The sequence below is a fragment of the Phaseolus vulgaris genome, chromosome 8, assembly GCF_000499845.2.
Source record: "Phaseolus vulgaris cultivar G19833 chromosome 8, P. vulgaris v2.0, whole genome shotgun sequence".
Classification (NCBI taxonomy): Eukaryota; Viridiplantae; Streptophyta; class Magnoliopsida; order Fabales; family Fabaceae; genus Phaseolus; species Phaseolus vulgaris.
The window spans coordinates 7,682,315-7,813,621 of record NC_023752.2 but is presented as its reverse complement, the minus strand read 5'-3'; the positions used below and the strand labels follow the sequence as shown (position 1 = coordinate 7,813,621).

Below are 131,307 nucleotides of genomic sequence, written 5' to 3'. Positions count from 1 at the left end.
CCATTTTCCAAAGAATTGACCATTATCACAGTTACAGTTACACAATGTAATTTACCCCAGTTTATCGAACTTGTTATTGATCTCCAAGGCCAACTTAAGGTTAATAAGTTTAAGATTTTTCTACATGGAAATGACATAAATTTAATATCTGTACCATGGTCCCAAGTCTTAATGATACAACTGATCTTGAAGGTATATGAAATAAACTTTAAGTCTGACTCAATCTTGTAAAACTAGTATGTTAATGTTTGCATCAACTTATATATTATGAAATATATTTTTTTAGTCGATGTTAGATTTTCAACAAAGATTCTCTTAATGTGACTTCTTGAAATGGTTGATGAGATATTCAAAAAGTTTGCTGTGATTTTTGAGAGGTTATTTTGCCATCACAATCCTTGATCTTTTATCTTTTTAAGAATTTTTTTAACATTCAACAACTAAATTAAAAATTAATTAAAATACTAATGAAATAGTCTAAAATTGTCTAAATTTTCCAATTTATTGTTTAATTTAACTCATAAACGGACATTATCAATTATTCATATTAAATACCTAAAACGCGTCAATGATTCACTTCATCTTGATCGTGAAGTATATGGGGCAAACAGTAAAGAAAAGAGCTCTAGATACACATTAAAAGGTACACAACAATTAAGGAGTACTATTCACACCATTTTTTCTATTCAAACTAGGTAAAACTGTTGAAGTGGTTTGTTTAATTTGAATAGTGATGCTACATTGCTACTTACATGCATGTGAATTGTATTAGGGATGTAAATATGGTGTTTTGAAAAGGATTAAAAAAGGGTTAAACATACAACAGATGATAAATTTCTGTGGAAGAAATTTGATTGAGTGCCCTTTGTAGGATTTTCTCATTTAATACTTTTTTTTCATTCCCAATACTCAAATTCGAGAACTTGTTTAAGAAAACTGAATCTTTTATCATTTAGAGTAACAATTTGCTGATATCTAAGGACTTAGTTTATGCTTTTTGTTCTGACTTTGAATAGAGTTGTCTTTCTCTTTGGATTCCAAATTTGCATTAAATGAAGGGTTGGAAGGGCTTGTGCATGGCATTGTGTTTGTGACAAAGGGCACTCATCCAGAAGCAGAATCATTGGTGTTGAAATGGTGTGTAACATTGCATTCTTGAAGTGAAAATGATGTGTGGAATGTGGATGACCCAAAGGACCACAACTAAAGTATGGTAAGCCTGCAGCAAACCATGTGTTTCAAATTTTTGTGGGTCCAATCTCCGTTTGTGTCCGTTAGAAAAAAAAGGTTTTTTTACCCTTACGTTATTGTAAGTTTGAATTCATCTAAAGGTGAACTCAAAATGAAGCATAGAAATTGGTGTTCAACATTGAGAGAAATTTTTATTGAGTATACAAATAAATAGATAATATTTACTACACTGAAATTTAGTCTTTGAAGCAACGTTAAATCTTCATCGGTTTGAGTATACTGATATGCTGTTATTTGAGGACAGGGAGGAGTTTGTAACTGATTCAATGAAGTAGAAAAAAATGTGTGGCAGAATTTTGTTGTTGTCTAACTTTATAAGTAGAATCAAACTGGTTAAACTCATTAAGCAAATCTGATGATTGTGATTTATATTGTATAAGAAAGATGCATAGGTTGATAAACTAAGAATTTCCTTTGACAGAAGGTTTGAAATGAAGAATTATCACTATCATTTTCTATTTGGACATCAAATGGAGAATACTTCATTCTCAATTCCCTTATCTGAAATTTCTGGAAGGTGTTCTCTTTCATTACACAAAGGTAAATCTGGAATTTGAAAGCTATGCAGATAAGATTGCTGTAGTGTAGAAAGAAATTATCACAATAGACAAATTGTTTTTCTGATATCCACCTTTTGGCCCCTTGAGCCTGCTAAGAAACTCAAGGTCCATGCTATTCTCATCCTCATTTTTTCCTCTTTTACTCTCCATTTTTTCTTTACAAAAATACATCTAACTTAGACAAGTTTCCGTTGTACTATTTTTCTTATGCAAAACAGAAAATTAGTGGATGTTATCTTTGAAAAGGCAAAATGAGAGTAGGAAAAGAGAAGAGACAGATAAAGGAGTGTTTAAGAGGAGTGTGAAAAAAGTGGTAGAATAGGGATTTTTTTAAAAGAAACTAGAGAGCAAAAGAGAAAAAGAGAGGCTGAGAATGGCTGCACACTCAAGCAAAGAAAGAGTTCAACCTGTTTGGCTAACTCGTTAAGTGTTGACATTTTTCTTTCATCCATGTTGCTTGCAATGATGACTATTTAGATTATATTTATAGTCCAAAAACCATTTAGATACTAAATGAATTTCCGAAAAATATATATGAAAAAAACTTTTCATTTTTTAAGGAATTTATCTAAATTTTATCATTGTACTTTTGTGTTAAGAAAAAAAGGCACTAAAAATGTAGAAGTGCAACCCAACTATTGTGTTCATTGCCAAGGGGAAAACAATACTCAGCCATAGTGTTTGCATAAAAACATCACATTCCATCTCTATGTACTTACAGTACTACATTTGCCTTTTGACTAACGCATGCATGATATGCAGACAGCATTCCTCATTTCTGAAAACTCTAAAATGTTCCCAAAGAAAATTAAACATATTTCATGTAATTCTTTTTTCCTGCATTATTTGTATAAGTTTGAGATCAAAGTTAAATCCACTGATTCCTCTGCAGATTGCAGAAAACATATGAATGCATCTTCACTTGTTCTCCACCTTTGAGCTATATAACATCCCATCCTTTCAAAAAAATTGAGATAATAATTAAAACATAAAATAGCATGTTACAAATGCATTAGGAAGAACAACCTCTTTAGATATGATGTTATAAGAGGCCAAAAGGTTCTGGCAGGTGCTCAAATCCGTTATCAAATATGGGGCCTTGATCACACTTATCATCAACACCATGCAGCCAGTTTGTGTTCTTCAAATCTTCTTTGAACAACAGTGCATCATAACGAGAACTCTCATAGATGTCTACTTCACTCACTTTTGCAGAATATTGTCTTTCATCTACCTCTCTAGCTCTGATCATACTTCTATTACTGATACCATTTCCCATATCAAAATTGGATCCATTGTTACTGCTGCTTAGCAGGCTTCCATTCATGTCAACAGATGCTGGAGCACAAACTCTATGAGAATGGCTCTTGGGAGTGGAAGTTCTAATACTCTGAGGGAAGAGTGTGGTGCTTGATAGTGAACGAATATTTCCTGAGCCGTTCCTTATATCCTGTTAAATGGAAAATCACATTGAAAAATCAGGTTTCAGTTGATAGAACAAACTTGACTGAAGTATGCATCTACTCAAGGAAACTGCAGCAACCAAATAAACGCTCATAACTATGGTCTCGTGTGGATAAATTTCTATGTTATATTTGATGCAAATGAAAGAAATAAAGGGTCTGGAAAAGAAGACGAGAAATAGATAAGAAATGAATGAAAAGAAATGCATGGAAATTGGCCATGTAGAGCAACATAATTGATCATGTATTATGGATAATGATGAATCATGGCATCAAATGCAAGGATTGCAGTATCATTTGGACACCGATTTTCGAACAAAGTGAAAGTAGTTAGTGGTATAAAACTTCAATCTTTATGTCTATTATGATCATGAATAAAACGTGAAACTGTTGAATGTGATGGGTTTGATCTAATCGGTAAATTTTGATTATTAATCTTGCAGAACAGAAAGAGTAAAGTTTACAAACCATGTGCTTAATAGCCATGTCCAGGGATTTCTTTGAGATAGTCCTCCCAAATCCATTATTGTCAGTGGCAGTAGTTGAGGCCTTAACAGATTTCCTTGCAGCAAGCTCAGGAGTATGTGCAACTTTCCTAGGCTCAGGAGCATCAGCATGATGGCCATTGGCATAGCCACGGCTTTTCGCCAAAGGTTCTGTCATTCTCCCCCTGCTAACAACAGGAGATGAGTGTCTCCTTGGCACAGTAACGGAGGAGGCTTGAGTTTCAGAACCATTTGCCTTCAAAGTGGTTCCACCAGGACGCGACCTGCCGGCAGAAACAGGCCTATCGGGCAATGTTGTTCTAAGGTTTGGTGGTGTATCAAGGGGGAAATCAGGAGGAACAATTGGCTGTGGTGGAGGCCTAATTCGTGGGCTTGGTGAGCTTGGCCTTGATGCAGGTGCTGAACTGCGTCCATTCAGCGAAGCACGGCTAGATGAAGACAAAGAACCTGGTGTAGGGGAAGGTGAAGGAGATAAAGATGGCATTGAGCTCCTACGTGTGGGAGTAGAAGGCCGAGACAGTGACCGAGTTGATGGAGCAGATGGAGAATGCAAGTTTGCAGGAATATGAGGCCTAGAACTAGGTGTGGATGGTCTTGAGCCTTGTGATGATGGTCTATGCCTTTCAGAAGTGGAGTTGGTGGAAACTGGACGTGGTTTGGAGGGTGTTGAGGACCGTGATACTGTGGGGCGAGAAGAGGGAGTGGAGGGCCTTGATCCAGATGAAGAACGAGTTATGGGGGAAGATGGTCTTATGTAAGATGAAACTGAGGCCGAACTTGTGTTGAGGATTGAAGAGGAGTTTCTGTTTGAAGAATAGGAGCTGTATTGTGGTTGTGAGTGTGAAGTAGAGATGGAAGAGCGAGTCACAGAACTGCTTCTGGCTGGTCTAGAGGGATTGCTGTTCTCTGATTGTGAGACTGCAAGCTGAAAAAACATGATCAACAAATTAAAACTTAATCGCATCTAGCTCACCATTTTCTACAGGTCAATCTTATAAACTAGTTCTCCATGTTTTTGTAAGTTGAATCAATCTCAAAGCCTCATCCCATTAGGTGGAGTCAGCACCATGAATCAAATAATGTCATATTATTCTATTGTGAATCATCATGCCGACAGACAAACTCACAGAAACTGTCACAAATTTTTTCATAAATCCTTATACACAAAAATCAGAAAGCTATATGATTCGAGTTTCTCCTGTGAACTAAAATCAACTTATGCACTTCAATTTTTTGAGAAGTTAGGTGACCGTTTCTGTAAAAGTTTAGGCACTAAGTTTGTTTTAGCTTATGGAAATAAACTCAAATAATTTTTCCTTCTTACTTTCTTCTTATAAGTGCTAATGAGTTCAGCTCACATAGAGTTTGAGTTGGAACAAAGATTTTAATTAAGCACTTGAAACTGCTGCTTAAGTAATCAAAGGTACTGGTGAATTGTGATAAGCATATTGGTCAGAGAAACTAACTTGTGAAACTTCTAATACCAAAAGAAAACACACATTTCTATCACTTTATCCCCCTACCACCAAAAAAATAAAAAAGTAGAGATCCTGGCTCCTTGCTGGTGGGGAGAAGGATAATCCTCCTTCACTTGAAGTTTACAGATAATATCTCATCAATCCATTTTCTAACAAACCTGTTAGCATGGATATTGGTCACATAGATGAAATGAATTAGCAGAAATCACATACCCTTGAGGCCTTAGAGGTGGATGTTGATCTAGTCAAACTTCTCCTTGGAGGAACTAGGGTTGATTGGGATTCTCCTTCTGATGGAAAAACAGGGGTTCCCGGGGGAGTGAGAAGCCTAATAACACAAAACAGTCATAATAATTACAAATTGAGCAACCAATAGAAATCTTAATTTACTGTGTTCGGTTTATGTGTATGTAATATAATTCAAAAGAATTGTACAAACACTAACCCAGCAGCTAAAAAATTCTAATCTGAATTGGTTATGAATTCAGTCAAAGTATATCAGGATGTGTTGAGAAGAAGAAAAAATTTGAGCAATTAATCCCGGATCTAGGACTGATCTCAAAGAACACCAAACTGCTAATATAGCACAAATTTTATTGCCACTTTCGTTATTTGTTCTGTCCGTTTTCTTAAAAACGTGATTTCTTGGTTTTATTCCCCAAATTGAATCTACTAACTCGAGATCATGCCAAATTTGAATAACATACCAGTCATAATCATGTTTCCCTCCTTCTGTAGATGATAACAGATCATCAATCCCACTTCTAACTGGTTTTGCTGTTCCAACTGAGAGCCTCCCCAGTTTCACCGAAACTAAATCAACAACATAGAAATCTCATTAAAAACACACAAAAAAACCATGGCATAGAGCATAGCATTCATTGGAAAAACAAATTAATAACAATTTTCATAATCATGTAATTCCTTCACACATAGCAATCATCTATAATCATTGAACAGCATTATCATCATCATCATCATCATATTTGTGTTAACCATTACAAGACATCCTTGTCATTCCCATTAACCAATCATTATTATTATTAGAAAGAAAGAAGCATAAAACAAAAGTGTTGGAGGAGATATTAAGAAAAGGGTGGAGCAAGCAAAGCAATCACCATCAGAAGATTCATCAGAAGAAGCAAGAGAGAGGGAGCGGCGGTTGTTGGAGAAAAGATCGAGGTTGTCATCGTGGTTGTTGTTGGCCACCCCATTAAAGCTGTGCCCTCTACGGTGATGGTTGAGAGATCCCAGAAGAGACTCTCTCACATTCCTCCCATTCATCATGTTCAACTCAACAAGATCTAAAACTGCATCACTCAACACTCACGCATGTTCCATGTTCCATCTTCAGATCTACCTTTGCTCATGTTCCATGTCTCAACAAACACAACAACACTTGTGTGTGTGTTCTCATTGCGTGTTGAGTTAAGATGACGAGATGGGGAGTGTCAGAGAGAACTAAAAAAAAATATGAAAGGCACCCACATGGCTTCTTCCTTCTTTCTCCATAACAATATTTCATTTCATTTCACTGGTGAAAATCCAACACCAAAGATCTCATCTTTAAGCTTGTTTCTGTTGAGAGACACACTTGCTATTTACAAAGTGAAATAATGCCCCATCCGCACATGGCATGGGATCGAGGTTCCCTTGTCCCTTCTGGTTGCTTTTGTGGACTTCTCGTGCTTCCTTACCTTAACCTTTCAAAAAAAAAAACCCTTTATTTTTTTTACACTTTACTGTTCATTTCTACTTCTACATTGGCTTGTATTGGTGATTGGTTTGATGCAGGAGAATCTTGTTATGCAACATTGACATCTCATGTTACCACTACACAACACTGTCTTGCACGTGAGTTCCACTGTTGCAGTTGCAATTGCATCTCAGCCTTGGAAATATTCACCTTTTTCTCGACACTTCCCATTTAAGGTTTTATGTAAAAACCGCTGCTAAATGTCAGGGTCTACAATATATAGCCACATACCCTATCATACACATTCTCCTTCTACACTGATAATAGGATCATATGCTTCATACCCTCGTCTAAATCATGGATTCTTATCTAGGATACAATTATTTACTTTTATAATAACTGTTTTAATTAATTAATAGGATGAAAAAAATACTATCTGTATATAAAAAGATTAAACTTTATATGCTGATGATTAATAATAAACTTACAATAGTAACAATAATTTGATGTTTTGGCAAATGATACCTTTTAATAATTGAAAATTTTATGAGTAAAAAAAATCATGAAATAGAAACCAATTTTTAGAAATTGATTTCTAAATTAGTTTTTATTATTGTTAAATAGTTTTTAAATTAGTATCTAATTAGCTATCAAAGTTTTAACTACCAATTATTTAGATTCTAAATTTGGTAGCAAAAATCTTGGTTGCTAATAAGATACCAATTTAGAAATCATTTAACAATAATATAAACTAATTTAAAAATCAATTTTTTTTTTTTTTAAAATAGTTTCTAATTTATTCACTATAACAATTAATTATTTTTTATTTCTAAAAATTGATTTCTATTTGATTATTTTCTTTGTAGTGTATTAAACAAATAATGCATGTAAAAGCCAACAATGTAACTACACATGAAGATCTATCTATGAATGGAGAATGATTTTTTTGATGCATTCTAATTAGATTTTGAAAATATGTTTATGTTTTATTAAGTAATCATTTAGCTCTTAATTAACATGAATAAAGATAAAGATTAAGTAATTGTGATCGGTCTCTTTTTATATTTTTTAAAATGGTTAACAAAAATTATCCATTTTATTTATTTTTCATTAAAAATAGGTGCTTACTTGAGTTGTTGAGGAGTTAAGTATTGATTTATTAAAAAGTTAATGTGTTATGAGTGACTTAACAACATGATATGATATGCAATTAGTTGATAATTAATTCATCATTAATTAATGCAGAAAAGGTGCAAAATTCATGCACATAACTATTAACAGAAGTCTTACCTGTTTCTCAGGAAACTTAAGTTTTCAACCATATGAAAAGGTTGTGTGGCTGAGAAAAAAAAAACACAAGACTTTTTAAGACTGTGTTGTTATTTTAATATTTTTAACCGTTTTGGTGTCAACGAATGGACCCACTTTCAATTGTAATGGTATTTTGTTGTTATTATTTTGTGGGTGAAACTTAAGAAAAACATTTCCATCCATCTAAATGTGTAAATTCTTTTGATAAATTGTTTTCTTCTTTAAAAAATTTATTCCCAATTTCAATTCTTCTATTTTTTTTTCTTAATAGTATTTCTCATATTTCAGAATATCGATAAGCTTAATTCAATCCATTTTTATTATTTCTATTACTTTTATTTTATTAAATTAGACTTTGAACCTTGTAATTCCGTCTTATTTTTAACATCTTAAAGGTTTTTACCATTAATAAATTTTAAACCAAAACTACAACATTGTGTGTAATTACATTATAAAAAAATTATTAAATAAAAATTAATTTTAGAGATTAAAAATAATTAATTATTATAATAACTAAATTAGATACTAAAAAAAATATTGATTTCTAAATTAGTTTCTGTTATTGATAAATAGTTTTTAAATTTGTATCTAATTTGCTACTAAAGTTTTAACTATCAACTATTTATATTCTAAATTTGATAGAAAAAACTTGATAGTTATTTAGATATCAATTTAGAAATTATTTGTCAATAATAGAAATTAATTTAGAAACCAATAATTTTTTTAATTTCTAAAATGATCTCTAATTTAATCATTATAATAACTAATTATTTTTTATCTCTAAAATTAGTTTTTATTTAATAATTTTCTTGTAATGTTATAGAGGACTTTTTTAACCGTCACAATTAAATCAATAAACTAGTAATTTCTCAATGACAATTTAAGATTTTACTAATCATAATTACAACAGTGTTAATTTTATTTATATGAAAAAATATTAAATAACATCCATTTAAAAAAATAAGGGACAATTGTATCATTAAACGGTGAAATTGAACTATTTATTAGTAAAGAGATGGAATTGTATTACACAAATAAATAAGAACTAAATATTATCCATCCTCATACTTTCACGCTAAATTGATTTTTGTTTCTAATCAATATAATTGTAAGAAGGAAACTATTAAAATAAATTTTAATCCATTTTTTGATGTGGTAAATAGATTTCTAACGTGAATTAGGATGTTAAAATATTTTATGTTCACTCAGACTTGAATATTATAATATAATTAATGTTAAAAATTCATTTATTATAACTAATAACAACTTATTTCAATAATTTTCTTACTATATACTTAAAGGTTTAAAGTTTTGACCATAAACAAAAACTAATTTTATATTATAATAGAAATACAAAAAATATATTTAATCCAATAAAAAATAACAAAATAGTTAAATCATAAATTATTTCTGTAAAAATTTAAACGAGCATGTTACATTAAAAAAATTATGTAAAAGTGATATTAAAAAATTACGAAATTATAATTAGTAAATTAAATTGCATTTACATTCAGTAAAAAATGACGACTTATAAAAATTTGTTAACTTTTATAAAAAAAATATTTATGATTTGTGATTAAATATAAAGTAGTTTTATATTATATATTAAATGTATAGTTAATTGCTTAAGAAGGTTGCTAATATATTATATAGTGATGTAAATGGCATAATCTAGAAAAAGGTGAAGTGTTTCTTAACCCTCTCAACCACTTCTTCAATATTGTATACATTAAATTCAATTATTGTATGATAGTAATATTTTTGGTTGTTTTGCTTGCATGATGATAATTCAAAGACAACAGAGTAAGTGAGAAGAAAAATGTGATGATAAAAACTTTGATTTTTTCTTGAATTCTTTGAATGGAATATCATATTTTAAGGTGCATTTTTTAGAGACGTTGCAACTACCGTTAGCTCTAACTCACCAACCTAATCTTCTTTTATGTCATTTTATGACAAAACTCAACTAGTACTTTCAACTTCTTAAATAATATATATAAATAAATAAATGTGTAAAGTTAATGTGATGAATACTTCTTTTTTTCCTTTCAACGTGTGAGATATTCTTAATTTAATTTTCAAGAGAATGAAAATTTTGATTTAGTTCTACAATATTGTAATTTATGTATGGAAAAGTATTCTGTTTATTTTGAAGTTAGTTTTTAAAAATATATTTAATAATGAAATAGTCTCACACAATTTAAGAATAAACCTAATTATATTTTTTTTATATATTCAGAAATTAAGATAAATATTTTTGTTTTTTTTAATGAATGAATTGACATTGTCTTATATATATATTTAGGGACCAAACTAATAATTTATCCTTAATTAAGGATGAGTGAAGTGGAAGTGATAAAAAAAATAATGAAAAATCCATTTGAGAAATTTATCTTTTCTGAAAGAGAAATCTACGTGAGAAGCGAAATTAATGTATTATTTTTTTTATATATTATTTTCTTGATTTTAAAATCCCTGATTGGTAATAGTTTTATATAAAATTTATTTATTTATTATTATTTTTCACTCAATTGAATAAATAATACTTTTATTTAAATTGTACATTTTACCATGTTTTTCATATTTTTTTTCTCCTTTTCCACATTTTCTTTTTTAACTAAACCGTTTTTATGAAGTTAAGTTAAATTTAAAGTTCATGTTTTAATATGATATCAAAGTTATTTCGAGTTTATTCTAATAAGTATTTGTTGAACTTACCAGATAACTTGCTATCGGACCGTTATTAAATTATTCATAATATATTGTTCTATGCACGAGTTGTCACTCTCGGTGTAAGAAAGGTATGTTGAAGATCTCACATCAACTAAAGATGAAAACATTTAACAGGATATAAATGAGTACAAACTTTATCTCATAAAATCGATCCTATAAAGTTAAATTAAACTTAAAATTAACTTTTTAATAAGATTTTTCAAGTAAACTTTAACTAGTATGATAAATATTTTTATACAGCTGAAAAAGTGATGATAAATGAACATTTTAATTACATAGTTATCTAAATCAAATATTATCAATCACTCTCTTACACTTTTTGCTTTTTTTTATATATAATATACTGCTTTTAAAATTTATTTTTCCTTTAGTTTTAGTAAGAGTAATGATTAGATCCACACGGAAACTTAAATCAAAATTTGTATTGAAGAGTTACCTCTTTTTCCAAATGCTCATTTTTCAAAATCATGATTTTTTTTCATCCTTTTTTTCAGCATCATGTCAACTTTGTAGCCAAACACTAGTAACGTCCTTTTGGGACTAACTGCTCCTTTGTTTTTTTATTTATTTTATTTACAAACTTAATTTTCATTAATTATAATTTTAGTATCACAATAATTTTAGGATTATACTTGGTTTAACTATCCTTAAAAATTAAACAATAATAATTATAATTGTTGTTGTTTTGGTTAAAACCATTATAAAATGGACTGTTGTTGTTTTATAACATAATTAAATAAATTAATCTTTTTATGAAGACATAATAACAACAAAATGACAAGTAACAATTGTGACACAATTTTTTTGTTTTGACGAAGTTAAAATGAAGACAATGAATAATTTTAACATGAGACTGCAAATAAATATTCTATTAAGTAACTAATGTGATGAGAATTATGAAAATAATTATTATCGAAATGATCAAACAATTATAATTGACGTATAAAAATGAACTATTCCAAAATTAAATTAATTATAAAATTGTCATCATTGCTTTTTCAACATTGGTTATAAGAAAAAGTTGTCATATTTTTTCACTTTTGGATGAGGATTAACCTAAAAACGCTGTTGAAAGTGATTTTAAAATTATTATTTTACTTTTTAAAAACCAGTTAATAAGAAGTTATAATTGAAAAGATACCATAAATTATTTGCCATAGGTAAATGAATGTATATATTTTTTGGAAAATAAAAAAATAATTGTTAAAAATTCTTAGTGGAATAAATTTTGGCTCTACAATTTGGGTAAAAAAATTGGTCCTTATAACCAAATTTTGTTCAGCAAAATTTAATTTTCCCGAGCTAATTGCTAAAAAGTCAAATTTTATTATTTGTTTACATTATTTAAATAATTTTGATATTTATAATTTTAAGTTGATTAAATAGATATATTGAATATTTTTTAATGCTTATAATTGAATATTTAGCGATAATTGAGTTTTAAATTAAAATGTATTGGATTAATGTGACAAACAATTCTGTGTAGTTGGAGTTTAATGTATACTAAGCACGGAAGTCATTAATGAAAAATATACTTAGGTTTTAATAATTTTATATCAGTTCTGATAAGTGAATACAGGTTCTTGCATGAATATCAATTGATTATATGAAAAAAAATAAACTATCTTGATTATTAGTAAATAAGTTTAAATATTTGAGATAAGTATTAATTTTTAGTGAATAACAACTTTAAAACCTTTTCCTGAATTGAGAATGAGTAGAAGCGCCTTTGACAGGGGTTTATGGGATGGATGCGGGAAAGAACTCCCCTTTTGCAAAGCAAGAGACAACTTCAATTTTATAAAATTGATTTATAAGGTAGATTTATATTTACAATAAAAAAAATCATGAAATATAAATTAATTTTAGAGATAAAAAAAAATAACTAGTTATTATAATAACTAAATTAGATACCATTTTATAGACTAAAAAATATTTTGGTTTCTAAACTAATTTCTAAATTGGTATCTAATTAGCTACCAATGTTTTAACTACCAATTATTTATATTCTAAATTTGGTAGTAAAAACTTTGGTATATAATTAGATACCAATGCAGAAACCATTTAACAATAATAAAAACTAATTTAGAAACCAATTTTTTTTTTTAGTTTCTAAAATGATCTTTAATTTAGTCATTATAGAAACTAATTATTTTTGTCTCTAAAATTAATTTCTATTTCATGATTTTCTTGTAGTGTTACTTGTATGATATAAAATATTCAAGTTTGATTTTCAACACACTTGCTTAAGTCGAGATCCTTCAACTTATGGATGGTTTAATATTAATCTAATAACATACTGAACTAATAAACTCAACAAATTTAATAAATATATTAGGAAGTGAAGTTTAACTCAATTTTATAAGATAATGAGCTTATAAGATTAAGTTTAGTATCAAACAAATAAGATTAATTTTATTTTTATTTTAATGAGTAAGCATATTTTTGTGTAGTATAATAAAGCATTTCTTAATTTTTTATTGAATGTTTTAAAACGTTTTTCGTATATATATATATATATATATATATATATATATATATATATATATATATATATATATATATACAGTAAGGTGATTTTTTTAAGAATATTTTGGTTTTCACTTGTTATTAAATGGAAAAAATGTATTTAGAGTTTAGGGTATTTCTCAAAATATCTATAACGAGTAAGGTAAATATTTATTTATGCTATAACTATATTGAAATGGCATCAGTTACCTGCAAAATTTAGTAGATAAATTTACTTTATATTTAATATATATATATAATCTTTTATTTTTAAATAATATAATATTTTACTTATATAAATTATTATTTTATGATTTAATTTGAAATAAATATATTTAAATATTTTAAATTATGATTTGTTCTTAATACTGTGTTTGAGAGATTTAATAATACAATTTAACATAATATTCGAGTTTATAAATAAAAGTAATTGAAAAATATTAAGAAAGCATATGAAATTGAAATTGAAATGAAATGGAATGGAGAAAGATAGAAAATGACATGTGTAGCATAGGAATAAAGAGTGCATATTAATAGCTAGCAGAGTCATTGATCCGCAAAAAATGGACTGATAGTGATATCAGAACAAACCAAGATATCAATGCTATCATCATTCATAAATATAATACATAAATATATATATGGATCATAATTCTGTCTTTTTTATTTTGTTTTCTTTTCGTTTTTAATCTTTGTCTTTAACTATAAGACAAATTATTTCAGAATAATGTCATTACATGATGGTTGATATTATTATTAACGTCATCAAAATTCATATGTTCACATATTAGGTTACCAGAAGCTAAAATCCAAAGTAATATCTATTTATAGTGATTAAAAAAGAGATTTTATTTGTAAAAACTACAAAAAAAAAGAGAGTATGTTGTTCAGACTAAAATTAAAATATTTATAAATACTATGAACAAAAAATAATGATTTACAAAAAGAGTAAAATGAGAGTGACATCTATAAAATATATTTGAGCGTACACTAAATTTGGTTGACAATTTGATAAATTAAAATAGTTAATTTTTAAAATTCTTTTAACTCATGCATTTTCAATATTGACTTTAAGCTTAACTTAACTTCATAAAATCGCCTCCTAATAAGTATGAGGTTTGCACCACAACTCGTGGGTGAGATAACATATTATAGGTGGTCTGATAACGGTCCGATAGCGGGTGATCTTATAAGTCCAACAAACACCTGCTAGCGGGTGATCTTATAAGTCCAACAAACACCTGCTAGGATATGCTCGAAATTACTCTGATACTATATTACGAAGTGGACTTTAAGCCTAACTTAACCCATAAAACCGGCTCCTGAGAATGAGGTTTGCACTCACTTATATACAATAAAATGTCTTAATCTGTAGTCGATGTGGGATTTTCAACAATATTAGCATAAAAGTAACTTTGTATTGAAATTAGAATGTTAGTTTTGTTTGTAAAATGAATATAAATTCTACAATATGCGCAAATAATATTTTTTTATTATCAAAATTTTAAAATTTTCATATTTTAAAATTAGAAAGTCTCCAACATGTTATCTTTCTTTTGTTCTTTAAAGAAAAAAAAGTAAATTATCTATCTTTTTTTAAATAAAAGCTTTCACGTTAGGCATCACTATGCAACTTGACATCTCAGCTATGCTGACACCTTAAGTAACAACAATCATTTGTCATCACATGAAAAAAAAAATATTATTAAAAAAAAAAAAAAAGAGAATACAAAAATATGGGGGATTAGACCAAAACCCATATGTTAACAAAAACGATACATAAGTAGATTATATCTATTCATAAAGGATTCTAAGAACATACTAGATGGTAGCCTATTATACCAATGAAAAAATTCTCTATGATTTATAATTAGTCAATCTATTAGCACACACATTTTCTTCACGAAAAATATGACTAACCTTAAACCTGATTTCCCACAATAATTAAGACAAATATTTCATCGATTACGAAACATCTAATGAACATTAATCATAGCAGTAAACACCACACAACCCAAAATAGAATCATATTTCAGTCAGACATTAGTAAGCCCCATCTTTTAAACTTTCTCCATAACATAACATGTATAACCCCATAAAACTCAACAATCATACCAGTCTAAACTTCTATCTCTAAAACTAGATATTAATAATCTTTCTAAACTATATATTAATAGTTTTTGCAAACAACCTCGTTCTTCTTTTTGAACGCAAATGAAAAAGTTAAAACAACTTATATTTGAGTCTCTTAAATATATTCTTTCCTATTTTAAATTTTATTACAATATATACAGATATGATATTTTGATGACATTACAATGGTTAAGTGAGTAATTTTGCTGGTGTCTTGTGCAATAATATTGTGGTAACATTGGAATTAACATGACTAAAAATAAAAATGAAAGATGAAATTAAAATAAGAAGTAAAAGCAAGTGGGATGAGTAAAATTGAATAATTAAGTGTGATATTATATTTGTGCATTTAATGAGCACACATGAATGAATGAATGACATAACATAACATAAAGAGGAGGCTAAACCCTAGACTATTGAGAGTTACATGCTGTGATTGCGATGGAGAGAAGTGTGTGCCGACTTTGTTGAATCTTGACCCTTCTTCTGTCTTCCATGCATGTGCTCAAACCCACCACACTTTCTCCATACCAATAAATGCCCTTAAAATCCATTTTTACACCTCCCAAATTAGTGCACGCATGTGCCTCTAAAATCATTTTTATTACAAATCAAATCCAAAAATATTTAAATATAATGAGTTTCGATGTTATTAATAAGATTTTTTAAGTTTAATTTAATAATATAAAACTAATATTGCATATATATTATAAATTAATGTTATTTTTAATTAATATAGGATTTTCAACATAACTTTTTTTATCGATACTAATTTGTGTGTGAAACTATATATGTACAAGTGGTCTGATAACAATTTAATAATAATGACACAATAGACCTAATAAATTTTAGTTAGAATATTTTTTAAATAACTTTAATATCACTTATACCTATATATAAAGGATATTTTTCATTATAATCATTTTTTGGTGTACACACAATTTTTTTTCAAATCTCATCTTATTAATACAATGGAGTATTTTGTCATTTTATAGGAATTACTTAAAAAATAAAATTATTTTTTAAATTAATATTATTGTACAGTTTTTATATGACTCCCTCACTCTTCTCTTAATTCCTTATTTTAAGGCAACAAAGAGAGCATATTTTCACACGTTTCCACATCAAATCTCACATATAAAATAAAATAACCTACACTTTTAATCACTCTTTGCACTTTATTTTTTGTTTTTTAATTTTAACCCATCCAAAATTATTTCTCTATGTATTTTACATCTCTATTATCGTAAAAATTGAGTAAAAGAGAAAAAAATGAATACACACGCCTGTGTATTCACTACTCTCAAGAATAAATTTTAAACTTAATTTTATATTCACTTATATACTGTAAACGGATAAGATGTTATGAATCTTTCCAAAAAAAATCATAGGTTAAAGATGTTATTATGATAAGAATAAGAATACAATTTTTATTGAAAAATAAATCTACTTTAGTGGTAGAATGTGTGTGGAAGATTATTGTAATTGAAAGGGGATATACATAAGATAAGGAAAAGGTATATTGTGAAAATGGGACCAAGACAATGAATGAAGAGAAGAAGGGCAATTATAAGGGTGCCTACCATCCACATGCAGGACCAACACATCATTCTTTACTACTTCACATCCATTAATTAAACCCTATTATACTTTTCCTCTCTCTTCTTTGCTCAGTTAGAAGAATACAAGAAAAGTAAATTTACAAAAATGACAAAAGCACCAAGACCCTTTGCTCATGATTGATTAGATAGATGATGAACATGTCGTAAATATTATTTTTAAAAGAAAAAAAAGTTTTTGTATAAATTAATTTATAAAATTTCGTATTAATATTTCAAAATTTTATTTTTGATATGTAGATATTAATTTTAATTTATGGGAGCATGACTCGGGATTTTTTTTGGATAATGCCGAGTGACAAGTTTCTAGTTCCGTGAATGTTTCTTGTCGTACCCAAATCGTCATACTTATAACGTGTTGTTCATTTGAATTTGAAGTAGAAGAGGGCAATTTCTTTTAGCTTTTCTCTATTTACTTCCTGCACATGCATATTTACTTTCCCATCTTTACAAAAAAAAAAGGCAATTGCTTTCTTCACTCAATCAATTTTAACTGTCATTTAACGAAAATTTTAAAACTCCATTATATCCATTTGCTTACGGATGTCAAATTCTGGATTTCGAAATCTGAAAGGTTATTTTCATATTTCATTTAAGCTTCTGGATGGTCATATCCAGAAGTGAATTATGAGTCCCGAATTTTCATATCTGGAATTATGTGCTATAAATGATGTTGATGATTGAGATCTGGAACTCATTTATGTTTGCTTACGGATCTTGACATCTAGAAGGTCATTTATGCTGTCCAGATAAGCTTTCAGATGGTGAAATCTGGAAGTGACATATTAGTTCCGGATTTGTATATCCAAAACTTTGTAATTTGACTTATGGATATGAATATTCGAAAGAATTTTTTTTAAATCTTTAAGAATAAAATGGATTCCGTATCAGTGTGTTGGGTGCAAATCTGAATTGATATAGTGCAGGGAGAATCAGCCAAAAAACCTGGGACAAACTACGGTGTAAATAGTAGTCCCATCTCTGTAGCAGTAGGCCCAAAAGCCCAAGAAGTTGTCGGAGCCCAAAATACGTAGTTTGAAAGTACAAATAAACAATTCTCTGCTAAAAAAATTTATTGTTGCCATGATTTTTGTATATATTTTTCTAAATTGAGAAATTCTACATGCGAATTGCAAATAAATTGAAAATCAAGGGTTTCGAACTCAATAATTTATAATTAATTAATAATAGTTTATGACAAATAGTTACTATTATTCCATATGACATAACTTAACCTTTTTAAGATCACATCTTGCTCTGAACTACACCACTGTGAGTAGCCACTGCAAAGAAAGTGTTCTTGGTGAAGCTTTATGGAGTAACCACTTTTCAATTTCAGAGTCCACAATTTGAAAAAAAAAATACTTGCATTTGATAACATGGCATCGTCTTTGATCTTCCGTGCTTCGCGTAGGTTTCTCAAACCTTCTTCTTCTTCTTCAGTATCTCTTCACCTCGCCACCTTCAACCCTTTAAGCTCCGCTCAACAATTTGCAACCCAAAACCGAAACCCCACTCTAAATGCCCCATTCAACCCACCTCAGCTTCAAAATTACAATTTTGAGTTTCGGAAAACTGTTGGGTCTCTCTCAAATTTTCATCTTGTTGCACACGTGTCCACGAGGCCCTCGAAGGAGGACAGGAACCAAAGTGGTAGTGTGAGTAATGGTGGTGGAGGAGACGCCACTTGGGTGGATTTGTACTTGCACAAGCAGGTTCAGCCCTATGCTCGCCTCGCTCGTCTTGATAAACCAATTGGGACGTGGTTGCTCCTATGGCCTTGTATCTGGTAAGTGTTCTTAATTATTCATCTTTGGATAATGCTTTCACTCTCATAAAAGAAGAGATCATGATTGTCTATAGACATTAAACTTAATAGTGCGTCGATAAACTTGTTCATTAACACTTATAATTGAAGAAACCACGAAGGGAAAATGAAATGAGTTTTTGGAGGAACTAATAGGAGAGAGTTTCTGCAAATTAATTTATGCATATGCTTATGGAAAAATTTCTCCATGCAGATTCTAAATCTCTAAATACCAATGTGCTAACAAGATTTTCACAATGTCGCCTAATCACAAACAAATTGTCTTGTATAGTAAGTTCGTTGACTTTTACAATACTTACTAGTCAAACAATGATGATCTTTTATTGACAGGGTATAGAAATTAAACTTAGTTGTGTAAATTGTATATTTTCTTTGACCCTGTGAAAGATTTCTACACTTTCATTCAATCACAAACCACCATCATACAATCACAAATTGCCAATTATAGTAAATCTGTTGACTTTACAATAACCGCCTTAAAGTTATGTCAATGGTGATTTCTTTTCGGTTGATAGCACATAGATATTAAACTTTTGGAAATACTTAGATATTGTATTGTTGTAAACTTGGATCGTGTGTAACATTGGGTAATGAATTGAGGAATTTTTAATGCCTAAAAGAGCTCTTTCTTTTCTGTAATTTAGATGTGCAACTGTATTTATTACAACCTTGTTATTGCATGCCTATATCATTCATATTAATCTCCTGGTCATTTCTAAATTCCTATGAGATTACTCGGTCAATGTATAGCTGATTTGGCATTGAACGTGGAAGCTACAACTTGTGTTATCAAGTTAACGCATGTATAGCGTCCCTATGATGTGAAACAAAACATAGGCCTAAAAAGTTCACCACTTGTTGAAACTCTATTCTCTCTTTCTTATTGTCTCTAATTTTCATGCCTTTAGGTCAATTACCTTGGCTGCAACCCCCGGTCATCTTCCTGATTTTAAAATGATGACTCTGTTTGCATGTGGGGCTTTGCTTTTGAGAGGTGCTGGGTGTACTATTAATGATCTCCTTGACCGGGATATTGATACAATGGTAAATGTTACATTTTTTAGTTGCTTTGATTGTTATAGGGGATAATGAGATAGTAGTCGAGTTGCAAATTATTATAGCAGGGTTGTTTGTATTTGGATGTGTTTGACTAAGATTATAGATGCTAAAGAATGAAGTGAAAGCTAAGTCATGGCAAGTCTAATGCTTTAACATTTCGCATGGCCTGTAAGTCATCTTTATTTTCTATAATTTGTATAAAATAATTTCATTTTCTAAGTACCTATCATGTTTCCAATGTGGTTAAATTATATCAAATTACGTGCCCCACCCTGTCCTTTTTGGCTTGATATAGGGGGATTTCTTGTCCTCCTTTCTTCTTAAATAACCTTGTTATTGAACTTCTTTTATTGATAAGAGGATTGGACTAAGATTTAGGTTGAATCAAAGAACCTAGCAGATATAATTCCATGCCCAAAAAATTGCAAGAACCTTTGCTTAATGGGCATGGCTGTGTATGATTAAGGCCCAAATTAATTTAACTTGTTTTGCAACCATTAGATTAACACTGGAGAGTTGGATGCTATTGATACAAACTAAATGCATCAATAACTAAAATGAAAGAAATATAGCAAAATGGAGAATCAAGATGCTGTGTCTATTATTCAGATAAAGGGAAATTCAGTAGAATAGGGTCTCTGCAGTCAGAGTTCTAACCCTTTTTTATTATAGAGAGCATCTGCTCTCTGTCCATAACTAACAGAATAGTACACATGGATATGTTCTCCTCACTCTGCTTCTCTCCTATATTCCAAAATCACATTCCACTATTCAGTTACTTACTGCTTCCTTCCCTTTCTCTCTTACATCCAGTTCATCACTTCTCTCTGTCATCGTATATTCCTTCCAGTGTAAACCTTCCAAGCTTTAGGCCCATGAGACAGTTATTGAGCTCCCATTCCCTTCTGACCCTGTAGCCAATTGTGGCTCTAACACCTATTGTTAGGAACCAAAAATTAGGAATGGGAAATAAAAGATAGCTTTTATTGAATAGGATGAAAAAGAACAAGAAATAGGAGAGCACCCTCTCCTCCAAGTTTTTACAACAAAGCTACTGCTCTATTCCCACATAGGTTTACAGATTTCAATGCCCCCTCTTAACCTAGTATACTCCTATTTATAGATATGATGGGTCTGGCCTTTGACATCCCTGTAATTAGTAACTAACAACTTTAATTCCATCTATTCTATATCCAAACTCCTATCTTATTTAATTTGATTTTATTGATATGACATTACTTTGGTGATTTTTGTTTCAGTTAAAACACTTCAGATTTAGTAAGCATGTGACGTTGTACTTCTCCCCTCTATCCTTTTCTGAAATGTTTTCACTTTGTTTTCCATGTTATAACTGATCTTATATTTTATGTTCTGAATGACATTGTATACCATTGTATATTGCAGGTAGAACGTACAAAGTTGAGACCTGTGGCAAGTGGTCTTTTGACACCATTTCAAGGACTTTGTTTTCTTGGTTTTCAATTACTTTTAGGTCTTGGGATTCTTCTACAACTTAATAATTATAGGTTAGTTCTTATAAAATTCCAAAATAGATCAGGGTCTATGTTTGTTATGTTGGAACTTTAGATACTTAGATTTGTAATCACTTAATTAGTTAAGGATAGAACTTTCTTGTATGGAACTATTGATCTGTGTTGCATGTCCTCAATTGTGGTTATGAAACCCTAATTGGCAAACTGGTCACCAAATACATTTTGCTTTTTGTTTTCAAATATTTGTATAGGAATCAGAAAAAATAATAAAACTTGGTTTCATTGTTTCCTATACAGATATTTTATAACAGAAAACAAAATGAAAGCTATGAGACATTTTTGAAATTAAAAGTGAAAGTAAGACATGAAAGCAGAAAAGATTTTCTCAAAGTAAGCAAGTTCCTACTTTAGCTTCTTCACATGGCTTGCAAGTGCCATGCATCCTTCTGCTTGAGTTCCATTGGAATTTTGCCAATTTTTATTTATTCTTTGGGCTTGTGTACATTTTGCAGTCGTGTTTTGGGTGCCTCATCCTTGTTTCTTGTCTTCTCCTATCCCCTCATGAAGAGGTTTACATTTTGGGTAAGAATTTCCTCATTTATAGTTTTTATTCTTAATTCTTTATTATTATTCTGATGCATGATCTTATTATGCGGTCTTATGATGCTCTCCTGTAACTAAATTGGTTAGCCTCAAGCCTATCTTGGGTTGACCTTTAATTGGGGGGCTTTGTTAGGATGGGCAGCAGTTAAAGGAAGTCTGGACCCATCTATTGTGCTGCCACTTTATGCCTCTGGAGTATTTTGGACTCTTGTGTATGATACTATCTATGCACATCAGGTAAAATAGTATTGCTTCCTGTAAGATGTAATCCATGTGGTTTTGCTCTGCTGTCTTTAACTGCTTCAGGATCTGCATTTATATGTTGTGTACCTTGATGAGTTTTGTTGCACTCCTGAAGTTCTGCCTGCTAATGGCCTAATTATGCTCTCCTTCAAAAATGAAAGGTGTAAAAGTCATAGTAAAACTTTTTAACCCTGTTCAGATGATTTGTCATGTCTAACAGTTTAAGTTTTTATGAAACAAAAAGTACAATGACAAGACTGCTTGTTACTTGAATCTTTTGTTTAAGGCAATGCTGTCAAAATTCTTAGTGTTTGAGAATATTTCTAACCTTGGCATTCAGGATAAAGAAGATGACCTGAAAGTGGGAGTTAAATCAACAGCTTTGCGCTTTGGTGATTCAACAAAGGAGTGGATTACTGGGTTTGGGATTGCATGCCTTGGTGGTCTTGCTCTTAGTGGATTTAATGCTGAAATAGGTATTAGTTTATTTCACCTTTCCATTCTATCTGTTTTCGTGACTGTTTGAATTCCATCAATTGTTTCTACGTCGATTCATTTGTGTGGAGCAGGCTGGCCGTATTATGCATCTCTGGGAGTTGCATCTGGACACTTAGGCTGGCAAATATGGACGGTTGACCTTTCATCAAGAGCTGATTGCAACAGGAAGTACGTTAGGGAAGTTCATTGCATAAACTCATGATTTTATTATCGAAAAAGGAAATTCTGAAAGGATCTCAATTCTTGATTTGATTGGCTAGACCATCTTGTTGGAGCTTCAAAAAGTTCTTATGAAAAGCAATTTTGAGATTATCCTAAACTTTTTCAATTTTATTTTCAGTTTTCAAAAGATTAAATCATATACCTTTGCTAGAAACACTTAATGGCATATTTATACCCTCAGACCTCAAAAGAACGAACCCCTTCAAAATTCAGTGATTGTTCAATTTCATTACTTTTCAAGTGTTTTGATTGATGATTGCAGTATGTTAGAAAACTTCTGAAGTAACAAATTAAACACTATGAGCTGACTTTGGTATATTTTTGTTTGCTATTTTATTTTTCCTTCAGATTTGTCTCAAATAAGTGGTTTGGAGCTATCATATTTGGTGGAATTCTAGCTGGCAGACTTTCATCATAGGGGTACATTTTGTCTTATAGAGAATACACCTGCACATTGCAAATTGTGCGCATACTTAAACTGTTTGTCCTAGGATTTTGTAGCTGATTACATTTATTTTGTGCAACATGTTTTTAGAGCCAATTAATTTATGGCTGAGAGTCATGTTCTTTTAGTTATTTTTTTTGGACTAACTGTACATGGTAAGTTACTGACATGATATTTGTGTACAAGAAATAAAATAGTTTTCTCCATTTACTAGTATTCATTGAAATAATTTTGGTAATGATTGAATTGGAAGACTAGTAATATTGAACTGGAAGGGATTGGTCAGTGGTTATGTTTTTTTATCCCTTTTGTACTGTCATCTGAAGGTTGTCCAGGTAATCCTTGGAAACTGCAGTGTCATGCAAATAAGATATGAAAAAAGAATGGGGCGATTTTGTGTACCACACACAACTTGAACATTGGAGCATTTGAGCTTGTGACCAAGAAATCAGATACACTTTTGCAGGATTGAAAATTAACATGTTTGGGAAAGCAGTCTGCAATGATGCAATCAGATATTCAGGCATTCCAAAGCATGAAATAAAGAAGAGACATTTGTTAGTGTATTTGAACAAAAAAACACTAGAAATTGTGTTGAATGCCACAGTTTGACTTACATTTTTTCTTTTCTTTTATGTTTGCATACATTGGAAAGTGTAACCACAGTTTCACTTATTTATATTTTTAGTTTCTGAAAATTAAGATGAGTTTATTTTTGCCTTCCAAATTGAAACAAATATTTTAATCTTGTAAATTTTAAAAATTATATTTTTCTAGTCTTTAAAATTAGATGACGTCAATAGAAATTATGAGGCGATGTTTGAAAATGAACACGTTCAAATGTTGACAATGGCATGTACTATTTCTTTTTTTCACTTTTCATAATATCGTTTGGTGGTTACAAGAATTTTTTTTTTTAAAAAACGAGAAAAATCACTTTATTTCAATAGTCAATCATATGTATAATTGGCTAATGTAATAATAAATTATAATGCTTAGAATTAATATTTGTCTGATAAGTTTGCTGAAAAATAATTTTAAGATTATTTAATTTCACTTGGATACAACAAAAAGTAACTTTTACGTAATAAAAACAATGTGCCACGATGCAAAGGAAAAACATATGAAAAAATTATAAGCTAAAATTTTCAAGAAAAAACATATTTTATCTTAATTTTTTTATTCAATTTAAGCTGATTTCAAACATTCAACTTGCTTTAGAGATAATAATTTATATATTATAAAATAGCTAAAAATGAAGAGAAAAGCTTTTTTTTTTATGGGAAGTGATTGTGATCTGTTTCCTTGCCTAGAAAATAGAGAAAAAAACACATGTCAAGATTTTTGTCACCAAGAAGGGAGTGCATTATATTACAGAAATCAACATGTCTTAACTCTACCAACAAAATGTTTGGGATTTGTCAAACATACTGCATGGCAGTAACGTACCAATAAAGAGATTTTGGCAAGAATGGATGAAGACAATTGCTGGTGTCACTTCACTAATAGGCATCCATAAGCCAAGTTAGTTTTATGTTGCCATTAGAAGTTACAGAAACTTTAATCTAAGGTGAATCATTTCAGTATTTGGATGCATATGTTACATTTTCCTTTTCAAGCAATTGAATAAGGAACAAGTTTGACAATAAATAAGTACATTTTTTTATCAGTGGGAAAGGAAGTGCTTCAACTGTGTCTCTAGGACAAGGTAATGAAGCTTTCTCTTGGTGTAACTGTAGTGAACAACGACCTTATCTCAGCAGCTGAAATCATGTACAACAAGGAAGAAGGGAGAATGTGGGATTTCAAGTTCAACTGCCAAAACTTAAGACCAAGATGAAGAGAAGCTGTTGATCAAGTCATTTACACGTTGTGTTCACCTGATAAGGTATAATAGAGAGTGTTTTTAGCCAAGTAGAGAAGAACAATATCTATGAGACAGAGTGTCTCCTACTTCTACCAGTTTTCCCCTCTGAACCACGAGACTTCCTACCTGATTTCTGGCGCTTTCCTCCTCCTTGACCACTAAATATTGCAATCCTCCCAATTCCCTTTGAAAGTGATGTTAAGAATGTTCTTCCATTTCCTCCCTTCTCAATCATGCCTTGTTTCATGAATATCTGTTCCTTCTCCAACTCACTCAGCCTCACCCTCATTCTTGAAATCTCCAGCTTCAGTTCCCGGTTCTCTCTCCTCAGAGATGCATAGTTGTCCCTTGGGGACATGGCTGCACTTGGAACACCACTGCTTATTCTCTGTGATAGCAGCCCATCTCCTGAACTCCCTGACAACGCGTTCTTCAAACGAAGCTGCTCGAAGTACAGGACCTGCACCACCATCTGCAGTGGAAGCCTGTCATTCTGGGCTGCATGGTTGCATGCTTCTTGAGATAGCTTCTGGCAGTCTATCAACTTGCATAGCTTCTTGCATTCTTGCTCTGTTAGTGCTGAATGTGCCTGAACAAGGAGCAGAAAGAATTGCTATTGTCAACATTAAGAAGGACAAGGTATATATATAGATTGAATAATATATGCCCTGAAACTGTAAAGTTTGTTGATTTTATAATAAATATCTTACAAATCCCACTAAGGAAAATTTCTGACTAGTTGGAAGAATTTGTTGATTTTTATAATAAATATCTTAAAAATCATACTAGGGAAGATTTTTTATAAGTTGTCAATGTCAAAACTAAAAGTTTATTGGTTGTTCACACAATTATGTTGTCAAGAACTGTTATATTACAAGCTGATTTTTATAATAAATATCTTAAAAACCACCCTAAAAGATGATTTCTGTAACTGCTGCATGACTAGGGAGCACCTAACTATTTGAATCAGAGATAGATGTTCTCTATAGTTGAAGTAAATTTACCTTCAAATAAATGTCCACAGCTCTATAGAGGCCATCATCAATAACACGAGCATAATCAGGAAGTATCTCTATCAAAGCAACGAATTTCTGTAGACTTAAGTACGGATCAGGTGCAATTTCTGCTAAATAAGCATCAATAAGCTGCCCCACTTTTAGCAGAGAACCATGGCCAGCAGAACAAAGCCCATCAGATTCATATCCATAATCTTCAGTTTCTTCCTCTTCGACCCTTTGCAAGAAATTCACCAGTAGCCTGTGAACTGTATCAACATCAAACAAAGAGTCTCCACTCTGTAGTGATGGTATAAGTAGATCATCTAATGAGACCATTTCCAACCGTAATGCAATCCTTCTTTCAAGCTCAAGCCTACAGGGAGTGGTTGCACCCAACATGATAGCCATCTTTAGCATGCCAAACAAAAATGTCAAGGGAATGGAAGAGCTTTTGTCTGTTGGCATAAGACTTACAAGAGTTTCCACAATTATCCTCTGGTCCTTTTCTACACTGGTTGGACTTGAGTTTGTCCTTGATGGATTCCAGAATTGACACTTTCCAATACCCTTTAGAGACGATTGAGCATAATGCATCAGTGATGCAATAATGCTGTCTGATCTCACCCCCATTCTTCCCATGGCACAAATAACTCCTTGGAAGTAATCTATACGCAGTACTGAGAGATCTTCAACCCACCAGGCAACACAATCCTCCTTTAGCTCTCTAGATTCTCCATCACAGTCTAATTTAGATAAGCCAGAAACTAGTTGCTCCTTGCAAGCATTCATTGCAATGGCTTCCACACATCCACTTGATATTTCAATTTCATCCACTGTATTTGGAGGTAACATCTCACATGTGGATAGCACTTCCACTGACTTCTGAAGACTCTGAAAGACAATCTCATTCAGATAAATCTCTGCTCTTGAAATGAGGTTTTGCTCCCGGTATTCTTCTGTCATTTCCAGATACTCTGCTGCACAACGAAGCCGGGCAACATTGAATGCTGTAATCTCAAAATTCATCCCATAACAGAACTTCATGGCAAGTTCAAATGTCTGGTGCCCCCCTGGAAAATTGAGGAGCTCCAAGTTTGAAACATTGGAACCCTTGGCTTCAGCCACCATCTTCCGGATTTTCCCACTTAGAGTCACCAAGGGAAACTTCATGAATCAGCACAAAGTAACGAAATTAGTGTAAATAGATTTTGAATTTAAATTATTATTTCTGTAGAATCAAAGACATTGTCTGAATAGTATTGAGTTGACTGGTGCAGCTATGTTGCACTCAAAACAAGCCAAATAGAAGTCATCAACTTTTCTCTTTGATATCATAAAGTAGGCATGAAATTTGGCAAATAGTGGTTGATTTTTAGTTGCTTGTTAGCATATTATGAATTTTGGACATGCTGTTCACTATATCCCAATTCATGGTAACTGGTAGAGACACCCAAATCAAACTCATGACAACTACAGTTTAGAATATAAAACTTACAACTCAACGACAAATAGAACAAGTCATGAAAATATCTAGTGGTTTTCAACAACATCTCAAAAGAATTACCTTGTGTAGCAGAAAAGATTCCCCATCAACGACAATTGTAATGTCACCGGCAACATCAGCAAAAATCCTGCAATAAAAAAATATCAATATGGCATGACAACTGTTATAAAATCCTGTCAAGGATGCATGGATTCTTAAATCCACAGCATCCTTTGAGTCCTTCCACCATTCACCAAAAAAATTTGCACACCAAAGAAATGAGAGTTGAGAATAACAGCACACGTCAAGAAATAAGAATGTTGACTTTAAGCATCTGTTCACCTTTGAATTTTCTGAAGAACTTAGATAATCTCTATCTAGCTAAAAAAACTCCAAAATATCCCACCATAAAAACTGTTGCTGGATATGCATAACCTTTTACCACAAAATCCACACGAAGGAGAAACCAAGGTATCAAATGTTCAACAAATTATCAAATGCTTTAATTTCAACCCCGGTAAGATAGAACTAGAATGAAATGAAGACTAAAACAAGCACGCGAAGTTACATTTTCAATCCACCTTCAAAAGAAACATAGACAGACAAGTTTATTACACTCCCACAAGACTTACATACACAGGCAAAGAGAGAAACAAGAAACAAAAGGTTGCTGAATTACCTAGTAGTGAATGAGTTGCAAAACTTAGGAGTAGCTGGAGAGCGTTTAGAAGAAGAGAGGGAGGTTTCAGAAACCATCTTTCTCTCTCTATCTCTCTATCTATGTATCTATCTATGTATCTGTTAGAAGAAAGAGTGAGGAGAGTTGAGAAAAGGCAACTCCTGCTGCTGCTGCTGCCTGATCTGTGTTTGTTTCAGGAACAGCAGCACAAACTGAGGCTTGTGGTGTAGCTGTTGATGATTAAACTATCAAATGATGCGTACGGGAAGATTGCTGGTTCAGGAATATTTTGGAGTAAACGCCCCAAAAGGCCCTCACCATACCCTTCATTTATTCACAAATGCCATCACATACATACAACTTAGCTTTTTCTTTTCGTTTTCATAACATGTGCTGCTGTGTGTAGTAGTAGCCAGCCTATGGTCTTCTTACCAGTGCTGAACCATCTTTTGCTTTTTGGCTGCTTTTGTTTCTGCCTTTTGCGTTACAATACTATTACAATACACTATACAAATACAGTGTTCAGACTTCATATTCATATGTAATTATCTAATCAAGTGCCATTGTTGGCCTTCGACGTTGACACTTTACGTTACAAACTAAAACACTGAGTCCAGAGTAAATTTTTTGCATACACAAACAACAGGGCTGTGCCTGTGCCACTTGCTTTATCGGGTTTCGATTCTGAAAAATTGAAATGACCAAAACCAAACGTTACAATTATACTTTTAATAGTGCCCATTAATCAAACAGTTACACTACACAAAATTCAAATTGTTTTACTAATAAAAACTGTTAATTAAAGTGTGTTGTATGGAAGTTACAAATGAACTTCAAAATTCAAACACAAAATTCTCTTATTATATATTTTTTTTCAATTCAGATGCTCCATCACTGTCATGAAGTTTCAATTTAGATTAAACTTGTTTAACTGGAAAATAAGTAAAATCTAATCAAGAGCCTTTCTCTTATATCTATGTGTATATACATGAATATGATATCATATGAATTGATAGTTAAAGTCATAAGTAAAAAAACAGTATAAAAATCTTAGTTGTAGCTAGCTCTGCATATGATATTTGGTTGGATTTACTTTTATGAATGAATGATGATTGAAAATTGGTGACACACTTTTATGCATGGCAATGGCATTGTGAGTATCACCTCAATCTTACTTTTACCCTCATGATATCTTAGAGAAACCATGGAAGTATCCCTGCAGAAGATAGGATAGGAAGGAAAGGGTAGCAATGCAACTAAGGTTGAAAAGCAAAAGATGTGACACGTAGGGCAAGGGCACGATGGACATGCAGCAATCACGATGACAGTGGGGTTGATTTGGTGAAGGTTTTGGGGTCAATGTTGGAGTGTAGAAGGCAGAAGAAAGAGAGAAAGAGGGTGTTGGTTTGGTTGTTTGTTTCAAAAGAAAAAAAAAGTGGTCTTAAACATCTGACATGGAGTGTTGGTGGCATGGATCAATGTCACTGAGGTGACACGGAACTCAATAAAGATGCAATTATTAGAGACAGCACCACTACACATCTCTGCATTCTTATTCCTTTTCCCAATTCATTATAAATTATTCATCACTCATCATACTATTTTTCAATTGTTTTAACAATAAATTATGCTCATAGGTTGCTGTATCATTCATGTCACAAGTACATTCCTTCCTTGTCTGAGGTATAGTTAGATATTTATACCCTTTTTCTTTTTTAGACCAAAGTTCTCCTTCATTTCTGCATAACCTTTTATATTTAACCATTCATACTTTATCCAACTTCATGACAAATATAATCATTTTCCAACCCACCAAATTGTTTTCCATAAACACTATCAGATGAAAGCCTAACCTTTCAGAAATGTTGGGGCGCGTCTTACACCTTAACGGCTCAATTATCACAAACTATGTCTACCTTAAAGTAATGTCAATAAGATTAAGATTATGATTGTGTTTGTTTTAGTGTTAAAAATAAACACGTTTATGAATGCTTTTCTTGTCAAATTGGCTAAAATGACACCAAACTACTTGCATCTGTTACATGTGATGTGTGTCTCTTTTTGCACATCACAACATCAGATATTTATTTATGTTTCATAATCAACCATGCATGACATAAGCCCAATGACCAAAAGCACATCATGCACATGGGACATGTACATCACCAAGTCCCTTAAAAATCAAGCAACCACCACCAGCCAGTATTATGGGATCAAAATGATTAAGGCTATGGTAATATATATCTTCTGAAATCAAATCTTTTAGGCATTGTTAGGGTTAATAATTTCAAACTCTACAATTAGAATTCAAATTTCATAGAATTTTCAAATTGTAAAATTCAAGAGATATTTTCTAAATTCAAAAATAGCTTTTAAATTCTACAATTTTAAAAAATAAATTAGACTTTTCACAAAATATATGATGATATGGAAAGAAAGTAGGAGATGCAGGAAGAAAATACCATGGTATTTCTTCTTGCATCTCTAAATCTTTCTTTCTATACCCGTACATTTTTTGAAATACTAGAATTATTCTTGATAGTTTTGGGTAATTCTAGAATAGAGGTTTCGTAAGCAAAAGATGTTTCTGAAATAAAATTTTTTTAAGCAAAGTGTGTTTCCAGAATAGGAAATGAAGACAAAAAACCATTTAAGAATATCATTTTTTGAACACATTTGTTAAATTTCCTGAAATGGTAAATTTGGAATTCATAAAATGTGTTTTGGAAAGTATGTTATGAAAATATTCTAGAAAGAATAATCTGGAAGTCATTTTTAAAAGGGGTAAAATGATATTTTCAAAAAAAGACGGGGTGCAAGAAGCCATTTGTTGGGGTATAGGGAGAAGCACACTAGGCTTCTTCTTCCTGCACCCCTACATTTTTCTTCCTTCACCCCTACAATTTTGTAAATCCCAAAACTGACCTTCACCTTGTTCTGAAAGCAACTTGTTGATTTCCAGATTACTGAATCTAGAAGTCTAATTTTTGTTACGGATTGATGGATCCGGAAAATTATTGGATTCATCAATCCAGAATATTTATGGACTTTCCAATCCGGAATGCAAAAAAATAAATGCGGATTTCCCATTCCTTAAAATTACCGAATTGCATTGTTCGGAAGAAGAAAGAGTAGTGTGGATTTTATGTGTATTTTGGGGTTTTTTGAAAATAATAGGGATATTATTGTCTTTGCATTACATTGTGGGGGTGCAGAAAGAAAAATGTAGGGGTGCAGGAAGAAACTGCCAGCACCCTATCAGTAACTCAACCCAAGCCCACTCTGATCATCACCAAGCCCAAAATGATCCCAATATTACATTTTGTTTTATGATTTTTACACTAAGAATTTACTTTTCAGTGTATACCAAGTTCTTTATAAGGGTTATCTTTGAATAAACAAGACAGAGAGAGAAGGAGGTTTTTTTTATATCTTTATTTTACTGTTTTCTATTCCATTTCTGTTTTCTATTCCATGAAATCCTAACAACATATGAAATCTACATTTATGCCAATTTTTTTTATAAAATACATTATTTGATCATCTAAACATATTTTTCTCTTCCAAATGGTGTAATCTACTTATGTATTGAATTACCAATACTAAGTCCATGAAATAAATGATAAAGAAAGCATATTAAAAGTCCAAGAAAAATATGAACCAGTAGATAGTAATAATGTTAAATGTCAGGGTGTTTTTTCTGCACTCCATCAAATAGGTAAAAAATCAAGATGTCTCATCTATTTCAAAATATATTTTAAAAAAAATATTTTTAAAAAACACATTTCAAAACATATTATACAGATTTTGGAAATCTTTTTCTGAAAATACTTTCTGAAATTTCTAGAAAATATTTTTCAGAATATACTTATAAATTCCAGAAAAAGGGAAAGTCATTTAAAAAAGGGTAAATTTGTATTTTTAGATATTGATAAGGTGCAGAAAGAACTTTCTCAGAGTGCAGGAGAAAACACCCTAAATGTCACCTACCAATTTGTAAGCGCAATCAGCACTGATAACTCCTTTAAATATTACACCCGATTCCAACCCTAAACCCTAAAAAATGAGGTGCATATAAAAATACTTCAGAACTCATTTTTCCAGAATATGTGTTCTGAATTTTTTTTTGGAACGAATTTTTTGTATTACGTATTTTCTTATCCAGGACTTTTATTTTTGTTTAGAACATAATAATCTCTCTTCTGATCTCCTATTTCGGAATGTTTTATTTTTAAATCCATATTTTTTTTTTAGAATTTTGATTTTTGTTTCTGAATTTTTATTTTCAAAACACCTCTTCCAGATTTATTTTTCCGAAATATATTAATTTCAATTCCAGATTTTTATTTCTGAAATAAAGGGTATTTTTAAAAATTAAAAAAAAATTGGGTTGCACGTTAAAAATATTGGGTGTAGAAAGCATTTACCTATATTATTTCAGTAAAAGGTGATAAATTGAAGCATAATAAAACTTTAACCCTGTTGTAAATTAAATAAAAACACATTAAGAACTCAAAAGTATTTTATAATTTTAAACAGATTAAAATATAAAATCAAATAAAACACAAAAATCAATTATGAAACCCTTTTTTCCATTCAACACCCCAAGCCATAACTCAAAGCTCAAACCAATTTCATAAGTGAAAGTATGTTCTCGTAAGTATCTGTTTGGTTTGGTTTGGTTTTATTTAAGCACTGTATATAAATAAATTTATAAATTGTTTATAAATAAAAAATATATTTCTACACGAATAAAATATTTTATTTCTCTTAAAATAACGTGATTCATATAGGGTAGTTAAGTGGATTGATTACTCAGACTTTTGTATACATGTTGTTATTACTATCAAATTTACATTTTAATCGATAGTTTTATAAGTATCTTTTAAGTATATATGTTTTTAACAATAAATAGAGTCGAAATGATTAAATATAAAAAAAAAACGCATATACATGTTGATATAGTATTCACATTACAAAAATAAACACACACAATTTTATTTATAGATATCATATAGGTATTATTAGATATGTAATATTATTATAAAAAGAATAATTATAATAAAATTTAAAATCATTAAATATTATTTAGGACAACATTCATAAATTTAATATAATATAGGTGATATAGCCTAAATATTTAAAAATAAATACAATTCATTACGAAAATATAATTAAATAAAAATTAATTTTAGAGATAAAAATAATTAACTATTATTTGACTAAATTAAAGACCATCTTATAAACTTAAAAAATTATTGATATGAAAAGTAGTTTATAAATTTGTATTTAACCATTAATTATCAAATTTTTAACTACTTACTACCTTTTATTCTGAATTAATTTTTATATTTAGAATTTAAAACATTAGTAGCTAAAAACTTAATTAACTAATTTAGATATCAATTTAGAAACTATTTTATAATTTTTTTATTAATAATAAAAATCATTTTAAATATAAATAATTTTTTAGTGTCTAAATTAATATCTAATTTTCAATATAGTGCCTAATTATTTTTTTCCTAAATTTAGTTACCATTTTATAATTTTTTTAGTGCAAACTTAAAGACAATAAATATTAAAGATCGATAATATGGATAAATTTGTGCAACAAGAGTCTAAAATAAATTAATATTAAAATCTAGAGAAACTTTTCCATAAACAAGTTTAGAAGAAAAAAATAAATTAAATTAATTTTTCTGTAAACTAACTAAAACTTATGTACTCGGAATTAATTTGTCGAAGTTATTTCTTATCAACATCCACAAATTTTGATTTTTAATATAAATTAATTTAACTCATGAAAAAACTATTGTTTTTCTTAATATTTATGGAAGATTTTCCTCTAAATATGTCCATAATAAAAACTTGAAACAACATGAGCCATTGATAAAACTATATTTATTATTTTTTAGATTTTAAATAAAAACATAAATGAAATATAATAATTAATATTATTTCAAGCTTTTAAATTTATTTCAACAGATATATAATAATGATAGGAAGTAGCTTCTTTAAGTGATTTAAATTTATTACTTGAATATATTCATATATAGTCTAATTTTAATATTAAAAATATCCGTTTTAGACAGAATGTTTTAAAATTTATCTTTATTAGAATAAGAAGACCACAAAACGTGTAAGAGAAGTCATGAATTTGGAAAGTATTAGGAAATTTTCTCACACGACAATCTTATTTATAAATTTAACAAAAAAATCTTAACTAATATTTTAGACTAAAAAGGAACTTAATAACATCAATCGATAAAATAATCAATAAAATATGTATAGTTGATAAGATTGAATATAAGATCATGTTGATGTCAACTTCACCTGAATTTGCACCAACAACTCCTTATCAATATATAAATAAAAAATAATTTTAAATAACTTAATTAAAATTAAAAATTTTATGTTAAATTTTTTTATTATATTCTTATATTATATGATGTTATATCATATATTTACTATCAAATGTACCCTAATATCTTATAGACATAAAAAAATGTATGATTTTTCTGAAATATGAATATGTCTAGTGAATGAAGATATTTAAGGGTATATTGAAATTAGAGTACACAATAACAGTAATAAAATGATTAGAGTAAGATATTAAGAATTAAGAAATGCAATATATATTAGAAAATATATTATATACTTAAAAATTACATTTTTATTAATTAAATGGTAAGTGAGTGGTCATTATCGTGATCAACATCTATCTGTCGGTTCAGTCCGCGGGCTTGCGGGCCAACCCGCTTATTTTTTTTTATTTTTTTTTGGAACGTAGAGGAGGAGTGAAGGTAGTAGTGGTGTGCAGCAGCGGAGCAGCAGTAGCGCGTGATAGTTGTAAGCGAAGTCTGACGGAGTCGTAAGCGAAGCGAGCGACAGCGCTGCAAAAGAGAGTGCGTCGTGTGCATTTTTTGGAACAACGTACTTATATTGTGTTTTGAGTGAAAACCTAATTTTCTTTCACTCAAAGTTGTTATTCATCCACTAAACCATTGCTGTCAAGTCAATTATTTTTATTTTTTTTTTATTTTTTTTACGGACTAGAGAGCTAGCCCGCCCCGCCCCGTTGCTGGTCCGTGCGGACCACGAATTATACATGGCAGACTAATGCGGGTCAATGGATTGAAAACGTCAATCCACCTCACATTTTTTATTATGGACCGGCCCGCACGACCTGACTTATTTTAGCACCCGCTACATCTATCTATTCACTTTCCACCAATCGTCCACCAACAAACAAAGTGTTATTTTAACCAAATATATATGAACCAATCATTCCTCAAAAATAATTAATTATTTATTTATTTATTGTGACTAACTTGCTTTGATTTATTTATTTATTAAGTGTTGTCCATTCGAGGTAATTTCATCCTTAGTTTCTAAGTTTCTTCCTTCTTCTAAATCCAAATTGAGACCTCAACCTTCACTATAATGAATAAATATCCAAATTTAGTGATGTGACAAATGAAATCAAGTATGAAAGGCTTTTGTTTTATGAGTACCTATATGTTTCTAATTATATTTATCAATAGATTATAGAAGTATTATTTGGTTCGATTTTTTTTGTAATGAAATTTTTGGTCACAAATATTGATATTTTCTTATTTGAGTATATAATAATAATTTTTTTTTTTATCTTGAGTGATAAATAGATTATAAGTTTTTATCTGAGTCCTGTGATTATTTTCTTCTCTTAAATGGATGATTGATCTTTAATTTTACAATTTTACATATAGACTTGCACTACTAAAAAATTATTAAATAAAAAATTAATTTTAAAGACAAAGATAATTAAATTAAATATTATTTTAAAAATTAAAAAATTATTAATATTAAAAATATTTTTTAATATTAATAAATAATGTCTAAATTAATATCTAATTAGCTACCAAAATTTTAATTATTAATTTTAAAATTTAAATAATTAGTAATAAAACTTTGACAATTAATTAATTTAAAAAATTATTTATTAGTAATAAAAATTACTTTATATATAATTGATCCGATCGGTCATCGGTAGTCGATGACGTCAGCAGCAGAGAACCACGTGGACCACTCGCAGGGTGACACGTGGACCAGGTGACAGATAGATCAGGGGGAACGTGATCGGTTGCCAGTAACCAAGTGACCACCGACAGATCAGGCGGCAGAGAAGTCAGGGGACAGATCACCCAGAACGGTGATCGGTGGTCAGTAACCAAGTGGCCACCAACAGACCAGTTCCCAGATGAACGCCTGGGGGCAGAACGCGAGAAGCAATAGAGCACTGATCAGTCATCGGCTGCATGGTCATCGGGGTCTCGTGTTACACGCAGTTAAACTGGGACTGAGGTTCCCAGCGAGAGCGTTACGCATGGACCTCGCATGAGCACATCTCAGGGAATCGTGCACGAGAGTGGCCTGAGGGAGCTAGTAAGCCGGTCAGTGATTGGTGATTCCCTCAACCCATTACGTGCGTGACACCGTGAAGGGTAAGCCGTCTACGCAGAGAGCAACGCTTGGTGAGTGTGCCTAGACCAGCCACACCTGGCGTTCTCCTGAGAGTATGCGATTTACCCAGATGGAAGAAATATGCTAAGTTACTCCGCAAGGGAATAACTTAGCGCACAAAGAGAAGCGCTAGAGCCCTTCAAGTAGTGACACGTGTGTGGTTAGATGTGAGTCGCATGCCTCCACGTGTCATCATCTGAGAAGGGCGCGATCCAGATAAAGGTGCACTCCGTACCGCTAAAGGTACAGACAAGCGCAGCCAAGCGCAGAGACGCGCAGACACTCACACTCTACTGATTCTGGAGGTACGTTGTCGCAGAAAAGCATAACAGGGTTCTGGCACATGCCAGAAAGCATAACAGAATTCTGTTAGGCCCAGATACAGGCAGTGGCATAAAACAGAATCATAGAGAAAAAAGAGAGGGGGAGTTTTTACACACACTACTAGTTTTTCTCATTGATGGTTCTGTGATCTAACTTGATCGTCGGAGTGCAAACGGCCGCTAGAGGCGCCGTATGTGTGTTTTGCAGGTCGCGTTTGGAGATCCCAGAGAAGGTTCTGAGGGTGATTTTGCAGATAACACAGTCGCGTAGACGGGGCAGAGAGTGCTACGAAGCGATTCCTCCACGTTCTAGTTGTCGGCAGGATCAATAATAATTTTTTTCATTTATAATCAATATAATATTTAACTATTTTTTTCTATAAAATTAATTTTTATTTAATATTTTTTCCGTAAAATTAATTTTATTTAATATTTTTAGTGACACGTGTAGCTATTTGCTTTTGAGACAGATAAAAACAACTTCCTTTTCGGTATGATATTTTCCTAGAATAACTGAAAAGAACCAAGATTTTTTATTCAAGTTAATAGCATATTCAAACAAAAGTCAAGAAATCTTCCTTGTGTGGTCATCCCTTAATCACTTATATATAAAAAACTTTGGATTTATTAAATACTTAAGATAAAATAAAACAATATTTTATAACATACTCATGATAAAAAGAGTAAAAATAATATTATGATATTATTATTATTATTAATTATGAAAAAGAGATGTGGAAAAAGATGCTTAACTAGTGATTGTAGTTAAGTCCACTCTAAAGTCTTGGCCCCCATTAATGTTTTATAGACATATCATGGATTAATTGAAAATGATGTATTTGTTGGTAAAGCATTATAAAAAGAGAAGAGAAGGTGTTGGGAAAATGTGGAAGAAAAATGAAAGTAACAGAAGAATAGTGAGAGCATGGCAATGGAGTGAGTGAAATTGGAAGAAAATAAAGAAGAGAGAAGAGAACTCAAACAACAAATTAAAGGAAATCCTCTCCTAATAAGGTAATAACACTGCCTTCAACTTTTATCATTTCTTCTCTTTAACTCTAATTATCTATTTTCTCCTATTTTAAACATATTTTTAATGAATATAAGCTCAAAGTTGATTGGGTATTATTGAGAAAGTGAGATTATTTTAAGAAATGAAATGAAATTAATTGTTATTTTTAATGTGGAAAAGATTACTTTAATTATGAAATGAAAGTTAGAATGTAAAAGTGAGCTAATTTGATATGCGTTGTTTTATCACAAGTAGAACTGAAAACGAGGCAATTCAATTTAGTTTATTTTTTTTTTGTGTGAAATAACAAATTTGTAACTCAGTTTGATCGTAGTTGATGAATTGGTGGGTTGATTCATTTAAACACGTATATTTTCTCACTTATTTTATATATTTATTAAGTATAATTAAAGTGGATTTAGTCAACATATCTATTTTAATTATGTAATTTACGGGTTTTTATTATGATGAGGTTATTTTTTTTTTTTTTTTTTAGGAGAGGATTTACGACTAAAGTGGATTTTTTTAATTATTTTTTTTATTGTGAATAACTAAAGTGGATTTACAACTTCTGCGTTTTCATACTGAAGTCGTGCCAACTTGACACGACTTCTGCCACGTTATAATTTTTTTTTTTTAAGTAGTCCAATAATCCTGATTTCGAACTGGATTAAATTGGACCTCATAAGCCTTTAAAATATTGTGCAGACTGTATTATGACAATTTCTCCCTCCACCATATCAATTTCAGCATGCACCCAATCAGCTATAGAAAATGACAAAAATATCCCTTCTAAATGACGAAAATAACCTTACACAAAAATGGGAAAAATTATTTTTGAAACTTTTATCTGAAATATTTTAGATTTCAATTTTCGGAACATATTTTTGAATTCTGAAATTTTTTTATCCAGAATGTATTTTTAGTTTTGTGTTCAGAATTTTTTTTCCAGCATGTATTTTTTTATTTCTCAATTTTAATTATTATTTTGGATTTTTTAATTTGAAATAAGGGTAGTTTTGGAAATTTAAAAAATTGATATGGTGGAGGTTAAAATTGATATGGTGCAGGAGGGTAGTTTTGGAAATTTAAAAAATTGATATGGTGCAGGAAGAATTTGCCTTGTATTATTGGTCTACTTACACGGGACCAAATTTCTTACTTGACCCCATCATGCGTCGACATCAATCAGGAAGACCTAACACTCAACGCATTCGTAACGAAATGGATGATTCAATTCCAAATAAGCCAAAAAAATGTTCATATTGTAGAACGGAAGGTCACAATAGAAGCAATTGTTCGCACTAACAAGCTTAATAATAAAATTCAATTCAAGTTTGATTATTAATTTCCTCATTTTCTTTATCTATGTATTTATTCATTCATAACACTCTTAGAACATTCATTTTTCTTTATCCATGTATTTATTCATTCAATTCAAACATGATTCATACACGATTATCCAATTTTTTGTTCCTTAAAACTAACACTCTTAGAAAATTATGTATCAAATTAATTTTTAACATTAAATAACTTACTACCCAATATATAAACAATAAAATAAAAAAAATAAAAAATTATGACGTGGCAGAAGTCATGCCAAGTTAACACGACTTCAGTATGACAGGGCAGAAGTCGTGCCAACTTGGCACGACTTCAGTATGACATGGCAGAGTCGTGTCTAATTGGGACGATTTGTGCATATGAAGTCGTGCCGAATTGGCACGACTTGCCTAAATTTGTAATTTTTTTTAAACGGACCCCATTTTAGTAAAAAAAATAAAAAATAACCCTATCATAGTTAAAAATCCACAATTTACAATAAGAGCTTCACATATTTCATCAAGGATTAATCACAATTAGAAAGTAATATTACAAAAATAGATAGTAAGACAACAATAGTTATAAAATAATAAAGAATATTTTTTTATAAAAGTTTTTATGTTAGACATCATAATGCAATTTCTCAGCTAGATTCACACCTCAAATATCAACAATCATCTGTCATATATAAAAAAAGATATTATTAAAAAATAAAATACACAAAATATGGGGGAATTAGACCAAAACTCATATGTTAACTAAAATGATACATAAATAGACTATACCTATTCACAAAGAACTCTAAAAACAAAATAGATAGAAGCCTATTATATCAATGAAATGATTCTTTATGAATAAATCATAAGTTAGTTATCTTATCCGCACACAAATTCTCCTCACGAAAGATATGAGTAATCCTAAACCTGATTTTTCTATAGTAATTAATATAAGTATTTCATCAATTATGAAACATCCACTAATGATAAAGAATATTTAAATATGTTTTCATTTTTCTGATTGAGTGTAGGTTTGTTTGTTATATGAATAACCATTACAAGTAGTTCATAGAAAAACATCTGGATTCAATGATTAAAATTAAAAACTAAAAAGATGAATTTTAAATTTGAAGAACAAAAAACTAAAATGATATTTTTAGGCTACAAAATTCCAAACCAAACAGCCTCTTAAGATCCACAAACTTGCCAACTTTGAGGTTCTTCTAAAGTTTCAAACTTGAGGCTTGCTTTCAGCTGGTTTTTATATTTTTAAATGACAATATGTCACAGTTTTCATGCATTTTTTGGTAGGGGTTAATTCTGCTTTGTTACAAGAAAATTTAGGCCAATGTCAGTGTTTTTGAATGAAGGACTAGAATGAAACTCATTCCTTACAATGCTTCAGTACTTCTTTCATTCACCCTTTCCATTTGTTATCTTTCCAGGATATTCTCTGATGCCGACTCTAAGAATTCATGGATATGCCTTTGGTGTTTTGTGTTGTTTTATCATCCTCACAGAAGCTTCACAAACAGACCCTTCAGAAGGTGAATTTGTTAAGCCATACAAAACTGTGAAACTTTCTGTTTCACTTTTTCCTTTCTGGCTTGTGATTTTAGATTCTGTACTAGTGAACTTGGATTGAAGTTTCTGTCCAAGCTGGAAAATGGGAGGGATTTGTAATCATGATAATGATATGTTTCAGTGTAATATGCTACACTGCTACAAACATATCGTTTCATCTTTCTTTGTCTTCTGTTTCCATGTAATTTGCTTTGGCATATAGAACTTTTAACCTTAGTAGTTGACCTGTATTTGTAGTAAATGCACTGATAGACATCAAGAAAAGTTTGATTGATCCTAAGAACAATCTGAGGAACTGGAATTCGGGTGACCCGTGTATGGCAAACTGGACTGGAATTTATTGTTCTGATAGGGAGGAGGCTGATGGTTACTTCCATGTTCAAAAGCTGTATACATTATTTATCCTTCTACTTTCTTTACCTCTTCCCAATTTCAATTTCTTTTATTTAGATATTATATAAGGAAGAGTTAATGTGCTAGGGATTAATATATTCTAATTATTTTCTGTTATTCCACTTTGATGAAGCTACTTAATGACTATGAATCTCTCGGGAAGTTTAGCACCCCAGCTTGGTCAGCTATCTCATCTTAAGATACTGTGAGTTGTGTAATGCTATAAATTGTTGCATGGAAAGGAAAATAACAGTATCAGAAAAAAGGTATTGTCATATGACATGCTAAAATCCTCATTGTTTTATGCTTGAAGGTCTTTTATGTGGAACAGTTTGACAAGCACAATACCGAAGGAAATTGGAAATATCTTGTCATTGGAACTCTTGTAAGAACATTACCTAAAGCAGAAAAACTACTAGTACAGTTCCTCATCAAGTTTTTATTTTTTAATACTTGTTTAACAGATGGATCTTATTTGCTGTAGTGTGTATGCAGAATAAAATTTAGACTTCTTTTGATATTGATGTGCTATAAATAAACATAATGTATTTCTCTGAGGCTAGATCGTAGTTCAGATCAAAGTCTAATTAATTTCCTGAGTATACCTGGAAATTTTTTGGTGAAATAAAAGCTTCTATGTGGGGGAAATTTCTGATGTTCTGCTTTCTGAATGTCAGTGTTAATGACTGAACAGTAGTGCTCATGCTAGTGCTCCTTAGTTATTTTTGGTATATTGTCTATGTAGGCTCCTAAGTGGGAATAAGTTATCTGGTAGTTTGCCAGATGAACTTGGCAAACTTTCGAATTTGAATAGACTCCAAGTTGATGAAAATCAATTGTCAGGAACTATTCCAAAGTCATTTGGCAACATGGTCAAAGTTAAACATCTGTAAGTGGGGCTATAAACCAAATGCACCGTCATCTCATCTATGAGCTAGATTTCTTACGTGTACTTTTATCTGCTTCATTTGAATTTTGCAGCCACATGAATAACAACTCCTTCTATGGTCAACTTCCTTCCACACTTTCAAATCTGTCTAATCTTGTGCATTTGTGAGTATTGAAGCCAAATTTATTACATTTTGATTGTTGTTTAGAACTTCCATTGTATCTTTGGAAGCATGTTGGAATGAATGACCTTTACAAGTTTTCGTTTTCTCCTTTTCGAAATGACTTTTCAGGCTTGTGGACAACAATAACTTATCTGGTTACCTTCCATCAGATTTCTATGTGTTACAATGGTTAAGAATACTGTATGTTCTGCTTCCACCTTGTTTAGATTGTAGCATTTATTACTTGTATTACTGTAGTTGACATGCATTGCTTAATATGTTGTGTAGCATAAGTAAACATGTTTAAACAAGAAGATTAATATGTAGTCTTTTATGTATTCTACGAACATTTTGGACGTAAGTTGGTAATTTTAAGGACTAGTAAGTGTTTGATGTTTGACGATAATCCTGTTAAGAATTGAAGTGTAGTGAAGTGAGTTAGAATTCCCATATAGGTAGAAATGAATAATATATAAGAAGAAAGACTTACAAACCTATAAGGTGATATCGCAATCTCTTATATAAGTTTTTTTATGGTTCATTGGTATCAAAAGTCCTAGATAAATCCTTCAGTATATATATGTTGGAGATCTTGTGTCAATTATGAAACAAATTTCCTTCAAACAAATGTCTTACAAAAAATAAAGTCTCCAAAAATAGAGAAGGATATCAAAATCCAAATAATGTAATTATGTATTCTTTCATGTGTACTACTTGGCTAGAAAAAGGATTTTACCTACAATTTATGATTTTGGTATTGACTTTTTTCTGATGCAGCCAACTTGATAACAATAATTTCAATGGGCATGAAATTCCTTCAACCTATGAAAACTTCTCCGCTCTAACGAAACTGTAAGTACTTTTAAGATAGGCACTTATCTTTTTGTTTTAAATTTAATATAGCATGTTACAGATATTTTTACTGACCATTTTTTAGTTAATTCAAGAACACACTTGTGATTATTTTTGTTATTTTAGCTAATTCCTTTTTCTGTCTGACTCAACAGAAGTCTGAGAAACTGCAGTCTGCAAGGAACTATTCCTGATTTCAGTTCAATAACCAACCTTATCTATTTGTAAGTTAAAATATCACTTGTGGATTTGTTCTCTCTCTCTCTCTATATATATTGTATTTAATGAGAAAGAAATAATTTACTACACATGTTTTAGTTATCAACTAATTTGATTGGTTCATGTTTTAGAGACCTTAGCTGGAATCAGTTTACTGGAACTATACCATCAAATAGACTTGCAGACAATATGACTACTATGTATGTAAATATTCAATTTTTGTTTGTAAATTTTGTATCTATGTTGGTTTCCTTTCATCACAATGTTTATTTAGCTTAATCCTAGCCAATTAGCGTGAACATATTTGAGTTTGATGTAGTAATTTTCTTGCTATTGCAGTGATCTATCCAATAATTTTCTCGAAGGACCAATTCCTCTAAGCTTCATATACCCTAGGCTTCAAAAACTGTGAGAAGATATATACCTGTCCATCTGTTTTTCACATCATACTTATTTAATTATTTCATATCAACATCTTGAAATATCTTAAATATAACTCTCTATTGAAGAAGCAATTGTTGCCATCTCTTGAATTTAGTGAAACTCGTGTCTAAGTGAAATTTATTGCGCATTGGGTTGATGTTTTTGTTTCATTGTTAAACACAGGTCACTTGAGAACAATTCTCTAAATGGATCAATCCCTGCTAGCATATGGCAGGACATGGCATTCATTACTAAAGATAAACTTAAAATGTAACTTCTGAATCCAGATTACTACTACAATCTCAAGGAATATTAAGTTTTTGCATCAAATTAAATAATTTTGCCAAGGAATTTACTATTGATGGAGTGTATTTTTTATTGTGTTGTTTTCAAAGTAAATTCATTTTGTTCTTCCTTTCTGTTTGCAGTAATCTCGAAAATAACTCCCTAGTCAACGTTTTGGGAAATCTGAACCCCCCAGCAAATGTTACCTTGAGGTTTTCTCAATACATACGCTCAGTCTTTTGTTGTTCTGATTGTGTTCAAAATATCACACATCTATGCTTCATTTTTAGTTCAAGTGTTTCACTTTTAGTATGAAAATAATTGACACAATCATGTGCTGCCACTAGATTTAATAAGAAAGAAATTAAAATGCTTGTGTTTAGTGTTATATAAGAAGCACAAGCACTTCTATATAATAGTCTTGTCTTGTTGTAGCCATGTCGGATGCTACATGTGTTTTCCAGATATCTCGTATCAGTTATTTCTTTTTTCCTTGAAGGCTTTCTGGCAATCCAATCTGCAAGAATTTTGACATAGAAAATATTGGTCAATATTGTGAACCTGGTGGAGATGAAGATGAAGATGAAATAGTCCAAAACCCAAAAGATCCATCAACTGTCTGTCTATTTCAAGATTGCCAAGTAGATAAGTCCTATGAATTATATGTACCCTCTTTCCCAATTCCTTGCTATTGTGCAGCTCCTCTGTTAGTTGGATACAGGCTGAAAAGTCCAAGTTTTTCATACTTTGCTCCCTATTTTGTGATGTTTGCATTATATATAACTGATTCCTTAAACTTAGAACACTATCAGATATCAATATCTTCTTGGGAAGATGGAAACCGTATCACCATGTATTTAAAACTATTCCCTTCGTATGATTCCCACTTAGATATGTTCAACGAAAGTGATGTCTATCGCATTAAAACCAAATTTACATCATGGGAATTTCCTCCCAATCATTTCTTTGGACCATATGAACTCCTGAACTTCACTCTTGTTGGACCTTATGCAACTAGTAAGTTTCCTAATCTCAACATTTTATTATTGTATGTTATATGAGTAGCAAATCTGTGGCATGTGTTGATTACACTATTATCATTGCAACACATCAAATATGCTTGTTTTATACATTTCTATGGAAAAGTTTTCTTTTGCTACTTGTAAGTTATTGCCAATTTAACATGCATAATTCTGTGAGATTTCACTATAAATTCTCTATAAATCATCGTTACTAAAAAAATTGCTATAAATTCTCTATATTTTACCTACCACTGATAATTGCAAATCTGGTTTGATCAAAGGCTTTGTTAGAAAATATCAATCTTTGTTTTAATGGTATATACCTTATGTTTGTGACGTTTGGAGCACGAACTGTACTTTGGTTATAGATCTCTCCTTTTAGTTAAGCTCTGTTATTAGAATTGATTAGCCTTAGCTGAGTTTCTCTAATTTAAACTTTCCTTTTATAGCTATTGGTTCAAACGGGAGTACACTTAATTCAGTCATATTGCTTGCTGCTTTATTATCAGCTGTTGCCAGTATTTTAGCAACATCTGCTGTGATCATTTTCCTGCTTTATAGAAGACATGGAAAATATCAGCACATGAGTTCAAGGAAACATAAGTGTAAGTATTCTAACTTCTAAGTCTTTATGCTAGTGTCATTTTGGATTTCTTTGAAGAATGGGATTTAAATGCCTATTTATTTTTGCAGCCCCTAATGTACATATTAAAATAGACAGTGTGAAAGAATTTAGTTTCATAGAACTGGCTATTGCTACGAACAATTTTAGCAGCTCAACTATAGTTGGCAAAGGAGGTTATGGGGCTGTCCATAAAGGCATTTTATCTGGTGAAACACTTGTGGCTATTAAACGAGCAGCAGAAGGTTCCTTACAAGGCCAAAAGGAGTTTTTGACTGAGATTGAACTTTTATCAAGGTTACACCATCGAAATCTTGTCTCACTGATTGGATACTGTAATGAAGAAGAGGAGCAGGTATATATCATATCATATCATATTGCTAGTAACTACACTTTTGTTATCTGTATCATCGTTAATTTAAGCAAGTCTTGTTGAAGAATTCAAATGTGAGAAAGAATTTGTTGTGCATGAATCTGAATAAAATGCCTTCATCTAACTATCAGAGCAGTTGTGTTAAGATATAGAAATTTTCTATCAGTTTCTCGTTTGTCTCCTTTAGTCTGTTTAAACCATTTCGTATGCTTCTTCTTTATATTTATCTGGTTTGGTGTGTCTGTTCTGTTTCCTCACAGGTAAGATGAAGTCGTCACTAACAGTTTACAATTGGTAATAATGATATTGTTCTAATATATTCTTTCTGATGGTTCAGATGCTGGTTTATGAATTCATGCCCAATGGCACCCTAAGGGACTGGATTTCTGGTATGAAATTGTTGGATTTTTCTGTATTATAGTAATTCTGCCTATGGAAATAAAAATACATATCTACCACCTTGTTTTGTTTAGTGAATATCATCTTTTTTTCTTTATGTTTTCTGCTCACTAGTTTTAATTTGCATAGAAACTATATGCTAAAGCAATTTTAATATCTTCTTGGTAAATGTTTAGGGTTTGTGTAATAAGTTTAAAATAGCTTCTGTAATCTGAACTCTGTTGTATTGACACAACTGGTGAGATTTTTTGTAGGGTTGTTATGTGTCTACATGAATGCTTTTTAAAATACTTATCTTTTGCTACTAATATTTGAGGCAGTCATGTTGAACAAAGGAAATCATGTTAGGTAGTCAATACTGAAGTTAATAATTTTTTTGTCATTCTATCTTTATTAGTAGAAACCAAAAAGATAGAAGTGAAAAAGTGTCATAAAGGAAAGACAAAGGATAGTATAATAATTCAGCACCATGATTTTGAATTGGTGGTGTTTTCAATGATGCTTAAAAGCTATGATTCAAAGTTAACAGATACTATACTGTGGCAGGTAAAAGTGAAAAAGCCAAGGAAAGACAAAATTTTGGTATGGGATTGAAAATTGCATTGGGTGCAGCCAAAGGCATACTATATCTTCATACAGAGGCTAACCCTCCTATATTCCACCGAGATATTAAAGCCAGCAACATACTTCTAGACTCTGAATTTACAGCTAAAGTGGCTGATTTTGGACTTTCACTGCTTGCACCAGAAGGATCTGGTACTAAACTGTCAACTGTTGTGAAGGGAACACCAGTAAGTTTGTCAAAGAAAACTTGGAATGATTTCAATTTCAATATTGAAGACCTGAATTTACATTGAGAAATTTCTGATTTAAATAAATATTTCAATTGATACAATGCAATTTTGACTATTTTATTATGAGATTTTCTTGCTTGGCTTGTTATATCCTACTCTTCTAGTTAATAATCTCATGTACGAGCCACTCCATAATAGTCAAATTCCACTTACCATTTAATTTTAGATGTAGTGTAGTTAAAATTTGTCTTATCATTAAATCGTATACTTGGTGCTGCTGCAATTTGTGTCCTTTCTTACCTGACACTGAAAATCAATACTATCTGAAATATAACGATTACTTTGTAATTTGCCTGCAGGGTTACCTTGACCCAGAATATGTATTGACTCAGAAGTTTACTGACAAAAGTGATATCTATGGTCTAGGAATTGTGTTTCTGGAGCTTTTAACAGGCATGCAGCCAATCTCACGTGGGAAACACATTGTTAATGAGGTACTCTTTCTATTACTTTTTCTGTCTGCCATATCTGTTCACCTAATCACTGAAAATATTGCATGAGACTTATAATGAAAAGTTTGAGTAAACAATGTATGCATTGACAGCAGAACACATTTTTATAATGATATCTAATTACAAATACGTATGATGAGGTTTTTCTTTTTGCAATAATCTTCACAAAAGTCATACCAACAATGCATACAAATTAAACTGAATTTACTTTTGTGCTAGTTCAATGTGTAGAAACATGTCACATTTGAATTCTCATATATCTGATTTATTTCCATTCCATGTAGAAAGAAGTACTAGATAAACAAACCAACATCATTAATGGTACCTAATTTGGTGTCAGGTTAATGCGGCTTGTCGATCTGGCATGATATATTCCGTTATAGAGAGCAGAATGGGGTTATATCCATCACATTGCTTGGACAAGTTTTTATCTCTGGCCCTCAGATGTTGCCAAGAAAAACCAGAGGAGAGGCCATCAATGGTAGACGTGGTGAGGGAACTAGAAGATATTGCTGCAATGCCATCAAGAAGTCATGAAGCTAGTTTCCCAGATGTTAGCATAGATAACTCAGGTGAAATGGCATCCTCATCATCTTTAGGATCTAATGCAGCAAGGGAGGATCAATACAAGTACGTGCATGTGTCAGGAAGTAATCTTGTCAGTGGTGTCATTCCCACCGTTGTTCCTCGCTAATAATGTGCTATGCTATTCTAGTCTCCTTCACACACTTCAAAATATGTAATTATACAGTTTAATGCCAGCAAGTTTGGGTGTAAGCTATACAATTTCAGTGTGTTTTGCCGAACAGTGAAAGCCTTTGTTTTCCATTATGTAGCTCAAACCCTAGACATGACACACACATACTTCGACACGCGTAATCTCCAAAATATAAGATATGGAGACATAGATCTATATATTATATTATTATAAATTAAATAAATTGACAATCAAGATTTTTGTGAACAAATATGGCTAGATTTTTTTCTTTGTGGCAAAGAGATGTTTCCCATGGCTGGTTTAAAAAGATTTGTTCCTTATTTCTATAATCATAATCGAAACTTATACAATAAATTTGAGATTTTAGAGGATCATTGGATCTGTCCTTTTTAAAATTATGTTGGAATCGTGATAAAATTGTTAGATATTCAAAAAATATTTTTTTTATTGGACACTTCACTATGTATCCTACGAGTGTTGTAATCGTGTTAGTGTCTTATATATGTGTCCACACCATTTAAGAGGAGAGGAGTGTCCGAATTTCATATTACAAGTTTCCATGTCATCACATGAACACTTTATCTAGTATTAGCTGAAAGCAATGTACTTCCTCTGTGAAATCAAGAAGCTTTCGATGTACAAGCCAGGTTGGAGGTTCCAAGCCTTCCAATTTTGGATGCACTGGAACTTCTGTTGTGTTGACTTCTGCAAGGAAAATGATGTTCAAGTCGATAAGGCAAGGGGATTTTGTATAAACTAGCTTTATTAAACTTCTATCAGATTAGTCATTCCAATTACAAACGATATGTGAAGAATTAAAAGGGTGATTAGTGTCATACTGAAGTGATGGAAAGTTGTAATTTATATGTGTGCTTATGTTTAATTGTGGTTTGTGTCTTAGTTTTTTTAGTGCATCTCAAAAGAGGAGTTTTTGCTAAGAGTTCCTTATTAATATATAATTACAAATATGAGTTGTATAATAAGATTGAAGAAAGTTTATTTTACAAGTAACTTTTTTTCAATTTTAAAAAACTCATGTTTATAAAATTTATGTTGAAATTTAAGTAGTATGTTAAGTAAACTAATAATTGATACTTGAAGCAACATTATTTACTATAACTAGAACTTTTGTTCACAACATAATAACAAAACTTATATGACCTTATACAATTATTTTTCTATTAGTAAGAAACATATACAGAAAAATCAGATTTCTATGCAGAATTATAGAGTTTTCATCAAGATTGAAGTTATTATCTAGATGTGAGTTTAAGTATAAGAAGAAAATTGAGTAACATATAAAAAAAATCACAAATTCATTACTTTAAAATTTTAGGTTGGAGATAGTGGTTATATCCTTTATCTCTTATATGAGTTATCTCATTGTTTATGGGTCCAAAGGGTTACATATTGTGTGTAAATTGTTATCTTCTTACCCTATTTCTATTCTTTACACAACTTTTCTCCACTTATTTTCCACAAGGGTAATATATTGTGTGTAAATTGCTATCTTCTTACCCTATTTCTTTTCTTTACACAACGTTCTCCACTTCTTTTTTTCTTATTCTTTTCTCAATCAAAGATAATAAAATTTTATTTTAATCCCATTCCATTTGAACAAAAGTGATTAAGAAGAGAAGCTTCATAAAAGATGGTCAATTAAGTTCCAACAGAAACTAATAATTTAGAGATCAATAGAGATATATGTAAAGAGATATTGACATGGATACTGATACAACACAAACACGAACATAGAAATATGAATAATTTCTAAAATGTAGGATATGATACATGAATCTATATATTATATAATTATGAATTATATACATTGACAATAAATATTTATGTGCACAAGACATGTTTAAGTTCTTTTTAGCATAAATATATTTTTTCATGGCTGGTTCAAAATGATTAATTTCTCATTTTTATAATCATACTAAAAATTTATACAATAAATTTGAGTTTTTATAAAATTAATGTATTTCTCCTTTTTAAAATTGTATTAAAATCGTGTTAGAATTGTCAGAAATTCAACAAATAGTTTTTGAATTGGACATTTCACCAATACTTGTCTTACGAGTGTCATATGAGTATCAGTGTCCGATACGTGTTTATTTCTGTTGCTACACAAAAATGTAGTCGGACAATAAAATCAACAAAAAAGAGTGTGTGTTTAGTGATTGGAAAGTGTAAATAGTAAATGAAAAACCAATCGTAAGGCCCAAATTTGAGAGGGGAAGAAGAAGTACACGAAAATGTGGCTGGCAAGGGAGATACACATACCATCATCATCATCATCATATCATCATCTACATACATGCATCATCAGTCATCAAGTAATAACTATGTGAGTGTTGTGTTGTGTTGAATTGGGTGGACGAGACTGAAACGACAAGGAACGCATCAGCTCTCTCACATTCTCAGAATGCTAACCCTCAATCACAATGCTATTTCTTCTTCGTCGGTTCTCTTTCTTTATCTCCCACCTCGTACTCCTGTTTTTTTGTTCACTTTTATTGTCATGATTATATATTTCTGTATGTTTTGTTTCAGGTTCTCAACTGTTCCATTTCATGCCAATTATGCACTCTCTACTCCAACTCAATTTTTATTTTCTTCCAATCTTAATTACTCCTTTGCTACAACAGGTGGATACACTCTCACTGTCTTTGTTCTTCCCTTGTCTCAATTTTATTATCATAATTTATTTACTGTAAAGATTTCTATGTTGGCTGCAGCAACCAGAAAGCTCAAGTCTTTTCAGCTCAAGGCTGGATTTTGGGAATCAATTAAATCTGGGTACCTTCAGTTTTCATTCTTCATTTTGGTAATGAAAGGAAAACAAAAAGGGCACTAGCCCCTATACTTGTATTGTACAAAATCTTATACACATTCGCAGGAAATTGGCCACTTTGTGCCTTAATTTCGTAAATTTTAATGTTTTGTTTGAGAAATGCTTTTATTTCACTTTTATTTTTCCAGAGTTTTGTATAGCAAACAATCAAATTATCTTTTTTGTGTTTTTTGCTTTAACTTTTTCTTGTATAAACTTCAGAAAACAGGAGACAAATTAGAAAATGTTTTCTCCAAAACCTATCGATCTTTTACGGCTTTGTGTGGATTTGATTCCCTTTATCTTGAAGAAATAATCACGTAGTTTTGTCTGCTTCGTGAGAGAGCTTTTGAAAATGAGCTATTGGTTATCTAAATATATAAGTATTATTAAATATGTTGCACTTTGTTGCTTTGGGAGTTATAATTTTTGCAAATTTTATATGTTTGTGTTCCCTGCTATTTAATTCTAACTCTAAGATTGCTAACACATCCCAGTGTACATACGATGGTTAGTGTATCTCTTATCTTAAAAATACCCTTGACATAATGATTTTGTTTTCTCGTCCAGGTTGATGAAGAATAACTCAATGCAAGTCATTGATCCACCCTCTATAGATGAAGAAGATGAAGAACCTCTGCCTCAAGAGTTTGTCCTTGTGGAAAAGACCGAACCTGATGGAACAATTGAGCAAATAGTATTCTCTTCAGGTGGAGATATTGATGTTTATGATCTTCAGGCCCTCTGTGACAAGGTGTGCATCTAATGTGTCTTTAAGTTGTGTGTTGATTTTTCTAATTTCTATTGTAAGGCAGTGATATGTGTGCATGCTAGCTTTGAAGTCACTTCTCTACAGTCATCAATGCACTGAAATCATGTTAGTTTTTAAGTTACTTTAGTTTGTCAACACTAGGACTTTCTTACGAGTCACCACAGTAGTTTCCTTTAATTTATTTTCCTTAATACACCTCCAGGGAGTGCATTTTTTAACATCATAATTTACAAATTCAGTGTCTAATTTTTATCACTGAATGTTTAGTGCTCAGACTTTGTTATTTTATCATGCTCACGCCCCGGCAAAATGAATTTTATCACTTTAACAGGTAGGGTGGCCACGCAGACCACTGTCAAAATTAGCTGCGGCTTTGAAAAATAGCTATATAGTGGCCTCACTTCATTCTATAAGAAAGTCTCCTGGATCAGGTAAAAATAGTATGGCATCTTGTTGTGCCCTTTGTCTAAATCAATTAGTTTGCTGGTTAAGCTTTTTCTAAACCTATTTGATGAACATCTTAGTGTACTTGGCGAAGTTATTTAACAGAGGGGGATGAACAGAAGAGATTAATTGGCATGGCCCGTGCTACGTCTGACCATGCCTTCAATGCCACAATTTGGGATGTTCTAGTTGATCCTAGTTACCAGGTATTTTCTGTCACCAAACATGGATTTTGAATAAAGTGGAATATTATATGCAAATTCTCAAGTTCATGTATAATATATTTTAGTCTAATGTAGAAATCATGGTAAATATTGAATTGGCATCCTTTCTTCTTTTGTAGGCTGCATGTGTTACTTGATACATTATTCAGTGTTCATTTTTACTTACTATGCAAAATTCCCAAAATATTCAGCTATAGAATGAGATAGTTAATGCTTGAATCTCTAATTTTATTGGAAGAATTGTAAAATGCGTATGGTACTGCATTCGAGCATTCTGCATCAATGTCTGTTCCAATGTAAGCTTAAACCATGGCTACAGGGTCCATTTGAATAAACAACTTAGTTAAGGTCTTTTTGAAGAAGTGCACGTTGTATAATATAAGTTGTTTTCGTAATCAAAGGAAAATTAGAGTTAAACTAAGCTATCCTGTAGAGCTTATTGAAATAATCTGAAATAAGCTTATGAGCCTGTCATACGCTATTTTAAAGTCCTCCCAAACACAACACAAGTACTAATGTTATAAGATAAGTCCAAATTAGTTGTACATAAGCTCTTCCAAACGGCCTTTATCTTTGGGCTAGAGTACTGCTTATTGATGTTGTTTTTATTGTATAGGGCCAAGGTCTTGGTAAAGCTCTTATAGAGAAACTGATTAGAGCTCTTCTGCAAAGGGACATTGGCAACATAACTCTGTTTGCAGATAGTCAAGGTACACAAATATTGACATCCTTTATGTATAGTATCATTCATGTTAATTACAAGATGTTGTGCAAAGTCTCAAAGCTGGTCTGTCTATCAAAAGTGCTTTGTTATTTTGTGGGCTTGTGTCATGCTTTCCATGGTTTGTTTTAAGTGGATACAAAGCAATGCCATAAATTTAAAGGGCTACACTATAGAGCCGTCATCTGGGAATATTCTTACACATTTAACTTTCTTGACAATATTCTTCTTTTACTGTATCATTGCCTCTAGCCTTGACCAATGCTATTCTTATATTCAGTGCCTAATTCCCTTCTAGTTGGGAATGTAGTTTGGTATTGTTTGGCAGCTTGGAGTCTCAATAATTGCTTTTTTGTCCATTGAATGCAGTTGTGGAATTTTATCGCAATTTAGGCTTTGAAGCTGACCCTGAGGGCATAAAAGGCATGTTTTGGTACCCGAATCACTAATTGCAACCCCCACAAAGCTTGCTTTTTCTGATGTTAACGTTTCAATTTGCAACCACAAAGTATATAAAAGAGAAGCAGTGGCAAATTTACCTATTACTTGTACCATTAAGGTGCAAAGATTGGACACCAATCCTGTGATTGATTATTGCGTTAGGTGTTAGCAAGTTTTTTTTTTAAAGTTTTACTACTTTTGATTATAGTATGTGTATGTCTGCTTTATATTTTAAAAAACTGAAAACCATCACTCATTATCACTTAGTGATTGTGATTTTTTTTACTTTTTATGTTTGTTCATTTTGGATGAATTGTATTGTATAAAGATAGTAGTTTTCTTCTGTTGTTTGGATGTTGAGTTTAATACACGGGTACTGTTAATGAAATTTTTTACTCAGTTTACTAGTCTTTTAGTTACCTCTTAACATCTTAACTAGTTAAAAATCACAAGTAAAATGGCTTTTTAAAGTGGTTTTTTTTGTTATAAAAGTAAACAGATCTTTGTATTAAGGTTTGAAATAATTAGATAACATGAACGTCTTATCTCATTAAGTGAGGTCAGTTAATGGATTACTAAACAGTGGAGTTAAACCAAAGCTTTAGAAATATTATGAAGATTTCCTCCGAAGTCTTCTCCTTTGCAACCTCATAGCTTATAAAATTACTAAAGTGTCATTTTTGTGTTTGTAAGAGTTGGGAAGGTGTTAGGATATGTCCATTGGTATACAGGTCAATCTAAGTTAACCTAAAATTCACATATATAAGTGAAAATAATGATAAGAAAAGTTTATAGTTAACCCTAGTTTAGTAGTCTTAGTATTTTGTAGACATAACCATTGTTAATCATAGAATTGGTAGTTGTAGTCCCTACTGTTCTATAACGTGTGTTTTTATGTAAATTTGGTCTTTGGTTTTTTGTTTTTCCCAAGTCTCTGATCTCAGTCTGAGTTAAAAGGAGGTACGTTTAAATTAGGATTCGGTATTCGAAGGTTGAGGATAATTAATGTTATTAAATGTGTACATTGATTTAGGTGTAATCAATTTATTTATAGAATTGAGTTGGACTTTTGAGGTATAGTTTTTTATTATTACGACTCTCACTATTAATCTTATATTAATCTGACATAAGTGTTAAATGATATTTTGACTTGGTGATTAAACATGAAGTTATGTTATGTTGAAACATGCTTCATCGATTTCTGATACATATTTTGTTAACTTACTTTTCAATCATATAGTACAATTCTCATAACACTTTGGTAGTTAATTTGGAACTATATTATGAACTACAAAATTAATTTGGAACTATATTATGAGAGAAGTCATTTTGGTTATCTTAAGCACAAATATTACTATTTAAATAATAATTACAAGTTTTTTAAAAACAATAAATTCAAAGTATATTTTTGGATATATTATTCAGGAGCTTATCGTAAATAGAAATAGGCAATCTAAAAGGTTTTTAACGTTTCGAAAGGAATAATATTTTCTTTAAATAATGCATAATAGTATTTTGGTAATACTTGATAGAAGAAATTGAGAGTGCTACAAGGTGTGTTAGCTTGTTAGTGTTTAGATTTAGGATTCCTACCATGTTTTATGTTTTATTTTTGGTGTTCTTAAAAAGAAAAAAATATTTATTATTGTTATCGGTTTATTTTATAAATTGAATTCCTTTAGTATTTATGTAAAAGGTGCAGACGAAAATCATGGGGTTTAGAAAACAACACCCTGAATGTTTTTATGTATTTTTTTAGCCATCTCGCTAAAATCTATATAATAAAATATTTTTATTCATTTTTTATTATTTCATATTATTTGCTCCTATATATTTTAACTCAGAAATCTTATTGTATGAGATAATTCGTTATTTTCACATCAAATTATGTTTCTTGTTTTGGTTAAAATTGTAAAGTGAAAAATCCTTTGTAAACTAAATCACAATGTGAAAAAAATATTTACACGTTTAGTTTACTTTTTTATATTTTATATTGCCGTGAATGATACTACACAGAAGAAAAATGTTATATATTATGTGAGTTTAATTATTCATTGGGAGTTCTTTTTACACACGAATTATTAAACTCATTACCTATATAACATATACACTGATACGACACAGACATACATACGAAGATACGTATAATCTCTAAAATGTAGAACACGGAGACACAGATCTATATTATATAATTATGAATTATATAAATTAACAATAAAGATTTATGTGCATAAGTATGTCTTTGTTTATTTTTTGGAGCAAAAAAATGTTTTTCATAACTGGTTCAAAATGATTTGTTTCTTATTTTTATAATCATAATAAAAATTTATACAATAAGTTTGAGTTTTTAGAAAATTAATGTATTTTTCCTTTTTAAAATTGTGTTAGAAACGTACTAGAATTGTTAGAAATCTAACAAATATTTTTTGAATTGAACACTCCATAGATACGTATTCTACAAGTGTCATATGAGTGTCAGTATCCGATATGAGTATCCGACACCGACACACCATTTAAGAGAAGTGTCCGAATTTCATAGCTAGTTAGAAAGAAAAATACGAACATAGATGAAAGTCAAATGTTCTCACCTATGTAAATATGATTATTTTATTTTACTATTGTGCTATTGAATGATTTCATAACATCATTAAGTTCATGATTCTCCTAACCATATATATCAACAACAATAATTATATAATTATTTTATGAGACAACTATAGTTACTATAATTAACACACAATTGTGTGTTTTAAGAATGTGGTGATGTGACAAGGAAGTTATCATGAGTTTGAACACAAGAAGATGCTTTCTCCCACTGATACGAAATTTGATGAGAAGTCTTCGCCGGTTACAGAAATTTGCAAGTGGGAAGAAAGTACAAAATTAGTTAATCGTACACTTATAATTATCACATGCGAAATTTACTCTTTTTTTTATTGTTAATTTTTACACCCTTTATCATTGTCGGTAATAAAGCACTCCACTAATTAATAAACAAATATATATTTGGCTTTTAAGTATTAGAAATGAAGTTGATAAGAGTGTTCATAATTTATCATATGTTTATTCTAAATATTAGTATCACGTCCTCTATAATATTATAATATAATATATATATAATATATATATAAATATATATATATATAAATATATATATATATATATATTCAATTTGTAATAGAATAAATGTATTATTTATTATTATTATTTTGTCAACTCCCTTAAAATGGGATTCTGATGTGTAACTCGTGGACCTTCAATATAGTGAAAAGAAATATAAATAAAAATAATAAATATGATGACAACTTTGACAATAAACTAAGTTCCCACGTTTGCGAAGTTAAGAATGGCCATTGTGAATTTTGGCAGAGAAGTTCGTAGGTTATATTCTATCCATATTTGTAAGTGTCACTGTATTACGACAATTTAATATTTAATTTGTGTGATTGAGCATTTTATTATTTTAGATTATATTTTAATATATATCTACCTAATTTATTTACTCAAAAAGAAATGTCGTAAGTTTATTAATGTAGTCATAAATGTAAGAGTATGGGTTTTAAATTGAAATTTGATAAAGAAATGGATGAAAAAGTGTGGCGGGTCATATGGTCGATTCGCGGCCTGCTAAAAACAATGCGGAGTGAGTTATTTATTTCAATTCGTGAATCTGTTTAGGCCCGTTCTACATAACTCGCAATCCGCACGGGGCGAGTTGGCCCGCATAATTTTAAAATGTTTAATTTTTTTTTGCATTTCAATATTTTTTTTTATATAGCCTCGTATTTCACATTTCGAAAATTTTAATAACATCTTACTATGCATGTCTCATGAAAATAATATTATGAGACCATTTACCTAATGTATCTAAATAAAAAAATCAAAAATTTTAATTATTTTTTTTAAAATATTTTTTATGCGGACTGGTCCGTAGGTCCGCGGGCAAACCCTTATGCAGTGTGGGCTAGAAAAATCAGTCCACAAATTCTATGCGGAGTCGGACTAACCCGTATTGCCAAACCTAATAAAAATAATTTGATATCAATTAAAAAAAAAGATTTTAGATTGATTTGAATTTATTTTTTAGAACTAACTCGTTCGATTTAGTTTGCAGTTTAATACTTTAAAACTGATTTAATATATAACTGAATCAATTGTTTAAATATTATTATATGATATATTATTTTAATCATATACTAAAGAATATATATATATATATATATTTAAAGAAAACCTAATATACTTAATTTAATTAATGCTTATATAAAAAGTTACTGGGAGTAAACAAGGCATAATGACTGATTTTGATGTTTATGGTTAATTTAGAGTTATATATTAAAATACAACATAAACATGTTTTTTTTCCTTTATTGTAAAAGCATAAAAACTCTTTATACTTATAATATTTTATTTTAGTTTCTTTATGGAAAAAAAAGAAAAAAATATTAATATACAAACAAATTATTTAATATTATAAAGAATATTAAAGATAACTAATATTTAATTATAATTATAGGGAAGTAAATAATGAAACTATTCATGATATAACATTCTACATAAAAGATATAAGATTATATATATATATAGTAAAACCGTAAAAATGATCTAAACCAAACTTTAAAAGTTAGTTTAATTTTATTCAGGTTCTTTTATATTCAAATCAAACGAAACTAAATCATATATAATTTTTATATTTAGTTTAAATATAATTTTAAGCAAAAATTAAAGTAAACCACACTTGGATCACAACAGTATATACAATTAGCATGTTAAGTACAAACATATCAACATAGGATAAGTAGGGGTTTTGCAATAACAATAATGATAGTAAAATAAATAAAAGAAAGTTGATTAGTACAAGTAGTAATAAACTGTCCAAAAAAATAGCAGCATTGAATTGATATTTTTTTTATGTGACCATTGTTTCTCTGTAACGATGAATCGAATCATTTGTGAATTATGTAAATTAAAATAGTGATTTGTTTGTTAAAAGTAATAAATTATTATTATAAAGACTAACAAATAAGAATTTTCTATAATCTAATAATTAGAGTTAGAACCAGAGGTGAGTATATGAGTAAATTTGTCTATAATTTGTGAAAAGACAAAAATACCCCTACTTATTTATTAAGTGTGGTTTAGTGATTTTAATCCATTGGAGCAAGTTTGAAGATTTGTGTAAGTATTCCAATTAGAGCTCTTAAAATGAATGAGTCATTGTGATTTTCTTTAACTCATTTAGTAAACAAAGCAAGAATAACTCCATTCACCTCTTGGTAAGTTTTAAAAGTGTTTTGATTAAAAGACAAATTTCATACAAAATCCTCTTCTTATAAAAATAAATTTCAATAAAACTAAATAATTTTTTTTACTAATTCTTGAACTTTTTAATAATCATAAAATAGAATTCTTAAACAACATAAAAGTCTTTAACAATATATAATTCACATTTTTTAAACAAAATCACTACTTAATTAAGGGTTAACCCAAGAGAGTTGGATAGTAAATGATATCATCATGTTTTCATTATAATTAGTATTTTTTTTTCTTTTTTTTCACACATTTATATTATTTAGTTGTTTTCATTCCTTCTTTTTATTCTCTTTCGTAATAAACAACATTTATAAATAAAATTAATGAATTTTTTATGAAGATTCAAAAGAAGAGTTGGTTGTTGTTCCTTGTCCATCTAGAATAATATTGTTAGAATCATTTCGCTTAATTTAAACTTAACTAAATTAATACTACAGAATTAAAAGATTGAGTTGACCTAATTTGTAAACATATTATATTAATATTTTGCATACTTAAATAATAAAATTAAATAAGTATATGGTTGGTCTCACTTTGATTTTACGTAAAGCAAAAAACTATGGTCAAAATTTTTGTCCAAGTTGGAAGATTTGAGAAAGTGTGCTACATCCATAAAAGTTTCAAAGATGATTTCAGGACCTATCTCCAAGTCTGAAATAGTAAAAAGTAACTCTCTTTTTTATTTTAATATTTTTATGAAAAATCTGAAAGAAATAATACGATAATTATAGGAACTTTTCATTTTACATTTTTGTATCATAAATAAATGTAAAATAATTAAAAACAATTTGAAAACGAAGGTATAATTAAAAAATTAAGGTCATTTTAAACTTTAAAAATAATAAATAAATAAAAGAAAAAAATCGGTACTTAGAAAGGAAACAGAAGAGGTTACTATTTTTAGACAACAAATATATTGCAGCTTGGTATGATTTGATATGACAGTTGAAATTTAATGATAATTTATTTTCAGTTTTAATAATGTTATTTGGTAGGAACAATTTTCAATTAATTAATTAATTGGTGGAAGCAATTACACACCTAACGAGTGGGGAGAAAAACAATGTTAGTTTAATACATTACAACAAAATCATAAAATAAAAATTAATTTTTAAAATAAAAAATAATTAATTACAAAATTATAAAATAAAAATTAATTTTTAAAATAAAAAATAATTAATTGTTATATACTAAATTAGAGATTATGGACAAAATCATAAAATAAAAATTAATTTTAAAAATAAAAAATAATTAATTGTTATATATTAAATTAGACCATGATTAAAATTAAATAAAATTTTAATTTTTAAATTAATTTTTATTATTGTTATTAATTTAAAAATTATTTAATAATAATATAAATTAATTTAGAAATATTTTTTTTAATTTCTAAAATAGTGTCTAATTTAATTATTATTACAATTAATTATTTTAGTCTTTAAATATTAGTTGATTTTGATGATTTTCTTCAATAAAGAGAAAATTATTTCGTACTTTTTAAATGTTTTTATGTTGGCTTTGTTTTAAATTGTATTTAGTTACACTTAATTAACATTGATCTTAGTTCAAAGACTTGCCTTTAAAGAAAGGTCAATATAATTCCAATTTTTGAATGGGTATCTGAAAAGATAATTAAATCTTAAAATAATGCCAGAAATGTTGAATATAGTTAAACTAAATTTAAGGGTGAATGAAATTTGTTCTTTTAATTAGGCAAATCACTTCATAAAAAAAAAGTGAATCACAATTAACACAAAAAATCAGAGTGTTATTATTGGATGTAATACTTTTTGGGATAGGTATATTTTAATACCAAAAAATATATAATTCAAATATAAAGATTTTGGGATAGGTATTATGATAACAAAACTAAAAGACAAAAAAAAATATAAAAAATATTTCAGGAAACCTAAACCAAAATAAATACAAATAAATATTTTATTTGGGTACTTTTTTTAATTTATTAGATAGTATAATTTTTTTTATAAAATACTAAAAAAAACCCATCATATATATACAACGAATATACACTTATTTAAATTCATTTTAATGTGATTTGTATATTTATAATATTATATGCAATAGGAGTGACATAGCAAAAATTTTATATATATATATATATATATATTATTGTACATTCTAGATCTTGCTTAGACTATCACGATGGCTTATGAAAAATTAAAGTTTGACTTAGTGTATTGGTTTATTAGAGTTTTTTTCTTTCTTTCTAGTTTAACCTTTTTTTGAAGTTTATCTTGACATATTAGCCTATGTAAAAATTCATTTCATATTACAACATGTAAATAAGTTACCAAGTCAAATTTTAAATTAGACATTAGACTTGACTTTTGTAGGAATCAATTTTTCTCATATAGAAAGGATAATTTAAAAAGATAAATATTAAAATTCTAAGTTAAGTTTAAGAATATAAACTAAATTTTTAATCATTTAATTATTCATTTTTAAAAAATTCTCATCTAAACACATTTTTTTATATTCTCTCTAACTTTTTGAATTTATTTTTTAAAAAACTCTTCTTCTTGGAGGTTCTTGCATCTAGATCAATTATATTTGTTCAAAATTTAATTTAGAATGAATTTATTTTTTATTTTAAATATTTCTACTTTTTTTTTTAGTTATATCTATAATTTTCATAAGGTTTTGTAAAGTCCATCAATATAAGGATGTTATTCCCTTAGTTTGTTTAGTTCCTTACCAATATTTTATCCAATTAGGTTGTGTATTCTAGTATTTTGATTTTAGTTTTGATGTATTTTTAGTTCTTTTAAACTGTTGTTGCTTGGGAAGCAAATAGATGTTATGTAAGGGATCTAATCCAAAATTCCTTGTTGCTTATAATTTAATTATTGTGATTTATAACTTTTTATTTGGATTGGTGTATATTATTTATTAAGTTTGATTTCTAGTAATTTGTGAAAGTACTTGTGTTGTTGTGAATGATTAAACTTGTATTAGATATAGTATAATCATATTTGGATTGGGATGATATATTGACTAGTTAAAGGATAAAAATGTAAAATTAGGTGTTAGAAACATATTAGAAGGGTTAAGATGAATAGATTTAATTTGTTCATCATGTTGTGATCACTCTAGTGTCCATGTGATCGCTCAAGCAATATACTTTCTTGCAAAGGATTGAGCAATACAGACATTGCATTAATTCTCTCATCAAGATCACTAATGGCTTAAGATATGTGTTACTGCTCAAGTGATTATAAGACCAAGTTTTACAATAGATTCTAGAACTTAGTTGATGGTTGCACCAAGTCAGTTGCATTAAGTCAGGTTACTCAAGTGTTGGTTTGGTGCTCGAGTGACAAGAGAATCAATGTTGATTCTCTCTCCATCAGAAGGTTGGACACTAAAAATTAGTTTGTCATGTCTCCTCGATATATCATTCAACTGTTGATATGACACTCAAACTATGTGTTACATCATCCAAGAATGACAAAATTTAAATTTTTGCCCAAGCAATGATCTCACAACTCAAGTGACATTTTCCTATTTGTGTACAATTTAGTAATTTACCAATTATTTATCCGTGTTTGGCTATTTCCAATTGAATATTAATTGTTTTATTTGATATGATGTATGTTTATTGATAATTAAACTATGAAGTCACATAATGTGGTTGATGAATTTATTATTCAATAAATGATGAATGATGTTTAAGTAATAATTAAAATGATATTAGTGTGATGAACACACATACGCATAGCAGGTACTAGTGAGTTGTTGATGTGTGGTGTGAGTATTTACACTACATGAAATATAAACCAATTTTATAAAAAAAAATAATTAGTTGTTATAGTAAGTAAATTAGATACTATTTTAGAAACTAAAAAAAAATGGTTTCTAAATTAGTTTCTATTATTGTTAAATGGTTTTTAAATTGATATATAATTAGCTACCAAGGTTATAACTACCAATTATTTAGTTTATAAATTTGGTAGCAAAAATCTTGGTTGCTAATTAGATACCAATTTAGAAAACATTTAACAATAATAGAAACTAATTTAGAAACCAAAATTATTTTAGTCTTTAAAATGGTCTCTAATTTAATCAGTATAACAACTAATTATTTTTTGTTTCTAAAAATTAGTTTGTATTTCATGATTTTCTTGGATTGGATTGTTAATTAAAGAATTTGATGCAATATTCAGGTTTTAAAGTATATTAAGTTACATAGACAAATGCAAATGTTTCACATGATATCATGAAAACTGATGAAGATTAATCATTACATAGTTGAGAGTAAAAAATCATTGATACTCAATGCAATATATAAGAAATTATATGTTATAAGAGGTTGTTAGATTATATTTACCAAATAAGATATATTTTCAAACAAACCATTTGTAATACATGTTAGCCTTTGAATTTAAATTTAATATTTAATCATTTTATATCTTTTGTTGATGAGGTGTATAACCATTGGTATGCTTAACATGTATTTATTTAAATATTGATTATTATATATTTAATTAAATAATTAATTTCTCCTTATATTTTTTAATTTTAGTATGATTACGTATTATCACGTGAATTGATAAATCTACAAAATAATATGTTACAAGAGGTAATTAAAATAATAAATAAACATCTTTATTTTTTTATATGTTTAGATTTTATTTTAGTTGTTTCCATTGGACTAAATAATATAATCATATATATTAAATATTCAACTGAAACAATCATATGGAATTTGTATGTTTTAATGACTTAAAATGGAACACTTTTAATCTTGCAATTTTAAATACTCGAATATGTTAAGATAATAATCTTGCAATTTTTTTACTTTTGAATATTTATTTTATATCATTAAATTCTATAATAACACTTATAATTACTTTTTATTTAATGAATACATTATATTTAATAGATACAAAAGTACAAAAGTCAATACAATGGAAAGAATAAAATATGTATTATATAAATACTACCATAATAGTATTAAATTTTATAATAATTACTTCATATTTAATAACAAACTCTTATGATTATTATATAAATTGTTATGTATAATCATAGTATTTTGAATTAGTTAACAGTGTAAAATCTCTTACGTTGACCATATACTATTGCTCTCAGTGTTAACCCAGTTTTTCTTAACATTGAAATATATGTACGAGAAACATTAACAGTGAATGTTTTTTACTGAATGAATTAAATATGAAACAAAGCCTATATTTCGATCCTGCTAAAAAAGAAGTGAAAGATATTACATATGAAACATGTTATGTTGAGAGTAATTGTTGATATAAAATATTATTGTGATGTTTTTGAAAAGGTGGTGGAGGAGTTGGCAGCCATAATATTTTGGAATAAAAAAAGATGCAAAGTGTTTGATTATTATATGAATATATGAATATGATATGATATTAGCGTGTTCCGCTTTGGTGTGTTTGACTATTGGACAGTGGATGCACCAACCACGACGACAGTGCCATCTCAGAAACTGATGCAGATGTTTTTTCACCTTAATTTAATAAGCAAATTCATGAAACATGAAAGCACAAAATTAAGTTTTCAATGAATGATTGAGTATTATCATTATTATCTCACGGTGACAGAATGATCTAGCTAATAAGTTCCCCACGGGATCTCTCTTTTTGACTTCAGATTTTCATTCATTGTTGAAAGCCTTTCACTTCACTTTTCAGATTTCAAACCTATTCACTCTTGCAAGTTTTGACATTTCAAACACCCCACCTTCTCAAGTGAGATTCTTTTTCTCTCTTTCTCTCTGTCATTCATTTTTTTAAGTTTTGGATAAGGAATTCACTGCAATAATTGACTGTTGTGGTATATGATTCTCTAGCAGCCATAAGCTTGATCAATGTTGTAGTTTTGTGTTTTAATTATTTGGGAAAGTTAAGTCTCACAAGTTTGCCAACTTTGAACTTCCTCCCACTTTCCAACCAGAGAAATCAGCCTAAGCTATTGTATGATGCTTTTATTTTTCTATCTTTGCATTTCATTGATGTTTCTTGGGAAAATGACATACATACATGACAGGTTTTCAACTTCCAGTATTTTTGAAGTTCTAACTTTATCTTGTTTTTGTGAGATTTTACAACAATAAAGTAATCATTTTATGTTCTGAATGTGTGTTGTGAATGAATCTTATTCCTTGCAATGTTTCAATTTCAATACCCCCTTTATTCATCATCTCTTCCATTTGGTTGCTTTTCAGGATATACTGTGATGCCTGCTCAGAGAATTCATGGATATGCCTTGGCTGTTTCGTTTTGTCTTATCACCTTCATAGCAGCATCACAACGAACAGACCCTTCAGAAGGTGAATATGCTTTACACCTTCAAATTTTTGAAAATTTCTTTTTCACTTTGTTCTTTCTGGCTTGTGATTTTAGACACTATACAAGAGAGATCGCTTAGAAATTTCAGTCTATGTTACCCTTTTCCCCCCTTCTGATAGAAATGAATTTCTTATTTTTGTAACACGATTAGGCTATAAAGAAAGTGTTCTGAGTGTATACCATTTCACTTTCCTCTTTTGAAATTTTAACCTTAATGATCGACCTATATTTTTTCCTATTTGCAGTTAATGCGCTGATAGACATCAAGAAAAGTTTGATTGATCCTAAGAACAATCTTAAGAACTGGAATAAAGGAGATCCATGTGCAAGAAACTGGACTGGAGTTTGGTGTTTTGATAAGAAGGGAGAGGATGGGTATTTCCATATTCGTGAGATGTATGATTTTTTTTTTCCTTCTATTTTCCTTTTGTTCTTAATTTTAATGTTATTATTTAGATACAGTAAATTTACATTCGAGGGGTTGCTAAATTTTGATTGTTTTGTGTTATCTTATTTTACTGAAGCTACTTAATGACAATGAATCTTTCGGGAAGTCTATCACCTCAGCTTGGTCAGCTATCCCATCTTGAGATAATGTGAGTTGCGTAATTTTTTTTGTTCTCTAGAAACAAATTATATATCAGAAGAAACAGTGATAATATTTATGGCATGCTAATATTTTCATTGTTTTATGCTTGAAGGGATTTCATGTGGAACAATCTGACAGGACCGATACCAAAGGAGATTGGAAATATCAAAACATTGAAACTCTTGTAAGAACTTTAACAAAGAAGATGGATTATTAGTTTGATCCTCGTCAAGTTTTTATTTTAAGGTGGCCTTGTTTGTCCTGCTTGATATTGTGTATTTCTTTCAAAGGGTGGATCTTAATTGGTCATCCATGTATTATTGGGAAATAAATTTGGACTTTTGCTTAGCCTTATTTGTTATAAATAAACATATTGTATGTCTTTATAACTTAAGTTTGAAGTTCAGTTCAGGAGTCTAATTGTCTGAAATATACAATACAAGGAACATTAATGCTGCAACTAATGAAAGTTTATGATGCAACCATACAACAGAGCAAATACTGTTTCCAACATATGTATGGTTTTTCTTTTCTGCTATAACAGGAAGAGTCATTCTGATGTATTTTCTATGCAGGCTCCTGAATGGCAATATGTTATCTGGGAGTTTACCAGACGAGCTTGGCAACCTTCTAAATATAAATAGATTCCAAGTAGACGAAAACCAATTGTCTGGTTCTATACCAGAGTCACTTGCCAACATGATTAATGTTAAACACCTGTGAGTGGATCTCTTAGCCAAATAACGATCAACTCAGATTGGAGGTTGATTTCTTACATGTAATTTATCCTTCTCGTTTCGTATATTTTCAGTCACCTGAACAACAACTCATTTAGTGGTCAACTTCCATCCACACTTTCAAAGCTGTCAAATCTGATGCATTTGTGAGTATTGAAGTAATTTTTTTTTACATTTACAGTGTTTTCAATCCTCAATTGCATCTTTGGGTGCATCTCCGGATTGACCCTTTTTACAAGTTTGTACTGAGTTTTCTTGTTGGAATGACTTTACAGGCTTGTGGACAACAATAACTTATCTGGCAATCTTCCACCAGAATACTCCATGTTAAATGGATTGGCAATACTGTATGTTCTCCTTCCCAACTTTTAGATTTGTTTCATTTATTAGCTTCATTTTATATTTTTATATATCACTGCAATTGATACGCTGTGGTTAAATTGTGGTAGAGGATTAGTGAAATGTTTAAATCAGGCTCTGCTATGATAAGCCAGATTTCTCATGATATTTAAACAAATGATTCATGAACATATAGGTATACATGTTTATTATGGAGGTTATAATAATATAGGAGTATAGAGTTCTGGATGATCCATGGAGGATTAAATGAAAAAAAAAGTATAATATTGTATCCTTTTCTGAAGGACTTTAGGCTGATTTCAGAGTATAGGAGAAAGGAGTTTCCTTATTGTTGCCACAAGTTCATGACACTTGCAAATGCACTTAAGTTAAAAAACTTGTAGAAATGTAGGCTGATAATGTTAATCTCATAGTTATAGCTGGTGTTTAGCACGGATCCCTGTTTTTTATTTGCTTCTTAAAAGGGTGCTAAGTATAATTGAGTTTATGCTTGGTCGCACTTATATTTAAGCAACTAGTAATTTATCATTAACTTATGTTATCTTTCTCATACACTTCATAATCCCCAAGGTAATTTGGTTCTGCATGTGGACTCCCTCCAATAATAGTTTCTGTTGTTTTAGCTCATTGACCTATAATGGTCTTGTAAATGATTATTTTTTCTTTAATGATCTCTTCCTTTACTTTTTGGAAAGCATATTCCTTTCACTTATCGTCATTATCTCTGAAATTAATTCTCTGTTGTACATTTTGCATATATATGTCCTCATGTATACTTTACCTTGGCCAGAAAAAGGGTTTTAGATACAGTCTCTGATTTTCATATTTACTTGTTTCCCTTGCAGCCAACTTGATAACAACAACTTCAGCGGGAATGGAATTCCTTCTACCTATGCAAACTTAACCAGGCTAGTGAAATTGTAAGTATTTTTAGCAATAGCCACTTTTCCTTTTATTTTTTATTTTTTTTACTAGTAGGATGTTACAGATATTAAATGACTGATTATTTTAGCTAATGTTTCCCCTTTGATTTAACAGAAGTCTAAGAAACTGCAGTCTGCAAGGAGCTGTTCCTGATTTCAGTTCAATACCCAATCTTGCCTATTTGTATGTTTGATGATATCTAGTGGCCTTGCTTTATATTGTGCCCAATGATTCTGAAATCATTTTTTTCTTATTTTGGCTACCAGCTCATTTGTGACTGGTTCATGTTTTCTAGAGATCTTAGCTGGAATCAGTTCACCGGACACTTACCGTCAAATAAACTGGCAGACAATATGAATACTATGTATGTAAACAGCCCAACTTTTCTATGTACTTTGTATTTATAATGCTCTTGATTTCCTAATGTATTTCACAATGTTTATTTAACTTAATGCAAGGTAAAATAAAATTGAGAGATGTGCTAATTATTACACAATTGCAGTGATTTGTCCAATAATCATCTCAACGGATCTATTCCTCGAAGCTACTCTTATCCTCATCTTCAAAAATTGTGAGAATATCAACATTTATTTCACATAATATTTATCCAATTGTTACATAACAACATGAAGAAGTCTTCCAAAATCTAGACAGACTTTTATACAAGTTCAATTCTTTTCACTTGGGTTGATTTTTTGTTTTCATTGCCAAACACAGGTCACTTGCAAACAATTTACTGTCGGGGTCCATCCCTGCTAGCATATGGCAGAATATGTCCTTCAGTGTGAAGGATAAACTTCTAATGTAACTTCTTTATCTGGATTACTACTTCAGTCTCAAGGAATGTTGACTTTTTTGCTTCAGACTAGTATATTGATTGCGTTCTTTTCAATGTGAACTTATTTGTTTGTCTTATCCTTTCAGTGATCTCCATAACAACTCGTTTGAGGATGTTTTGGGAAGTCTGAACCCCTCGGCAAATGTTACCTTGAGGTATTCTTGTTACATATGTTTGGTTACATGGAATGTAAACACATTATCTGATTATCTCTCTCTCTCTTTGGCTCTGGCTCATATCATGATCATGATATTTCATACGTACATTTCTGCTTAATTTTTATTCTATGATTCATTTTTACTACGAAAAACAGTGTCAAAGCTAGGCTTTTCCTTTCTGTGGCATACATTTCTTATCATTTCTTTCTCTTTTACTTGAAGGCTTTCTGGTAATCCTATATGCAAGAATTCTAACACACAAAATGTTGGTCAATATTGTGGACCTGAAGGAGATAAGGCAGCCCAAGACTTAACAAACTCTACTCTCTGTCCTGTTCAATCTTGTCCAGTGAATGAGTTTTATGAATACGCCCCTTCTTCCCCAGTTCCTTGCTTTTGTGCGGCACCTCTGAGAATTGGATACAGGCTGAAAAGTCCAAGTTTTTCTTACTTTGATCCCTATAGATCTAGATTTGAACACTACATAACTGACTCCTTAAAGTTACACCTCTACCAACTATCAGTAGATTCGGTTGCCTGGGAAAAGGGACCTCGTCTTAGAATGTATCTGAAACTCTTCCCTTCCTATAATGATTCCCGTTCTAATGTGTTCAACGTAAGTGAGGTCCTTCGCATTAGCAGCATATTCACATCATGGCGATTTCCTCGCACTGATTTTTTTGGACCATATGAACTCCTGAACTTCACTCTTCTTGGACCTTATGAAAATTGTAAGTTTCTTAAACTCAACATGTTATAACTTTTTGTTATAGAATAAAATGCATAATAAATTCATGAACTTGGCCATATTATTATCATTGCATCCCACCAAATGTGTATACTGTTTAACACAACAATTCTACAAGAAATATTATTTTCTGCTGGTAGAAGTGATTGTCAATTTAATATGCTGACTGCAAAGGGTACATCTCATAACTGATGTTAATTTTTGGCAACTCAAATTGGGTACATCTGCCGAGTTTCTCTAATTTAACTTTCATTTTATTGTTATAGTAATTATTCATTCGGAGAAGGAAAAAGTTAGTGTTGGCATAAAAGTTGCTGTTGTAATAGCAGCTGCTGCTTGTGCTTTAGCAATATCTGCAATAATCATTCTCCTGATTACTAGAAGAAAGATGAAATACCAGAAGAAGGTTTCCAGGAAACGTATGTGCGAGAATTCTAAAGCTTTCTGCTGATTATATCATTTTGGATTAGTTTTTAAGCAAGAGGTTTAAAATGCTTATTTATTTTGCAGCTACTAGTATATCTATCAAAATAGATGACATGAAAGCATTTACTTACAAAGAACTGGCTGTTGCTACTAACAAATTTAATATCTCGACTAGAGTTGGTCAAGGAGGTTATGGGAATGTCTATAAAGGCATTTTATCTGATGAAAGCTTTGTGGCCGTTAAGCGAGCAGAAGCAAGTTCCTTACAAGGAGAAAGGGAGTTCTTGACTGAGATTGAGCTTTTGTCAAGGTTACACCATCGAAATCTTGTCTCGCTGATTGGATACTGTAACGAAGAAGGGGAGCAGGTATCTAGCTTATAGTGTAAATGAGAAAAGAATTTGTTCTGCATGAATCTGAATAACGATTAAACAATAACATGGTATAATATTTGTTTGTTTGTCTTCTTTAGTTCATTTTATCCTTTTCTTATGTTGGTTCTTTTTGTTGATCTGGTTTGATTTGTTTGCTGTGTTAAGCTCACATGTAAGATGGGCTTAACACTAATAAGGAGCAAACAAATTGAATGCTAGCAGATTTCTTGTGTTGAATCTGTCACTAGATATATATGTTATTCCAATTTGAAATCGTAGTTCTTTTCTTGATTTTGTATATGGTTTTTAATATATTCAAGAAAGGTTATCTTTGGAACACAAATATAATCTGAGTACGATAAATTTTGCCATATTAGCTTTGCACTTGACACTGGCTTCAATAGTATTCTCATATATATTCTTTCTGTTGACTCAGATACTGGTTTATGATTTCATGCCCAATGGCACTCTAAGGGACTGGATTTCTGGTATGAACTTGTGCATAATAACTGTTTTCCTCGTACATGTTTTCTGCTTTCCAGTTTTGGACTTCAGTTATAAAAGTATTTTATATGCAAATTTAGAATATCTCTTGGTAAACGTTTAGGATTTGTATGGCAAGTTTAATAGCTTTTGGTGAGATTTTTTTATGGTTGATACGCTTCTGCTGAATTATTGAGGAAATCTCCTTCAAAAAGTTATAAATTCATTCTCCATGAATACTCTGTTGTGGAGGCTGTCATCTTAATTTAAAGAAATCATGATCATGATGGAAGTACTTGGTATAATTCATCACTGTTTTTTCATTTTCATCCTTGTAAGTAGAGAACAAATTAGAAGTTAAAAAGGAAGAAAATTTCATGAAAGAAAGGAAAAGCAATGTTAATACAGTACTGTAATATGAGATTGTTGAAGTTCTCAATGAGGTAATAAAGATATGTTATAAGTTAATGGATACTGTGGTGTGGCAGGTAGAAGAAGAAAAACCAGGGGCAGCCTAAATTTTAGTATGAGGTTGAGAATTGCAATGGGAGCAGCCAAAGGCATACTGTATCTGCATACAGAGGCTAACCCTCCTATATTCCACAGAGATATTAAAGCCAGTAACATTCTTCTGGACTCCAAGTTCACAGCTAAAGTGGCCGATTTTGGACTGTCACGGCTTGTACCAGACTTAGATGAAGAAGGAACTGCTCCTAAATATGTGTCAACAGTTGTGAGAGGAACTCCAGTAAGTTTGTCAAAAGAATTAAGGAATAATTCCAATTCTTATATTTAAGATCTGAAGTTATATTGAAGTTTCTGATTGCATGGATTATTCAACCAATACCTTTTACTCAAATTTGGCAATATAATTATGAAAGTTTTTCAGGCTTGTCATATCTTACCCTTGTAACATTCCTCACACCCTAATTGTTGTAAGCTTTTTTGTGAGCCTCTTCATAGTTCTTAGACCACCTTTTCCTGATTAGCTTCAGCTAGACACAGTGTCATTAACCTTGTGCCACTGTCATTTTCCTTTTAGTTGTTTGGTCTTGCTGATCAAGGAGCAGTAAGTATAGTATAACCTTGATATAGTTTCTTATATACTTTTGGTATTGTTCTCCTATTAGAAATGAAAGTTTGAAATAAAGATCGATATGAATTACTGAGGTGAAACAGCAATTCTATTTATAAAGTAGCACCAAGGGAGCTACATACATCTATTTTTTGTTTTCAAATAAGCCCTTAAAAAGGTATTAAATCACTTTTATATTATTTATAATAAATGGTTTTCTTGAATAAAAGATTTATATTTCTATTTTCTTAACCATGTCCTTAGGCACTTATTAGTCTTCATTTTTAGATACTGCAATGTTGTTATCATTTCATATTGTTGGTGGTTCATTATTTTTGTACATTTTTTCTGTAGCACTGAAAAGCAATAGAGTCAGAATATAATGATTACTTTGTAATTTGGCTGCAGGGTTACCTGGACCCAGAATATTTGTTGACTCATAAACTGACAGACAAATGTGATGTCTATAGCCTGGGAATTGTGTATCTAGAGCTTTTAACAGGCATGCAACCAATATCTCATGGGAAAAACATTGTCCGCGAGGTACCTTTCTTTTTCATCACTCCACCACTTTTCTGTCTCATATCTGATCATTAAATCATCAAAAACACTGAATAGTAAACTAATCATACAATTTTATTCTTCTGCCTGCACATTTGAATTCTCATATATCTGATTTATTCACAAACCATACACAATTTTATGGCAGGTTAACATGGCTCTTCAATCTGGCACAGTATATTCCATCATAGACAGCACAATTGGGTTGTACACATCTGAATGCTTGGACAAATTCTTAACTCTGGCCCTCAGTTGTTGCCAAGACAATCCAGAGGAAAGACCATCAATGGTAGATGTGGTGAGGACACTGGAAGATATCATTGCAATGTTGCCCGAAGCTGAAACTATTTTCTCAGATGTTAGCTTAGACAGTTCTGGCAACATAGCACCACCCTCATCATCAGCATCAACAACAGGATCTCATGTAATAAGGGAGGAGCAAAACATGTCCTCATATGTGTCAGGAAGCGATCTTGTGAGTGATGTCATTCCCACCATTGTTCCTCGCTGATGCTGTACTGTGCCATTCTCCTTCACATATTCTGAAAAATGTAATTATAATATTTTTTGTACCATGATTTTGATAGATGGTAAAAGTAGGAAGTTACTTATCTGCACTTCCCATTTGGGACCTTGTAAATTTTATACTTGTAACTGTAACCGAATGCTATACAATTGGTAGTGAAAAGAAAAAGAGAATGATACAACTACAACAACGACTACAGTTTTATGCATTTTGATTTTTTTTTTCTCTACAACTTTGTCTTGTGTACGCTTCCATCGACCTTTCACCTATTTTTCTTCTAGCTTTCACCTATTTTTCTTCACTATGTTCTTCACCTAGGTGCGTTTCAATTAAAAAATTGGAAATTGTTTGTGATTAGAGATAGAACAAATGAATTTTTTTCATAAATGAGAAATTGGGCACACTTAAATAGTTTTCATTTGAGCTTATTATTGCTTTTAACCATTCTATTGAATTTTTAAAATTACCTAAGGGATTGATGATTTAGGGTTTAATAAACAACTTTACTATCTAATAAGTTATGAACAACTCTTAATTAATTCAAAGGGTATTTGGAATACTTGCATCAACTAAAAATAATACAAACATATAAAAAATAATACAAAATCAATTCTCCAATGTCCCTTATAGTAATTGAATTTGTTCTTTATAATTGTAGTTATTTTATAATTTTATTTGTTATCCTAAATTTTAAATATCTTAAAATTAATGTTTATGAATAAACTGGGTATTCAACAATTTCAATCTTCGTGAATGATATTTTTATTATTACAAGTAACAATTGATACATTGGCTAAACGTACAACACACCATGATTAGGAATCAACATGTAACCAAACTTAAAATACTTAAAATTGACAATGGACTGGAGTTTATATCAAAACAATTTATTGAGTTTTGTAGGAAAGAAAGTCTAAAAATGCATAAAAGGGTTGCAGATACATCACAACCAAATTTTGCAAAAAGAACGAATTGAACAATTTTCGAGTGAGTGAGGTGTATGTTTTCAAGGGTTTTTTTTATCAAAGTTCTTCAGGGAGAAACTACAAACATTTTCATTTATTCGATAAATATGTGTTCATCGTCTTCTCTGAATTTAAAGACTCCCAATGGTAACAAATTATGCTCTTTTTTTTTATTAGTAATAAAAAATAAAATTATATGAAGTACTTGGGTATTCCAATCCATATACATATTGTAACCTATATACATGTAGTCCAACAAAAAGCATTTTCAATTGTCAAGTAGGATTGGAAGAATGGGCAAAGAAAATTATCTTTATGAGAAACTAGCAAGGATGTCACATTCGATGAAACTTGTATGATGTGTAAGAATCATGAGAAAAACAAGGAAAAAGTCATGTTGGGGTTGAGTCTCCCAATTTTGGATTGTATCATGTAGAGTAGTTGCATGATGTAATTGTTAGAATTATTGGCCTAAAATAAGACGGGGTGAATTAATTTTCAAAATATTTTCACAAAAGATGGAGTCAGATTGAAAACTTAATAAATTTTTTCTTATTGATTTTTTTTTCATTTAACCAATTATAAAAAGAACAACAAGCATATACACAAAATATAAACCAATTTGTTTGTTTATTTAACTGATTGAAATAAAGGCAGAAAACTAGAAAATAGCAGATAAAACAATTATGAGAGAGAGGGAAAATAAGACATATGATTTATATTGGTTCACTCTTACACCAAGAGTTATATCTAATCCTCAACAAAAACCACTGAGAATTCACTAAACCAAACACAAAGTTTACAAAAGATACAATTAAGAGTACAAATCTTGAACCCTAAAAATACACACACTCTTAACCACTCAACAGAAGTTCATGAACCATATATGAATATGCTACAACATAATACAAAGAAAGAAATAAGGTTGGAGAACACTTGGGATTTAACAGATGAAGATAGAAAAATTTAATCTCCAAGAATGATTTCAAAACTTTTTGTTTTTCTTTCTTATGAAATTCTTAGTTTTAAATTATTAGACATCTCCTTATATAAGGTATTAATGATTGCATATACGATTTGATAATTTAATGAAAACAATTGTAGCAAATTAAATCTCATTAGTTATAGTATCATAAATCTATTAAAAATATTTAATTAATTTTTTATATAACTAATTATTTTTTTTTATCAGAAGAAATCAACATATTTTAAACCGCTTCTTTTATCAAAATAACTTATTAATTTCACTTAAACAGAAAAGACAAAATAGAAAACAAAACATTTTCAAATCTTTAAAACTTTAAGTATTTTATACTTGTTCATACAATAAATCATTTTCTTAAGTATACTTAGTCATAAGACTTTAATAGAAGTAATTTTAACCAATTAAAACTTTAATCAGCTGATTAAAAAATATAGTAGATTTAGAAAACAATTTTTTTCAAGAAGATAGTTTTAGAAATGACTTGGACCATAATGTATTCACTACAAGAAAATCATGAAATAGAAACTAATTTTAGAGGCAAAAAATAATTAGTTGTTATAGTGACTAAATTACAAAAAAAAATTTATATAAAATATTTTTTCTTCCTCTATTTCATAATCAATATTTGTTGTAGTTTTGAGGTATGCTACTTGACCTTTCTTAGTTGGTTTGTCAAATTTTTAAACTTTATTTGTTCGATTCTTCTTATTTGATAATTTGCATAAAAAACTAGGAAACATGCACGCATGTAAACATGACAATCTATTAAAAGTTGAATCTCCTCACGTGAATAAATCATAAAATACTTTCATGATCATCTTAGAGTCAAAGATTTTAATCACAAATTGATATTACTAAGAACAACATAAAAACTAAAATAACAACAAGGATACGAGATTATATCTAATATGTATGGATGATTAAAGAAAGAAAAACAAAGGTTGAGAAAAATTACTTAAGTATGTCAAAAGGTGAGTTACTTATAGAAATAAAGAAGTTAAGTTCCAAAGTGTTAGTAAACGAAATTGATTATTTCACTACAAGAAATCTTCTATTTATATACCGATTATTACATACGAATTCAAATTCGTATGTAAAGTGAGCATTACATACGGATTTTACATACAGATTTAAATCCGTATGTAAAATGAGTGTTACATACGGATCTGAATTCGTATGTAAAGTGAACATTACATACGAATTTGGATCTGTATGTAAAGTTAGCGTTACATACGGATTTTTACATACAGATCTGGATTCATATGTAAAGTGAGCATTGCATACGAACTTTTACATACAGATTTGGATCCATATGTAAAGTAAGCGTTACATACGGATTCAGGTCCATATATAAAGTTAGCGTTACATACGGATTTGGATTCGTATAGTTCTTGATGGGAATTAAAAGCAATGAACAAACTAAAATAAACAAAAAATGAAAATATAAAAGAAGGTTATAGGGAATTGAAATAATTTTAAGATTTATTACGTTGTTAGAATTAAATTAGAAAAAGTAATTTGAGTTTAATTATTTCTTTTAATTTAATTAAAAAAAATTATAATATTAAAATTATAAAAAAAGTATTAGTGATATTTTTAATAAAAAATATTTTTAATGATTGTATTAATAATAATATTGATATTAATAATATAAATGATATTAATGATATTAATAATATAAATGATATTAATAATATAAATGATATTAATAATATAAATGATATTAATAATATTAATAATATAAATGATATTAATACTTGATCCTGCCGGTTGACTCGAACGCAAGAGTCTTGCCACGTCAATGGTTTCTCCTTCTGGATCGGCTTTGCACCACGTTAGCTTCCGTCCTTCGCACCTCGATTCTCCTCAAGAACCTGAAAAAGACAGAGTGGCGCCGCTGCGGCCGATCGCGCTCCGACGCTCAAGTCAGTGACGGAATCACCAAAAATCTAAGAGAGGAAAGCTAAAACTCAAGGAACCGTGCAAATGCTCTCTCAGCGTACTCAAGTGTTCTCAAAGCGTAAAGAAGTGTTCTAAACGCGCGTACCTCAGAAGTTCGTTAGAATTCCTTATATACCTGTGCATTTTCTCACGGTTACACCTCTGGACACGTGGCTCGCATCCAGCTGTACACGTGTCACCATCTGGAGCGTCCTCTACTTGAGCGTCACTTCTACTCTTCAGGCTGTTCGACTAAGTTACCCATGCAAGGAGTAACTCGGTGCATAGCTGCCTTGGAGCGCGATCTCTTCTAGTGGCGAGCACGGGCGTCACCATGCACACCTTCTCTGTGGTCTCGCCTGCCGCTATCACGATCTGCATTACTTGCTCATCGTGCATGTTCTGGTAAACTGTTCCCCTGCCTTAACCTCTGGCTAGGGAATGATCATCTGATCACTTCGTCCTTCGTACTCGTACCCTTTGAAGGCCCTGAGCAAGCCTTCCTGATCTTTCGGCGATGTCCCCCTCTCGGCGATTTCTGACCACTTGGTCGCCTAAGCTCACATATGGCGACTAAGATACAAGCCTGGTGACCGCCGGTTAGATATGCTAGAGATCGGAGAACGCCAACTTAACAATTGGCGATTACACAGACTTCCGACGTACTTCCCTTCTGTCAGCCAGGCGTTCCGCTCGCCACGCCTATATTATCGCTTGCTGCCACGTCACCACTTCCGACTACCTGGTCGGTACAATACTATTAATAATATAAATGATATTAATAATATAAATGATATTAATAATATAAATAAGTATAATAAAAATCATAATATGACAAAAGAACTTGTGTAGTGTAGTGGTTAAAGTTTCTTTGTTCATTAAATGACTTACTTTCAAGTCTCATCCAATCTTAATACATAAATTGTAAATTATTTTATTTAATGTTTTAATATTTTATTTTGTTATATATTTATATTAGAAAAGGTTAATGCTTTTATATTTAATATATAGTATCATAATATATTAAAAAAGAGTAATAGTATGATTATTATAAAAGTTTTCGTATATAAACATACATAATGATAAAATATTTCAAACCATAATTCAATTGAAATATAATGGATTATATTCATATCCAAGTCTTGGAAAAGTCAGTGAGATTGGTCACAACTCAGAATGTTCCCTATTCATACTACTATTTTTTCTTTTTCAGGTTTCAAAATAACCTTTAAACTAATTAAGACCTAAAAATAAGATTATATTGTTGCTCAACTTGCACACATATCAATAAAAAATTCCTATAAAATACACTAATTTTGTTTATTTACAACATTAACACAATTTACTATGCAAATGTTAAAATTCAATTCCAAAAAAATCAAACTATAGCGTCCTCTTGATTAATAACAACTAAACGAGTTTTGTTTTTTAAAAAAATCCAAATTCAATTTCTCATAACTGAATTCTGACTTTTCCACCATAAACTATGAATGTTTTTTATTGACTTATATATCACTCGGGAATAAAAATCATTTTGTACTTGTATTAAACACAAATAGTTTCCATGCACTTTCATATTAATTAAAAAAAAAATCATTTTTAATTTTTTTATTAATTTTAAATAACTCTAAATGAAACCACTTTAATTGTATCTATGCATCTATGTACTTCTTTCCATTACTTTCATTCTTCTTCAGCTAGAGTATTTGAGATAACATTTCTATCATTTGAATGTGTGCGAGAGAGTTGAAAAGAAAAATAGTTGCATTTGACATTTTCTAGTGCGAAAATATTTTTTAGTTTTATACTCCATTTTTCTACAACGCTGGTTTTATTTATAATTTTTGTAGCTTCCAAAAAACAATAAACAAACAAAAACACATTTACAATCAATAAAAATATCACAAAACTTATCTCAATGACAAACGTTTACCACCAATTATTACAAACAACCATCACCAAGACAACACACTTTTTACAATCCTCATAATAGTATTGTTGTAATTAAAATAAGTATGGAGGTGTTGGGGGGCAAATTTGCTCTTTTAAATTTATATATATATTGAATGATGCGATTTTCGAAAGAAAAAAAAGAATTCAATAAATGGTAACTTCCTGGAAAATAATAAATTGTTTCCCATATATGTAGTTAAGTCTTGGCCACAGAAAGAAAAATCCCACATTAGAGTTCTCATTTCCCAAATGAATCAGTCAACAATGGTTTGCTTCACCTCAAAAATTTCAGTTCTTCTGCTACTCTTGCTATCTGCAATGGTATTGCAGGAAGGCAATTGTAGCACGCATAGTTGCAATAAAAAGGATCAATCTGCCTTGTTAATCTTCAAACACGATGTGGTAGACCCTTCCAACTACCTCTCCTCTTGGTCCAATGAACAAGATTGTTGTGCATGGAAAGGAGTCCAGTGTGATAATGTGACAGGCAGAGTTACAACACTTGATCTGAGCAACCAATACTTGGAAGGTGAAATCAACCTATCTCTGCTTCAAATTCAGTTTCTGACTTTTTTGAACTTGAGTTGCAATAGCTTTACAGGTCTAAGTCTTAGAAACTCCAACTACCAATCACTAGTCAAACCCTCTAATGCTTATGCTAACTTCTCTAGCCTTAAGTACCTGGACTTGTCCTTTAATGAAGATCTGCAGTTGGATAATCTTAAATGGCTTTCTCATCTTTCTTCATTGCAATTGCTCAATCTCAGTGCAATTAATCTTGGAAGTGAAACAAACTGGCTTCAAACTATGGCCATGCATCCTTCTCTTTTGGAGTTGAGATTGTCAATGTGTCATCTAAACAATATCAGCCATTCTGTCATGTTCGTGAATTTTACTTCACTAGTGACTCTTGACCTGTCTCAGAACTATTTCCACTCCAATTTGCCTTATTGGTTGTTTAATATTAGTAGTGACATCTCTCATATTGATCTTAGCTCCAATGGTTTGAGGGGCCAAATACCCAAGAGCTTGTAATCTTCGAAAGCTTAAATCTTTAAGATTGGATGACAATGAACTTAAGGGACCTATTCCAGACTGGTTACGGAAACATGAACATCTGCAGCATCTTAATCTATCTGAGAACCTGTTTAATGGTTCCTTTCCTTCAAGTCTAGGAAATCTCTCATCCTTGACACAATTAGGAGTTAACTCTGATTCATTGAGTGGTAATCTTCCAAACAGCATTGGCCAGCTCTTTAACTTGAGGAGTTTATACATTGGAGGATCCCTGTCAGGAGTTCTATCGGAAAAGCATTTTTTCAAACTCTTCAATTTAGAATCACTTGTCTTGCTTTCAGCTTTTTCGTTTGATTTGGATCCCAACTGGATTCCTCCTTTTCAGCTCCATGAAATTGACTTGAGAAATACAATTCTAGGTCCAACTTTTCCAGAATGGCTATACACACAGAAGACACTAGAAACTCTGGATGTTTCTTCCACGGGAATTACATCCATAAACTCAGACAGGGTTTGGAGCTTTTTAGCCAGTGTCAGAGCAATTAGATTGTCCAAGAACAAAATTAGTGCTGATTTATCAAATGTCACTCTAAATTCTGAATATATAACTATGAACCACAATAATTTCACAGGAGGGCTACCACTTATATCTACAAATGTGTACTATTTAGATCTATCTCATAATTTCCTGTCTGGACCCATTTCCCCTTTATTGTGCTCTAAATTGGGAAGGGAAATGAATACATTGTATTACTTGGATGTATCACATAATCTTTTGACTGGAGTAATTCCTGATTGTGGGGAGAATTGTAGAGATTTGGCTTTTCTTAAGATTCACAACAATAAATTAGGTGGTGAAATTCCTCCATCAGTGGATTTACACAAGAACAACTTGTCTGGTAATTCACTGGACATTTCAAACTTTAAGTCATTGGAATACTTCAACCTTGGAGAAAATAATTTTTCTGGGGTTGTACCAACAAGGATTCCAAAGAGCATTCAAGGGATGATATTGAGAGGCAATCATTTTAGTGGCAATATTCCAGCAGAACTATGTAGTTTTCCTTCCCTAAGACTACTAGATCTTGCACAAAATAAACTTTCTGGATCTATTCCTTCTTGTATATTCAAATATAGTTTCTTGGATGGTGCAAGAACAATAAAATATCATCCTCGGTTCAGTGTTGAATTCTTTTTGAGAGGTAGAGAGGTGGAGTTTCAAGGTGATTGGCTATTCGGAATTCTTGACCTTTCAACAAACAACCTGTCTGGAGAAATCCCACCAGAACTTTTTGACCTCACTCAGTTATGTGCTTTGAACTTGTCCAGAAATCACTTGGTGGGAAAGATATCAAGCAATATAGGTGGCATGAAAAATTTGGAGATCCTTGATCTCTCCAACAATCATCTTTCAGGGGAAATTCCTGCAGCCATCTCTAAAGTGAGTTTCTTATCATTGTTCAATCTATCATACAATGATTTCACTGGAGAAATCCCATCAAGGGGACAGCTTTTAACGTTCACTTCATGGAGCTATGTTGGGAATCCGAAACTTTGTGGACCTCCTCTTCTAACACATAACTGCTCTGAGGAAGTAGTAAATCATGATGAGGCACAGCAAGATGGATCAAACGATTCCCTAAATGACTCACTCTATATTGGGATGGGAGTTGGATATGTTACTGGCCTTGGCGGAGTTTTGTATTCTTTGCTCCTCAATAGACCATGGAGACACAAATATTTTGGGTTCCTGGATAATATTCTAGACTGGCTTTATGTGTTTGTAGCTCTCAAGTTAAATAAGCTTCGTGAGTTAAGAGCAAGTTCAAGGTGAAGTGAAGATCTTTTGCTTGAGATTTTGGAAAAGTGGTAATGACAAAAACTACTTTTAAATTACTCATTTTGTGTTTGGATGTACCTCAAGTTAAGTGCTTTTTCAAAATGGTAAGTGTTGTTTGACGTTTGGTTGTAATTTGGAACTATATGTATAATGTAATGGATTTTGTTTATTTGAATATTAATACAAAAAATAGTAATATTATTTGAGAATGTCTTGGTGTAATGATAAGGTTGCTATCTTGCTAACAAATTTAATATCTCAACTAAGTTGATCAAGAAGGCTATGGAAATGTCTACAGTGACATTTTTTATCTTATTAAATCCGTGGCTATTGAGGGAGCAGAAGAAGGTCCCTTACTAGAACAAAAATAGTTTGACTCATATTGAACTTTTATCAAGGTTAAACTATCAAAATCTTGTCTCACTGATTGAAGATTGTAATGAAGAAGAGGAGCCACCTATGTTTTGTATATCATCTTGCAACAAGTTTTATTTGAGATTAAGAATGTACACATCAATGAGAAAATAATATGTTCTGAATGAATCTGCTTAATGATTAGACATACCATAGCATAAGGTAAGCATTAATGTGAGTTTTAAGTCATATGTATGTTGTTTGTCTTGTTTTAGCCTTTTCTTATGTTGGTTCTTTCTGTTAATCTGATTTGGCGTATGTGACGTTGAGTTGATATATTTTATAACGTGATTTTAGGGTACAAAAGAAATGAATAATTTTTTCACTTTAAAACTAGGAATATTACACGATATATATATAAAGAGATAATAGTGCATGGTTTTGCATTCATACGTAGATGGGTCACCATGGTCGCGCCACTATGCTATGGAGCATGCTGGTGCAAGTGAGATTACAGTGCACCACTGCTAATGCCATCGCACGTTACGCGCGTATCGGTAAACTAGACCATGCTCGCAAGGTGTTCGACGAAACACCTCTCCCTCTCAGAACCATCTCTTCGTGGAACGCAATGGTAGCTGCGTACTTTGAAGCGCGCCAACCGCGCGAGGCCCTCTGCTTGTTCGAGAGAATGCCCCACAGAAATACCGTATCTTGGAACGGTCTCATCTCCGGCCACATCAAGAACGGAATGCTGCTTGAGGCGCGCAGGGTATTCGATGTAATGTCCGATCGCAACGTCGTTTCGTGGACTACTATGGTCCGTGGCTACGTGCGAAACGGCGATGTCGCTGAAGCGGAACGGCTCTTCTGGCAGATGCCCCACAAGAACGTGGTGTCGTGGACCGTTATGCTCGGCGGGTTGCTGCAAGAGGCTCGTATTGAGGATGCGCGCAAGCTGTTTGATATGATGCCTGAAAAGGATGTGGTAGCGGTTACCAACATGATTGGAGGGTATTGTGAGGAGGGTCGTTTGGAGGAGGCGCGTGCACTGTTTGATCAAATGCCGAAGAGGAATGTGGTTACTTGGACAGCCATGGTTTCCGGGTATGCAAGGAATGGGAGAGTGGATGTTGCGAGGAAGCTTTTTGAAGTGATGCCGCAGAGGAATGAGGTGTCTTGGACGGCTATGCTTACGGGTTATACTCATAGTGGGAGGATGAGAGAGGCTTCTAAGCTTTTTGAGATGATGCCGGTGAAGCTGGTTGTTGCTTGCAATGAGATGATCATGGGGTTTGGGCTTGGTGGTGAGGTGGATAAGGCGAGGCGTGTGTTTGAGGAAATGAAGGATAGGGATGATAGAACTTGGAGTGCCTTGATTAAGGTGTATGAGAGGAAAGGGTACGAGTTGGAAGCGTTGGGTTTGTTTCGGAGGATGCAGAGAGAAGGGGTTGCGCTGAATTTCCCTTCATTTATTAGTGTTCTTTCTGTGTGTGCCAGCCTGGCCAGTCTTGACCATGGTAAGCAAGTGCATGCCCAATTGGTGAGATTAGAATTTGATCAGGATTTATATGTTGCCTCAGTCTTACTTACAATGTATGTTAAATGTGGCGATCTTGTGAGAGCAAAACGTGTTTTTGACAGGTTTCCTTTGAAGGATGTAGTTATGTGGAACTCTATGATCACGGGTTATTCCCAGCATGGATTGGGGAAGGAAGCTTTGAATGTTTTCCATGACATGGGCTCCTCTGGAGTTCCACCAGATGATGTTACCTTCATCGGGGTTCTTTCAGCATGTAGCTATAGTGGCAAGGTGAAAGAAGGGCTTGAATTGTTTGAATCAATGAAATGCAAATATCAAGTGGAACCAGAAATTGAACACTATGCTTGCCTGGTTGATTTGCTAGGCCGAGCAGGCCAGGTTAATGATGCAATGAAACTCGTTGAAAAGATGCCAATGGAACCTGATGCTATTGTTTGGGGTGCATTGTTGGGAGCATGCAGAACTCATATGAATCTGGATTTGGCTCAAATTGCAGTTGATAAACTTGCACAGCTAGAACCTAAAAATGCTGGACCTTACGTCTTGCTTTCAAATATGTATGCGTCTAGAGGAAGATGGGAAGATGTTGAAGTCCTTAGGAAGAAAATAAAATCTAGGAGTGTTATCAAATTGCCTGGTTGTAGTTGGATTGAGGTGGAGAAAAAGGTACATATGTTCACCGGGGGAGACAGCAAGGGCCACCCTGAGCTGCCTGTTATCATGAAAATGTTGGAGAAGTTAGGTGGATTGTTGAGAGAAGCTGGGTACTGTCCTGATGGTAGCTTTGTCCTTCACGATGTGGATGAGGAAGAGAAGACACATAGCTTGGGTTATCATAGTGAAAAGCTAGCTGTAGCATATGGACTCCTAAAAGTGCCTAAAGGAATGCCAATTAGAGTTATGAAAAATTTGCGGGTTTGTGGTGATTGCCATTCGGCAATTAAATTAATTGCAAAAGTTACTGGAAGGGAGATCATTTTGAGGGATGCTAATAGATTTCATCATTTTAAGGATGGTCACTGTTCTTGCAAGGACTATTGGTGATTCCTTGAAGCTCATATGACCAAAAATTTGAAGTTATTGGAATAGAGGGTCTTTGTCCCTGAGCTTGATGGGGTTGGATATCATGTACTTCGGTGGTCAGTATTTTACAATCAAATGGAAGCTCCTCAGTACAAATTGCAAGTGTAACATACATAAGTGAGTATTATTGTACATTCTGCTGACAGCTTCATTTGGGATTTATCATTAAAGGATGAGACCCAAAGCTTATACTGTTTTCAGTCTCAAACATTTGTATTATGTTAGAATAGATAGAAAGAAGCATCCACTTTCAAAGAATTGGCACTTCAATGATACCAATTGCTGTCAATTTTAGTGGCTCGACTAAAGCAGTCCAAGGAGGTTATGGTATGGTTTTAAACTATTATGGATATGCTCTGACTCATATACCCCATAGGCCATAACTAGAGTTGTATTTCAGGTGCTTTTGATGGGGATACAACCTATATCACAATGTAACAACATTAATTGCAAGGTAATCATTTAGCAGCACCGGAAACCACTTGATACTCTATTTTATCCCTCTACTTTTTATCCATATCAGATTTTAAGGGATAATTCTAGTGGCTGTAGATAAAAACATTATTAATTTCCTTACCGAAACAGAATATTTTCTCCTATCTTCACTCTTAAAAGCAATTATTGAAGCAATGTAAAACTATCAATGTCCTGTTTGTTTAGATACAAAGGTGTGCTTCAAAGAGTTAACTCATGATTTACCAGATTTTATTTTATATTTTGACAGAGATGTATAAGAAAACTCTAATTGATAAATGTCTCCAGTGTTTATTGCATATCACCCAATCTAATCCAAACAGATAGGATTAATTTTTCAATTGCAGATGATGGATGAATTTTTCAATTGTAGATGATGGATGAAATCAAACTCAACTCAATCCAATCTAATTTATAGTATAATCTAATTCATTATACTATAAATTGTATAATGAATTTTATATGTTGAACTCAAAAGTCAAATCAGCCAAACCAAAATAATTAAATGGTCTATTGATATTACTAACAATATTTGGTTTACTCTAAATAAATATTTTTAAAATAATTAATTATTTAAACATTAAATAATATATTCTATTTAAAAATATGTATTCTAACAAATCTAATAGAAATATTTCAAAATTGCAAATTTTAACAATAAATTAATTAAAAAATATATAATTCAATTGAATCTAATAAAAAATTAATTGTAACTTTAGACTATTTTTATAGGTTGGTCCTACATGTCCTAAACATTACCTTCAACTATGTGTGAAATAGTAAGACAATTTCTTTCTTGTGTGATATCAATTTGAAATTGAATCTATTTAAATTTGTATCTTATCATCTTTTAAAATTTTCAGAATTATCTTTTATTATGGATTTAAAAATCCATAATTAAAAAATACAATTTAAAAATTAAAATCTCATTTAAAAGAAATCTAAAATGCAAAAATACAATTCGGAAAAAAAAATCATAACATAAAATACAAAAATATATTTCAAAAATTTGAAAGTATTTTTTTTATACACATAATTTTATTTAATATCATTTTCATATTTTACAATATATTTTTATTATTTTAGTAACAAATCGAGTGTAGGTTGAAATTGAGGTTGGAATAAGAATTTGGCTCTTTATATTAATAGGTGAAAATAATTTAATTTAGTTTGTTTTGTTGACATAGTATCTAAGTGCTGAAATCTAATAATTGGCCCCAATAAGTCAAAGATGCAAATGTTTGTCTACTTCCACCTTTTAAGCACTAACTCATTCTAAGATACCTTTTATTTAATTATAATTTGTGCCACAAATTTCATAATTTAATCAAATTAATTAAGAGTACAATGATAACAAACTTTTATTTATTAAAAAATTGTCACTGACACCATTATTAAAAGCATCACCATCTTTCATTTTCAAAGTTAGTACAATTTTTATTATTATTTTATCACCACATAAGCACACGCTTAAACTAATGTTAATAAATAGATATATTTTTTTAAATAAGTTTATTTCAGAACTAAAAATTAGAAGAAGAAAAATTAAAAGTAAAATTTGACTGTTGTTTCTTTTAAAAAATTTAAACTTACTACTAAAAGTCATCAAGGATAAATATAAATTAGATACATTAAATGTGATCTCTGATTGCATTTTTTAAACATGTGATTTAATTTTAAGTTAATATTACTTAATTTCACACACATATATAAATATTATATATATATATATATATATATATATATATATATTAAGAAAACAGAATACTTTGTTATTTATAGTTATCCATTAATGAAACTCAAAACTTTAATATCCACATTCACTGTAGGTTACTTAAACTTTTGAAAATTCTTTAATTACCTCTTTAAATTAAAAACAAAAATAAAAATCCACTTTTATTTTTATTATTTTAAAATATGCACTTTATCAAAACACAAGTGTTAATTTTAGTTCTTATAAAATTTAATAAATTAAACAATTTTATTTCGTATTTAGCATATATTATTTAATTATTTTTACTGTATATACTATTTAAATGTTAAAAAATCATTTACGTCTAAGAAATTATAATTTGTTGTTAAACTTTTTTATTATATGGATTCACATTTTTTCTAATTTCTTATTTTTATAAGTAATTAATTAAAAATAGAAAAATAAAATAATTGAAAGGTATATCATTTTTAAAAAATAGTATTAAAATATTATGTAGCAATTTTTTTAAAATTAATTATTTTAAAATAAATAAAAATTAATTTATTAATTGTTTTATTAAATAAATTATTTATTTATTTATTAAGTAATAAAAGTGTTCAATTAAAAAATCAAACTAAAATCTTTATTTATGAGTAAACATGCATAACATTATTTAAAAAGTAACTAAATCATGAAATGTACAATTAAATTTATATAGAACCCAAATTAGATAATAATGATAAAAGAATAAATTTAAGCCAAAAAAATATAGTTCAGTTTTTATTTTTTACTTTGTTAATTATTTATCAGAATTAGTTTATTACGGTTTGAAATTCAAAAATATTATAACCATTTTATTAATTTTAGATACTCAATTAAAATATCATAAAAGAAGAAAAACAAAAAAAAAATTGTAAATTTAAAATATTGTTAAGAATTGTTAAATAGTTCAGAAAACTACTGTTTATTAGATCTTTATTGAAACTAGCGAAAAAAATGAATATTTATATTTTTATTAAATTAATATATATATATATATATATATATATATATATATTTTATAAATAAATAATTAAAATATATATAATTTTATAAAAATAATATTAAAAAATTACATAGTAATTATTTTAAAATATTATTTAATTATCTATTTTATTAAATAAATAGATTATTTTTTATTTATTTGAAGGTAAAATTGTTACATTAAAAATAAATATACATAACTTTTATAGTTTTTTAAATAATATTTTTCATTTTGTAGATATTTTGATTATACAAGTAGTCAAACGATTTTCAAATATTAACAAAAAACGGTTTTCAAGTATCAAAATTTGTTAGATGAAAGAATATATAGAGATAAATATCCTGGTGTTAATTTTATATATTATTGATTAATGTTATAGATATTTAAAAGGGGAAAAAAATCACCGTCACATTAATCATAGACCAAATAAACCATTTTATTTCCCCAAATTATGTTTTGTTTCGAGTTTCGAAACCGTTGATTTTCCCCTTTTGCCATATTGTGGATGCCAAATGTGTTCAAACTTCATGTTCAACTGACGTCAGCATTGATTTATGGGTGCGCAAAGTCCCTGGTTTTGTGCCCCAAATCCCCTTTTGCTTTTTTCTCAAATTCCAATCAATAATCAAATTAGGGTTTTCAAAAAGTCTTCTCCTTTTTTTCTCGTTCTGTGCCTCTTTGATTCCCCTCCGGAGCAATCACTGTAGCAGGTATGTCCCCTTTAACTATTCAATTCCAATTTCAATTTTTTTTCTTCAAAGATAGCAATTCTTTTATGTCTCCTAAATTTTGTGTTTTAATTGGGTTTTTGAGTTATGTTGTTTTGATATCAACAGGTGGATTGATCACGAGGGGTAAACCCATACCGAATTCTGACTTCTTGCATTTCGGGTGTCTTTTCAAATTGCATTCTTTCTGGAATTTGGTATCAATTGTATTTTCTGAATTGAGCTCATGGAATAGAAGCATATGGGGTTGTAGTTGTAGTCTCAGGATTTTGATTTGGGGCTTGTGGTTTAAAGAAGTTGCTCTTTCAGATACTGGGTATTTTTGCACATGGCTCCAAATCTGAGGCTAAGATTATGTTTTCCCTTGTTGTTTTTGTTGCTGAGTTTTCTCTTGAATTCAAATGGTGAATTGGATCATCAAGTTTCACATAAGGTCATAGCTGCTCCTCATAAAGATGTAGGAACTAATGTAATTGATGGCACTGGTGTGGAGAATGCTTTTAATTTTGAGAATGACAATGGTGCGGTGGGTAGTAGGAAAGGTGCAAGTAATAAGGTTTCAGTTTCAACTGTTGCGTTGTTTACCCTGGCGATGGCAGCTGCCACTGGTTTAGGTGCTGTGCCCTTCTTCTTTGTGGAGCTTGATCCGCAGTGGGCTGGATTATGCAATGGAATGGCTGCAGGTGTCATGTTGGCTGCGAGCTTTGATCTAATACAGGAAGGCCAGGAGTATGGTGCTGGAAATTGGGTTGTCACTGGGATTCTAGCTGGTGGAATCTTTATTTGGCTATGTAAGAAGGTGATGATGGTTCTCCTTGTATCCGTGACACTACTTTTCTCTATTTTTTAAAAGAAGTAGCTTGGTGTTACAGTTTTTCTCCAGCCCTACTTCTATGCACTATACTGTCTTATTCCTCAATGTTTAATTGCTTGAGTTGTACATGGTTGAACTGGATAAGCTTCACATCCACAACTGTAAGATAAAAATAAAAATTGTCTTTGGGACTTCTTATCTTATTCACGTCACTTGTACAAGTCAGCTGTATTGATTTTTAAGTGAACATTCGTCTGATCTTTTACTTCAAAAATGTTAGCAAAGTTGATGAATTGATCATTTAATATAAGTATTATGTATAGTGCTCCTCTTCTTTATTTTGCTCACCTGGGATGCATTTTTGTTGTATAGTTCTTAAATTTACTCTACAAATATTTCTTAGTTTTTTAACTTCCTCACTTGTGTCTTACTTAATCTCTTGGGTTTTGATTTCAGTTTCTTGAGCAATATGGGGAAGTAAGCATGTTGGATTTAAAAGGTGCTGACGCGGCCAAAGTTGTTCTTGTTATTGGAATAATGACTCTCCATTCTTTTGGGGAGGGATCTGGGGTTGGAGTCTCATTTGCTGGCTCAAAGGGTTTTACTCAAGGCCTGTTGGTAACTTTGGCTATTGCAGTACACAACATTCCAGAAGGATTAGCCGTTAGCATGGTGCTTGCATCAAGGGGTGTCTCTCCGCAGAATGCTATGTTATGGAGCATAATTACATCTTTACCCCAGGTAATTCTTAGTTTGAGATTTTAATGATCTTAAATTGTCAAGAGGAAAATTATTATGACTTTAGTTAGCATATCGCTTTGAAGGTTTTTATGAGTTGTACACTATAATTTTGCAATCCCTTCTGCTCATTGTTGTAAACCCCATGCTCATATTATCCTTTGAAATAAAGTTGTGATTGGATGGGTCTCAGTTGCTCAACTCTGTTTTGATACACTTTTAATCTGATTGAAGTGATGTGTTATATGTTGCATTGCATGATTAGACCAGAACAGGTAGTAGTGCTTTCCACCACTTATTAGTTATGCCATTCAACTTAAGAGGTCTACTCTATCTTTGTACTATCACAGAAAATTGTTATACGTAATTAAATCACATCCCTTGTGAAATTGCTTTTGCCATGGTGCCAAGTTGCAATGCTGGTGGGCATCTAATGAAGCTTAGTATTACTTTTAGTCCTTGAGAACATTAAATTTTAATATGCCTGATATAGATAGATTGCTTTATTAGTGGATGAAATATTGTTTTGTTTTTTGCCTTAGGCTAGTGTGTAGACTAATTAAGTCTTTTTATTAAGTCTATGTTGCATACTCTAGCTAGACACTTGTACTTGCGGCATCTTAGTATGTTTGCTTTGCTGAACTCAGCAATAGAAAAGTTATCATATTGAACAATAACAATTCTTTAGGCCACTAGATTTAAGCTTGCAATTGCTGTCTTTTTTTACCTTATCACCGTAAGATCTTATACTTTATGTTAATGCAGCCCATTGTAGCAGTTCCTTCTTTTATTTGTGCTGATGCATTCAGTAAGTTTCTTCCTTTCTGTACGGGATTTGCTGCTGGATGCATGATTTGGATGGTTGTTGCGGAAGTGCTTCCTGATGCTTTCAAGGTTATTTCCAATTAATCCAAATATATTATGATATTTTCTTCTCCTGCAGCTTTCTGAAGACTAAAATTCTTTGCTTTCAATTGCTATTTATTTCAACTTTTTGGCTTTTTATCATGGATAAACTCCCAAAACATAAGCTATTAGGCGGAGGCTGATGAATGGCTTTTAATCTACAACCCCTAATGTTCAAGCCACCTTAGCATGTGCTGTAATTTTATTTTACTTTATTATTAGCAATGGGTGTGACTAGTATTAAACCATTCACCATTGTTTTACCATGTTAAAATAGAACAAAAAAGGAAGAAAACCCAGGGAAATTGATGTGAAATAATGGATTGTGGATTGAAATTATGGGGATTTAGATAAAGGGGAAGAGATTAAGAGAAAAGAGAGATTAAATTATAATGCATTACAATGAGATGTATTCTCAAAACCTAGATCACTAACCCTCAATTTATTTTAATCATAATTCTACATAAACAAGAAACAGATCATAAGGCAAGGAAATATGGGAGGAATGACTTGGTGGAGGAAAAGGATTAGTCCAAATAAAGGAAGAGAACACCGTATATAAATACTAAAGGAAGAGTCTTTAATTTTTGTTGAACTGTTTTTCTTTTGAGAAAAAATTGTGTTTTCAGAGATATATATATGTAACATTATTTTCTTCTCTTTTTGGATTATAGGAAGCCTCAGCTTCACAGGTTGCATCAGCTGCAACCCTTTCTGTAGCATTTATGGAAGCTCTCAGCACCGTCTTTCAAAATTTCAGTCATGACTACAAGTGAGTTTGTATTAGATTGCAAAATATTAATCATTCATGCTCTGTTGCTAAATTGAAAAATGTAGATATATTCAGAATGTTACACTTGTTTATTATTCTGTTACAGATTTCTTTTCCCTAAATTTCGATTTTCTTGTTACAGCGCTGAGGATGCTTCTGGCTTTTTTGTTTCATTACTTTTTGGTCTTGGCCCTTTACTTGGAGGAATTATTCTGGTTGTATTTGCTCTTGCATTGCATCTTCAGCATGCTCTCCTCATGGGCACTGCATGTGGTATTGCTTTTGTTCTTGGTGCCTGGCGACCAATACAACTTATTTTGTCTTCAAAATTGGGATTTATTCCCATTTTGTTACTCCTCGCAATGGGGGCTGCTTTCATCCAGGTTTCTACATCTGGTGTATTGAAGATGGCAGCATCCAAGAAGGCCTCAGTCAATGACTTGCCTACACTCACTGGTTTCCCACTCAGTGTTCACACCCTTCAATCATTCATATCATGTGGTGCAGTAGCCTTCCATGCCTTAGCTGAAGGACTTGCATTGGGAGTGGCGGCACCAAAAGCATATGGACTCGGTCGTCACATGGTCCTTCCAGTCTCTCTACATGGCCTTCCTCGAGGTGCAGCTGTGGCCAGCTGCATATTTGGAGCCACTGATAGCTGGCATGGTTCCCTTGCAACAGCTGCCATAATTGGATTTATGGGTCCAATATCAGCAATAGGAGCTATTCTTACTGGTATTGACTACAGTGGCCTTGATCACATAATGGTTATTGCCTGTGGTGGATTAATCCCTAGCTTTGGAAATGTAGTAAAGAGAGCTCTAAGTTTGGATAAGAGGAAGAGCACCAGTGGCCTCATTATGGGTATTGGGTTTGCTACTTTATGTCTAACATTCACTAGGTTGGTTTGCTTACATACACCTTACTGCAATTCTGCCCCAGAGGCTGTCAGATAAAGAGTCTTATGCTGCCTTTCCTGCATCATCTATTGTTACTGTTCTTCTAACAGTCCTATACATTTCTGTAATTCATATCCCAAAACAGGGTTGCTCTAATTTGAGGAGACCCTTGGTAAAGAAACTAGAAGAACAATTTGAAATTGGAAATTCCCTAAGAGGGAAAAGGAAGGCAGATTTACTAGTGACCATTGTTTTCACATAGAACATCTCCGTGTGTCATGTTTTAGTATTTACTTGTATAGGTAGTTTTATACATGATCTAAATTTCCCGAACCATGTAAAACTATTGAGAACTGCAACAGAGGTTATTTATTTTAAATTTCGGCTGGTTATGTACAAAATATAAACTATACTTTACAATGTCATTGACCTTTAAGTTCTTTAATATTTTGTAGCTTAGGAACATTTACCACATAGTTGTATTAGTTAAGTTTTGAAAACGGTATGTGATAACTTTTGAAGTATTTTTATGTTCGATCCAAATTATGGTCGCGTTTGTGTCTGAATCTATGTAAAATATATATTTAAACCTATTTGTTTAGTGGTGGAAACCTTGCATCCTTAAAATCTTCTAATAGTTTTATAAAATCTTAATATTTCTTTCCTTTAAAACCCTAAGCATTCTGTAGTTGTTGAAACCTCTTAAATTATTTATTAATCATTTCAATTATTTGTTATGGTGTGCCATGAAAAGCCAAGAACTTTGTCTAATTCCTTAAGCTTCATACTAAGTTAATGAAGGGGTGGGTAACATTACTGAAAATGTAAACACGATGAATGGGGAGGAATATATGAGGGCAACTTTTATAAATAAAGATAGAGAAGAGAGAACAGTAATGGAGACATAGAGAGGGATTGTGCTCTGAATTAAGAAGATGATTGTAAATGTGTACTTTGGAGAAACATGTCCTCACTATACTTGGTAAGCTTTTTAGTATTAGACTTCTTCACTTATTTCTAACCATAATTATAATATTTATGTGTTTACAACATGATCAATTGAGTAAGGTCTTCTTTTCTTTTGGTTGTATGTTATACAAAAACATCAAATTGAAGAGTTTATAAAACATTAATTCTATATTTATGCAAAAAAATATTAATTTAATGTCTAAAAAATTATCTAATTGAATAGTTTCACAAAAATAATTATTAATTGACTTATAAATGGAATAAGTTATGAACATTTTGCATGACAATTTGACTAACTTGGGCAAAGAATTATATAGATGGTGTGTCATTTAGCAAAAGAAAATAAATTAGAACAGGGTCATTTTTACCCTTTAGTATCTATGAAATGACTAATTAAATGCTTTGGATAAAGATGGGATGTTTTTCTTGTGTCGTGGTCACTTTCTTTTATTATTTATTATCATTTGTGGAAATATTAAGTTTAGAATTTTGTTTTGTTCCCTTTGTTATTAGTATAGAATTTTCTTAGCTTTTTTTTTTAATTCTTTTATTTTTTTTTTCTCTGCATGGAAGATTAAATAAGTAATTTCAACTCTCCATTTCAATCCTTACGTATACTTAAATCTAGACAGAACAAACCCATTTTAGGCTCTCTTTTTGTAGAGGATAGTCATTTTAGGTTAAAGTTCAATAATCCCAAATTAAAATTATATAAAAAAAGTGTTAGATGAAATTTCAACATAACTTTTATTTGATTTTAATTATATACTCAACAAGAAAATATAAAAAATAAATTTTATAAGTACGAGGTCTATCATATATATTTCATCTCATAAAATGATGATACATATTCACGTGAATAAATGCTTTATTCTAACTATATAATTGTCTGCTTCTAAAACGACTACAACGGTGTCGTCACGGAATAGAACTAAAAAAATTGAATTCTATTCGATAACGACAGCTAAACGTGGTCGTTTTGGGAAATAAGCAACACAACACACATTTGGGACGGTGGCGTTGTTGATCTCCGGCCACCACCGAGTCGTTACACTAAACCCATTAACAATATAATAGAAGTTGTTCTTCATAAGCTATTACCTAGTCACCTTCGCATCTCTTTCTCCAACTTAGTATGCATTTTGACCTTTCTTTGGCTGCTTTTCACTGTTAGCCTTCAACCCCAAACCACTGTCACCACAAAAACTCATCAGTAACCAAATTATGAATCTCGAAACTATAAAAGCATGATGAGGGGAGAAGATTACCCGGAGATTTTGTGGTAAGCCCACTGAGCAAAAGACTCGGACTTTTCGGCCACAGATGGACCGGGGGCATCAGCAGTGGGTGCGGCGGCGTCATCAGTTGACGCGGCGGAGTCCTTGGCCTTGTCTTCTTTGGTTTTGGCCCAGGTCGTTCCAATGCAGACGGCAAAGCACACCACCACGACAAACAACTTCATCTGGGTTTTCATGTTTTTTATTCTTGGAATTTATTCAAAAGGTTGTCTTTTATTTTTTTTATTTTGTTTCTTTTGTTTGTTGCTGTGAAATTGATTTCGTGAATGTGTATTTATATGTGTATGTGTAGTGAGAAATAGGTTCATATGTTGCTACTAATGGTGCGTGGTGATCGCATCAATGAACACTTTTTTTTTTCTTTTTTTTTTTTATGGAGGAGAATGTTTTAAGGAACACCAAAAGTTTTTCTACAAACAAATTCACATAAATAGCTTTCTATTAAAAAATAATCTAAAATATTAATAAAAATAAGTTTCTATTGTTATCTTGTTGACTAAGCACTAGCCTTTGGAATTTCTAACAGATTAATGAGAATTCATATGAAAAATTCTATCCTCTGGTTTGTCTGGTTCCTGAGGTTGGAAAAAAAAAATTATTTGGATGATTGGGATGGATTTGACATTGACATTGGTTCAAAACTTATACTCATTATTCTTAAAATTCTTTTGCAATTTTAACTCTGGTGATGATAAACTTTTAAAACACATACTTTTATCTTTTTTATTTGATTTTTAATTCTTTTACAACTTAAGAAATTTATTTAATTATTACAATTAAACATTAATCTAACGTAATTATATTATATAAACAAAAACTCGTATTATTATAAATTTAACTAGTTATTGTAATTATATTTTAACTTTTTATTATTAAATTTAACAAATAATATTTTCACATAAGTACAAATATATATAATTTTTCATTAATTCTTCTAATATCAACCTTTTTTCCAAATGACAAGTTTTTTAGAATTGATTTCTTGGATTGCACTATTTATTGTTTAATTTTCTAGATACCACAATTTTTGTTGATGGTAAGAATTCACTTATCAGAAACCCCGAATTCTTAGCTTTGTTTCTTATTTTTTTTGAAAAAAAAAATTCAAAATTTAGTTTTTGGAGAGTGAAATTTTGGTAGTTTTTTTTTATAATGAACATGAGCGGAGAAAGTTGATGGTATCAAGATGCGGTTTTTCAAAAATATAATTCCAACTTTCAATTTTCGATTCTAATGTAGGAAAGTTTATCTGAAATTAATTATGTGGTAACTAGATTTTTGGATGGTATTTTAGATTTTTTTTATTTCTTAGAAATAAATGGGAAATAAATTTGTAAACATAGTTTTATAATAAAATTAAAATTAGCTTAAATTATAATTAATAAATTATAATGTTGGTATCAGAACAAATTATTGGTGTTTTGTTTTAAAAAGATATCAAAATAAATAATAACAAAAATTAAATAAGTAATAAACAATTATGAAAAAAGGGGAAGTTATATTTTCTAAAATCGAATTTCAATGTTAAACATTTTTTTACTATTTATAATAAAAATATATTCTCAGAATTTGACTCCCGAAAATTAATTATGATAAACAAAATTTCGAAAATAAAAAACAGTTGAAACCTAATTCTCACTAAACAGAAATGTTGTTATCTAAAAAATTAAAATCAAATAGTGTTATATAGGAAATTAATTCCCAAAAACGTGTAATTTGCCGACAAAAATCCCTAATCCATCTAGACAACTATTTTTCTTTTAGATTGGCAAATTAAACATTCTCAACAAATCACATTTTACCAAGCTTCCCACGCAGAGAATTTAAAGCAAAAAAAATACCAAACTTTGTAATAGAATTTTTTTTCATACTTGAAAACAAGCTTTCTGGAAATTATACAAGTTTTCTAAAAATAAGAAAGTAACATAGTATTTTTTATTTAAATATATAATTCATTATCACATTAAATGGTTTAACAATTAACTTTTTATTCAATTTAAGAAGGTTGGATTCTCCCTTTTCCGAAAGTGTTTTTTCTGAAAAAAAATTCAAAACCCATTTCCGAAAAAATATTGTTTTCTGAAAATGTTATTTATTTATTAAAAGATCAACCAAAACAAGATATTTTTGGCAACTTTGTGAAAAGAAGTGACTGAAAAAAGATGAAGTTTTAATACCAGATGCTTCACCACTAATCCATTAGAACAATAACAAAATAATCATCAAAACAAAGGAATATGATTATCATAATCCTCTTGGTTTTATTTAGCCAATGGCCCAAACTAGATCTATGGTACTTTTACAAGGATGGAAGCTGAATAAAACGACAAGAAAAGTCTAAATAGTTTTATGTTTTTGAAAGGGAGGGGGTCCAAATACATGGCCAAGACTACTTTGGCATGTCATTCTTGTTGTTTCAGGTAACAGTTTCAACAACATGAAAGCAGCAAATGCCATAAACTGGTCTCAAATCTCAATATCCCTGTTTTTCATTTATTTGGTGCTGTCAGAACTCTTATCACATACCTTAGCACACCCCTACACGCAATTTCAGAAAACAAAAAACCTTACCTTCTCCAACTCCAACTCCAACAACCCTCTAGCCAAAGCAAAAGACAAAACTCCCTCAAACAAGCCAAAGAGAGTTATGTCATCATCACTTTGATGGTGTTGTCGACTGATTCTGCAACCCCTCTTCTCTCTCAGACTCCACCTTCTCTTTCTCAGAAATCAAAGCAACCTCAACCTCCTTCTGCTCCCCAACACTCTGTGCCCCGGTTAACCTTGCCAACACCACAAAGGACATGCCCCCAAGAACATTGTTCACACACCTCAGCACCAACACTGAGGACTTGAATGCCAAGGGGTTAAGCACTCTCTCCAGCATGAACTCTACACCATTCAGAGTCTGGTATCTCAGGTTGCTGCTCACCCCCATGTGACCTGCCCAAGTGAGAGAATTCAAGAGGGTAGGAGGGGCTTTGTTAGGGGTCTCAAAGGTTGGATCCATCTTCTTCCTTATCTTGATCAACCCATTGGAAAGTGTGGTTCCAACCAGTCCAGCACCAAAACCAACTACAGCGAAAATGGTCCCTTTGTACACCAAGGTTCCCAACCTATGCAGAAGGGTATAAGCACCAGGCTCAAACATGTGACTCTTGGGGCATGAGGCAAAGAGGCCAGGTACGGTGGATGCTGATGATGTCAGGGTAGGTGCCAACAGATACATTAGAGTGAAATTGAGGATAGCCCCAACAACCAAAGTTGAAAAGACAAAGTCAAGTTCATTCAACCCAAAATTAGGCCTTGAAGCCATGTCACCTAAAACACAAGCACTCACACCAACCAGCTCCTCCATCAAAACCTTGAAAGGAAATTGTGGATCAGCAGCAACCCTTGATCTCCACCCATTCAGAAAGAGACCCAAAATCCCAAAAGAAGAATCTTTGGAATCTCCGTCATCACCCCCCCCACCACCACCACCACTGCCACCCCGCCCGACCCCATCTCCGCCGTCCCCTCCGGCGAAGGAAAGCCTCAACCTTTGAGGAAAATGAGGTAAATTGGTGAGATACAGAGGACGATTCTGAAGCTTAGGCGATGGAGATGCCAATGATGGGAAAGAAAGTGCTTGTTGTTGACCAGAGAGTGGAGACAAACCCAACATACCCATGGCAGCCATTTGACCTGTAAAAGATGAAAAATCAAAGAAAAAAAAACTTTGGAAGATCAAACGAATGAATCTTGCCTCATTTATTCATGATCACAGCAGCAGATCATTCATAACCATGAGAAGAGGAATATACATAAAAAAAAATATGAACTTTGAAAACAAAATCAGATTTTTCAAAGAGTGCTGCGATCAGTAGGTCTTACCTGGATCTGGAAGGTGGTTTGGTGAGAGAATAAATGATGGCAGCTGAACAGAATGAGAAGAACAAAGCTTAAACCTTCAGCGAAAACCCCCTTTTTAATTAGGTAATAGTTGAAGAAATTAGAAGTAAGAGACAGCACACCACATTAGGGTAATTTATTTCTTATTGGAATTTGGAGTGAAGCAGGGTTTGTGAAATGGGAAAATCACTTTTATACTTCGATTTGTACAAGAAAACATAAATTAGTAATAAAGTGTATATGTTTTTTTTTATGTTCTTTTTAGGATATAGAATACATATTCTTTTTAATTTGAAATAGTGGAATAAGAGTAAATACTGCAAACTTATTTCTTTTGTAAATTTTCTTAATTTTTATAATAGTTATTTTTAAAATTGCATTAATAACTACTTTTGGTTAATTATTAATATAAAAGAGTATACTCATATATAAAATTTAAACTTATGTAATAAAAATAAAATCCATTTTCCATACATTTTTATTTTCAGATAAGATTATACAGTTTATAAACTATAATTATCTTAAAATAATTTTTAAATTAATATTATTATAAAAACAGTAATTTTAACCTTCACGATATTTTATATTTAAATAATAGTGTAAAATATATTTTGTATCATTGATGTATTTGAACTATATTTATAAATTTATATTATTATTATGGCTAAAAACATATTTAAATCAAGATTAAAATATACGAATATGAATAAAGTAAAACTATTTTTGTGTGATTTATTAAAACATAGTATATTGGGACTTGAGATGATACAAATATGCTTAATTATGTTTCATTTTTTAGTAACTATAACATTTACTCTCTTATTTAATATTTTGAGAGTATATTCAACTCTTTAATCTTAAATTTTTGTAATTAAGTTTTTCAATTATTTTATTTTTTTCACTTTTAATTCATTATAAATATCTAAAAATAATCTCGAAGAGATAGGAGATACTGTGAGAGAAAAGATAAAAAAAAAAAAACTCTTATTAACTCATATTACTTATTATATTTCCAATAAAAAAAATAGAAGGGGGTTAAAGGTATTTCCATTAAAAGAAATTGTAAAGTGATTTGAGGTATGATTATGAAAGCAATAAAATGAAGATAATACTTATTGGCAGTTGAAAACAAATTGATGACACTACAACAATCTCAAAATACAGACTAAATTGATAAATGTTTGGACATATATATGTTTATAAGATAAAATTTGATATTATAGAAAGAAAATGGAAAACCTTATTTGTGGGGTTGGTGGAATAAGTGAAAAAGATGTTTGGTTCTATAGATTTAGAGAGGTTATGAGAAAGAGAAAGACTACATTTTCCAATCTTCTATGGTATAGAGATATTGTAGAAGATATCACGTAAACTTAGATACGGTAGAGGGTATCACGTAAACTTTAATAATTTTATTCACATACTTCATGCAATCACTACAAAATTATATATATATATATATATATTACCACTATTTTTAAATCATACATTATTTTTAAAATATATTAATTATTCAAATTATTAATAATATTAATTATTTTTATTATTATTATAATTATTAATATAATTATATATACAATATACAAAATTAATATATTAAATATTACAAAAAATTATGAAACAAAAATATTTAATAATACTATTAATAACAACGTATAATTATAAATAATGAAAATAATAAAATAAAATTATAATATTAAAAAACATATATAATTATATAAATAAAAAATATGTATAATTATTATTATTATTTTTATAAATTTTAATATATTTAATAATATTATTTCAATTAAATACAAAATTATTTTGTATCATATTTTTATTTTCATTAAAAATTAATGACAATTATGGTATTATATATTACAAAAACTTAATTAACTCAAAATTACAAAAAGAAAATATCATAATTCATTATTTAAATATTTTTTAATAACAAAGATAAATTTGTAAACTTACATTTTATATTTTTAAAATAATTTTTAAATTTTCTACCAATTATCAAATCATTCACAAACTTCAATAAATCATCCTGACAAATCCACTGTAACATCTCTCAATCTAAACAATCTCACACATTCTCAAATTCTCACAAATTCATTTTTTTTCCCTCTCCCACGAATCTATTATACAATCCAAACACAACCTAAAATTGAGTACATAAGTGTAGACACACTTTTGAAGTTTAGATATGGATTCTTATGATGGAAACACTATAAACACCATTTTCTAGTAAAAAATAAGGAAGAAAAAACATAAATCATTCTCCAAATCTTCACTAAATATAAAGTATTGGAGTTCATCAAACTTTATTCAAACCATAAACAAATAAGATATTTATTATTTTCTTATAATTACATTACCACATATATATATATATATATATTCATTTTATAATTGATAATATATTTTTATTTACTACATGTCTATATAATCCATTATACATATTTCATAATTGATTAAGTCAAATTCATCATATTATATTTTTTGAAAGGATACAATTGATTATTTCTTTACATGTTTCATTATGTCCCTTTTTTTAAAAATAACAATGTCTAATACATGATGCATTTTTTATATGTAACTTGTATGTTTAATTTTATTTTATTTTTTAAAGGCAATTTGATACTAGCTGGAATTATATGATTATAGTCTATATTTTATTCTTTTAAATGGATACAATTATTTCCAAACATTATGCTTTCTTCATTTTTTTTTTTCAAAAAAAACACTACTTTTCACTTTAATTTTCTTTTCTTTTCTTTTGTTTCATTTTTACATTAAGGATATTTTTATTTCAAAAGTCATAATATAGATTTTTTAATTTACTTTGTGGATTCCACTATTGACTTTGTAAAGCAGAAATGCAATAATAAGATAAGGAATTTGGCAACCGCGACTCTAAACAACGTGCTTCAGGTGATTTTTGGTTTATTCGTAACAATAATATTTTTAGTTTTTCAAACATTGGGTTGACACATAGATTAAGTATATTTCATAGTATATTATTATGAATAGATTTTATAAAATTAAATTAAATTAAGTTTAAAGTTTATTTTTAATATAATATTAGAATAATTTAAAAATATATTCCAACAAAAGTCTATCAACAACATAAGTATATAATATCATGTAAGAGTTGATATGTCAGCATGAAAAAGTGTATTGAAAATCCTAAACATTAATTAATAAAAATGTTTTATAATATAATATATAAGTAAATATAAATTTTCAATTTTCATAATACACCAGTAAATATACAAATTTTCAAATTTTTGAAGATTTTTTAAATTTTATAAAATTGAGTTAAAGTTTAGGTTAAAAGATTGGTAAGTTCCACAAGTTATGGTATCTTTCATGGTCGTAATGGTGAATTTTGTGGAGGCTTTATGTGAATTTCTCGTATTTATTATGAACAATAAATGTGAAATGCGTAACCCTTTTAGAAATAGTAATGCCTTGAAATTGGTCGTCATAAGTTCTGATTTGACCCCTCACCAACTATTTCAATATTACATAAAACTTGTATAGAAAATGGCAATTTAAGTCTTAAACTTTGTTTATTAACACTAGAGGAAAAAAATTGATAGTAATTTTCTGAAGTTACACAATTAGAGGATAAATAAGTCGGAAAAAACAGTTCAAATTGTCTGTGAAAGTTACATGGGTTCAAAAATGTGTAAAAAGTTGTGTAAACCAAAACATGATATTCACTTTTGTTAAAAGTTAAAGATTTTTTTTTGTTTGTTTAAGAGATAAACTTTTGTCTATGATTTGATGAAAACAATTCCAGAGACCAAGAAAATGAAGACAAGAGAAAAAAATGTCACATCACAGGCATTACCTACCTCCCCATTAAGCTGTGACCAACTTCAAATACACTTCACTGACCATATGATTAGCAACAGAGAGGTTATGTCTAACATCTCAACTTGGCAGATACTAATGCTCCAAGTGAAGTTTCAGACCCTTCAAAATATCCATCAGTTCAGCTCAAAGCCACATTTCTTAATAGGCCAATGCAGAATTCATTGTGAAAAGGTTTTGATTTTGACAGCAATAGAAAGGAGCAAGAGAAATGTATATGCCAAAATGAAAAACGTTGCAGAAGATTTATATGTACCATTCTATATAAACAAATACCACATTTGTTCTTTTAATGGTACATGGTAAGAAGTTTATCTGACATGCATCCAACTACAGTGCATAGCCCTCCGAAGAGAAAACAAATGCCTGTGACAAACAACTAAAAAGAATCCACCCTATGCTAACTTATGATAAATATTAAAATACCATGAGACTTTGACAGTGTCACATGCCAATAAACACTTGTCTTGGACCTAGAACTTGAGCACCACCAACCATGACATGTATATATTCCACACTTCTCAAAAGTAACTGACGCAAGAATAAATTCAATGAATGTATTAAGTTTGCAAGGGAAAAAAAAAGGGTTGGTCTGAACAAACCTATTCTCAATACCCCCAACTATATAATTTTTCTCTTTTAAAAGTTCCTCATTCCAGCTTTGTCTCCTGTCTGTTCAGGAAGAAAAAGGTAGGGACAAAGGGGGAGGAAAAACCAGCAGAGTGCTAACCAGCAAGAATTGTTAGCATATTCTTTCATAGCTTGCACTGAATGAGACATGTACTGGAAGATATTCCCAGCAATCAATAGCTGGAGGACCACAATACTCATCATCTACGCCATCAACCAAGGACAACTTTCAGCGACCCGTCTTTGCACGTTTCATTCCACTAGAGTTGAATGGGGACACACTACCACTTGGCCCGGGACTCTCTTCTCTGAAATTTGAATTCAGCATAGCTAGTTCACGCAACTGCTGCCTCTTGATATAGTCCTGTGACTCCTCCTGCATATCAAAATTCATATCCATCACAAAATTTCTGTGCTCTTTGTTTCCATGAATAAAATGGGTGTGCAGAAAAGAATAAAACAGATCTACAGTGTTTTAAGATGTTCTCCACATGTGGAGAGTTTAAGGCCACTTACATTACAGTTAGGAGTAATTTTGACAGAATCATTGATAGGAAACAAGGAAAAGAAAAGTGTAAATAATCAAATTTCCAATAGAATCCTAACAAATCAACCAACATGGATTTGACTCTTGCAAAGTGCAAGATATTTGCGAAAATAAATGAAGGTGGAAAATGTCCTATGTATACCCAATACCAATACCAATATGCCAGCATACAATACCCAGATTTTTTTAAAATTAGAACAACTATGTTTTAATATCCCCTAATGCTTCTTTTCTCCTATCTTACAAGCTACTACTACTTTGAACAACCTTTTTCTGTAACATGTTTATAAGGGTAAGGTAAAGAAAGGCCACCTATGGTCTCAGCCTGTTGCAAGCTCAGATAAGGTTGTGTTAACCATTTGGCAACTAACTCAGCAGTATAACACAGGATCACGTAGACTTTGACGAGTCGAATGTGTGATCCATATGCAATCTCACCCAGAGGGATAAAGCTTTGTTGTAGTTGTTGTTTATGAGGGAAAAATATATTTTGACATAACAGTACAAAGAGGTAGCTACACTTTCTTGTAAGATCACACAGAATCCTTTTTTTTGGCAAATTGTGATAATCAACTAATATGGATGCGCATGAAGGAGAAGTGATCAATGTCTCGTGTCATGACAAATACAATACTCTGCATAAAATATTTCTTTTCAAATAAATTCTTGTAAATGTATCTAGGCCATGCTATATCATGAATTCTTATGGATTTCCCATATCCATGTACCCATATTGTATGGTACCTGTGATGTATTAAATATGCTGGCTTCAGAAATCAATTGTTATCAACTCACCTACTTTACTAAAATCTGGCATGTATACTGCTCTTCATCACATCAAACAATTAAATGGTGGGATATGCAGAGAAATTAACTATCCAAATTAGGAGTTAAGAACAATAGAGATAAGAGGCCTCTTTATGTTCTCTGTTCGGAAAAGTGAAGTTAAACAGCAGTTAGTACACTCTGCATAACAGATAGATAGAGATATAGGGTGAATGAGCATACCACAGGCTTGAGCAGTTCTTCAATAATTTCCTGAGCCTGCCTGAGCCTTATTTCAACAACATTGGCAGGTAAGTCAGCCTCAATCAAAATGTGTAGTGGTTCATTGAGATGCTCATAGCCTGGTCTTCCTCTTAATTTCTCCTCCTTAGATTGAAAAATAAAAGTAATCTCAGTGGATACAAGTACGATTGAGTGTATAGATCAGTCATGAATGCACCACCATACTTTTTAGAGAATTTGCAAATAAGACCTAGAAAATTATGCTTATCTTCATTACCTTGTCTGGATCCTTTATTGATCCTTTTCCTCTAATGTACACGCGACAACCAGTAGTAGCTTCTACACGTTTCAAAGAATTTCCTCTAGGCCCCAGAAGCCTTCCAACAAAATTAAACTGATGCAATAATGAGAAACATACTTTTATTACTTAAAGATGGTAGATTCTTCAGTTCCAGAAAAGATAAAAACAGCTGTCTGATTAAGTTATCAAACGAGTTCGAATAACTAGCCTTTGCATAAAAGCTTACGTTGGGATATGTATCTACTGGAATTTCCAAGCGCAATATCCTCTTAACAGTGAATGAACTAGGACTTGCAGGTGCACTTTGCCAATCCATTGTCATTCCAGGGGGTCCACATAACCTCTGTTTTTTACAGCGAAAGCAATGTTTATATATAAAAGTTAGAAATAACCATGTTAAACAACAAGAACAAAAGATAAATTAAGTTATAAAAACTTAAATCAATAAGCAGCTAGCATTTTCAATCCCATGAACCAACAAATCAGGAAATTCTACAAGTTTGAATGAATGAGAGAAGCAAACAGATGAATATCCAGAAAAGGCACTGGAAGAGGCAACTGTCAAACTTTTCTGCTAGTCAGATGGTCTAATACTTTACAATTCATGAATAACACAAATACAGGATCAATCAGACTTTATGTTGGATATCATGGCCTACCTTAATTATGCAAGGAAGACACCATCGTCAAATTGTTAGCAGTACAAAATTATTGGTTGAAAGAGAAGACTCAATCCCTTAGTCTGCTTGAATCATATTCAACCAGAGTCTAAGCTTATGTATCAAGCATCGATGCACTAGTATATACATATTTCTGCCAATCTTACATAATGTAAAAACTTGTATCCCATTGTTTTATGCAAGTTTATGCCTTGTCTAGAGTGTTAACATGAACAACTAATTCTAAAACACATAAAAACATATAAAAACAGCTGATATGTAAGATAGACATGTACGAACACATAAGACAGAAGATCATCATCATTAAATGACAAAACACCATCATCATGGGACAAAGCAGGCATTGATGTGACTCAGTGAGTTATGTGTCTGACATCAAATATTGACACATGAAATATTGAACAATAAGCTAATGCCAATATGTAAGACAGATCTTTGACTTAGATCACACCACCAATTGAATGCCTTAGTTTTTATATGGGTGGGAATTCCCTCTTTTTATTCAGGATCTCAATCATAGAGTAAGGGTGCACTTAGAATTGGGGTATCATATGACATAAGCGCTTGGGTAAGACTTTAGGAGAATCTATAAAATAGTTTATACGTCCGTAAGATTATCTCAATATGCTCTTCAGGATAGCTTGTAGAAATGACTTACAATTTCAATGAAATTTTTTTAAGCCTATTTCCTCTTCAAATAAAACAATAAGTTATATCTAAGTGATTACTTGAATTGTTTACCTAAATCCATCCTAGATGTGGAGTATGAAGCCCTTAAGTCCTATATGGGTAAAATTCTCCAAAATCAGTTATTGGAGAACAAAATGGAGGAGGTAAAATGAATTCAGTTTTTCCCGTAAGCTAGAGTCAATTTATGCATATAACTTTTGTAGAAGCTCTTTCATTTAACTTATAAATATTTATCAAGAAATTTATGCAATATTGGCCTAACTGGTTTGTTTGGTCTATTTGTCTATCTTCTTTGATAGAGATAGCAGGATTCCCTAGCACCCTCTGGAGTCTGTACTTGTTAATCTTACTCCCAATTCCTTGACCAATCTCTTAACAAAAAGCTTTTTTCTGGAAATCACAATCTATGGCATTTTTTAAGGTGAATCATTTATTTTGATTGTGATACATAATAGGATAGGATTAATATGAATTATATATACTCTGGCTATGAGAAAAACAGACTTTTATTTCTGTGGGGTCAACTGAAGAATATTAGTAGTAGAGGCTTTTTGGTATTTTTAGTGAATTTGGGTTTGTACACAAGTCTGGAACGTTCTTTATTTTTTCACTTCAGAGCCTTGAGAGATTTAAGGAGGGCAAGGGTCTTTCGCAACATGCAATGTTTACTGCTATTTGGTGCCTATGGAAAGAAAGGAATGTCAAAACTTTCACCCGTAGTTACTTGCATTGTCATATTTTATGGGATAAATAGGTTTTCTAAAAAAAATTAGCTGATGGATAACTTCAAGGAGTGCACCTTTGGTGGATATTCCAAGGTAGAGCTTAAATGAAATGATTCCTTATCTTAGCCTTTTTGGGTCTCTTTTAGGAAGATAAAGCAACATCCACTCCTGTACTCTTCTCTAACAAACTATATCTATTCCCACACGTAAACACACTTTTTCATGCAAATGTTTGGTTTTATTGTGATATTTTAAATCTCTAACAAATGTATGGGGCTTAAACTTCTGTAGTGCCCACTCATCTCATTTAGTAATCCTGGTTTTCAATATTTTCCAGTAATTCAGAGTATGTAGTCAAGCACCTCATTTCATGTCACACCTGTTTTCAAGAAACTGCTTTGAAGAACAAAAGAGAAGGTATTGTACTTGTTGTGGCCTTAAAACCTGACCTTATGGTATTGTAATATTAGTTTGTTACTATTACTGTTATCATTAAAAAGAGAATACATGGATTTAGTGTACATGAGGCATCATGAATAGATGATCCAAAATAATGAGAACAGCATTATATAATCCATGTAGTCAAGCTCACTTTGCAGCAAGAATAATGCTTGATAGTTGTTGATGCTGAATTCAAGGAATAAATGATGAATATTTTATAAAATATCTAATGTTAGGAATTAGACTAGACAAACATTGTAGGCATTTATAACAGCTAGTTACTACATAGTATCCAAATGCTCATGGACACATATATGTATGATATACTCAAATAATCTAAGGAAAAAAATGAGGATATAAAGTTCAGATGCAACAACTGATAATTTAAAGGCAGTTACCTCCTGCTGAAGGCTATTCCATCCACCCAACCCTGTTCCACTGACATTGGACATAAGGTTTGAAGAAGCCATGGGACTAGGGCTTCTGTGCCGCAGTCTATCGAAGTCACCAAAACCTTGGTTGGATAACATTCCAGAGACTCTTAATATTTCTGCACATAAAAAAAATATTGAAATGAGAAACCAAGGAATAATGTAAAAGATCAAGACATATTGAGTGATGAATTATCTCAGAAAATATTTCATTCAAATGTGGACATCGTTTGCAATAAACTATATCACAGAAAGACTTGTATTATCTGACAGTCCAATAGGTCTGGCTTTTCTGCAATCTTAAATGAAACTGTCTACTCGATCAATGACTGAAGGAAGCAAATCGACAAGCCTTAAATATTTATAAGGAAGTCTACCGAAGTCAACAGTCCCAATGTTAATGGCACCAGCCTTCTACACGTTATTTACAAACCAACCTCTTCTCCAAGCGTGAAAAGCCATGCCAAACACTTCAAATCAGACATTTTCAGTTCTTTTTACATTGAGAACACCTTCTAGAGAGTACATGCTTTGCAAATATGAGATTTTCCTTGAAGTCCTCAAGTTAAAAGAATGCATAATCTGTTCAAATTCAAACTAATCCCACGAATAGATATTCAGGACTATGAAAATCACAGAAATATCATATCTCTGCAATCAAATTAATCCCCGGTTCCATAAGCTTAACACTCTGAAGGTACATTTCATCCAACATTCAGACACCATCCAATAGGGATACATATAAACAAATTTTAATTCAATTTGAATGTCTTCTTTGATGAAAAAAATCAGCATCAAGTGAAGTGCAAAGGGATGGTGCAACCACAATGACGACAGATGACAGGAAGAGGAATCAATGCACGATCAACTCTATCGTTGGTGTCCATTGTCCAAGACTATTGACACAGATAAAAGGTTTGTGACACGATCTGACACACACACACATCAAGCATGCTTCCATAAACAACAAGAGTGCAAAAACAATAAGGGATAGATCCACAAACAAGAAAAGACCTTGATTTAGGAGGCGGCTGCATATGGGAAGCGCTTGCATGAAGGGTCCAAGCTTCTGATGTTCTGCCAGCAACTCTGATAGGTACTGACTGCAAAAACAACAACCACCCTTTACCTTTCTGAATCAAGAACACACAAATTCGTCCAAGACAAATCACACAGACAAGGCCAAATCCAAAGGGTGTTCCACCAAGAATCCAAGATTGTGTCTTTTTTTTTTCAGTTTTGATCTCAAAAACATCACAAGAAAAACTAAACCAACCCACCTGTCGACGTCTGGATTGCTCCTAATCTGAGGAGAAGCAGCTCTAGCAGGAGAGAAGTTGGGATTGTACAAGCCTGACATGGCTCACCTTTTCTTAGTTTTCCTGAAGGATTGGAAGAAAAAACCACCAGCCTCCAAAAAAAAGTTGAAAAAGAAGGTTTAGTTGGTGTAGTTCTAGCAGAAGAAAAAGGGGATACAGAGCACCATCAATTAAGGGGGGTCTGTAATAAGGAGAAAAACGAAAAAGGGTGGACAATTCTCTCTGAATTTTACACAAAAGGAAGCAACAAATAATTATTTATTTATTTCCTTTTTCTTTCTATTCTCTCTCTGTCTTAGTCTTAATATTTCTCTTTTTCTCCCTTTTTTTCTAAACTAATATATTTTCCTTGTCCACAGGCTGCCTCGTAAAAAACAAATACAAAAACAAAAAAGTCGAAGACAGTGTCCTGAATTGGAAGGGATCTTTATAAGGAAACAACAGTAAGCAGCTAAAGTCTAGGCAGTAAAAGGTTACTAGATTTTGTCTGTGGCAGTAAAAAACTTTCACTGTGACCAAGGAAGGAAAAAAGTGTATTGTTTTCACATGTAAGATCACTAAATTACAAAACACAATACAACTATACATACAAAAGGCTTGAACTTTGTATAGCTGGTTAAAGTGGATCAGTTTTCATGGTATGAAAGTGAAGTGGTTAAGGTAACGTAGGTTTAACAGGACTGGCAAAAGGTAAAGGGCATATAAGGTAGAAGAAAACAACAAATGTAGACGCGTGTTAGGCATGCAGAGAATCATAGTGTAATCTAATCAATCTAATGTGTTGTGTATGCAAATACTACAAAGAAACTTTAGGCCTAACAGTGTTTTGGGAGAAGAGAGAACGCAAAATGTGAATGAATCAATGGCCACGATAATGATGTTTGCCAACGCGGTCTTAGCTGGACCGTAACACTGTACACTCTCTCACAAATCTACCTCACCATACACACTCAACTACGTCGTTTTGAACCTCCAACTTCAATCCTTGTTTTTCTTTCCACATTATAATAGTCCCACTTGAATAATGTTACCAAATTCTTGTTCTTCAGTTAAATAATGTCATCATTGAATTGTCCTTCTATTTTCATTCCACACCCTTCTCATTTTCTCATCACAGTTCCAATTTTTGTTTCTCAAATCCTCATAACATACCAATTCTTTCATTAAAGTTGACTTTGCATTTACAGTATCATATGCATTTCCACCTACCTAAAATAAATAACCCTATCTGCTGTTGTATCTGCTGTTGTTAACTAGCCATTTTTGTTGCTCTGATCCATACTATTTATTTAAAAATGAAGATGGTGTGGAACACACTGTCTCCTCTATTCACCATAAACCATTTTCCATTTTCTGTAACACTCCAAACTAAATTTCTCTTTTTACCCTTTTTCATTACAGTTTTTTCAAGGTCTATGAAAGGTGTCAACAAAACTTTGACTCCCTTCTACGACGAGTTTCATGTAATAATTCACAATAAATGCTCCCTATTACTTTTGCTCGAGTATATACTATTTACCTACCTTTTTTCCTTCTTTTCGTAACTTTGCATTTATTTTTCTAGATGTCGTATATGATAAGGATAAATAAATCTATCTGCATAAATAAAACTTCCAAAGTTATCAATGTACCTAATCCTTCAAATTCTTTTTTCAATATTCCCAGTGATTAATGTTTTCATGTGGGTAATTATCATATCAAGAGATCAAATCTCAGAGATTGAGATATCTAGCAGGGCATTTACTGGTTTTCCTTTTTCTGAGAAATGAATCCGTAGAAATACTAATTACGTAGTTAAGATGGGTGTCTGAAGAAAGTATTGAGATTTGAATATTAAAGATGAAAACAAAAGATGGTAGGGGCAGAGTAGGGAAAAGAGGTTGGTGTTGTAAACGATAGAAGTGTCCACAACCACAACAAGACAATACAAGGTGGGCCATTGTTTTAACTGAATGCTTCACTGCCTCTGACTCAATTGGCCGTAGGAGAAGAATCCTAAGATGTTTTATGCAATAAAATAGAAAAATACACCATTTTCTTTTGCCCCTTTGATTCCTTTCTCCCACAGGGCATGTGTGTGTTTCAGTCTTTCTCAAACCAAAGCAAAATAATAATAATTCACAATATTGTATTTTCTTTATAAGGGTGGCAAAATGGAGGGAAAAAATTCATGGACTTTTTAGTTAAAGGGGAAAAGAATATTTCTTTGTTATTTTTGGTAATAAAAAATAGTAGGGAGGGGATGGTCCATTGGTCCCAATCTCACCAGGCAAATTGTCACACATATATTACACAAATAAATGTTCCTTTTTCTTTCTATGCATTTCATGCTATTTTTTTATTAACTTGTTTGTTTGACAAATTGAACATGAACTTGGTCAAGTGAAAAGTACTATAGTTTACATGTTTTTCAAGTGAATGAGAAAGATGGGTTGGGGTTTGATTAAAAAGATAGAACATAATAGAAGAGAGTGATCCCAACTAACAATACACTTTTGTTTGAAGAATTAATAGGATGAGTGAAGAAAAAGTGTCTAACACAAAGTTTGGCTTCAGAATATTCTGACAAGATTCGGACATGTCATGTCTTGCCAATTGAAATAGGTTGTGGTCAGAAGTAGCATCACTACTAAGTAAAAAAAAAATTTTACTTCATGTGTTCTTTGGTTTGCTCCTCGTTTTTCATTCTTGGTTGTTTTTGTGTTTATTAATAATTTAAAAATGATTTTTCTTCAATTAATAAAAAATTGTTTCTGATAACCACAATTAGTTCTCAGAAGCCATGTTGCTTTAAGGATTAGAACTTGCTGAGATTATTTTGGCTAGCATATTTTAGTTTAATCACGTTACTGATTAATGTAGATTTACAGCCTACAAAAATCATGTTAGTCAATACAATTAAATAAGAAACCTGAATGAGAAATAACTAATTCAATGATTTTCGTAAACAAAAACGAGAAAAAAACAACTCTTCATCTTTTGACTTTTTAATGGAATTCTTTGTTAGTGTCATTAAAAATAAAATAAAAAATAAAGTCTAGAAGATGGAAAAAATTTCCTCCATCTCCATATATTTCTCCTATATCTCCCTATTAATGGTAAAAAGTTGATTTTAACATTTTTTAAAAATTTTAAATAAATCTAAATAAATATGATCTCACATTTTTTAAATAACCTAGCCACCACATCTCGTACTTCTAACACTTTCATTCTTCTTCAGCCGCAATATTTTAAATAGCATTTGAGTGTATGTGAGAGAGTTGACATCATTGTATTATTGTATTCTATGTACCCAAGAAGATAAATTAGCTCAAATAACTTAATACTCTTATTTATCTTTTTTTTAGTATTTAAAATAAATGTATAATTACCTTTTTTGGTCCCTACATTTAGGCTAATATTCAATTTACTACATTGTTTTTTTAAAAAATCAATTTGGTCTTGAAGTTTTTACAAAATATACAATTTGGTTTCTTTTATTAAATTTTCAACGATGTTAACGTCTAATGATGTGGTACACAATGTGAAATAGTATTGCATAGGTGGAGTCCACACGTTATCCACGTAAGAATCCTAAGTCTCTCCCCCTCTTGTCACTCTCATTGTAACAACCTTATGCCTCCATGTCGTCGACTCAGTTCTCGTCTTCACAACGTCAATGCAGCCCTCGTTGTCGACCTCAGGCTTCGTTGCCTCCATTGCATGCATATCCTTTGTCCATCCTTGTTGTGACATGCGTCGTTGAGTCTTTGGTCACTCACAACTTGACTGTTATCTATCCTTTTCAATCTCTTCTTTTATTAAATGTTATACAATAGTTCAAAAATCAAATTCATAATGTTTTGCAATACCCTCAATGTTCCCAAAAACTTTTACAATACCCTCTATGCGGAGATTACGAATTCTTATTGCGACCAAAAACAATAAAAAAGGGAAATGAAAGGGTGAATTTGAGGGTTAAAAAACGAGGATCATAATTGTTTTTGACTGTGATGCATGATATGATAAGTGATGACAAAGAAGTCATCGTTGTGAGAATGGTTGCTGGAGAAAGATGGTTAGGGTTAAAAGAGAGGAGAGAAAAAAAGGTTTAGGACTGAGGGTGTCGAGAAGGCTTTGACGTGGAGATATGTGTGCATAACAGGGTCACTCACACTTGCCACATCATAAGCAGTTAATAGACCAAATTACATACTTTTTAAAAAATCTTAGGACCAAGTTGATTTTTTTTAAAAACTATGGTAATAAATTAAATATTGACTCCAAATATAAGGACTAAAAATGTAATTATAAAATAAACAACACCCTAAAATAAAATAAAAAAATATCAATTTAAACATGACATTTTACTAACTTGTTTTTTATAACAAATTTTAATTAAGACATTTTGAATTTTAATTTTTTTATTTATATATATTTTTATTAAAAAGAAATTAATGTGGATCAGAATAATTTCTTTGTATTAAAATAATTTGTATTGATTTGGTATAATTTACATTTGAATTCATCTACAAAGCCCAAGCATTATCCTTTTCTTTAATATAAAACAACTACCATATTTCTCATTTTTTTTGTCTTGATAATTGTAGGTGCATACCATGGTATGAACAATTAGCCTGAAAATTACTCTTAGCCAACTCTCCATGATCTGTCTTTGAGTTTTTGTTCAATTCTCTTCCTCTTAACAAACTCAAACCCAATTCTAGAATGTTCTAAACCTAATCAATTTTAGGTCAATTTTAGTGATTTGGCCAAAACTGGTCCTATTAATTTTAGTGTTAACATCAAGCATGATTTATAAGTTAACAAATTTACCCTAATAATATACCAAACTTTTACATTATCAATATAAACCAGTGCGATTGTTTTAAATACTGTATAGGCCAAGAAATTTATAAAAGAAATAAAATATATATGTTTAAATCTTCATAACTTACTTTATTTTAAGTTTTTTAATTTTTACACAAATTATGGTTGTATATTAATTTTATTTGTATTGTTAAATAAGAAAATGATAAAACACAAGACTGCGTTTGTTACTATTTCAAAATTTTATCCGGCATAAATTTGCAATACAACAAAATGTTACTTTGCTTTTTATTTTATTATTAATTTTCAACATTTTAAAAGTAAAATGATTTTGATAAAAAAATAGTATTTGAATATTTCGATAACAAAACCAAAGAAAATAAGAAAAAGAAAAATGGCACAAATGTGACAGGTTTGTGATCACTAAGAAAATCTAAAACAGAAAAAGAAGAAATTTCACCATTATTGAATCATAGTTTCCCTCAAAACTTTTTTAAGAAAATCTATGGTTCTATAAAAAAAAAGTAAATCTAAAAACTAGTAAAAATATTATTGAACTTAAACTAATTTCACATTATTATTTTAATCACACGAGAAGTATAACTTTTAAAAGTTAATTGAAAGTTGATATTAACGAAAATTGAAAAACTAGTTGATAATTAGAAGTTAGAAACTACTAGTTGAAATTTCTGAAGATAGATTACTAAAGTACACGTATTTGATTAAAATATTAATTAAATTAATTATAAATATAAATAACAAAATTAAGTATGTTTACACGATATTTTTATTGTTGAAATTATTTTACTAAATTTAATTATTAATTAATTTTGATCTCTTATCATTTTTTTACATATAAATTGTTTTAATTATATTTAATTTAGTTTCAATTATTATATATTTTTATATCATGCATTTATTATCAATTTTATATTACATATACTCAATATTTTTATTCAATTTTAAAATAAAGTAAAAACAATACATTTTTAAATAAACATAAAATATTTAAAAAAATAAATTTAAAACAGAGTATAATATTTATATATAATATCAAAAAAATATTTATAAATAATAAAAATTAAAAAGAAATTAATAAAATTAGACCATTGACTACAATAATAGGTCAAATAACAAACAAATGGATGGAGCAGGCCCATTAAAGATCGAAAAAGAAACACTGGGCTTTTGTGAAGAACGAGGCCCAATAAGTAAAAAAAAAATAAGAAAGAGGCGAAGTGTGAAGAAAGAGAGAGTTGGAAAAAGAGAAGGAAGAAGAAAGAAGAAGATGAACTTCCGATGGGTAGAAGCGGTGTTGCCGCTGGGAATCATAGCGGGAATGCTGTGTGTTATGGGAAACGCTCAATATTACATTCACAGAGCAGCGCATGGCAGAGTAATTTCTCTTTTTTCTTTTCATTATTTTTTTTATCGATCAATTTTTGGATTGGATCTTTCTCAGTGATGTCGAATTCATTCAGCCTAAGCACATTGGGAACGATCTGTGGGACGTGGCGATGGAGCGAAGGGACAAGAAGCTTCACGAACAAGCCTCTTCCTCCAATTAACATTGTAAGCTTTTCGCTCCTCTTTTTCTCTCTCCCAGTGCCCTAGGGTTTCTTCGAATGCTGTTTATTTTGAATTTGAATTTTCTTCAGGAAAATCTAATTAAAGTATAGGGTAGCGTGATTAGATCGGGCGAAATTTTGTTCAGTTTGAGGTTTTGCGATGTTGCTTTGCAGCTTTTGTAATGCAAACGATTTCGTTGTCGTTTTTTAGCCTATAGGGGGAAGTGGAGTCTTCTTCTAGAAAGCACAGGTACTGTGTATACGCGCTGTGTGGGAGTGTTGAGAATTTTCAATATATGTGTGTTTTCTAGTAAGGTTTTGTGTGTTGATTTTTCAAGCAATGGTATAACTTTGCTGTTTATTTCTTACTTTAGATTATGTTTGGATTGGTGGAAGAGGATGGAATGGAGGGGAATGAAATATAATACTACTATGTTCATTGTTTGGATTAGTAAAAGAATGAGGATGGAATATAATGGAAAGTAGTGGAACTTATTCCTTTCCAAGTCATGTTCGGATAAATTTCTTTATAATCACTTGTTGAGGAAAAATGAGAAGATAAAGTGAAATAAGTTTCCCCAGTTAACTAAAATTAGCTTATCATTAGTTAGCTTTTGTAGAAGTTAGATGAAATAATTTTCTCTTTATTTCATTTTTTTTTCTTATTTTACTTTCTTGTACATGAAATGGTTTATCCAATCCAAACAGGACAAATGTCTTTTATTTACTCAATTTTTCTTTCTTCTCAATCTTTGAGGAATGATAATTTTATTTCACTGCATCATAACATATCCAAACAATGGAATGAAGATTTTCTTCCATTGTGTTCCACTTCGTTCTTTCCTTCAATCCAAATGCAGCTTAAAGAGAACTCAATTTCTTTTTTAAAATTATATGATGTAACGTAGGCCATAGTAAAACATGAAATGAACATGAAGATGAAAATCTTAAATGAAAAAAAAAAATTTGTATCTTCCTTGGTGTTTTTTTAGCTCCTTTATACTTTTTAGTTCGATGCTATGTTTCATTATCCAATTTATTTTCTGAGAGATTTGAGCCATTCCTGTATTTCTTTGTCTTATATAGTTTTTTGTCCAACAGCCCGCCCTCTGTCCTCAGATTTCATTTTTTCTTACCTGAAATATCTTGCTGTAAAGAAAAAAAGTAAAGAATGACAAGTTTGATGATTAAAAGTACGGTTTTGGTATAATGTTCGCGTTAACGGAAACAAACATCATTTTGGAATGAACATCAAATTTTACATGGAACTGTCTTCCATCCTCAGCAGGAGAACATAATATGAGTTTTCATATCCTTTCTTCTGTTCTCTTCCCCACTAAGTCGTTCTTCATTAGTGTTTATAGTCTTGTAGATTTTTGATTTGAAGTGCTCTAACAACACTTTGATCTGGAGATTGAATTTTCTGTTCTTGATGTTTTGGTGTGTACAGAATAGAAAGCATAATATTTGCTCTGGAACATGCAGGTTGTTTTACCAATGTCATTGTGAAGAAAATAAACTGCTCACCTGGATTTGAGGCTCTGTTCTTGGAAGCAGGGTGAATCACTACAATGAAATTCCGTTTGTTTTCCTGTATGCAATTCAGCATAAGATTTATAAATATACCTATGCGCCAATCACGATTGCTTTCTCTAAGCTTGGTGAAAACTAATTTGTTCTGATATATAGCTGTTGCCTTCTATAATCTGACCATTTTCTGCTTGACGTGACTACAAATCTTGCTAGTCGGCGTCAATTGCTGGTGAATTATTATGTAATGCAGCGTCCCAATGCATACACCACCATAAAATTTGGATTGAAAACGGAAAACTCTATCAATGCAATTAGTTTTTGATATTTCATTCAAAATGAAAGCCAACATTTTATGAATATGCAACGCTGTGATTGGAGGTGGACAACGTAGTTGTATTTTAACAGAAACTGATTAAAAAATATGTATTTGTTCTCAGACATAATATGCTCACTGTTCCTCTTATTAAAAATCAGCTGTCTGCTCTTTAGATATTTTTTATCCACAGGAATTAAATATTTTTAAGGCTCACTGAGCTAGCTTTCTTTATGGGAATCAACACAGTTACAGTTTGATCAAGTAGAGATCCCCGAAGATCAAACACGACTCTTTTGAACAGTGAAATTAATTAAGAAAAAGTCCAGTGAGTGTTGGTTCAAACATAAACTTATCAAAACGGTTTTCTATATTTCTTGTAGAGAAGTAGTGATAGAGAAAGTAAAGACATCTCTAGTAAACAAGTTCCCTTAGAAAGTCGTTTGCTGCATAGAAAAAGGTATGTCAGGATTCAAATGTTAATTTACATGGAATCCTTGACCATTTTTGTTGTCCAGAAGGGGTTCCAAGACCTTAATTTACTATGATGAATGGTCTATCCGTTTTTCAACCAAGAGTACCAAAAACTGAAATGATGCCCCAATCAATAATAGTTGCTTAAAACAGTGCAAATTGTCAATGAATTGGACAATTATTTCTTAAAGATTAACAGATGGAACTATGAAAATAAAAGCAGGTATCTTGATGAACTGAAAATACATAAATGCTTGTTCGGAATGTAATGTTGCTAGCGACATTTTACCTATTCAAACTTCCTCCATTATAACAAGCTAAAATAACAGGACCAACAAATTGCCGTGCAATAACATTAACATCCCCTGAATGTGACGGATGTTGGGGTTTGGAAAAAAGTAAGGAGATCTCGTATCATTTCAAGCCACATTTTTCTTCAGAAACTTACGAACATTCGTACTACACTCATTTTTCTTTCTGTCTTTCCTCTGTTTCCTTGCGAGTGGCTCCTAGTACTGCTTTGCAAAACAAAGGGTACCTCAAATAGTTTTTATTTTACTCTTTTGCTCATATGTTGGAATCAAGGTTTTTATGTCAATTTTTTAAAATTAATTAATTAAAAATACAATATCTGAGAAGGAGAAGGAGATCACACAATAACAAACACATATATAACATGAATCTCAAAATGTATTTCTTAAGATTTAAATTAAATATCATTTTAGTTCTTCCGACAATTTAACATTCGGGTTTTTTTTTTCAGTCCTTGTAAAAAAATGTAACGATTTTCATTCATGAAAAGTTTGAGTTCAACCTCTATAATATTTCGACCATGTTAAGTATAGTGTATTTGGAGTCATCGGAATGTGTGACAATTAATATCCAAACACACTGTCAGTCTCATAAAATGTTGACTATATCGATTTAAATCCTTAAAAGGAGCATATAATTTTTTTATATATAAAAACACAAGGACGGAACAAAAAACAAAATGTCCTATTTTTAAAGGATTGAAACTGATAACAAAATTGCAATAAACTTAAAAATTGTGCAAGCCTCGGTTAATAAAAGTTAGAATATTATTTTCAAGTGTTTTGATTCATATTGGTCTCATGTGCTGTTCCATTATGTGCCCTCCTTGTGAAGTTGGGGCCTCGAAATCCAAGCACGAAGGAATGGAGTTAAATAATAAGTTTAGAATAAAAAATTATGCACATTCCTACAAGAAGACAGAACTTTCTGATTTTTCAATGACTCAAACTGGGTTAGGTGCTGGTGGTGCTTAGCTGTGAATGTGATACCTTCCTTCATAAGTCATTTTATTTCATCCGTGCAGCTACAAGCATTTCTCTTCTTTGTTTGGTTTAGTTTTTTATTATATAGAGATTCAGTAGTTGACTTGTAATAAAAGAGTGGCCAACTCATACATATCTTTCAAAGTGTAAACACCAGAAGGTCACTTCAGGGTATTTATAGAAACAAATCAAGTTATTGCTGCATAATATATTTCTCAGGTTGTTCAAGTGGCAAGGAAGAGATATAGATTGTGGCACTTCAACTAATAAAGAGAGAATGAAAAACTACTATTTAAATGTGACTCACTTTTTTTAGGCTGCTTCTATTGTGTTTAGATTCCCATTAAGAAAAACAGTGGTTTGAGTAAAAACTATAAAATACAAGTGTTTTGTTCAAGCCATCACAACAGGAATTCAACCATGTTAAGAGCTGAAAGTTATGGCACAAGAATTGTTTTCCTTGGCATGTGCTGTCCTCAGTCTTTGGTGTCTGGACAATAAAATGTCAAGCTGAAAAGTTTGAATAGTGGAAGAGGGAGAAGTCATTGCTGTCAAAACTAGATATACAGATTTACTTCTTGTCCTGACTTGGTTGCTTGCATTACCTTGTCCTTTTCTGATGAAGATGACCAGTGAAATGCCAGCACTCAGAAGCAGGTCTTGGCATTTATTTATTTCATCTCTTTAGTGACTTTCCTTCACCCACTCATCTGTTTGGTAACAAAATCATGACACCAAATCTTTAATGCAACATCAACAGATACTACTTAAATACTGCACTGTATTTTCTACTCTAACTATTCTAGGCCATTTAGCTTCTTCATAGTCAGTTTCTGAGTTTTCCCATATGTATTGTGTACCTGAGTGGAGAGATGGGGCCCAGGCACGGTCGGTTGACGTGGTGTAATTGCTGACGTGTTGATCTTCTTCTCCTCTGGTCGATTGCCCTTTCTTGCTGTCTCCTTTGGTCGGTCGTCCCTTCGTGCTATCAACTTCGGTCGGGCGGGGGAGGGTACCTGCGAAGGCACTCCGACGCTCAAGTAAGTATGAGATTCTAAGCGCAGTTTCGTAAGTGAATGAAAACGTACATTTCTCTGGCTTGAGCACAGTATTTATAGGATTGCCTAATGGGCTTTCTATCCCTTGGGCTCAGGGTGGTTATGGATATGTTTTGTCAGTCGTGCTCCGGAATACCCGGGGAACATATCTTCTCTAAACGCATATTCCTTATTCTTCGGAGGTGTATCTTAACCACCTTAGCTTGTCACATAAATGCCCTTACATTTATTGTGTATAAGGCCGGTCGGCCACGTGCGTTCGTTTCCATTTAGTGTATAAGGCCGGTCGGCCACGTGCGTTCGTCCGGTGCCTACCAGTACATATTGTATTTGTCATTGATGGATAAATTTCCTAACAAACACCTAAAGGAGAAAAAAAATTAAGCTTTTCAAGTTTAAAGCATTTCAAGAGCATCAACTTTTACAAAAGCTTTCTCATCTAATTTTTTTCCAAACAGGCTAAAATTGATTTCAATTTCTGTCAGAAACTTACTTTTTTATCTTTGTTTTTTCTCCTTTGAACATTTATGGAAAAATTTATTGGAACAGAATTATAATTAACATTATAAACTGCATCCTACCTAAATCCATCTGTTGGCAAGACCATTATTAACAAAAGCAGTAACAAGAGATGATAAGCAAAAAAAAAGGGTAGACATTGAATTTCCAAATGTGCTTCTCAGAACCAAAGGTGAGGGCATCGAGGCCAAGGGGTCTCTTCCTCACTTAAATGAATGAACAGGAATGATGGGAACTAGTGGCTGAGCAAACAATCAGTGTGTGCCCACAACATTTATACCATGTTATCAAGTTTCAACCCCGTCAAAAGGATAGAAAAAGCAAGATAAATAACCCAACATCTAGGTCTTAGAATTTTATTCTTTGTCAATGGAACAACTGAATTCATCACATAATCATCACTTTTTGGCTACTACTACTAATTCACACCACAATGAATCACAAAGAGATAACAGATTTACACAAAAATCCTATGTTGAGGAAACAAACGGGGAGCAGGCAAAAAAAAAAAACGTGTGATTAGAAGAATTTCTGAATACAGTAAATTAACTTGAATGAGTGGAAGAGCAACTGAAGATTGTGCAAAAATATTGTGTCATGGTGCATATTCATGTTCAAGGGTTGGTTGTGTTCTTGTTACTGTTGCAGCAGGGGCTTTTGTATCCCCAATTGAAGCCATTTGAAGAGGTTCTCCCAACTCTGCCGCCCTTTCCATCTGCTGCATTTTCTTCTTCTGTTTGTACTTTCTCATCCACAAAACAAGAAGTGACAACAACACAAGCAATACTAGTCCCCCCACAACAGACCCTACAATGATCCACACTTTTTTATTCTCCTTCTCACCTTTTCCTTGAGCACTTGGTGATGGCCCCCTTTTTGGAGGACTTGCAGGCGTTGGAGCTGGAGGAGCAGTGGATTTAACAACTATAGAGAAATGGCCTGGTTGGAAAGATGAACAAGTGTTGCCTCCTGTTACATCACTGAAATTGGAAGAACCCTGCAAATCAAACCAAACACATTTTGCAACAGCACCATGAGGGACTAATTTAACAGCCCTGAACTTGACCAATATAGGGCCATCTGACGCATCTATGTCTAGTTCTGATAAATTTGAAGCTGACAAATTAGAACCATCATAAGCCAGTAGTCCCAACACTGGAGCCAAATGGGTATAATTAGTCAAAGGGTAGTACCTGGAGGATCTATTACCCAGATTTTGGTACACCAAAACAAGCCTTTCCACATATTGCCTCCCAATGAGTCCCTTGGGAATTTCAAACTCATTGTATGGGTGGAACCCTTTTCTCCTTAAACTTCCACTCCTTAATCTCAATGCTGCAACCTCAATCCCAGACAAATTGGAAGGAAGATGAGTTGCATTGTAAATGGTACCTGTTTTTGGATTCACCAAAGCCCTATAAGCATATTGTTGCAGAAGTGCATCAAGAGCCTTTGCTTCTTCCCTTGTTGAAGAAGACCCAGGAGAAGTAGCAGTAGACTGAGCCCTGACACCAGGAAGTGATTCAAAACACGGAACAAGAACAAGCATGATTACTAGACTTGTAAGAAGCTCCATCGATGCTTAATTTAGGAAATTCGGCTCAATGTGGTTTCTGTGTTTGGTATTCACCTTGGACTCACGGATACAATTATGCAAGATCACAAACGAGTAGTTGATATTGATCAATAAGCAAGAAATGTCTTCAAAGGGGTCTATAAAGATGGGAACTTGTAGGCACGTTATGCTGTAATAAAGAAATAAAGAAAAATATTCTCCTGGGGGGCAGAAGTATGAAAGCAGCTTTGAACGTTTCAGCCGTTACAATGAAACTCTTTTCTCTCAAGAATCCTTGCAAAAGGCAAAGCCGAAGAGACAGAGATTCACTCAATTCTTGGCAATCTTCTCCTGATTCCAACCATTTCATTCCCCTCTCTCTCCCTCTCCCTCTCCCAACTCCACCAAATCTTACATGAACTGTAGCAGTTAAGGTAATAATTGGGTAAACTTTAAGGAGAATTATTAGGAGAGCAATAAAACCTGAAACAGAAATCAATGCTGTTCATCAAACAGAAATTCCAAGAAGCAAGATCCAGGACCCCTTTGGATTTTGCAGCTGTTACTCAGCAAAGGCAAGGCCAACAAGAGTATTACCTGAATAAAAAATACATAATAATAAAGTGTTTCCCTTTAGAACTTGGAACTGAAAAACACAAACACCATGCACTTCAAAGCAGCTCCAAACTTGAGGCAACCAAGGAGTTAAGCTTGTAGAGGATGCCAACAACAATAATCTTCAAGAAAATGATCCTTGGTTGTGGCTTGGTTATGAGAGTGGCAGCCCCCATTAGGTAAATCTAGAGAACACTGATTGATAAAAGAGACATAGGAAGTGAAGTCCTAGTCAGTGATTGATAGTAGTGGATGCCAATGCTGGACAAACTCATTTCTTTGCCTTTCTTTTGTTGATGTATGATTTGTTGAGTGAATGTCTCCTCCTCCTTCTGGTTGTGTAGCAGCAAATGAGTTATGGCAGGAAGAGAAGGATAGGTTGTGTTGGTGTGGAAGTGCCAACTGTTGCTTGTGACTTTTTGAGTTGTGAGTGAGAGAGATAGATGGAGAGAGAGAGAGAGAGAGAGAGAGAGAGAGAGAGAGAGAGAGAGAGAGAGAGAGAGAGAGAGAGAGAGAGAGAGAGAAGAGTTTCCAGTTCTGGATGCACACCACACTCCTACACTGGGACTCACCACAAAAGCAAGCAGCAAAATAAAAACAATAATGATAACAAAAGACAGAAAGGCAATGTGCTGTGAGTGTGAGAAAAAGAGCAAGAAAGTGAAATGGGAAACAGAATGAAAGTGCTCCTATTCATATATAAATCATTTTTCTGCCTCACTTCCTTATCCTTCATATGGGAATTACTAAAATATATCTAACAACTTCATTTCTTTGCTCAATCATTTTATCATACACTCAAATTTCTCATAACTTCATCAACAATTGAACCTAAATCTTCACATGATAATGCTTGTATTATGAGGAAATTTGACATAATATGAGATATCAACCCAAGGAGTGATAAAAAAAGGGAAAACCTAAAATAAAAATATGATAGAAGAGATACTCAAAAGGCTAAACATGATTAGTTATGTTCTTTGAGATTGAACCCTTTGATGGCAATGACCCTACTATATGCTAATTTCTCCTAAGCACACTTCCAAGTACCTCCAAATTTTAATATGAGCCATGGTTGTCGTCTTGGCTTTTCTCACAAATTTTATTCCAATTTTTAGGGCACTGAATTTTTCTAAGCATTAAATGTTTTTTTTTCAAACTTTTGATGAATTGAAATCAAATCCTTTTGCAGTGTATGACCACTTCTCAAAAAATAAGGACATGCCAATGTCAAAATCAGACTCAACTAAAAATATAAGCAATTTTGTATTATCTTTCAAAACATTTTTTTTCTTGTCCAAAGATTAATGGTGGGGGATGTTGATGAGTGCTTTTATGGACATCACTGAATTCTATTTTTAAAATTACCATAATTATAATTAATTTCTAGGTTTCATCCATTAAATGTGCTGACTTTTGCAGGTTTAATTCGCCGCGGCTCATACAATTCAAACTTCAACGTTTAAATAAATAAAATTAAAAAGTATGTTGTGAGATGGGGATTGTAATATTAGTGGTACTCGTCAGTTTTTGACTTGATCCTTTAATAACTATCTATCGTCTAGTGTGAGTTTTAGACATTGTTCCATTTAAAATTTGTTTAGACGTGTATCGCTGACTCCCGTATCCTGCAAAATATCAACTTATATTTCTTTTGATGTAAATACTAACTTTGGAACTGAAAAATTTAATTCCTAAAAAATATTTTAGTCTCTAAGATCTTTAACGCGAAATTTTTGTAATAGACCGTTTCTAACATGCTGAAAATTTTTGTCAAATCATTAAAATAAAGTTGTGAGATAAGGATTATAAGGTCTATTTTTTCTTTTTTTTCTCTATTTTTTTCTACCTCCTCTAATGGTTTATGAAATTATTTTTATGTAATTTTGGACATATATCTATATGGTTTTTGCCATGTGATTTTATACATGTAGATGTTATTATCCTTCTTTTTGAAACATTAGATTGTGTAAATTTAGAAGTACTAAACTTTATATATACATGAATACCAAAGCGTTTTAATGTAGGTATATAGATAATTTTAACGAGATGTTGCATAACCAATTAACAAAAATAATTTCATTTAATTTGTTATATTTTTATTTGGTAGATTTTAGGTTAATAAATTTATATTAACAAATGAAAAATATATAAGTAAGTTTATTTTAAATTGATAGATATTTTAATATTTTAGAATTACTATTTAAATTCATGGATCAATCTATTTATTCAAGTATTTTTTTTTAAAACTGAATTCATTTGATCTGTTTAAAACATGAATTAAATGGATCCAACCAATATGCTTAGATAATAAAAGAATGTTGAAGCATGTGATGTGAGAAAAATAAAGTTAATTAGATGTATTTAATTAATAATTTGCACTTAATTAATTGCAGATTTGGGGCGTTGAACAGATGGATTCGTGGGGTAATGATAGCTCGTCTTCCGAGCTCAACGACTTCAATTGCGCTTAATCATGTATGCTTCAGAAAGATAATTTTTAATGATTTTTTATAATAAAATATTTCTTAAAGAAGGTGATTATATTATTTTTATTTTATATTACGTAATGGATTATACGTATTTAATTTTTTACATATAAAAAATAGTTGATAAAAAGTTTCTTTGTTGTGAAAATAACTTTTTCTATTTGGATGATATGACGTATAAGGAATTATGTTTGTTTTTAGGATAAGATTTAAGTTTCTAGGGATATTTTGGTTATTGAAGATTTAACTTGTCTAGTGGGTAATTCGTCTAAAACTTTAATGAAGAATGATATGTTCGATTTCAATGTGCTCAAGTTTTTTTATATTAACACTCATACTGGTAAAGTTTTACGTCCTCTTCCTGTTAGATGAGAGTTTCCTTCACCACGTTGGGTTAAAATTAACACTAATGGGGCTGCTAGGGGTTATCCAGGTCTTGACGCTTGTGGAAGTATTTTCTGTGGGAGTATGGGAGAGTTTATTAGAGCTTTCTTTACATTTCTTGACGTTCATACTGCTTTGGTTGCTGAATTTTATGGAGTTATATATGCTTTGGAGGAAGCTCAAAAGTTGGGTCTTACTAATGTCTGGCTAGAATGTGACTCTGTCTTGGTTTGTGTTGCGTTTACTGCTAGGACAAATATTCCTTGGATGCTTCGTAATCGATGGAATACTTGTCTTAATTACTGTGGAAAAATCAGGTTTAGGGTTACTCATATTTTTCGTGAAGGGAATGTGTGTGCTAATAAGTTGGCTAATTTAAGATTTATTCATAGAGAATCCTTTCATTGGTATAATAGGTTTCCATCTAGTTTGTTCTTAGAATTCTTTATTAATAAGTATAGTTTACCTATGTATCGTTTTTGTTAACATATGAGTTTTAGTCTAGTCCCCCATATTTTTGTATTTTTTTATTTTTTTTTAATAATATTTTTTTTCTTCATGTGATGACAAATAATTGTTGTTACTTGATGTGTCATCCTAACTAAGATGTCAAGTAGCATAGTAATGTCTAATATAAAAGCTTTTTATTAAAAAAAGTTATAAAAAATAAAATAACAGTTGATATATCAGTTTCCATAAAAAAAATAATTACCAAAATATTACGAGAATAAGAGTAAAATTATATTAAAAAATATATGAAAAAAGTGAAGAAATTTTTATTGTTTTTATAGATTAACTAAATTGTTTTTTTATATTACTTATAAATGTGTAATGGTAAACAAATAGTAACTATTTTTTTATATTATATATATTTTTAATATATTATAAGTAAGATTGTAGTATTATTTTAATAATAAATTTTAAATCAATATGGAATAAAAGTTTATAAAAAAAAATTAAATGCATTGTGCCTATGTAACTTCTCTTTGAATAACTAATATTTGGTGTTTATTATACATGTATTTCTTTCTAGGTATTTGAATATTTACAATTTTTTTATGTTTTATTTGAAGCTTGAGTAATGTAGACATTTTTTTCTTTTTTCTTTTTATTATTTCATTAATCTATGCATACTTTTTTTTAATATTTTTTACTAAGTATTATGTTAGACAATTTTATATTTTATTTTTTAAGATTTGCAATTTTAAAACCATTTTATCCTTTAGGATTGGGTTGCACTACTAATCCATTGGCCACACAGGGCTAATATACGGGCAAGGAAAAAAAATGTTTCTCTTAATAAAATATTAGTTTGGTACTTATTTATTAAATGTAAACCAAAATAAATTAGCCTAAATTTATATGGAGTTAGGGGTAAAGAAAATTATGTTGTTTAAAGAGGTATTATTAAAGAACTGAAGATGAGGGTTGTAAGTTAGATAGCCTCTTCATATTGCATGATTCTAAACTTTAAATATGGTTGGAGAATTTTACTTACCAGAAAATTTTATCAATATTGTTCCTGATGGTAAAAGAATTTGCAAAAATTTGTGGTAACAAGTATTAATGAAATAGATTGATAAACATTTTAGGAGGTTAGAAGGATGAAATGAAAAAAAAAAAAAAAAGATGAACAATTGATCCAGAATTTGTTTCAAAGACAACTATAACAAATGATAATACTACAATAAATTTATTAAATAACACCTTATAAAATTTTATTAATAATATAAATTATTTTGCATACTAATAATTCTTTTAGTTTCTAAAATATTTAGTTTAATAGTAAGTTGATATCTAAAATTAATTGTAACTTGATAATTTTTTTTTAAGTGACTAAGATGAGGAGTTGAAGGAAAAATTGAATGAAAATTTAGATGAAAATTGTTTGAATGAAAAAATTACTATTGCTCAGGTTGATTACACAAATTAGTGGTGGATCTAGAAGTGAGAAAAGGAGAGAAAAAAAGTATTATACGAAGGCTTTGTAATATCCACAAACTAAAAGATTGGTAGTCAAATGCTTAGGCTGTACAAGGAAATGTGAAGTAGTCAAATTCCTCCAAAGTTGTATTTTTCACATGGAAACCTTTTCATAAAGGAAAAATGTGTTGACAATGGGAGTGTGTGGATAGTTGAATTTATTAGTCATGAATTACAAGGTTATTTGATTGTGGAATAAACATTGTAAAATTTGTAAACATTTGCATGAATGTTGTCGAGTAATTAAGAAGTTAATTTTCAAGATTATGGAAGGGAGCATAAGAAAAAAAGGAATGGAATACCTTATGTAATTGAGTAATGTGATTTCTATGAAAATATAAAAATCTTTAAGTATTTAATGACATTGAATTCAACTTGGGCAAGGCATGTTAATGTTAAAGTTTGTTGTTGGAAGTGACATAAAACATCAAATTCTAATAAATAATTGGAGATAATATCTTGATCTTTTATTCTTATGTGTGATAAATTGACTTTGTTAAATTTGTATGATAAGGTAAATCTTATGTTTTGTTGTAGTAGTTATTAAGGAAATATTTGTTTGTACTTAAAGACTATTCGAAAATATGCATTTGTAATTATATAGTATTTATATATTTTGATAGGTTACTAGTGGTAAGTTGTTACTTTTGTTTTGTGATTATCAAGTTTATTCGTGTTTATATTGTATATAATATTCTTATTGATGATGAGTTTAAGTCATCTGAAGTGAATGTCTGAGCTGTGATAATTGAACCAATTTCTTCTATTAAGGGTTGTCGAGCTTTATGATTAAAAATTGAGTGATAATTCACATGCAGAAGACTCTCTTACGCTCGAGTTAGTAAAAATATAAGATTATTGAGTAGAAAGTGAGTAAAAAATATATAAAGTAGTTTAGAATAATCTCTAAGACGATATTTGTAAGTTTGTATGATATCTAAGTAACTGGTTCAGTAATCAAATATTATGCCGACTTCTATAGCAATGTGGTTTGACTATTTTTATATACCAGCTATATGAAGAGTAACTACAAGTTGTTAATATCAACTATTGTGAGTAGATATTAATTGTTTCCACAAAGACATATTTTTGTTATCCTTTGATTAATATATTACCTGTATTAATAGTTATATCTAAATTAATGTGTACGCAAATATTTATTAAAAAAAGTCAATTTTTTTAAATAGATTTAAAATATGTATTGTGAAATATTAGTATTTCATGAAAAAATGATGGTGGAAAGTTGTGGGTTTTGTTGGAGATTCTACATTGACTAGAGATTAAAATATTTTATTATATATAAGTGGGTGCAAACCTGACTTCATGAACCGGTTTTATGGGGTTGAGTTAGGCCTAAAGTGCACTTCTTAATTTGGTAGAGTCAGTTCGATCTTATTCTAACAAGTATTTGTTGGACCTATCGTGTCACCCGCTATCGGACCGTTATCAGACCATTCATAATATGTTATCCAACACACGGTGTGAGGAGGTGTGCTTAAAGTACACTTTTAATAGGTTTAATGAGGTGTTGATGTTATATGGAATTTACTAAATAGCTATGTATATTAGAAAGAAATAAGAGAATGAAAAAGAAGAGAGGGGCCACTTGCAAGACATTCCAAAAACATTTCACGGATTCACAAATCAAATGTGAAATGGTCCCATGTGACCATTTGACCATGATAAGTTATGGTGTGGTGGTTTTTTTTGTAAAATATAACAAATAAATATTAATAAAAAAACATAATAAAATAGAAAAGAGAAGCAACCTATTGCAAACTCATGGATGTTGACCACTCTTGACCCGCACTACGATATTCTTTTTATGATATTATTGTTTTTTTTTTCTATCAGAAACGCATACGTTTTGTGCATGTCTTCTATAGATTATTTTATTGAATTAAAAAATTAATGTTTATATTAATATATATATATATATATATAAATGAGTAGTTTATTTGTGAATAGAAGTTGAAATAAATAACCATCTTTGCATGCAAGAATTATTTATTTATAAGTATAAGTTGAAATAATGAATGTTTATTTTTAAATAAAAGTTTATTTTGAGACAGTTTTATAAATTATGAAAAACTAATAAATATAATTGAGACAGTTCCGAAAGTAATAATGCTTGAAATAGCTTTAAATAATAAATGCAAATATTTCTTTCAACTATTCAAACCTTAAGTTTGACATTGCAAGAGATTACTTTCTTGTA

At 31.0% G+C, this 131,307-nt stretch overlaps 12 protein-coding genes, 2 long non-coding RNA genes and 1 pseudogene across 20 annotated transcripts; 8 read left to right on the top strand and 7 right to left on the bottom strand.

Annotated features, from left to right (window-relative positions):
* Positions 1–2,430: 2,430 nt before the first annotated feature.
* LOC137823909 (flocculation protein FLO11) lies at positions 2,431–7,206 on the bottom strand. The gene is made up of 5 exons (XM_068629236.1): positions 6,377–7,206; positions 5,966–6,071; positions 5,472–5,586; positions 3,743–4,705; positions 2,431–3,261 (listed from the first exon to the last, which is right to left on the bottom strand). The coding sequence occupies exons 1-5, from the start codon at positions 6,543–6,545 to the stop codon at positions 2,854–2,856; spliced, it is 1,761 nt and encodes a 586-aa protein (XP_068485337.1). The 5' UTR covers positions 6,546–7,206; the 3' UTR covers positions 2,431–2,853.
* Positions 7,207–18,485: 11,279 nt separating this feature from the next.
* Positions 18,486–24,347, top strand: LOC137826109 (4-hydroxybenzoate polyprenyltransferase, mitochondrial). Of its 3 annotated transcripts, none has more exons than XM_068631967.1 (9): positions 18,486–19,047; positions 19,995–20,130; positions 21,550–21,671; positions 22,151–22,220; positions 22,329–22,478; positions 22,825–22,960; positions 23,054–23,150; positions 23,553–23,624; positions 24,116–24,347. In XM_068631967.1, exons 1-8 carry the CDS (start codon positions 18,638–18,640, stop codon positions 23,620–23,622), a joined length of 1,191 nt encoding a protein of 396 aa, XP_068488068.1. In that variant the 5' UTR covers positions 18,486–18,637; the 3' UTR covers positions 23,623–23,624; positions 24,116–24,347. The 3 variants fall into 3 exon arrangements, with proteins under 3 accessions (XP_068488068.1, XP_068488067.1, XP_068488069.1); XM_068631966.1 differs by having other exon boundaries at positions 23,976–24,347; XM_068631968.1 differs by lacking the exon at positions 24,116–24,347 and adding an exon at positions 24,005–24,023.
* A 778-nt stretch (positions 24,348–25,125) lies between these two features.
* On the bottom strand, positions 25,126–29,316 carry LOC137825824 (BTB/POZ domain-containing protein At3g08570). 2 transcript variants are annotated; one of them, XM_068631615.1, is made up of 5 exons: positions 28,677–29,316; positions 28,079–28,145; positions 26,521–27,678; positions 25,643–26,105; positions 25,126–25,529 (listed from the first exon to the last, which is right to left on the bottom strand). In XM_068631615.1, the coding sequence occupies exons 1-5, from the start codon at positions 28,751–28,753 to the stop codon at positions 25,513–25,515; spliced, it is 1,782 nt and encodes a 593-aa protein (XP_068487716.1). In that variant the 5' UTR covers positions 28,754–29,316; the 3' UTR covers positions 25,126–25,512. The 2 variants fall into 2 exon arrangements, with proteins under 2 accessions (XP_068487716.1, XP_068487715.1); XM_068631614.1 differs by having other exon boundaries at positions 25,436–26,105; positions 28,677–29,115.
* Positions 29,317–38,380: 9,064 nt separating this feature from the next.
* Positions 38,381–49,190, top strand: LOC137826330 (probable LRR receptor-like serine/threonine-protein kinase At1g06840). The gene is made up of 21 exons (XM_068632260.1): positions 38,381–38,515; positions 41,278–41,379; positions 41,654–41,804; positions 41,943–42,014; positions 42,123–42,194; positions 42,555–42,698; positions 42,791–42,862; positions 42,991–43,062; positions 43,639–43,713; positions 43,869–43,937; positions 44,064–44,132; positions 44,272–44,340; positions 44,539–44,625; positions 44,784–44,852; positions 45,140–45,657; positions 46,112–46,267; positions 46,356–46,639; positions 46,995–47,046; positions 47,603–47,847; positions 48,210–48,344; positions 48,703–49,190. The coding sequence occupies exons 2-21, from the start codon at positions 41,289–41,291 to the stop codon at positions 49,054–49,056; spliced, it is 2,856 nt and encodes a 951-aa protein (XP_068488361.1). The 5' UTR covers positions 38,381–38,515; positions 41,278–41,288; the 3' UTR covers positions 49,057–49,190.
* A 2,158-nt stretch (positions 49,191–51,348) lies between these two features.
* Positions 51,349–54,914, top strand: LOC137825868 (probable acetyltransferase TAP2). Of its 3 annotated transcripts, none has more exons than XM_068631661.1 (8): positions 51,349–51,540; positions 51,634–51,728; positions 51,819–51,879; positions 52,484–52,667; positions 53,017–53,116; positions 53,235–53,335; positions 53,970–54,063; positions 54,444–54,914. In XM_068631661.1, exons 1-8 carry the CDS (start codon positions 51,506–51,508, stop codon positions 54,521–54,523), a joined length of 750 nt encoding a protein of 249 aa, XP_068487762.1. In that variant the 5' UTR covers positions 51,349–51,505; the 3' UTR covers positions 54,524–54,914. The 3 variants fall into 3 exon arrangements, with proteins under 3 accessions (XP_068487762.1, XP_068487761.1, XP_068487763.1); XM_068631662.1 differs by having other exon boundaries at positions 51,381–51,540; positions 51,800–51,879; XM_068631660.1 differs by having other exon boundaries at positions 51,374–51,540; positions 51,634–51,879.
* A 10,318-nt stretch (positions 54,915–65,232) lies between these two features.
* On the top strand, positions 65,233–74,176 carry LOC137824072 (probable LRR receptor-like serine/threonine-protein kinase At1g06840). Of its 2 annotated transcripts, none has more exons than XM_068629515.1 (21): positions 65,233–65,569; positions 66,046–66,150; positions 66,415–66,565; positions 66,694–66,765; positions 66,871–66,942; positions 67,334–67,477; positions 67,570–67,641; positions 67,771–67,842; positions 68,701–68,775; positions 68,894–68,962; positions 69,075–69,143; positions 69,282–69,350; positions 69,497–69,583; positions 69,704–69,772; positions 69,998–70,506; positions 70,790–70,942; positions 71,034–71,317; positions 71,760–71,811; positions 72,295–72,554; positions 73,290–73,424; positions 73,591–74,176. In XM_068629515.1, the coding sequence occupies exons 2-21, from the start codon at positions 66,057–66,059 to the stop codon at positions 73,951–73,953; spliced, it is 2,871 nt and encodes a 956-aa protein (XP_068485616.1). In that variant the 5' UTR covers positions 65,233–65,569; positions 66,046–66,056; the 3' UTR covers positions 73,954–74,176. The 2 variants fall into 2 exon arrangements, with proteins under 2 accessions (XP_068485616.1, XP_068485617.1); XM_068629516.1 differs by having other exon boundaries at positions 65,568–65,794.
* Positions 74,177–80,053: 5,877 nt separating this feature from the next.
* LOC137827152 (receptor-like protein EIX2) lies at positions 80,054–82,815 on the top strand (annotated as a pseudogene).
* A 489-nt stretch (positions 82,816–83,304) lies between these two features.
* LOC137824070 (pentatricopeptide repeat-containing protein At1g56690, mitochondrial-like) lies at positions 83,305–86,241 on the top strand. Its single transcript, XM_068629514.1, has 2 exons — positions 83,305–85,976; positions 86,050–86,241. The coding sequence occupies exon 1, from the start codon at positions 83,481–83,483 to the stop codon at positions 85,608–85,610; it is 2,130 nt and encodes a 709-aa protein (XP_068485615.1). The 5' UTR covers positions 83,305–83,480; the 3' UTR covers positions 85,611–85,976; positions 86,050–86,241.
* Positions 86,242–89,225: 2,984 nt separating this feature from the next.
* On the top strand, positions 89,226–94,142 carry LOC137824123 (putative zinc transporter At3g08650). The gene is made up of 6 exons (XM_068629582.1): positions 89,226–89,550; positions 89,677–90,367; positions 90,839–91,123; positions 91,886–92,014; positions 92,701–92,798; positions 92,941–94,142. Exons 2-6 carry the CDS (start codon positions 89,897–89,899, stop codon positions 93,752–93,754), a joined length of 1,797 nt encoding a protein of 598 aa, XP_068485683.1. The 5' UTR covers positions 89,226–89,550; positions 89,677–89,896; the 3' UTR covers positions 93,755–94,142.
* Positions 94,143–95,460: 1,318 nt separating this feature from the next.
* LOC137826329 (uncharacterized) lies at positions 95,461–96,312 on the bottom strand. The gene is made up of 2 exons (XR_011083476.1): positions 95,935–96,312; positions 95,461–95,857 (listed from the first exon to the last, which is right to left on the bottom strand). It is a non-coding gene; the product is annotated as an uncharacterized lncRNA (long non-coding RNA).
* Positions 96,313–98,180: 1,868 nt separating this feature from the next.
* On the bottom strand, positions 98,181–100,025 carry LOC137824231 (protein RETICULATA-RELATED 2, chloroplastic-like). The gene is made up of 2 exons (XM_068629768.1): positions 99,841–100,025; positions 98,181–99,651 (listed from the first exon to the last, which is right to left on the bottom strand). The coding sequence occupies exon 2, from the start codon at positions 99,644–99,646 to the stop codon at positions 98,621–98,623; it is 1,026 nt and encodes a 341-aa protein (XP_068485869.1). The 5' UTR covers positions 99,647–99,651; positions 99,841–100,025; the 3' UTR covers positions 98,181–98,620.
* Positions 100,026–103,957: 3,932 nt separating this feature from the next.
* On the bottom strand, positions 103,958–111,142 carry LOC137824303 (KH domain-containing protein At2g38610-like). The gene is made up of 7 exons (XM_068629877.1): positions 110,456–111,142; positions 110,190–110,278; positions 109,143–109,294; positions 106,435–106,551; positions 106,185–106,301; positions 105,908–106,051; positions 103,958–104,728 (listed from the first exon to the last, which is right to left on the bottom strand). Exons 1-7 carry the CDS (start codon positions 110,533–110,535, stop codon positions 104,582–104,584), a joined length of 846 nt encoding a protein of 281 aa, XP_068485978.1. The 5' UTR covers positions 110,536–111,142; the 3' UTR covers positions 103,958–104,581.
* A 5,356-nt stretch (positions 111,143–116,498) lies between these two features.
* On the top strand, positions 116,499–118,576 carry LOC137824302 (NADH dehydrogenase [ubiquinone] 1 alpha subcomplex subunit 1). The gene is made up of 3 exons (XM_068629876.1): positions 116,499–116,699; positions 116,785–116,875; positions 118,357–118,576. The coding sequence occupies exons 1-2, from the start codon at positions 116,592–116,594 to the stop codon at positions 116,869–116,871; spliced, it is 195 nt and encodes a 64-aa protein (XP_068485977.1). The 5' UTR covers positions 116,499–116,591; the 3' UTR covers positions 116,872–116,875; positions 118,357–118,576.
* A 2,253-nt stretch (positions 118,577–120,829) lies between these two features.
* On the bottom strand, positions 120,830–121,336 carry LOC137825606 (uncharacterized). Its single transcript, XR_011083318.1, has 2 exons — positions 121,092–121,336; positions 120,830–120,996 (listed from the first exon to the last, which is right to left on the bottom strand). It is a non-coding gene; the product is annotated as an uncharacterized lncRNA (long non-coding RNA).
* Positions 121,337–122,389: 1,053 nt separating this feature from the next.
* LOC137825605 (uncharacterized) lies at positions 122,390–124,899 on the bottom strand. Its single transcript, XM_068631315.1, has 2 exons — positions 124,216–124,899; positions 122,390–124,101 (listed from the first exon to the last, which is right to left on the bottom strand). The coding sequence occupies exon 2, from the start codon at positions 123,637–123,639 to the stop codon at positions 122,659–122,661; it is 981 nt and encodes a 326-aa protein (XP_068487416.1). The 5' UTR covers positions 123,640–124,101; positions 124,216–124,899; the 3' UTR covers positions 122,390–122,658.
* Positions 124,900–131,307: the final 6,408 nt, after the last annotated feature.

Excerpts from the sequence above, each read along its gene's own strand:
- LOC137823909 (XM_068629236.1), bottom strand. The coding sequence starts at position 6,545 with ATGATGAATGGGAGGAATGTGAGAGAGTCTCTTCTGGGATCTCTCAAC. Across the intron at positions 4,706-5,471 it reads CCACCTCTAAGGCCTCAAGG|CTTGCAGTCTCACAATCAGA; the intron begins GTATGTGATTTC and ends ATGTTTTTTCAG. Across the intron at positions 3,262-3,742 it reads ACATGGCTATTAAGCACATG|GATATAAGGAACGGCTCAGG; the intron begins GTTTGTAAACTT and ends TCCATTTAACAG.
- LOC137824302 (XM_068629876.1), top strand. The coding sequence starts at position 116,592 with ATGAACTTCCGATGGGTAGAAGCGGTGTTGCCGCTGGGAATCATAGCG. Across the intron at positions 116,700-116,784 it reads ACAGAGCAGCGCATGGCAGA|CCTAAGCACATTGGGAACGA; the intron begins GTAATTTCTCTT and ends GAATTCATTCAG.
- LOC137824072 (XM_068629515.1), top strand. The coding sequence starts at position 66,057 with ATGCCTGCTCAGAGAATTCATGGATATGCCTTGGCTGTTTCGTTTTGT. Across the intron at positions 69,144-69,281 it reads GCAGACAATATGAATACTAT|TGATTTGTCCAATAATCATC; the intron begins GTATGTAAACAG and ends ACACAATTGCAG. Across the intron at positions 72,555-73,289 it reads CAGTTGTGAGAGGAACTCCA|GGTTACCTGGACCCAGAATA; the intron begins GTAAGTTTGTCA and ends ATTTGGCTGCAG.
- LOC137824123 (XM_068629582.1), top strand. The coding sequence starts at position 89,897 with ATGGCTCCAAATCTGAGGCTAAGATTATGTTTTCCCTTGTTGTTTTTG. Across the intron at positions 90,368-90,838 it reads TTATTTGGCTATGTAAGAAG|TTTCTTGAGCAATATGGGGA; the intron begins GTGATGATGGTT and ends TTTTGATTTCAG. Across the intron at positions 92,799-92,940 it reads AATTTCAGTCATGACTACAA|CGCTGAGGATGCTTCTGGCT; the intron begins GTGAGTTTGTAT and ends TTCTTGTTACAG.
- LOC137825605 (XM_068631315.1), bottom strand. The coding sequence starts at position 123,639 with ATGGAGCTTCTTACAAGTCTAGTAATCATGCTTGTTCTTGTTCCGTGT.
- LOC137824231 (XM_068629768.1), bottom strand. The coding sequence starts at position 99,646 with ATGGCTGCCATGGGTATGTTGGGTTTGTCTCCACTCTCTGGTCAACAA.
- LOC137825824 (XM_068631614.1), bottom strand. The coding sequence starts at position 28,753 with ATGGTTTCTGAAACCTCCCTCTCTTCTTCTAAACGCTCTCCAGCTACT. Across the intron at positions 28,146-28,676 it reads TGCAACTCATTCACTACTAG|GATTTTTGCTGATGTTGCCG; the intron begins GTAATTCAGCAA and ends TTTTTATTGCAG. Across the intron at positions 27,679-28,078 it reads AATCTTTTCTGCTACACAAG|TTTCCCTTGGTGACTCTAAG; the intron begins GTAATTCTTTTG and ends TGATTCATGAAG.
- LOC137824070 (XM_068629514.1), top strand. The coding sequence starts at position 83,481 with ATGGGTCACCATGGTCGCGCCACTATGCTATGGAGCATGCTGGTGCAA.
- LOC137826109 (XM_068631967.1), top strand. The coding sequence starts at position 18,638 with ATGGCATCGTCTTTGATCTTCCGTGCTTCGCGTAGGTTTCTCAAACCT. Across the intron at positions 22,221-22,328 it reads TGAAGAGGTTTACATTTTGG|CCTCAAGCCTATCTTGGGTT; the intron begins GTAAGAATTTCC and ends TAAATTGGTTAG. Across the intron at positions 23,151-23,552 it reads AGAGCTGATTGCAACAGGAA|ATTTGTCTCAAATAAGTGGT; the intron begins GTACGTTAGGGA and ends TTTTTCCTTCAG.
- LOC137825868 (XM_068631660.1), top strand. The coding sequence starts at position 51,506 with ATGCTAACCCTCAATCACAATGCTATTTCTTCTTC. Across the intron at positions 52,668-53,016 it reads TTCAGGCCCTCTGTGACAAG|GTAGGGTGGCCACGCAGACC; the intron begins GTGTGCATCTAA and ends TCACTTTAACAG. Across the intron at positions 54,064-54,443 it reads TCTGTTTGCAGATAGTCAAG|TTGTGGAATTTTATCGCAAT; the intron begins GTACACAAATAT and ends CATTGAATGCAG.
- LOC137826330 (XM_068632260.1), top strand. The coding sequence starts at position 41,289 with ATGCCGACTCTAAGAATTCATGGATATGCCTTTGGTGTTTTGTGTTGT. Across the intron at positions 42,699-42,790 it reads ATGGTCAAAGTTAAACATCT|CCACATGAATAACAACTCCT; the intron begins GTAAGTGGGGCT and ends TGAATTTTGCAG. Across the intron at positions 44,341-44,538 it reads TACCCTAGGCTTCAAAAACT|GTCACTTGAGAACAATTCTC; the intron begins GTGAGAAGATAT and ends TGTTAAACACAG.
- LOC137824303 (XM_068629877.1), bottom strand. The coding sequence starts at position 110,535 with ATGTCAGGCTTGTACAATCCCAACTTCTCTCCTGCTAGAGCTGCTTCT. Across the intron at positions 106,552-109,142 it reads GGAATAGCCTTCAGCAGGAG|AGGTTATGTGGACCCCCTGG; the intron begins GTAACTGCCTTT and ends TGTAAAAAACAG. Across the intron at positions 106,052-106,184 it reads CAATAAAGGATCCAGACAAG|GAGGAGAAATTAAGAGGAAG; the intron begins GTAATGAAGATA and ends TTTCAATCTAAG.